This window comes from Brassica napus, chromosome A9, assembly GCF_020379485.1.
Source record: "Brassica napus cultivar Da-Ae chromosome A9, Da-Ae, whole genome shotgun sequence".
Classification (NCBI taxonomy): domain Eukaryota; kingdom Viridiplantae; phylum Streptophyta; class Magnoliopsida; order Brassicales; family Brassicaceae; genus Brassica; species Brassica napus.
This window is the reverse complement of record NC_063442.1, coordinates 12,715,320-12,824,508: the sequence shown is the minus strand read 5'-3', so window position 1 is coordinate 12,824,508 and position 109,189 is coordinate 12,715,320. Positions and strand designations below refer to the sequence as shown.

The following is a 109,189-nucleotide window of genomic DNA, read 5'->3' as shown; positions in this document are numbered from 1 at the left end:
AAAATAAGAAATTAGTTAACTGAAAGTTATATTTTTAAATATAAGAAACTTGAGAAATGAAAATTTTAATTTTTTTTTCAAAATCTATATATCCGAACCCGATCTGAAATAACCGAATCCGAACTAAAAATACCCGAACCCGACCCGAAGTACAGAAATACCCGAACGGGTTCTACACTTCTATACCAAAATACTCAAAAATTCAAAATACCCGACCCGAACCCGAATGGGTACCCGAAACATTAAAATATTTTCTAAGCAAATGTAATTAATATGATATCAACATGCGCAAGTTTACTGTTTGAATAATAAGGAAAGTTTTTAATATTTGTCTTAAATCTAATTCTTGCCCAAGGCTAAACTAAATCGATAATTATTATCCCTTAGCTATATATGGGCTTAACGAAATCGACAATAGTTTTGAGCTTGTCTACATAAGCGATTGATTAAAATAAATGAAAAATAAAATTCAAAAAAATCGACCAATAGAATTATAACAATTTTTCTGAGAAGCTCTATATTAATGCCACGTCAGCAGAAATCACTAAATTGACTTCTCTTTTAATGTATATGACGATTAATCTCAAATCAAGTTTAGTTTATATTTATGAACCTTTTGGTCAAACTATCCATGTGACAAGGCGCCCACTACCTGAGGAGATGACTTGCAAATTATAAAGTATATATCTTGTTTATTTTCCTGGAAAAAAACTTAGTTTACATGTTATCCTTTCGGATAAAGAATATCTTCAATGCCAATTAACAAAAATTATAACAGATAGTTTTGATCAAAAAAGTAACAGATAGGTAATGCGACCCATGTATGGATTTATTTTAATATAATGATCACCCCCAACATTATTATCAAAACATGATGCTGTTGCAAAAGTCAATGCGTAGTAACGTTGTACGGATTGAAGAAACCGTACAACACATTTCTAGATAAAAGTCAGAAAAAGAGATCACTTTCAGTTACTAAAAAATATCAACTTGAAAGTATTAGTAACATAGATTACTAGAGTAAGAGATCACTTTCAGTTACTAAAAAATATCAACTTGAAAGTATTAGTAACATAGATTACTAGAGTAATATCAAAGTTGACATTTTAATATTCGGCCAGAAAATTGAAAAGATTTTTGCTCAAAACAATTTTTTTGTTCATAATTTTTAAATTTTATTGAAATTGACAAGTTAACCAAATAAATTAGTTCATTTGTTGTAAAACCATTTTTCTAATAGCATTACATAATAAAAACTATAACTGTTATATTGAATTAACAAGAATAACGTAAAAGACTAATTTCTAGAGATACAAAGAAAATTGAATGATCTTTTTGATAAATATCCACAAGTTTGATCCAAATTAAGAAGTAAGCAAAGCAGATATCAAAGAAAAAAATGAGAGTAAACAAGTTTGAGAAATATCCTAGTATAGCAATAAAATTTTTAATCACAATATAGCGCATAAGAGTTAAAATGATCAAAATAGGTTTTATTAAATAGATAAAAAATAATTAAATCAATAGGGTTAATTAATATAAGTTTATGATTTAGATTTACGGATTAGGAATGAAAATTGTTAACCCTAGCTAGGAATATAAATATTTTTTTAGTTATCCCTAGAATATAAGTGTCTTAACCTCTTTAGTAAAACATGTTTTATTCATTTGATTTTTGTGTTCAATATTTGTGATAAAAAATCCGTATTTCTCAATATTATTAAATTTATGTGTACTTAATAACACATATAGGCTTAAAGAAATAACAAAACGGTATATACCTACTAAAAGATGCCGCGCCTCACATTCTATAAATTCCCCAACATTTATGCACTTAAACCATCTCTTCTACCTCTCATCCAAACTACTCTGATTTAGCGACAAGGTGAGCATATATACAATTGTATGGAAAATCACTTTTGCTTTACAAAAAGCTAATGTTGTAATCTAATGTTTAGGTGCTTAACATGCCGTCTCTTAATTAAACACATGCGTTTCTTTAATGTCTTCCTTTTAGACGTGAAACCCCTAATAAAGAGTCAAACTAGTTTTTTTCCCCTCATATCCGACAGGAGGATCTAAATTTCTCCACATTACAATATTCATGTTTGCAAGAAAATGTATCAACACAAAAGTATTAACGTTTAGTGCGTGAAAGCAGGAGAGACGAGCAAAGCTGAGATGGCTGAACAACAACTAGGAGTGCTGAAGGCACTCGATGTTGCGAAAACGCAACTTTACCATTTCACGGCGATTGTCATCGCCGGAATGGGTTTCTTTACAGATGCTTATGATCTGTTTTGCGTCTCCTTGGTGACCAAGCTTCTTGGCCGCCTCTACTACTTCAATCCGTTGTCAGAAAAGCCTGGTTCACTTCCCCCTCATGTTGCGGCGGCTGTCAACGGTGTGGCCCTTTGTGGGACTCTTGCGGGTCAGCTCTTCTTCGGATGGCTCGGTGACAAACTCGGAAGGAAAAAAGTGTATGGTATCACTTTGATCATGATGATTGTGTGCTCTGTGGCTTCCGGTCTCTCCTTTGGTAACAAAGCCAAGGGTGTCATGACCACTCTTTGCTTCTTCAGGTACAATTATCATTATAATTATATACTTAAACATGTTTTAATAATAATCTCAAAGTGAATACGCATGTTTTAAAAATTACTGGTTTGGACTAGATATGTCTAATTATAATATATTTTAACATCCAATTTTATTAATTAATTTAGGTTTTGGCTGGGATTCGGTATTGGAGGTGATTACCCTCTTTCTGCAACCATTATGTCTGAATACGCTAACAAGAAGACTCGTGGTGCTTTCATCGCTGCCGTTTTCGCCATGCAAGGTGTTGGTATCTTAGCCGGAGGTTTCGTGGCACTTGCTGTCTCTTCCATTTTCGACAAAAAGTTTCCAGCTCCGACCTATGCAGTCAACAGGGCTCTCTCAACGCCTCCACAAGCTGACTATATTTGGAGAATCATCGTCATGTTTGGCGCTCTACCTGCGGCTTTGACTTACTACTGGCGTATGAAGATGCCTGAAACTGCTCGTTACACCGCTTTGGTGGCAAAGAACATCAAACAGGGCCACACAAGACATGTCCAAGGTCTTACAAGTGGAGCTTGAGATGGAGGAAAGAGCAGAGGATATCGTTAAAGACCCTAGACTTAACTATGGCTTATTCTCCAAAGAGTTTGCCAAAACGTCATGGTCTTCCCCTCCTTGGATGTACCTCCACATGGTTCTTGCTAGACATTGCATTTTACAGCCAAAACTTGTTTCAAAAAGATATCTTTTCGGCTATTGGATGGATCCCAAAGGCAGCAACCATGAACGCAATCCACGAGGTTTTCATGATTGCTAGGGCACAAACACTCATTGCACTTTGCAGTACCGTCCCCGGCTATTGGTTCACGGTTGCATTTATTGATATTATGGGAAGGTTTGCGATTCAGCTAATGGGTTTCTTCATGATGACTGTCTTTATGTTTGCGATTGCCTTCCCTTACGACCACTGGATCAAACCGGACAACCGTATCGGCTTCGTTGTTATGTACTCACTCACCTTTTTCTTTGCTAACTTTGGACCAAATGCAACCACTTTCATTGTCCCAGCTGAGATCTTCCCGGCCAGGCTAAGATCCACATGCCATGGAATATCAGCTGCGACCGGTAAGGCTGGAGCCATCGTGGGAGCTTTCGGGTTCCTGTACGCAGCTCAACCACAGGATAAAACCAAGACGGATGCAGGATATCCACCGGGCATTGGAGTCAAGAACTCTCTGATCATGCTTGGTGTCATTAACTTTGTCGGCATGCTCTTCACCTTCCTTGTCCCTGAACCCAAGGGTAAGTCACTTGAAGAGCTCTCTGGTGAGACGGAGGCTGAGAAATGATTAAGCCGTCATATTGTCAATTGTTTTGTTGTTTCCCGTTATTTAAATCTTCTTGTGCAATTTCTTTTTTGTCAAGTGCAATTTACTTTTTTCCGATGGGTGATGTGATGATATTTGTAATTGTTCACCTCTACGTTTGTTTTGTGTGAAAGATCAATCAATACTTGGTGGGCATTGTTATATGGAGTTGATTGCTTACTTTTGTAACACGATATGTTTATATTTCGTTAATACATGTCTACCTCTTGTTTATATTTCGTTAATACATGTCTACCTCTTGCATAACAGCTTAACATATAAAACCATTTGAAATATTGGTTTGTACATAGCTGAATAAAGTCTCCATATAAAAGTCTCAAAAATAAGTTTACAAAGAGAAACTAATAAATAACCTGACTTAAATTAAACGATATCATACACACAGAGATATACAATTGGTCTGAGTTGGCTCGATTGATTTTAAAATATTTACTATGGATATATGATAGCAACTAAGTCCAACTTTATATATTAAATTGAATACATCTCCCTAAGTTCTTCCGAATATCCTATGTTTTTCGAATATGCTTCGTTTTAATAATGATTTTGACTTTTGCTAAATGATAATTAATCTTCATGCCTATATGTATCCAGATTGTCACTCCTCAAATGTCAACTGTTAAGTTGAACGATTCAATCCAAAAAAAAAGATGAAGAAATTTGTAACTACTCCACTTATGTTGGCATTAGAATAGCTTATAATCCAACTTCCAAACCAAATAATAAATAATAAGAACTTTTACCACTCCTTATTTGAATTAAAATGCATCATACGTATATTGCATAAAGCAATAATTTCAAAGTCGGAATCAAACATATATATATATATATAGTAATTGGTCATTATTGGTTACAAATAATGCCATTTATGTATGTAATTTCCAACGGGAAAAACTACAAACAAAAATCGTGTCTAAACTACTTATATTTTGGTAACTTAAATGGGATGCACATCTTTAATTGTTCTCCTATTACTCCTAATCATTCTGTCTCCAGATAATAACAAAGACGTTCTAACTTCTAAGTATATTTCCCAATTAAATCAAAAACACAGTTATAATTTTGCAAAATTCGTCACTTAAATTAGAGATAAGTTGCGATATTATCATTTTTATCTGGACTTTGAACTAAGACAAATTCTTTTAGTATATGCTAAAATATCTTACATATACTAGGGATCAGGTGAAGTTTAAGTATAGATCATAATCTTTCAATATATGTGAAAGAGTAGTTAATAATTGTTGTCAAGTTTATCAAAATTTGAAGTTCATGTTAAGTTTAATGTTAATGTCACACAAATATTTACTCCATCCGTTTCATTATAGGTGTTACTTAGACACTTTTCACACATATTAAGAAAATGATTGAAATGTATTTATGTTTTCACTAATTATATCTAATTGACCAATAACATTTGACATAAATAAATTTACATTTCAAAATTAATATTTAGCTGAAAATAAATAAAAAATTGCATTGGAAATCTAAAACGACATTTTTTATGTAACGAAAAAAATTCTAAAATGACACTTTTTAAGAAACAGAAGGAGTATGTTTGTTCAGCTGTAGCGTTTTTTTTTTTTTTTTTTTGACAGCAAGCATTTACAGATTCATGTTGACTCTGTAAACCAAATTGGCAACTCCGCATCCATGTGAACGACGAAGGACGTTTGTTTCCTAGCACTGCGTGCTAAGCTATCCGCCCGTTTATTCTCCGTTCAGAGAACATGAACGATGTCTAAGTTTAGAAAACTTCTTTTCAAAAGCTCAATATCTTCTAAGTAGCTTTCAAATGCTGGCCATTCCTCTGGTTCCGAAACCATCTTCACCAGCTGCAGCGTTTTATATGAACATAACTTGTGAATCTGTATAAAAAAATAACCAACCCATATTTACAAATTACATACATTGTAATTGAGAAGGCATAAAGAAAAGAGCAATGGTGCTGCGGACCTCTTCTCTGAGTTTAATATGCAGATCTAACTCTTTTCAAAAGTAGTAATAGAAACTAGCTTTCTATATTTGTATTTTTAAAGACCGCATTTGCATGCAGTTTTATTTATAGCAATATATATTTACCATAAATAGTAATAATGTTCTCTCATGTCCCACACTACACAGAATACTATTTGTAAGCTTTCCCAAATACTCATTTTCATCTTAGATTCACACTTGCATCATCAATATACCTGCGATTTTATCATTTTTGTGTCTCATGAGTCATAAGAGGTTGGAGCCGTTTCGTAATAACGAAATCAAAGTAAATGTTTGCTTCAGATATTTTATTGTTTGAGGTTTAAAGGTAAAAGCGATAGTTTAAATTAATGAAAAGTATGAATCAAAATATTTTAGCCAAAAAAATGAAATAGGAATAATATTTTTACAAGGAAACACACAGAAAAGCTTATATAAACCTATTACCTTTGTATTTTCAATGAATATAGGTCAGAAGATTGTAAAACATAAAAATAATTATAGATATTTAGATTTTTATCATGATTTTATAAAAAATAATGTTGAGAATTGATTATTAAAATATATACTGGTATTAAACGGGTCTGGTTTATAGAATATTATGAAAAAGCTATTGTTTTGCGGCTATCCAATATGTTAAATATTGTCTAAAATTCAAATGGATTACTTGCAAATTAAATAGTCCAAGAAGATATATGCAGGCGATCACGTTGCTTGCATTTCTTTCTCATCTTCTCTATAAATTGCCACAATTATTGTTCATTTCTAATCACCACATATCTTCTCTCCCATTTTTCCCTCTGACTCTCCATACAAGTTCTTAATCTCATTCAAATCTGATTAAGGTGAATATTACTTGCCTCGGTCGAATTTGTTTTATACCTTATCAAGTTAGTATGTTAGTCTTTTTCCACAAATGTTTTTTCAACGTACCATATTCTTTAAAAAAATTCAATGACTTTTAGTTTTTAGCTTTTTTTTCTCGTATAGAAAATTTATTAAATGAAATATTGGATTATTTACTTTGTTTGATCATAGAACTCAAGGCAATGGCTGAACAACAACTAGGAGTGCTGAAGGCACTCGATGTTGCAAAAACGCAACTTTACCATTTCACGGCGATTGTCATCGCTGGAATGGGTTTCTTTACAGATGCATACGATCTGTTTTGCGTCTCCTTGGTGACCAAGCTTCTTGGCCGCATCTACTACTTCAATCCGTTGTCAGCAAAGCCTGGCTCACTTCCCCCTCATGTTGCTGCGGCGGTCAACGGTGTGGCCCTTTGTGGAACCCTTGCAGGTCAACTTTTCTTCGGATGGCTCGGTGACAAACTCGGAAGGAAAAAAGTGTATGGTATCACTTTGATCATGATGATTTTGTGCTCTGTTGCTTCGGGTCTCTCCTTCGGACACCAAGCAAAGGGTGTCATGACCACCTTGTGCTTCTTCAGGTACAATTATCATCATATACATACACATGGTTTAATAATAATCTCATACAGGTCTCATAGTGAAAACGCATGTTTTAAAAATTACTGGTTTGGACGTAGATATGTTTAGTTAAAATATATACTAACATACAATTTTGTGAATTTAGGTTTTGGCTGGGATTCGGTATTGGAGGTGATTACCCTCTTTCTGCTACCATTATGTCTGAATACGCTAACAAGAAGACTCGTGGTGCTTTCATCGCTGCCGTGTTTGCGATGCAAGGTGTTGGTATCTTAGCCGGAGGTTTCGTAGCACTTGCTGTCTCTTCCATTTTCGACAAAAAGTTCCCATCGCCGACTTATGCAGTCGACAGGGCTCTCTCAACGCCTCCACAAGCTGACTATATTTGGAGAATCATCGTCATGTTTGGTGCTCTACCCGCAGCACTGACCTACTACTGGCGTATGAAGATGCCCGAAACTGCTCGTTATACCGCTTTGGTGGCAAAGAACCTCAAACAGGCCACACAAGATATGTCCAAGGTCTTACAAGTGGAGCTTGAAATGGAGGAAAGAGCAGAGGATATCGTTAAAGACCCTAGACTTAACTATGGCTTGTTCTCCAAGGAATTTGCCAAACGTCATGGTCTTCACCTCCTTGGATGTACCTCCACATGGTTCTTGCTAGACATTGCATTTTACAGCCAAAACTTGTTTCAAAAAGATATCTTTTCGGCTATTGGATGGATCCCAAAGGCAGCAACCATGAACGCAATCCACGAGGTTTTCAGGATTGGTAGGGCACAAACACTCATTGCACTTTGCAGTACCGTCCCCGGCTATTGGTTCACAGTTGCATTTATTGATATCATGGGAAGGTTTGCGATTCAGCTAATGGGATTTTTTATGATGACCGTCTTTATGTTTGCAATCGCCTTCCCGTACGACCACTGGATCAAACCAGACAACCGTATCGGCTTCGTTGTTATGTACTCACTCACTTTTTTCTTTGCTAATTTTGGTCCAAACGCAACCACCTTCATTGTACCGGCTGAAATCTTCCCGGCCAGGCTAAGGTCCACATGCCACGGGATATCAGCCGCAACAGGTAAGGCTGGAGCCATCGTGGGAGCTTTTGGTTTCCTATACGCAGCTCAACCACAAGACAAGACCAAGACGGATGCAGGATATCCACCGGGTATTGGAGTCAAGAACTCACTGATCATGCTTGGTTGCATCAACTTCGTCGGTATGCTTTTCACTTTCCTTGTCCCTGAGCCCAAAGGAAAATCCCTCGAAGAACTCTCCGGTGAGACTGAGGCAGAGAAATGATCACCATGGAACTATATTGTATATTTATTTTTCATATTTTGTCTGAAGTGTGATGTTTGCTTTTGTGTTGTTTTTAATTATATTTTGTTTGCCAATCCTAACGTTTTATGATTTTATAAGAAGAATGTATAATGTTATACATTATTGTTATGCATATCTTCGATTTAATTGAGTTTTTTTTTAGTTTTTTTTTATAATTGATTCCGAGCTTCTAGTCTCCAAAGGCAAGGGCTATATTAGATTTACCGGCCTCATTCCATATTTGATTAGTGGATCTTTTGGGGTTGATTGACAAATGCTTTAGAAGTGCTGTAAGATAGCCTAAATTATTTTTACAGCCCAAATTTTTTGTCAATAATGCTTTGTAAAGATTTTGTAAAGCTACAGATTTTTCTTTCTCTTTTATTTGTTTTTAGCTGTGGAAAACTATAAATCTAGAGCACTTATTTTTTGCTTTAGAAAATTTATATGCAAGTCAATGAATCTTTTTAAACCCACAGCTAATATTTTACAGCAAAATTATCTACAGCCACAACAAAAAAAAATCTATAGTTTTATTTTTAAAGCAAAAATATAAAACTACAGTTCCTTCCAATCATCCCCTTTGAATCATTTCTTGTTTAATTTGCTTTTTGATAAACTCTAGTAGGCCTAGGCATTTCGGGTATCGGTTCGGATCAGGTATTTTGGGTTTTGGATAGTTTGGGTATGGGATTAGAGGAACTATTTACTACTTGGCATATCTTTGGTCGGTTCGGTTCAGATAGTTTCGGGTTCGGTTCGGTTCGGATAGTAAAACTAGGAACCGGAAAATACACGGAAAAAATTCAGTTCTAGTTCGAGTAGTTCAGATAATTTGGATAAAATATCGTTATTTAGAAATAAAATATTAAATAATTAGGATGATTTAGATAAATTTTTTGGATATTTCCGATTACTTTGATATTTCGGATAAAACTATCTGGATAGTTTTGGATACTTTCGGGTAGTTCAGATACTTTATAATAATTTAGTTATCCTCAACTATTTTCTTATACTTTTAATATACTTTTAAATTAAAAATATATCAATACTATTAAAAGGCAAGGAGTCTAAAAAAAATCTACCTATAAAAGTTGTTTGGACCCTTTCATTTAACTTATTATTTTTTGGTCTTACCTTAAATTTATACTAACAATATGTTACCATATATTTCTCTAACAATAAATTTAGTCAATTATTTTAGTTATTTAAATCTCACTCCTAAATCCTAATCATTACTAATACTATATTTATCATTTTGATTTTTAATTGTAAAAGCATTGAAACTAATGTTTTATATTATCACTTTTATCATATAATATATGATTTAAAGCAAGATAAATTACAAGACATATATATGTACATTCTAACTTCCTCTTTCGTTTATAATAAAGTAATCATATCATATATAAACTTTTCCACTAAAATCTCATATCATATACTAAACTTTCAACTGTCTATAGTTTGATAATATTTTCATATTTAAAAATGATTTTTCTGAATATTCATGTTACCTACACAAAAATGAAGAAATTCATTGGTTCTATTAAAGCTAATCCGACTTCAGGATATCAGTATTGATTATTTAAGATTTTGAAAATTATTTGTTTAGATATTAAACTTTTATATACTTTTCACTTAAAACGAATCAATACTATTAAAAGGGAAAGAGTTTTAAAAAATCTAATATAAACAAGTTGTTGGAGTTATGTATAACTATTTATTATTTTTCTGAAAATACATTAATCATTCTAAATATACAATATTTCAAATATTTTTAACAGATCTTAATATTATTTTTTATGATACCTTTACTCAGAAAAATATTTCATCAACCATGTTTTTGTACAATAACGTTAAAAATTTATATCAAAAGGTTGTTGGACCTGATATGGACGTAATGGGTCCACATCTGTTCGGATATTTAAGATCCTAAAAGAATTTGAAATATATAAAAAATCTGAAAAATATCTGAAACACGAAAAGTATTTGAAATTCCAAACAAATACCAAAAAAATTCAAATACCTAAAAATTTAAAATCTTATTCAAAATCTGACACGATGAACTGAAAAATACCCAAAATTTTATCCAAATACCCAAAAAAAAATTTAGTTTGAAAATTTTACCTGAAATCAAAACTCTAAAACCAAAAACTTAAAAATAATATCCGTAATACCGGAAATATATTCGAAATATCCAAATATACCTAATAAACACATATTTATGATCGGGTCTAGGGTAGGATCCGGACTCAAACAAAGACCTGCGGGTCAAAAAAAACACAATAGGTTATCTTCTCTGGACCTAAACTAAACCTATAATTTTGGGTCGGTTCGGTTTGTTTTTTTTATTCGGATATAATTCTCATGTCGAAAAGAAACTTACGTAAAAGTGTACATATAAAATCTCAAATAAACTAATTTGTAGATTATATAGCTGTTAAAAATTATGTTTTTCGATATAATAAAACTTTGTATTATAATATAATCCAACAACCCCGCGCTTTCCAAGTGCGGGTCAAAATCTAGTATTTAGTTATGTTATATGTATATATAATTAATAGCTTTATATATATTCGGGTACCCGTTCGGTTCTCAGTTCGGATATTTCGGATATAAAAGTATAGGAACCGTTTGGGTATTTAAAGGTATAGGTCCGGTTCTGGTTTCGGGTATTTCGGTTTAATTTGGTTCCGGTTTGGTTCTTCGGATCTGGTTATTTTGCCCAAGCCTAAACTCTAGTATAATATATCAATTGGTGTTACACTCCATAATGCATGCATAATCATCTTACATCTATATATTGATACATGAATTATTAGTTTAAAAATTATCATGATAAGTAATTGTTGATGTTTTTCAAACAGTTTAAACTGAACATCTTTTTAAAACTTTACATTTTCTAAATAAAGATGAACAATATTAAATTATTAATTTTATTTTATTTTAAGTTTAGTTTTGATATTTATAATTATCAAAACCACTAAGTATTTTTTTATTTAGAGTTCATTTTTTATTTTCTTCTTGATAAATATATTAAAAAAATTTCATGTTTACCACATTGTTGGAACAGTTATTCATTAAGAGAGAAAAAACTCGTATACCTTACTCTATATATATAATAAATAATTATTTAAATAAATAAAAATATAATTTTTTTATAGTTTTCAAATTATACGTTTTCAAATCAAAACTTTTTATAATTTTCTTTTTTTTTGAAATATTTTTTCAAATTTTATTTTTGAAATTCAAAAATTATTTTTGAAACTATTTTATAAAGTTTTTTTAAAAAATAATTATTTATTTATTTATATATTTATTAAAATTTTAAACTCTACATTTCAAAACCCTACCCACCCCCAAGCTCTAAACTCTAAAGAAGAATTTTCATGTTTATCACTTTCTTGGCACCTTCAGCAATAAGAACTCCAAAGAGTTTTTTAAACAAAAAAAAACATATTAATATTCCAAGAAATTGTAATTAGATAATTAAAAGTTAATTATAAAACCAAAATTCAACCAATCTATTGTTTACAAGTGTCATATCAAATTTTAATGGGGTTCTAAAAAGTCTAAACATTAAAACTTCTCTTTACTCTCTCTCTGTCTCTTCAAATAAATAAATAATATAAAAAAAGTTTTTTATGTTTTCGGTTTGTACTTTTTCAAATTCGAACTTTTTTTATAAAAAATTTTGAATTTTGTTTTTCAAAATTCTTTTTGAAATCGATTTTTTTTTAAACTATTTTTTTAAATTTTTAAGCTCCTATTAATATATTTATTAGAATCCTAAATTTCACATTCAAAAACCTTACCTCACTCCTAAATTCTAAACCCTCAGTCTAGATTAGTTAACCATATGGTTATAAATATTTTTTACCCTTCATTAAAAGTGAGAATAAAAGTGGTTAGTGTAAACATGAAGAGAGGTACTATGATTGTGATATTTTTGGCAATTTCTTAACTCTAAATCTATATTAGTTAACCCTAAGATTATAAGTGTATTTTTCTCTTTTAAAAAATAAGGGCAAAAATGGTTAAAGTAAACATGAAAAATGGTATTAGGAATGTGGTATTTTAGGCAGTTTACCAAATATATTCAGAGATTTATCATACTCAAAGAAATACAACACTACTTTTAGAACTACTTTTAAGAAAGTAAAAATAAAATTAAAATAAAACCAATTATAATGTTTAAAAAATGCCAAACAAAACAAATAACTATCTTTATGGGGAAAATGGGTTTTTAGTTCCTCAACTAATTGAAATCAGCAATTTTAATACGCAACTTTAGGTTGTGCAGATTTATTACTAAAGTAATATTTAACTAGGATAAGACATGCGCTTTGCACATGTTGAGTTTATTTGTATATATTATCGATAATTTCTTTTATATATTTGATCGTTTTATTTATAAATATACAATATTTTTTGTTATTATTATATAATTTCTTTCCGATGGATCAGATCAATTTTTATTAAAAATTATGGAAAAAACTATAATTAATATATCATGGGTTGATCGAATTGGACATTAAACAAATTATGACACAAAAACCTTAATTTTTCCATCGAACACATTCTTTAAAAAGTGAATTGTATTGTTTCCACATTTGAATTATTTTGACATTTATCTTCCATATGGTTTTGAAAGGTTTCAGATCAACTATCGAATTGATACATGTCATTTTAATGTTTTTAGTCGTATACTTAAGGAAAACCTATGTTGCATGGAAACTCGGTTGAAGGTACGTTTCACGTTTCAGAAACGTTTCGGAATTGGAATCTCTCGGAAACTCATAGAAACGCATTGGAAACTCGTTTCTTAAAAATCTCAGTTTGGAAACTTAGTGGAAACTTGCGTTTCTATTTTGAAAACTCGCATTTCTGTTTTGGAAACTCGCGTTTATGTTTTGGAAACGCTAGAACTTTCCAATTGGTTATGATTTGCTGTTATGATTTTTATTTTAGATAAACTATTTAATATTTAAGTACTGAATTTTTGTTATTTTGAAATTTTTATATAATTTTGATGTTTAATGATGACTTTTTTCGTATGATTACTTTTTTGATAAACTTTTTTGTATTCTAAGATATACTAAACATAATAAAAATGAATGCAAATACATATATATATAGACGTTTCTAAAACGTTTCCAAAGCAAAAAAAAAATCAAAAATCACGTTTCCACGTTTCGAAACGTTTCGTTTCCGCGTATCTGTTTCCGTTTCCATGCAACCTGGAAAACTTACATTTTTGTAGTTTAAAGTTGTTTTAAAAATTCAAAATATAACATATAAGAAAATATATAACATATAAGAAAAATATAACATATAAGGTTTCCTCATTTTTGTATTTTAAAGTTGTTTTAAATTTTTTTTAAATATAACATATAAGGTTTTCTCATTTTTGTAATTTAAAGTCATTTAAAAAAATTCAAAATATAACATATAAGAAAAAATCTAATTTTTATTATATGGTTAATGTGATTGTTTATTTTTTTAATAATATAAAATCAAACAAAAATGAAGAAGGATGCAAAAATTGTTATCAAATCTTTATTATTCATAATCATTAATTGCTATACATATGTTAATCATATTAGGTAATTCCGTACTTTTATTTAAGAAAAGACTACACACTTCTTATATTTTAGGTTAATATAATGTTGTCTTTTTTTTTTGAACACCACTTTCATTAATACTTAAACATTCGGACTACACTTTGAAGAAGGAATAATCCTGGTTCTACGAACAGTACAAAGAGACAATACAACATAAATGATAGGAGTATAGAAATCTCTAGGATAAATTGACAGCGAATTCTGAGTAAAACCCGAATGCGTCACAGTAAGGTTCACGGCAAAGCCGGAAAGTTGAAACTTAGTCACATTATATCGTGACGTTAATATAATGTTTTCTAGTAATTAGATTTGGACCAACATTTTTTTCAATTGATTCTTAAGCTGCCACGTAAGCTAAATTGACATATTAATTAAGTGACACCTAAGCATGGTCACTTTTTAATTAGTACAAACTTAAAGTTACTATTTTTAAATGATTCTCAATTAATATATAAGGGATTACGCAAAATTAGATTAAAAAAGAGATTAAACATTACAATAATAAACAGAGACGTTAAATCTAAAAAGCCAGAAGCATTATCATCAAAATTCATAGTTGCTTCTTCTTCTTCATTCCTTATCTCTTCTGCAACCAAATTTCTTGTCTTTTCTGAATTTTTTTATCTCTTCTTCTTCAAGCACATTCCTTGTCTCTTCTTTGTTCCTCAATCAGTTCATCACTTTGATTAGGTGTTCCTTCTTCAGCCAAAATATTTATGTCTTCTTCAAGAGTATTCGTCATTTCTCTTTCAACGACATTGCTTCTTTCCTCTTCTTCTTCATTAACAATCCTAGAGCCAAATTAATGAAAAGATTGTAACAAATATTAATCAGACACTATACAACTCAAGTAATGAAGAAGATTGAATTTACATTTCATTCTCTGTTAATTTTGGAAACTTCAGGTTAGACACACAATTCAAGGGGGTTCTTTGAATTGGAAGCTTGTTTGGTCTTTCCCCACGCCTTTCGGTGAATTTTTTCACCATTTCATCACCACAAATCGTGTTTCTTATTTTTACTTTTTAGGTTTTAGTGTTGATAGTTTAGGGTTTAGTGTTGATGGTTTATGGTTTAGCATTGAAGTTTAGGATTTATGTTTAGAGTTGAAGGTTTAGGGTTTACGGTTTAGAGTTTACTTTTTAAGGTTTAGGGTTTAGGGTTGAGGTTTTAGGTTTTAGGGTTCATATTCAAAAAAAAGGGTTTAGGATTCGATGGTTTAGAGTTTAGAGTTGAGTTTTAGGGTTTAGGGTTATAATTTCGAAATAGTATAATTCGAAAAAAAATTAGGTCGACAATCTATTTCCCCAAGACAACTATCATATAGCATCAGATCCCCACCAAACTATGACCTCGTGCTAGATGTCCATGAAATAAATATTGTAGATTTATTTATTTAAATATTTATTAATCTGTTTATTCTTAACCAAATAATTTTGAATCAATTATCTTAGATTTTTTATTTATTTAAAATATTTATTTATTATATATATAAAGAACAAGGATATAAGAGTATTTTATCATTTAATGTAAAATGTATTTTTAAAAATGTTTCTTTGTTGTTGATAAAGATGAATAATGGTATCTTCAAAATGGTATAAGTGAAAATTCTCCTTCTGAGTTTCCAAGACAAAATACGATCTCTATTTATTTTAAACTTAATTACTTCAAGAATAAAGCTGAGCAACCTTTTTTTGAACACCACATACTGAATTATATAGAAACCCCATATACCAAACTAGGCAGTGGGGGTTGAGTTGCAGAGGTACAATGCTGATTTAGCTAAGCTATCAGCAGCTAAGTTCTGAGCTCGTGGAATAAACATGAAAACAACATAAGCAAAGGTAGATGACAACGTCTCGATGTCCAAAATGATTCCGTAGATATCTGCCGGGTGTAGCCTCGAGGAAATGGCAGTTAGAAGTGCCTGACAATCTGATTTAATACAGATTCGAGAAATTCCTGTCGCCTGAGCGTGGAGGAGGGTAGACCTAGCCGCCATTGCTTCAGCCATAAGTGAAGAAGACACAAAAAACTCACTCTTGGATCCATGGAGAATTTCGATATTATTCTTGTCGAAGATGATCCAACCTGATCCCGCAGTGTTGATGTCTGAGCGCCATGCTGCATCAGTGTATCCCATAGCCTCCACCTCCTGCATTCCTTTCAGTGGGAGCCATCTCTGCGAGTTGTTGATCGTTCGTCTTGGGTATATCTGCGCTTGGTGCCATTTTCTTGCCTGTTGGATTGATTTTGAAACTATGGCCGGTTCAGATGTTTCTCTGCTTTCAAAGATTCTTTTATTCCTCGCGGTCCATAAACCCCAACAGATCCATGGGAACAAAGGACCCGGTATACCTAACGGTGGGAGGCTTGTCCAACGTTCTGAGTACTTGAAAGCTTCTTCAAAATCATCAAGCGTCGATGGATCAATGTTTTGATTCCATAACTGTGTCTTCCAGACTCTACGAGCAATGGGGCAGTAAAGAAAGATGTGGGCTGCAGTCTAAAACTCTCCGCACAACCCACACAGCGAGTTATTCAGGAGACGTCTTGTTGCTAGGTTCTCGCCCAGAGGTAATGCTCCATTTATAATCTTCCACAGAAAGAGTTGAATCTTTGGTGAGACATTGCTGTTCCAGACTGCTTTCGCAGTTTCCTTAGCTGAACTCGAGATATCAGTATTCGCCTGATCTATAGATAAAGCCACATAGTAACCCGATTTTGCAGTGTAGTTTCCATTTTTTGCAGCGAGCCAAGCATAAGAATCCTCTATCTGTAGTAAGCTTGGTTTGATCTTGCGAATTTCATTGCTTAGGTGCGGCAGTACTTGATTGATGCGTGTCATGTTCCATTCCATACTTCCTCTGCAGATCAAATCTAAAACCATAAGATCCCTATCTTCCTCTCTTGCCGGTCCTACCGGAGTAGTTGGCTTGACTGTACTTAACCAAGGGTCTTTCCACACTCATGTGCTCTCTCCATTGCAAATAGTCTTGCATAGATTAGTATCTAGGAGATATCGCCCTGCCAGGACGCCTCTCCATCCTTGGGATGCTGACGGGGAGACAGATATTTGAAGAAAAGATGTAGTTTTACAGTACTTTCCCCTCAATACACGAGCCAGCAAGCAGTCTGGATTGGTTACAATCTGCCAGGCTTGTTTTGCAAGAAGGGCTGTGTTAAAAGCCTGTATGTCTCTAATGCCAAGACCTCCCAAAGCTTTTGGGTTTGTGAGCTTCTCCCATGATACCCAGCACATATTTTTCTTCCCCGGAGAGTCCCACCAAAACCTCGTAAGTACAGATTGGATCCTCTTACACAAACTTATCGGTAGCAGGAAGCATGTCATGGAATAAGATGGGATCGCCGTCAATACCGACTTCAGCATTACTAGCTTTCCGGCCCTTGAAAGATACCGTGATGACCATGATACTGCTTGTTTGCTGATTCTATTCACAATCCCGGTGAACAAATCCTTCTTTTTTCTTCTGAAGTGTTCTGGGAGACCAATATATTTTCCAACTCCTCCCTCTTGAGCAATCTCGAGGTAATTTTTGACGCGTAAACGTGTGTCCTGCAGGGTCCTAGAAGAGAAGGATATAGAGGATTTGCTTGTATTTATCACTTGGCCTGATGCTGCTTCATAACATCGTAGAATATTCTTAAGAGTTGAACAGCTGATCACATCGGTGTTGAGGAAGAACATAATATCGTCTGCGAAGAGGAGATGATTTATCCTTGGTGCTGATGTTCCCATTTGCAGGCCTGATAAATGTCCGCTTTTCTGAGCTCTCTTACACATGCCCGAGAGCACCTCGCCGCATAGAATGTATATGTACGGGGAGATGGGGTCCCCTTGTCTTATCCCCCGAGATGGTATCACGTTTCCATGGACTGAATCGTTGATGAGGAAGGCAAATGAGACCGAAGAAACACACTGGACGATCATGTTCACCAGTGTAGGTCTGAAACCAAACCACTCAAGTACCATCTTTATGAATCCCCACTCCATCCTATCATATGCCTTGCCCATGTCCGTTTTAACGGCCATCAAGCAGTTCTTATCTGCCACAAAAATCTTCAGAGTATGAAGAATCTCGTGTGTAATCAGAACATTATCCGCAATGGTGCGTCCTGGAACAAACGCTGATTGAGATTCCGAAATGATGCTCTGAAGAATGGGTTTCAGCCTGAGAGAGGATTTTCGTGATCGTTTTTTAGAGCACACTGCATAGAGCAATTGGTCGGTACTCTGATACAAGCTTAGCCCCTGTCACTTTCGGAATCAGTCTAACATACGTCACGTTCGTTGCTGGTTCCATAACTCCCGTTCGAAAGAACTTCTGTACTTCCGCTACAAACGCTTGACTGATCATTTCCCAGTTTGAATGAAAAAAACTAGCTGAGAATCCGTCCGGACCCGGTGCTTTATCTGGATGAATGCTAAACAGTGCAGTTCGAATCTCTGCGACGTCTGGTATCCTCTCTAGCGACCTGTTCGTCTCTTCCGTAATGGAAGGTGATATCGCATATGTGACCTTTCGCCAAGTTTCCAAGTTGTTAGAGGCATCTGAAGTCGTTGTATAGATGTCTGAGTAGTACTTGGAGATTTGGATTCCAATTTGATTTTCTTCATAGTAGGTCTGTTCTTCAGCATCCTCAATAACCGAAAGTCTATTCCGAGCTCTCCGTCCTTTAGCAACTGCATGGAAATAACCCGAGTTCTTGTCGCCTAAAGCAAGCCACATAATTCTGCTTCTTTGCCTCCAAAACTCTTCTTCAGCTCGATAGGCTATCAGGAGTTGTGTATTGAGATTGTATATGTGAGCTTCAAAGCCATTAGGATCTGTCATCACAATCTCTAAGTCTTGCTTCAGGGCTGCTGTATTCTCTTTGCTATTGAAGTGATTTTCTCTGCTCTATGCTGCTATAGCTGTGCGGCATTTTGCCAGGCGCTGTTCTATCGGTGTGCTAGGACAAGCATTCCAGACTGTTCTATCAGCTCTTCCACCTCTGTGTTTTCCTTCAGTCTACGATCATAGCGAAAGAGTTTGTTCTTCTTGCGCTTTCCTGAGTCACAGAATGTCATGAGAGGTCGATGGTCTGATCCTTCATAATTCAGATATGACATTTCCCAGTTGGAAAACGATCCGACCAGACAGGGTTAACCAGTGCATGGTCCAATCTACAATATACTAAACCGTTCTTCCTTTTAATTATATAGATCCAACAAATGTTAATTATATTTTTTTTATTTAAATCGAAATTATTAGTTATATATACATTTTAAGTTAATGTTATAAATTATCTGATTTTAATACCCAACAATTGATGTATTAAAGTCTGTATTTTGTTTCATCTTTTTTATTTAGGTGTGTATTTTCAGATCAAATTCTTCTATCTAGTAATAACCAAACTATCTTTAAATAACTTAGATTTGAAATCAAATATTTCTTATAGTTGCAGATTGAAAAAATTTTAGCACCTATACTATTATTAAAAAGGTTTTATTTTCTCAAATATGATCTAAAATTTCAAGTCAAACACAAAAATAATCCATGTTTTTTAAACTTTTTTCCCTATACCCTATAAGTTTGAGTTATTCATGAAAATACCATTAGATTTTTTTTTCTTTCTTTTTTTTTTGAAAATGATTCTTTTACTTTATCATCCTCATCTTCACCAAATATTTACAATACTGTCATTGCCATTAATACACTAACCACCAAGAAGAACCAATTTGAAGCTATCAACGCACCAAAGTTTCGATTTTTACTCTTCATATCTCATTAATTATGCACACAAATCACATCTCTTTCACTCTCTCTTCAAATTCATTCAAAAAACTAAGATTTTGATTCCAAGCTTTGTAAGGTTCATAGAGACATTGAAGCTCATGCTTCGTGGTCATTAAGGACTTGGTAGCTTTTGTAGTGAAGTTCTGGGTGCTTGGAGAAACAAAGCAAGTAATCTCACAGGCTCAAAGTATGAAATCATTTTTTTTCTCAGATTTGTTCGCGAAGACTTTCAGAAGACTTCGGGAAAACTTTCAAAAGACTTCGATAGATGTGTTCTCCATCAAGAAGACATCCCTAGAAGTTTTCTAACTTTCATTTATTTAGAAAAAAAAAACTGAAAATCCCACAGAAGACTTCTCGGATAAATAGGTTAGTTTTGCAATTACTGAAGTTTGTCAGAAATTTGATTTTTTAATAGAAGAGAAGTCTTCTCAAATTTTATTCCGGGTTTTGCTCAAATATATTCAATTGCAAAAGTATTTCAAGTAGACTTCTTGCGACATTGAGAAGACTCTCAGATGACTTCTATAGAAGTCTTCTCCGATAAGACTTCCCGAGAAGTCTTCTATAAAAAGTCAAGTATCTGACAAACTTTAGTCAATTGCAAAACTAACTTGTGTATCCGAGAAGACTTCTCGAGAAGTATTCTCTGGCATTTTCGAAAAAATTTCAAATTCAAAATAAAGCCAATATTTACAAAGGAAGACTTCTCAAGATGTATTTTGTAGAGTAGACTTCTTAAGAAGGATTCCTTCTTAAATTTGAAATTGCAAAAATGACCTAAATAGAAGATTTTTTAAGAAATCTTCTCGTAGAAGACTTTGGTAGAAGTCTACGAAAGTCTTCTATGTCAATGTTTAATAAACTTTCATTTTCTCTACAATTAAAATGGCTTTTTAATATTTTCTTATTAATTCATGTGTATTAGTCAATATTGGGTCTCCTAGATGAAATTCATAACTTATTTGGTGATACTTATGAGATTTCAAATATTTATGTTTACTAATGTTTTTAGCTAATCCGAGAAATCTTTTACGTAAGATTTTCAAGAGTGTTAAGTAACTTCAAGGTATGTTTTTAACTTTCAAAAGTGTTAAGTAACTTCAAAAATATCAAGTCATGTGGTTTTATGTGTCTTCTTAGATTATAAGGTATAATTTTTAACTTACATGAGATTTAAAATTTTGACTTTCACTTAAAATTCAAGTTTTATCTTTTGTGAATTTGACTAAGTTTTCTTCCGAAGTATTCTCTCTCAGATTTAGTAAATTTGACTAATTTTTTTGTGTTGTTGTATTTTGTTATGAGTGGGTAGAATGCTTAAAAACATTTATTGGTATGTTGTATCAATAATATCAAGTACTTTGGAAAAAACATGAACATATATACCAAAATCTTTTGATTAACATCTCTTCAAGTTTACAAAAGAATTCAAAACTAAAATAGTACACATACAAATCATAAAACAGAACTTAAACAAAACTATTAAACATGGAGCTAGATATCATTCATCAACATAGATAAGCTTGGACTCCATTTGACATCATTCATTTACCACTTTGGGTAGAAGACTTCCCGAAGACTTTGTGGGAAGTCTTCTAGCATAAAATATATTACAACAAGAGTCTTCTGAGAGTCTTCCAAGAGTCTTTCGAGAGTATTCCAAGAGTCTTCTAAGAAGTCTTTCAAAGTCTAACTCAGATCTGAAAAAATCTGTATATTCAAAAGCATTCAAATGGCTTCAAAACAGAGAAAACTTCAAAAATAATTTTTGTTATGCTTAAATAATAAACAAAACAATGACATTAGGTTGAATCTATAACATTTTAGAATCTAATATATAAACACACATAAAATAATCCAAAATTTGTATCACTTTGGACAGAAGACTTCCTGAAGACTTCGTGGGAAGTCTTCTATCATAAAATGCATTAGAAGATTTCGTAAGAAGTCTTTCGAGAGTCTTCTAAGAGTCTTCTGAGAAGTTTTCCAAAGTGTGATTCAGATCTGAAAATTCTGAATATTCAAAAACATTCAAATAACTTCAAAACAGAGAAAACTTCAAAAATAAAATTTTTATGCTTGCATAATAACAAAACAATTAAATTAGGTTGAATCTATAACTTTTTAGAATCCAATATATAACACACACACAAAATACATATTCAAAATTTGTACCATTTTGGACAGAAAACTTCAAAAGACTTCCTGAAGACTTCGTGTCTAGCAAAAAATGCATTAGAAGACTTGCCTAAAGTCTTCCAGGAAGTCTTCCGAGTGTCTTCTGAGAAGTCTTTCAAAGTACGTTTCATATCTGAAAAATCTGCAAATTCAAAAACATTCAAATGGCTTCAAAACAGAGAAAAATTTCAAAAATATCTTTTTATGCTTAAATAATAAACAAAACAGTCACATTAAGTTGAATCTATAGTATTTTAGAATCTAATATATAAACACACAATAATAAATATCCAAATTTATAGATCTACATTTGAAGGAGTGAAAGATGAGAACCATATAATGAAAAATTTGCAAAAAGAAGATAAATTAGTGAGAAAACATAAGAAAAAATGAAAAATAGATTTAAAGTTTGGTGTTTTGAAGTTCAAAAAGAATAGAGAGAGGTTGGAGAGTTTTAGAATGAGAAACATTATATTTTTGTTGCAGTCATTTGAGAGGAAGAAAGATAATGTGTAAATTTTCTTTATATATAGAGACAAAAATTTCAATTAGGTTAAATATTTTAGCGTTTAATACACAAAACTAAATACATGTAGGTCAATTTTTTTTTTAAGTTGAGATTCTAAAATCAAACCCTAAATACAAACAATATTATAACATATGTTACTAAACCCTAAACCAAAGTCTTCTCAGAGACTTCCAGACCCTATAATCAAATAACTAAGCAAAAACACTTCCTTAAACTTAAAAGAAACTTAGAAAGTGTTTAAATCAAATAATTAGATAGTCACTAAACACATATATGTCAAACTAAAAAAAAATTAAAAAGATAATATTTCAAAATCTAACCCTAAACATACCAACAATATTATAACATATGTTACCAAACCCTAAATCGAAGGCTATCATGACTCAATCTACATTCATTCATCTATGTTAAAAATAATTCAATTTCAGTACAACTAAATTTTCACAATTTAGAAATGTTTATTAATACATGATTTTGATTTTTTTCCCTTTCAAATTTTTTATAAAATTTATTAATTACTTTTAAGATCTAATACATGAGAAGACTTCCACTAGAAGACTTCTGGAAGACTTCGATTTAGGTGGAAAACCTAAATTCTTTTAAAATTTAGGCGGAACCCTAAATTCTTTTAATATTTAGGCTGAAACTCTAAATTCTACTAAAATTTAGGTGGGACATGTCAGGAGACTTCCCAATAAGTTTTCTGTGAGTCTTCCAGACCCTAGAATAAAATAACTAAACAAAAAAAACACTTCCTTAAACTTTTAAGAAACTTAGAAAGTGTTTAAATCAAGTTATTAGATAGTCACTAAACACATATATGTCAAATTTGTTTAAAAAAAAAACAAAATATAAGATTTCAAAATCTAACGCTAAATATACCAACAATATTATAACATATGTTACCAAACCCTAAACCAAGGACTATCATGAGTTAATATTTTTTCATTCATCTATGTTGAAAACAATTCAACTTTAGTAAAACTAAATTTACATCATTTAGAAATGTTTATTATTACATGATTTCAATTTTTTTTCCATCAAAATATTTTTTATAAAAAATTAAATTATTTTTAAGATCTACTGAACGAGAAGACTTACAAAAAAATATTCTCTGAGAAGACTTCTTTTTAAGTCTTCTCACGCGGAGGAATATAATGGTAAAACTCAATACATATTTTTTGTTTAGTGATAAGAAGGTTGTCGTAATTTTACTAGCCTTTTGAGTTACTTTTGCATTTGATTGAATGTGAGGATACATTTTTGTATTCAAAATCAAGTTTGAATTATTTTTGACAATTTTCTCTATTTAAAATATGATAAATAATAAAAATAACTTAAAAATATGAAGAAGATGACAAGTAAGACAAAAATTACTTCTAAAATTATAGTATAGATGTATATATTCTTAATTTGTAAAAATAAAACTTCACACTTAAATAAAAGATTGATATATATATCTTTGGTTTTTATATGTCGTTACTTAAACTGGAGTTTATTCCGTACGAAGGGACATTGAAAGGAATAATTCCCAGTTACAATATTTTACCATCGGATATCAACAAATATCCTTCCATATTTATCATATATATATTTTATAATATAATTATTCAATAAAAAGAAAGTCGGTTAGAAGTAACAAAAATAAAATAAAACTTTATTATGCTTTTTTTATCTGTGATTAAGGGCCTGACTGGTTCAAACGCAGCGGTTGCGGTTGCGGTTGCGGGAGTTTGTGGATGCGGGCGGTTGCGGTTTCTAGCGGTTTTAAGAGATTTGTACGACTGGTACTGCGGTTAAAAATTGGTGCGTTTGCGGGTGACTTATGACTGGTTAACTACCAAATGCGGTAACAGTCAAATAATAAATTAACAATATTTACATTTAATATAATTATAAAAATATCAAAAATCATAAAATTATAATAAATATAAAATTTATATTTAGAAAGTTATAATTTTAATTTTTGAAAATTTATTGAAATTGTTTTTATTATAAAATTTTATAATATTAATTAAAATAAAATAGATATATTTTAATATTTTCATAATTTCAATTTTAAATTTTTTATTAAATATTTTTTCTTTGTATATATATTGTTTTAAAAAAAAGAAAAAAATTTTACCCTCCCGCAACCGCCCGCAACCGCAAACGCTAGCTGGAGCCAGCTTTTGAATTTATGAGATTCGGAGCGGTTTGAAGCGGTTTAAGGCGATTTGAGTGATTGTTGCAAACCGCCGACAACCGCTACCGACCGCAAAAGCTGCGTTTGCGGGTGGTAGCGGGAAAACCAATCGCCACCTAATTCTATTAGTATATGCTATTGTATTCTCATCTCAATCTATATATATATATATATATAACGCCCTAACCCTAACAAACATTAATCAAGACTCTTCAGCTTCTCAATTCTTCGTTGGTAATCACTCCGTCCCTATTTATTCTATTGTTTCCAAATAATATTTGTTTGCAACTATTATCAGATGTTTCAACACGGAGAAGTCATGTCATGATCTTTCTGTGTTTTAATCTCTTTTGTCGCAATATTTCAGATCGCTATTTTTTTTTTGGGTATAGTTCGTTGATAGATTGTTTGTTTTCTAAAAAATAAGTTCCTACTAGTCAAAATCCTATATATGTAACAATTTTTTCTTCACTTGTGTTGTTTTCAGATTGCGGAGAAAAGATAAAAAAAAATCATGGCGAAGCAAGAACATAGCAGCATCTTGGAAGCACTTGACGTTAAAAAGGTTACATGGTACCACGTCACGACGGTTATAATCTCCGGTATGGGTTTCTTTACGGACTCATACGATCTCTTTGTGATATCTCTCGTTACGAAGCTCCTTGGCCGTATCTACTATCATCACCCTGGCTCCTCCTCCCCGGGAAGCCTCCCTGATGGCATCTCTGCTGCCGTGAGCGGTGTGGCCTTTGCCGGAACATTTATCGGACAGATTTTCTTCGGGTGTCTCGGTGACAAGCTCGGCCGTAAGAGAGTCTACGGCTTAACTCTTGTGATCATGACCGTATGCTCTATTTGCTCTGGTCTTTCCCTTGGCAGCGACCCAAAAACCGTCATGGTAACGCTCTGCTTCTTCCGCTTCTGGCTCGGGTTTGGCATCGGTGGTGACTATCCTCTCTCGGCTACGATCATGTCCGAATACGCCAACAAAAGTACACGTGGCGCGTTCATAGCAGCTGTTTTCGCTATGCAAGGGTTTGGGATCTTGGCCGCGGGATGTGTGTCCTTGCTCGTCTCTGCTATCTTCGACCATCAGTTTCCGTCTCCAGCCTATATGGTCGACCCGGCTGCCTCAACCGTCCCGCAGGCAGATTACGTGTGGAGGATCATTCTCATGTTAGGCGCTGTACCGGCTCTATTAACTTACTACTGGCGTGCGAAGATGCCTGAAACAGCTCGCTACACTTCTCTAGTCGCTAAGAACCCGGAGAAAGCGGCTACAGATATGTCTAAGGTTCTCGATGTAGACATTGAAGCCGGTTTTGCGAAGAATGACCAAGCTAGGGTTTCTTCAGACGAGTTTGGCTTGTTCTCCAAGAAATTCCTCCGTCGCCACGGGCTCCACCTGCTCGGAACAGCCACCACATGGTTCCTTCTCGACATTGCTTTCTACAGCCAAAACCTCTTCCAGAAAGACATCTTCACCACCATTGGTTGGTTACCCTCGGCCAAAACCATGAACGCAATCCAAGAGCTGTACCAGATCGCTAAGGCACAGACCCTAATTGCTCTTTGCGGCACCGTTCCTGGTTACTGGTTCACCGTAGGTTTAATCGACTGGATGGGACGGTTCAAGATTCAGGTCCTTGGATTCTCTTTTATGACGGCTTGCTTGATTGGTCTAGGCATACCGTACCACCATTGGACCTTACCACATAACCGAATCGGTTTCGTTGTTCTCTACTCTCTCACGTTTTTCTTCTGCAATTTTGGACCTAACGCAACTACTTTCATTGTCCCGGCTGAGATTTTTCCAGCGAGGCTAAGGGCCACTTGTCATGGTATCTCTGCGGCTTCGGGTAAAGCCGGTGCGATGGTTGGTTCTTTTGGTTTTGCTGCTTTGGTGAAGGCTGTGGGGATGAAAAAAACCTTACTGATCATGGCAGGAATCAGTTTTCTTGGCTTGTTGTTCTCGTTTCTTGTTCCGGAGCCTAATGGAAAATCGCTTGAGGAGCTTTCCGGCGAAGCTGAACCGGAGAAAATCTAGGAGAATATTGTTGTTTAGATTTCTTTTGTTTTTTTTCTCTCTTGATTATCGTGTTTAATTAGGATATTTCTTTTTCTTTTTATTAGATTTAATGAGTTTTTGTTTGTTTACGAATTATCCTAATTTTATTATCAGATTTATATAATTTAAAAGATAATGACTTTTTTTTTTCTAAAGTGACTATTCGAAATTGATATGGAGTGTTTTTTCTTTTCTTTTCTTTTTTCCTCTAATGCAAAACAACACACTTTTTGTTACTCTCTCGGGTCTCTCAGCTATCCTAATCCCATTATGTTTTCTAGGTCAAATTTCGATAGTGGCAATAGTAAATACGGCTATTAATAATAATCATTAGTCTTATGAAAAAACTAAAAAATACAACAATAAAACAGAGGGATATTATCGAGATATATCATATGAAGGCTTGATTGTTTTTTCTTCTTCTTATTATCTTATATTGGATATTAAAATAGAAATTATGATTTCGTGTATAAAATAAACATTCTTTTATAATAAAATTTATATTATCTTTCATATTTTTCAACATAAACAGATTTCTAAAACTTTGTAAACCAAACCGGTAACTCTGATCCATGTAAACGACAAAAGACAGTTACTTCTTGGCACTCCAGAGTATTCTGTGTTTTGGATACATAAATGATGTTCGAGTTGTTCAAACTTTCCTTCAGCATCTTGATATTTTCCAAATAACTTGCAAAAGTTAGCTATTTTTTTTGTTCCAAAATTATCTTCACCAGTTGAAAACAATCTATTGCAAATGTGATCTGAAACAGACGTAAATTCTGCATACATTACATTGCCCAAATAAGCGCTTCCACTTCCGTGTGAAGAGGTGACAGACTCGCCCTTATATTCCTTGCAACCATCAAACCATCAAAACCTTCCAAAGTAGTATATCATCCTTGTCCTCAAAAAATCTCATCATCTTTCGATGATCCATCTGTAAAGCACCATCTACCTGGAATGATTGGTAGGTTAGTGGCCTCGACCTCTATATTTTGGGGAATCCTTTGTGTCAGTGAAACATGTGCTCCAGTCCACAATAGAGACTCCGTTTCTGCCAATTTTAAAGTGTCTCTAGGATCAATATCTATATTACTAAAAAAAGTTATTATTTCGTCCCTTCCAGATGTACCATAATATCCAAAAAAAATTGATGATCCTCCATTTGTGGAACAATTCTCCAAAATAAATGATTCATATTCGCGAAAAGTGATGGATTAGGAAAAACAACTGGATTCGATGGGATGTTGAGAGTGCCCAAACTTGTATCGTCGGTAGACATTCAAAAAGCACATGATTTATTGATTCCTCCAGTGCCCCACACCTCAAACAGCAAATATCCCCTTGCATTCCCCTTTCTCCCAAGTTTTTCTTAACTCCAATGCATCATGATACTATTTCCATAAGAAATGCTTCATTTTCGGTATGTATCTTATTTTTCAGCAAAACGCTTTCAAAAAATCAACCGAATGACCAAAAACTAGTAGCGGTTTATCCTTGCCAGTGTAGACACGTTCTACTAGGTAAACAAATTTCACTGTATATTTTCCATTATTTGTAAAATGCCATCCGTCTTTGTCAACCAGCTGTATCCGATTCAAAGCGATACTTTCTATGAGTTTCACATCATGGACATCTACTAAAGTTCGAATTGCCTGTGAATTCCATGTTCGTGATGATGTATTGATGAGATAATTGACTGTAAAGTCATGGTAAAGATTATGATGGTTACTATTTGCTGGTCTCGGGAGAGCGGTTGGGAGCCAAGTACTGATATGGTTGATCCTCATCATCCCATTCTTTTGATTAGTCATTTGCTTACTAGAGATCTAGTTGAGACAATACTCCTCCAGCCATATGACGGGGATATGATCTAATCGGGTCTAGGGATGATGCATTCCTGAAGTACCAAACTTTAAAAACTCGAGAAACAAAGTATTCAGTTTCTCGATTAATCGCCATAGCTGCTTTCCTAGCATGGCCGTATTAAAATCCGTGAGATCTTTAAATCTCAAACCTCCTTCGTCCTTATTGAGATAATTTATCCCATGATTTTCAGTGCATACTTTTTGTATTTCCTTTTGGACTCCACCAAAACTGTACTACCGCACTCGTTAATTTCTTTGTTACTGTCTTTGGTAAATGATAGCAGGACATCACATGATTTGGCAAGGCTGTAAATGCCGATTTAATAATCATCTTCTTCCCCCCTTGGAGAAGAACTTAAAAGTTCATCCATTAACTCTATTGCTTAAGAGATCTTGAATTAAATCAAAAATCTGTATTTTCTGTCCTCCCAAACTTTTTGGTATTCCCAAATACAATCTCATCTCGCCTATATTTTGTATCTTTACAATATTCTGCCGAGTAAATTCTTCAATTTTATGTCCAAATTGAATGGAAGATTTCTGGATATTTATCAGCTAACCCGTACCGTCTCATATTCCTTTAAGATCTTTAGTAGAGATGGACACTTTACCCGATATCCGAAGTGGCACCTGAACCCGATCCGAAAAACCCAAACCGAAATCCGAACCGAAGTAGTAAAATATCCGAACGGGTATTGAATTAGGAGAGATTGGATATCTGAACACGAACGGGTAATATCCGAACCCGAATGGATATCCGAAAATAACCGAACATATGTATAATTAACCTTATATTTCTATATTACATCTCTCATTTTTCTAAAGTATTTATATTAATACTACACATATTTTAAGTTCATATGATATACATACAATTACGGAGAAAATGATTTGCTACTCACTTAAAATGCATGTCAAATTTTTTATTTCAAGAATTAACAAAAAGTTACATCCAAAATTTTAAAGCAATAACCAAATTAATGTCTTTTTAGTTTCAAAATGTTATGTCCAAATCTACTAACCATTCAATCTATTTAAAAATAAAAGATTAGTTAAGTAAAAGTTATATATTTAAATACAAGAAATTTGAGAAATGAAAATTTAATTTTGTTTTTTTCAAAATTGAAATATCCGAACCCGATCCGAAATAACCGAACCCGAACTAAAAATATCCGAACCCGACCCGAAGTACAGACATACCCGAACGGGTTTTACATCTCTATACCGAAATACCCAAAAATCCGAAATACCCGAACGGATACCCGAACGCCCACCCCTAATTTTTAGAATGGTTTGACACTCCTCGTTTTGGACCTTGCAAAAAAATAGACTATCTTCTGGAAAGAGTAAGTGAGATATCGGAAGATAGGCTCTGGCCACTTTCCGCCCCTTCAGTTGCTTCCCTCTCTCCACTTTTTTAATATTTGCGATTAAAGTTTATATGCACATGATAAAAAATAAGGAGATAAAAGGTTTTCTTGTTATAAACCTTTATGTGAGATTATATGCCCTTGTGGATGACCCTAATATTGAACTGATGATATACAATCCATCATTAGTTTGATCCAGTGAAAATTAAACTTCATCTTGTGAAGAAGGGGCTTTATAAAGTCCCATTCTATCTGATCTTAGAACTTTCTATGAGTGCATCATAAATAAAGCCCGTCTTACCTCCTCTGTAACATTCAGTTAGTTTTTTACATTTGTATAATAAAATTTTAATGATAAATTTAATTCCGTTAATTATTTCTATCAATATATAACTAACTTAATACTAATCATTATATATTTATGTCATACGTACATGGTTTAACCCATCAAAACAATACAAACATACATGTGCCAGTGGCGTACCATTTAGATACCAAAATAAGACACATATTTTTATAATTTCAATGGCTAATTCGTTTATATACATCAAAATCTATAATTATATACATTATTCATACTAACAGCTTACAAATTAAGAATGATCTTAATAAATTTTGTGTTGTCCATAAATAAAAAATTTGAAGGTTCAAAAAATTATTCCATGTATTAAGTACATGATTCATTAAACAAAATACATTTTAAATTTGACTCTTGCAATATTATATACTTAATAGTTAGAAATACCCATCTTAATAAACATTCCAAAAAAACATTTTTCCTGCTTACAGTTTTATGTTAGTTTACAAATCTGTTAAGATACCACTCTGATAAATATTTTCCAAAAATTTTAGTAATAAAAGAGGATATTCAAGATAAATTGTTTTTCTACGTAAGAAATTATATAAGAAAATATATAAACTGATTTTTAGTATATTTAATGATTCTTTTGGTTTTAATGGTTGTTATATTGAAGACACTGATATTTTCATAAATAAATAATCAAAATGAATATGTTTGAATAAAATTAACATATTTAGAAAATGGTACTTTTGTCAATTGGTTAAACTTTTTAAGGGAATAAGGGAAAGCAAGAATTCATAAAATATAAATTTTGAGTTTGATCAGAAAATTTAAGTCTTTTTTGAAAAAAAAAACCTGTATATTTTTATCAACAAAAAGCCCTATATATAAACCAATAAAAATTCTAGAGATATTGTTTAACTAAAAATAAAAACCTTAGATCAATAAATCTTTGGCCTATAATTTTTTTACAAAACAAACCAAACCAATAATTTTCCAGATCAAATAATTTAACATACTAATGTTTATCAAATGATTAAGCACATATTTCTTTAAATTATTTGATAAAAAAATTTAAACCGTGTAGTGTAGTAGTTTTGACAGTTTGACCGCACACTTTGGCCCATATGTTCACAGTTTTGGAGTTCTTTCCCATTACGCAAAGAAAAGTGGAAAACTAAAGACGAGATTGAAAGAGATCAAAGATTCAAATTGCTGTTTTATAAGGTCAGCGAAACACAACAATAGAAAAACAAGTAGCCCTCTTAATCTCATGAGGTTTAACAACAAGCATCATTATTCGAAACAAAGCTCCTTTATCATCTTTCACAGATAAAAACAGGTCTAAGAGAGGCAAGAGTAAGCAAGGTCCTTCTCTTCCTTCAACTCCTCTGCTGTCAAATCCATCTTCTTCCTCGATGCTTCATCGATCGGTAAACCTTTGAACAACATCAAACAACACACATCAGCAATCACCAACTCTTTTAAAACATTTTGTTTTTACTTTGGTAAGAGAAAAAATATGTATACCTTGGACAATAGACCACTCTCCGTTACGGCAGGTTACGGGGAAAGAGTAGATAAGTCCAGCGGGAACGTTGTATGATCCATCTGAGTATACTCCCATTGAAACAAATGTGCCCTGAGAAATTAAACAAACAATATATTTTTAGTTATTATAGTTTATTTAGTACATAAATAATCAACTGGTTCGAAATTGAAAAGAACCTCGGGGGTTCCAAGGACCCAATCACGGATATGGTCACAAGCAGAGCTAGCTGCAGAGAGTGCACTAGACAGCTTCCTGGCCTTGATAATAGCAGCTCCACGTTGTTGAACGGTAGCGATGAACTCTCCATTCAACCTACATACATTACTCTTTAACAAACATCGTATTTACAAGAAAAAATAGATTGAGATATTAAAAGGGAATTTAAAGATATCTTACCACTCGTCGTCCTTGACAAGCTCACGCACTGGCTTCTCCCCAGAAGAAGTCTTGACGCTAGCGTGGTTGACATCCGGGTACTGGCTCGACGAGTGGTTTCCCCAGATAATCACGTTCTTGACATCAGACACCGGCACGCTTAGCCTCTCAGAGACCTGTCCCAAGGCCCTGTTGTGGTCAAGCCTCGTCAAGCAAGTGATGTTCTTCTCAGGAATCGACGGTGCAAACTCCTTAAGGATCAACGCGTTGGTGTTTGCAGGGTTTGCAACAACCAAAACCTACAAAAAAAAAACAGTTAACAATCTCATGATTTAATAGCTGATTTGAAAAAAGACTCATCATCAATCATCAATCATCAATCATCAATCATCACCTTGCAGTTTGGTGCGGCGTGCTTCTCCAAGGCAGCGGCTTGAGACTTGTAAATGGAAACGTTCTTGGACATGACATCCTTCCTCTCCATTCCTTCTTTCCTCGGGAAACCACCAACCATAACTGCAACGTTGACGCCAGTACAGCCTTCAACAGCGTCAGTGGTAGCCACCACACCTTTGAGAAGAGGGAAAGCAGCGTCGATCAACTCCATTTTGACACCGTTCAAAGCTTCAGCAGCAGGAGGGATATCAAGCATGTGGAGGATCACAGGCTGGTCTGCACCAAGCATGATTCCTCTCGCAATCATAGGGACTAGAGCGTATCCGATTTGTCCTGCAGATTTGTTCACACACACACTTGAATACGATCCTTTTTAGATCTAACAACTACACTATGATTCATCGATCGGACGATACGAAACGATAACTATTGCGTTCGCTAACCAAAGATCTGATACTAGATCGGAGAAATGTGAAGTTACCTGCAGCTCCGGTGACGAGAACACGAACTGGATCCTTCGCCATCTGATCGATTGGAAAAGGTATCGCCGGAGAAAGAACTCGTTGATTTTCTCAGTCTAGCAGAGCTTGAAGGCGTGAAGATGGGCTGAGGTTTATTTATTAGTCATGATGAAGCTTCAGATCCATGGTGTGTTAGCCACGTCAGCTTATGCAATCGAATATCTTGAACGTGGAGATTACGTTTATCCTAATGAACTTCTTTAATGGGCCAATGTTTATATAAACAAGCCCATATTTTAACCAGAGTCTTTAGATTTTAGGCAATTTTTGTATGTGTCGGGCTGAGAGGCCTTAATCCATGCTTAATATTCACTTTTAAAAAATCATTTATATATAACAATTAGGGTTTAAAAAATTCCTAAAAATGTAAATATCACTCAACAAAGGGCAATTTTCTGAATTAAATTTTTGTCACAAAATAGTTATCGATAAATAAAATGACCAAAATAACTCTTTTTATTTTCTGAAAATTTTTATTTTTATTTTTTATTTTTTTATAATTTGAAATTCTATCTTCAAAACTTCACCCCTTAATTCTAAATTCTAAGTATAGATTAATTAGTGTTTCAAAAAAAAAGTATAGATTAATTAATCTTAAGATAAAAATAAATTTTTACTTTTTAATAAAATTTATTTTGGTCATTTATTTCATTAAAGACAAACTAAAATGGTTGTCCTATAAAATTTCTTTTCAAACAACAAGATGAGAGTAAATAATTTGACGTGGGGTGGATAACTTTATTAACATTATATTAACAAACGAAAAGAGAAAGATGAGAGATTCAACAAGATGTTCGTTGTTTCCAAAATATACACAAGTGTTTTTATTCAAAATATCAATAATCTATAATATAACATATCACTTGTCTTGCTATGTCACATAGCCTATATGCATAGAGTGGTTTAAAGTTTTTTAGAAGTTATTTTACGCAATTTTTCTACCAAATTTGATGATTCTTTTTGAAATGAAAATGTCGGAGTGAATATCCTACTATATAAAAGGGACTAAATTTAAGGCTTTTGAGACTATCCACCTCAGCCAAAATATTCTCATCCAAAAAAAATTAGAAATAGATGTCATTTACAAGATAATTAACTAACATATGACTTTTGATATTTCTAGAAATTTCAAATTTGTAACTGCTAATTTATTAATAGAATCATATATCTATATTGAATTATGTTATATTTTTAATCGTGAGACTTCAAGGAAAAATAAATTATTAATTTATAATATATATAGTTTATAACTTTATATTGTAGTTATAAATAAAGAGAAAATAACCGGGAAGGGTGAAGAAGCTCATGTAAAATTATGTAACTAAAATGGTAAAATGGTGAGTATGATGAGGTGAATCTAAGAAAATTTATTGTACAGATTATGGTGCTTTCTTCGTCCACTATAATGATTTAAAATAAAATATATATTCACATAAATAAGTCAATATTTGTTGTTTTTTTTTTGGTAAGATGTTAAGATTATCATTTTCTGAAAGGTTACACTATTGTTTTTAAACAACTTATTACAGCAAGGAAACAAAAACAACCAACAACAACTCAAGGTAAAAAAAGCCTTAAGGAAGTCTTATACAAGAAAAATAAAAAGAAGTAGAGAAGAGGAGAAAGGAGAACTTGCCGGGTAAGAGAGGAGACGGTCACCGCATCATACGGTCGAAAGAGGCAAGGATGACTGATGAAGGTGAGGAGTCAGCTGTGAACACACGAGCATTACACTCTTTCCACAGCAGGTAGATGGCTGACTGAAAGTAGAGCTTGATGACTGGAGTAGCATGCGGATCTGCATTGACGCGAGATTGATTGATCCGGGCTGCAACAAAGTATAGATCAGCCGGAGGAGAAATCCAAACTTCAGGAGCAAAAAGCTCTCATATCAAGCGAGAGAAAGAGCATTCAAAGAAGAGATGATGGTGAGTCTCTATTTCCAGATTACAAAGGACGCACGTTCCTGAGACATTTAACTCCCAACGCCTCAAGCGATCCTTGGTTGGCAGTCTTCTCCGCAAAGCCAGCCTTGATATAAACACATTAAGTGGAATATGTTCATTGAACCAAATAGTCTTCTGCCAATATCTGTTGTTGATAGTGTTTATATTCTTTTCTGACATTAGTATCCATATTTTTTAGTAAACTGATCCAAAGAGATTAGTTTATGGAGTTAACCAAACGAGGATTATAGTGTTTACTTTAGAAAAAGTAATAGGTTGAATGATAGATGGCGTGCATGCTTTTTCACATGAAAATCTGCACATATATTAAAATTGTAAGATTTGAATCATAGAGAAAATATAGTGTATATGACTGAAGTTGGGCCATTCTGAAACTAAAAATGGCTAAAATTCTTCTTTGTCAAAATGCATAGATGTGAATCTTATATGAATAGAGTTCTCCATTGCTTATAGCAGTGTAATAAACTCCGTGTGTAAAGGAGAAAAAATGTTATATAAGTGAAAACAAAAATTATGATTTTTTTTCTTGTGCCTATAGGCTCTTCGCAATTTGAAGAAGAAAGAACATATTGTGTGAAAATCTTTGGCTCGGTCAAATTTTATCCAGTTGTTTATAAAACTGTTGTTATCTGATTCATGTAATTTTTCAGTGTTGATTTAAAAGCCAAAAAAAACCATCTATACTGACTTTTTGATATTTTTCTGTGATTTGAATTTAAAAAGAGATAAAACTTTCGATAAGTTATGTAAACTCAGAACAAGTATTTTGCTTTAGAAAGCATTTACATGTTTCAAACTTATAATATATACATATATAATTTTTAAAATTATGAATATAAAACATGTATAAAATGTGCCTAAATATGTTTCTCATCTTTAATGTGTTAATCGTACTATATATAACATTATTTTAAAATTTCAAAAAGTTTATCACATACAAAAAACCATCAATAAAAAATATAATTCTCCATCTACAACAACAAAAATGAAAAATTATAAACATATAAATTTAAATTAAGAAAAACTAACATTAGAAAAACAAGAAGTTAATGTAAAAGAAAAAAATCGACAACTAATATTATAAATAAAATAAATTTATAAGACACAATCCGCGCGAAGCGCGGAAAAAATCTCTAGTAGCATTAAAATTAAGATGAGAAATGTAAGAGATACTGTACGGCAAAAGAAAACAAAACTAAAAGTGTAGATAGAAACAGAAAAGAAAGACTACAAAAATACTAATGTCAACTATTTACAAAATCAAGGTTGATATTTAATTGTAGTTAATCAAAATATACGTTTTCTTTCAATTTGTTTTAATATATGTACTAGATCTTGATCCGCACAACCGTGCGGATAGTTATTTTCATTTATCTATTTAAAAATATTTGATTTACATGATTAATGGTATATAATTTTAACATTTACTATATTACTGATCGTTTGATAGTTTAATTTAATATTTTCAAATACAACAATTTTGTAGTTTGAATGCAGTAATTTAATTTATTGTTTCAAATATTTAGTGATATTTTTTATAATAAAACATGAACACTTACTAAAAACCTTATATTATGAGATATTTATGATAAATTCTATTCAATTTAACTTAGATATTAATTTCTTTAAGTTAAACTTTGATAGTTATGTATTTATTTGTTTCTTTGTTCTTCATACTATAAATAAAGAATGAGTTAAAGGTAACGCAACTTTCATACAGAAATAAAATAAAATAAAGGTGACACAAATAAAACAACCCACCATCTGCTATAAAAGTCATTAGCAACCAAACATGTATTTGTAAACACTTGCTTCTGTTTTTTAGGTTTTAGAATGTTTATTTATGTTGTGCAACCTCATGGTTGCTGCTGGACCTGTGATTGAAGACAAATACACGTTGTTCTGATAGATAAAAAGCAAGTCATTACAGAGGACTTTGTCTCTTGGTTTAAGGCAAGACTTAAAACAAAAGATGTAATATTTTCTCTAAGAAAATAGAATCTATCTATCTATCTATCTATCTATAATAATAAAGGAGACTTTTCTCCCTCATTATGCTGCCACATCATTTGGGAGACTGGGGCAAAACAGGACACGTCAGCGTTCTCATTTCCCGTAAGAAAGTTAACTCAATTTCAGTGTGGGCCGTTTACGTTAGTATTGAAATGATGAGGCCCAATTCACAAACACAACAAGCCTAACGTAATCTCACTCCTTCTTCAACCATGGCTGTCTGCTCGAATACCTTCACCGGATTTGCCATAGCTGAAACGTAACTCTTTTCTAAGCCATTGAAATTAATCTTATTATTAAAATTCACCATTAACTCTTTCATTCAAGCTCTCATGATTTAATTACCCCTTACCTAACTTCAATCACTAATCCCTAATTTGCTCAACGTAAATATGGATGAAGAAAACTCAGAATCTCACTGCTACGCCTAATACAACCGTTCTGCTTCCTTATGCAAACAACCAGCAACAATGGTTTCAGCCCATATATTTGATTTGAAGTCCGTTTGTGTCTCTCAAACGGTGGTGACGCGTCTTCAGCGTTTATGGGAAGCACGGAAAGGAGGGGAGCTGATGGAACTTCACCTGCTTCTGCTTGATGATAAGGTTTGACTCCTCTTTTTACCTTAATCATGTAGTAAGAAGATTTGACAGATCTTTGCTGATATACATTTTCTTCTCCCTTCCCTTGAGGTTATGAGTTTTTGAGCTCTGTATCATGAATTAGATAAATATTTCGTATTTGTTTCAACTTTTTAAGAAGCTCTCAGAAGTTCATTCCACATAATCTATAATTGTCTACAGATTTTCATGTAAAGTAACTTGCAAAATCTTAACTTCCTGTGTTCTCTATGTATCTTTAATGTTCGATTGATATGTTCATAGATCAGGCCCCTGCAACAATAGACTCCGACATTGAAGAGACTCTCAAGAGTCTCTTGCTGCCAAAAAGACTTCTGAGTAGGTGTTTGATGCTCTCAAGAATCAGCATGTTGACTTGGTATTAACTGCTCATCCCACACAATGTAATCATTGGTCTTTGCTCCAAAAGTTTGGAAGGTCTGTAGACTTTTTTCCCAAGTTACTGACACTTGATTACTGATTTGTTTTTGCAATGTTATCAGGATATGTGATTGTTTTACACAGTTATATGCGAAGAACATTACTCCTACTGATAACACGGACTCGATGAAGCTCCGAACAAGAGTTATACACAAACAAAGAACTCTCTGTAAAGCTTTCTTTATTGCATGAGATATACTAAAGCTATGTATTTGTTTCACCAGATTCAAGCTGCTTTTGTCATGGATGAAAATCTGAAGAATTCCACCTACACCACAAGAAAATGAGAGTGGGTATGAGCTACTTCCATGAAAAAAAACTGAAAAGGAGTTCGGAAATTCTTGAGACGTTTTGGCACGGCTCCGAATAACATTTGGATCGAGCATGGTCATTACAATGCACCTCTCATTCAGTTCTCTTCTTCTATAGGTGGAGACCGTGACGACACACTCTTATTTATTTATTTTCATGAATCATGAAAATATATGATTGGTTTTAATTGTTGAGCATTTCTGAATCCAGGAAACCCACAAGAAACTCCTGAAGTTACAAGAGATGCATGCTTACGACCCTGGTTCGAGGTGGTTGATCAGTTGACTCATTCACCATTCCTTTTGCAATTTGAAAGGTGGACAGTCTCATTACGGTTCAATATATGAAATGACTAATTGATAGTCTTTTTTTAACTACTACCGAATCACAGCTTCATGATTCTCTCTTAGTTTTAGAGTTACCGTAAGTTGTAGTTTGCCAATAAATAATGGTTATAGAGTTTATAGAAAATAACAATGCTATTACAACAATTTCTCAGTGTCCTGTTTATGACAATATCTTGCTTTATGTTTCAGTAGAAGGGCAGTTCCAGGACCAAAATAAGTATGAAAGATTGTAAAAAACTATTCAAGTCTGTTTCAGCAGGTTAGTAACAATGGATTTGTGTTATTGTGTAATGGAATTATTACTAATTAACAAACCTTGAAAACAGTACTTCTATACATTTAAGATTTTAAAAGGTTGATGTGTTCATGTACAATCAAACAGAGTTCACTATGTATAGTAAAAAACTAAAAACAATAAGTAATGATGACAAAAAATGCAAAGGAAAAGATGCTCTCATCACGAGACGTAACAATCTGGAAATGATTCTAGATGTAGAAACTCAAATAAGAACCTTAAAACAACAGAGGCCGAACACAATGTCAAAGATACACGAACAGTGATTTAGTAATTGCCAAATATTTCCACTCCTTATTAGCATGATTACTTTTTTTTTCTTCCTGAAGACATAGCGTTTTAAGTAGCAAATGGTCATCTAACTAATTCCTTGACAGAGTTCTCTAAATGCAAGATACATTTTACCTACACAAATCACAAGAAGTAATTGAGCATATGGACACTGAACAATTACATGATCCCAAGAACGCAAAGCAAACATAACAAGGTATAAGATTCTAGCAAGCAGTTGTTTAGTAACTTGCCAAATTAATCCAGTGGTATTGTAAAATACATAATATAACTTAAACTTGGTAAAGAATATAGTAAAAAATTAACATATTCGTGAAAACACATTATACAATTCATAAATCCAATAATATATAGAGAACTTTCAAAAGAACAAAAAATGTTGGTTGATCTATTTCAATATTATTAGTCCCAAACTCAAGTTTTGAGAAACTAACAAAAAATATAAAACAACAACCAATGATTAATACATAATCAAAACAATTTTTTAAAAATAGTTATAAAAAACAAAAATCTTATTGATTTTTCTCTCTTTCTGGTAGAAGCTCAAGGTAAGGGAAATTAGCAAGAAATTATTAGAAAACCATGACAAAGAATTGATACACAAATAAAACTAATATTTTTAAAATAGTTAATTAAAAACAAGCAATAAAATAACAAAATAAGATTCAATCAGTTAACAAATAAACCAAGTAGGATTCGGACCTACGACCAATCAGTTAACAGCCGACCGTTCTATTAGCTACTTAGAAATAACGGGATATTAGATCTCATAGAGTTCAATCTTAAACTCAGGTTATATATTTTGTTGTGTTTTATTATATTATATTTTTGTCCTATCTAGGTAATTAATTTTTTTATAGTAAATCGTTGTTTTATTTTTTCGTATTATGTAAATCAATATGTTTAAAAGATATAAATCTACAACCAATATGTAAAGATATAGTAAATATGTTTATAGTAAATCTAGCATACAAAGCACTTTCTATGGTACACCCAATAAATCTACAAGCTACACATAATACAAATATTAAAACCATACAACCAACCGTGAAGATATATAAACACAATACATGTTCTACGTTCACTGATACAAACACATAAAGAAACCATACATTATATAACAAACAACATCCCGTGCGTGTAGTGTTTAAATGGATAACTTATCAGAGAATAAAGCATACGAACTACTATCAAATAGATAACAAAAAAAAAAACAATTTTGAATTCATTAGAAAATAGAATTTACGAACCCGGCGCTACGCGCCGGAATACCACTAGTTAATTCAGTAAAGTCAAGTTTTGGAAACCAACATTCTCTGACAAAAAAACTTTTTGTTCTTCAAGATCCGTAAAAAAAATTGATTATTCAGATATCATAATCATTAAGTTGTTAATAAAAAAATTAGAATAGAGCTTTAGAGACAAATAAATCTATGCTCGAAATCAAATACATTAACAACATAAGTAATTACTCTAGAACCTAAAAAACAGAAGCACATGTTTGTATTTTTCAGCCTTCACTTTCTTTTGAACAGAGCTGCTAGGTTTTTTAGAATTGCGATCATTTAGTTTTCTCTTTCCCTTGGATGGTTTTGGAGAAGGTGTTCCATGGGAAGATGAAGGTGGTGCTGCTGGTGCAGGATTTTGAGGACTGCTTTAAACAGGTTCTTCTTTGGTTGCAACCTTTTATTTTGAATTCGTAAGGGGATGAAGTTTGTCTATACCTCCACCGCTTTAAATATAATGAGTCGCATATACACTACCACAGATAAGAAGCTGCACATATATATTCACATTATTCTTCTGTTTCTTAACCAGCATGAGTCCATTTCTTATGATAAAAAATCTGAAGTTGAGATCATTGGCGTATGAAGAAGAGACTATGAGGAATGTGCCGAGACCCAACACAAGCTCCAACGATTCATTTTATTCCATCATTTAAATGTATGTAGATGAATTATGCATACTAAGTCATCAAGAATTATTTTATATTAGGGTTATATATAGGTTCACCAGACCTCTAGCTGCATCTTCAGTTATTTCAAGCCGTTTAATCAAAAAGTAAGAGGCTTTGGAGAATACATCCATATCGTTTTTGACTACTCTTGTGGCTGCATCTCTCTAGGATTTGTTCTCATCTTAAGCAAACCTGATACAAATCTTGCTAATTCTCTATGTAAGAGCTGTGGATATCTGATGTATATGAGATAACAGGTTTTGATCGGGGAAAAAGAAACAGACTTGAAAATATGAGAGTGTACCTTTTTGTTGTTGATTACTTGATGACTTCTTGTGTTTATTTTTCTGAGAACTGAGATATCACTTTCTTCTGTTTATGTAAACAACCCAGAAATTGAAATTAGGGTTTGCCAAAATCGAATTACAAATAATCAAAGAAAGAATCAGACGTATTTGGGCTAAGGTTCATATTTACCTTGGGGTTTGTGATTGCAATTAAAATTTGTGTGTTTTAATATCTATTAATGTAAATACACTGAATGAAATTTCTAAAGAATAGTCCAAATAAAAGATTACATTTTAAATGATAGGATAATTAAATGTGATGATTTTCTATAAGATGGTCCAAAGTAAAATATCACACATGAAAAAAGTCAAACTTTTATAAAATATTTTACATTCATATGGGGTCATATTACACTCTTATAAAATATAAATATCAAACTTTTAACTTTAAAATAAATATATAGTGTAGACACAAACAATGAAGGCGTGTATACGCACCGGAGATAATACTAATAATATATATTTTTCAAAAGATATTTTAGAATATGGTCTCTTTAATGTAGATTAGATTTTTTTTTTTTTTAACTTTAGATTAGATTTTTTAAGTCTTAATATTTAAACCGAAATCGTAGCTGTCTTTGTAGAAATGCATGTCATTATGTTTGATACTGTTCAGGTGTACAACTGTATATTTTTATAAATAATTATTGGAAAATTTTTTTCTAAACAAGGGCTTTCAATTAGTGGAGAATTCAAGAAACACAATGAAGTAATATATGATTATTATTATTATTATTATTATTATTATTATTATTATTATTATTATTATTATTTATATACATACTTAGTGATTGTGAAAAAGAAGGCAAATAATAGAGAACTATATTTTCCTTAAGTTGAAAATAAAACATTCATAATAATAGTGATTGTGATTGTACAGGACACAGTTATAGAATACAGAACATTCAAAACCAACCACTAATGTTTAATATAAATATAAAAAATCTCATACGGTAATGTAAATGGTTTTAGTTTTAAACGGTGACGCCACTTTCTAATTAAACAACAATTAACCCACAAAAGAAGAATAAAGCAAGTTTTCAGAGAAAGAAAACAAGCAAACAAATTAGGGATAAGGAAAGACAATCTCTCTCTCTCTCTCTCTCTCTCTCTAAAGGCCGTCTCTCGTTTTTCTTCTAAAGTTTGATTTCGTCTCTAATTCGTTACCGTCCCATTTTTTTCAAAAAAGATACTCAATCGAATCCGAAGATCCCTCTTTTCAGCTCTCTTCCCTTTCATTATCCTTTTCTCCTCCTCAACCTGATCTGAAACTTTTGTCTGAAACAGAGTTTTCTCGATTACGACGCTGGTCAATTGGTAAAAATTTTAGTTAGCAGAAGCGTAGCTCAATCAATTAGATCACTTTGTGATTACTCTGATCAATTCAGCGATTAGGGCTACTTGATTCGATCTGAGTGGTGGTTATAGATTCTACCGAGCTAGGGAGGGAACACGATTGAAGATCTGGGTCAACTTGGGTTTTGTCTGGATTAGCTAATCGGGTCTGATTAGAGGCGAATTAGGGTGAGATAGATCGAATAAAGAAGGCGGCTTTTTGATTCGAAACTATGGATCGAGTGGTTGGTGGCAAGTATAAGCTGGGACGTAAACTCGGAAGTGGATCATTCGGTGAAATTTTTATAGGTATATTGAGAATATTCTTCTTTGTGGTAAATCTCAATCTCAAAGTTTTCTTTTTTAGTAACTTGTTTTAATTTTCAGGTAAGAATGTGCAAACTGGAGACGAAGTTGCCGTGAAGCTTGTAAGTCACAACAACGTTTGACTATCTTCCTTTACTTTGTTCGGATGATTAAGGGTTTGTGTGTTTTGTGCAGGAGCCTGCGCGTGCTAGGCATCCTCAACTTCATTATGAGTCAAAGCTCTATATGCTTCTTCAAGGAGGAAGTAAGTTTCTTTCTTTCCTTACTTGAGTATTCACACTCTTAGGTGTTGTTATTCATTATATTTACACTTGTTTTCGTGAAGCTGGTATTCCTCATTTGAAATGGTACGGTGTCGAGGGTGAATACAACTGCATGGTGATTGATCTTCTGGGGCCTAGCCTGGAGGATTTGTTTAATTATTGCAGTCGGAGGTTTAATCTGAAGACAGTTCTAATGCTCGCTGATCAGATGGTATGAATAAATATCCTCTTCATTTTATTTTTGAGTTATTACACTGCTTTACTTAATTGTATTTTTTTTTTTCTAATTTGTTTAGTTAAACCGAGTTGAGTATATGCATGTCCGGGGATTTCTTCATCGTGATATTAAGCCAGATAACTTTCTGATGGGTCTTGGACGCAAAGCAAACCAGGTGAGACTGAGAGCAGTTATTGTATACAATCTTATATGTTTGTATCCATTCTCTGATATGTTACTCTTTGGTCTTGTGTAGGTGTACATCATTGACTACGGGCTTGCGAAAAAGTACAGAGATCTTCAAACTCATAGGCACATTCCCTACAGGTACATATATTATGCTTCATCTTTTTGAAAGAGTTTAATTTAGAAATGTTAGAATAGAAGGAATATTGAGAGATACTTTTTCTTTTTTGGTAGAGAAAACAAGAATCTTACTGGAACAGCTAGATATGCAAGTGTCAACACTCATCTTGGTATTGGTGAGTGTTTTTGGCTCTTTTACTCTTCTATGCTTCCATCATATTTGTCAACTTTCTAAAACTGAGATCCCTTGCCGCAGAGCAAAGTAGGAGGGATGATTTGGAATCCCTTGGCTATGTTCTTATGTATTTTCTACGTGGAAGGTATATATATAAATATATAGCTGCTTCCATTTGCTTTTTGTTTGGTTCCATTTCACCTTACCCTCAGTTTTCCTTTGCTAGTCTGCCTTGGCAAGGCCTTCGTGCGGGTACAAAAAAGCAGAAGTATGACAAGATCAGCGAAAAGAAAAGGCTTACACCCGTAGAGGTAATTAGTTTCTAATCCTGTAAGGAATATGCCAAGGATGTTGTCTTAAAGGTACCTGAAGATTCCTTTCTTACCAAATAATATGTACATTGACAGGTTCTCTGTAAATCGTTTCCACCTGAGTTCACATCATACTTTCTCTATGTACGATCATTACGGTTTGAAGACAAACCAGATTATCCATACCTAAAGAGGCTTTTCAGAGATCTGTTCATCCGAGAAGGTTGGGGGAAAACTTATGCTTGAATATTTTCACATAAAACACAAAACAAAAGGTTTTTTTTTTAAATGTTATATATTTGCAGGTTATCAGTTTGACTATGTATTCGATTGGACAATCTTGAAGTATCCACAGTTCGGTTCAAGCTCTAGCTCCAGCTCCAAACCAAGAGTAAGTAACATACATATTCGGAGTTATTCCATCATTTTCAATTCCTCGAGAGCATATTAACTCACGATTGTCTCTGTGTTTAAACAGTCAAGCCTTAGACCAGCTCTGAATCCCCCAGTGCCATCTGCCGAGAGACCAGAAAAACCTTCAGGTAATCCCTTAAGCTTTGTTGTTAGATCATATGAGAAGAGTATTGATTCAATTCCAGTTTTGATTGAATATTGAAGAAACCAAATTTTTGTTTTAATGTATTACAGCTGGACAAGACAGCCGTGAGAGGTTCTCGGGTGCTTTAGAGGCATATGCTAGAAGAAACGGCTCAGGAAGCGGTGCGGTTCAAGCTGATAGATCTAGACCAAGAACCTCAGAGAATGCATTAGCATCATCAAAGGACACAATAACACCAGTGAGTCATCTTTAAAAATTTATCAAAATCTTCTCATAAATGCTCTTTGAAATATAACTTTAAAACAAATAAATTTCGTTCTTGGTTAGCAAAACTACGAGAGAGTTGTTGAAAGACCAATTTCTTCGACAAGACACGCAAGTTCTTCAAGAAAAGCCGCCATTGTCTCGAGCGTCGTTCGAGCTACTTCTTCAGCTGACTTCACAGAGAACCGCTCCAGCAGAGTTGTTCCAAACAATGGGCGTTCCTCAACCGCTCAAAGGACTCAGCATGTTCCTGACCCGACCACTAGACCATCGTCTTCTTCATTTTCTCGAGCTGTGCCATCGAGGACTGCTCGTGACACCGCGCTCCAGAACTTTGAGCTACTCACCATAGGGAATGGGAAGAGGAAGTGAGAAGCTCTGACATTTCTATACCCTGGCCTACTTTAAGATGAATGAATGAGTGGGTCAAACTGTGACATTTCTCTTCGCCACTTTGTTTTTATTGCGTGGTTTCCTAATTCAAGGAATAAAACGAACGTCATTTGACTAAAAAATGTATGTGATAAATATATGGTTTTAGTTATGATAATACTTATAATTTATCATTATAGTCATTCAGAAACAAAGACAAAAACTTGCAACAATAAGGGATACTAAAAAAAAAAAAGGATACTGGTGTAAAGATAATTTATTTTGGTTATTTTCTTCATTGATGATTACTTTTGTGACAAAAACTTAAAAATGACTATCTAAAAAATCTCTATTTTATATGATGAGTAAAATGGTAAATAAAGCCATTGCTATCATATTTTACATAATATTTTGAAAAACGTCACAAACAAAAAAATAGTTTCAAAACGTCATTTAAAATCAAAGTATCATTTAGTTAAATAATTTAATTTCTTTTCTTTTATCAAATTCCTTCAGAATAATGTATGGATACATTAAATTCTCGCTTTTGCACTTCTATCTTTATTGGGTAGATTAGAAGAAGAAAAAACTGTTTCATTTAAAATCAATCCTTACACCAAAAAAGAAGAAGAATCTACCTAAAATTAACATGTATCTATAATCTATCTATCCACTTGTCTAAATTAAAGCGTCTCCACCTTGTCCTATAAGCCGTAAACCAGATAGAATCGTCCAGAAAAGAACACAACAAAATATATCAAAATAATCAGAAAGAACAAAATTCACCTCGTAAATCAACAAAATTTCTTCTGGACACAAGAAAAGGTTGAACATTCTGCGAATGGACTATTCCATTCGATTTTTAGACCTTTCTTTTGTATCGAATGGAATATTATTATCTTGTCACTATGGAGATTCCTTCTGCTTCTTCCATTTATAAACTTAAGTTTTGAGACTTTAAAACATTGCTCTAGAGACACTATGGCATTGTCGGTATCTTCTGCCAAGTTGTCAACAGGTAATAATAAGAATAATTCTTGGAAATTCACTTTTTTATTTCAAATTTCTAATATTTGGTTTTAGGTGTTGAAGATGATAAGAAGCAGAAGGCATTTGTTTTCCCTAAATTTGTCATAATGGGTCATAGAGGGTTTGGGATGAACATGCTTCAATCTCCGGACGAAAAACTGAAATCAATCAAAGAAAATTCTATTCTTTCTTTCAATGTTGCTGCAGATTTTCCTATTGAGTTCGTTGAGTTTGATGTCCAGGTTTGGGTTTTTTGCCTAGAATATCTTCATAATTTGTTTTTATTAATAAAATAATAAAAAATCACAGGTAAATTCAAACCACAAGTTTTAGTGTTAAAATACATTGCTTTTTAAAATCATAAATGTAAACACTAAGCACAAACGCCATACAGAAATGAAAGGAGAACCTCATTTGCGACAAGTAGTATTTGCAATAATATTTTAATTTTTTGTAAAGAACGTTTTTAAAGAATAAATGCAAATTGCATAAACCTGCGTTTGAAACCATGACATCCTATATAAGGAATGTAACTATTCTGTAGGTGACAAAAGATGGCTGTCCTGTAATTTTCCATGATAACTTCATATTCACGCAAGAACAGGTTAGGTTTTACTCTCTTTTTCCCACACAAATAAACTTGCTGCTAGTTAAAAAAAAATTGTTTCTGATAAGCAAAGATAAATCAGCAATGTTGGCATCAAATTTTTCAGGGAGTCATCATTGAGAAAAGAGTAACGGAAATGGCCTTACATGAATTTATCTCTTATGGACCACAAAAGGATGGTGCAAATGTAAATCCAATGTTCAGAAAGACAAAAGATGGAAGAATCTTTCAGTGGAAAGTGGCTGAGGATGATCCTTTGTGCACCCTTAAAGATGCATTTGTAAAAGTTAAACGTTCTCAAGGATTCAATATCGAGCTTAAATTCGATGATAATATTATGTATGGAGAAGAAGAGTTACGTCAAACTCTTGAAAACATTTTGAAGGTAAAAAAACATATTCTTTCACGCATCTGATATTTGGTCTTGTTGTGTTGCTTTTGATAAATCTGTTATTGAACAGGTTGTGGATGAGCATGCAGAGGACCGGCCCATAATCTTCTCGAGCTTTCATCCTGATGTGGCTCGACTAATCAGGAATTTGCAACTGAGCTATCCAGTAAGATTGCTTCTTTAAGTTTTTTTTTTTTAAATTTTGTAATAAATTGAGGCTTAAGTACTTTACTTGGTTTAGTTATGTACTGGAATGCATATATACGTTTAGGTATTCTTCTTAACAAATGGAGGATGTGAAATCTATGCGGATGTTAGAAGGAACTCATTGGACGAAGCCATCAAGATTTGCAAAGAAGGCGGTTTGCACGGGATTGTTTCTGAGGCTAAGGCCATATTAAGAACCCCAAACGTAGTTACTCAAATCAAGGACTCAAAACTTTCACTTATATCCTACGGCCAGCTTAAGTACACAGAAATAAGCATCCTTTTGGTTTTCATATTGTGGTCTTATATGTGTTTTATGCTGAAACGAATTATCTCTTTAATAATTTCAGCAATGTCGTGGAAGTGGTTTACTTGCAATATATGATGGGTGTGGACGGAGTGATCGTTGATATGGTCATGGAGATCTCTGAAGCCATCGCCAGTATCGAGGTTAGGAATGATGAAGATGATGAAGAAGACGATGGAAGAAAGTGTCTAATTCTGTTCGGAGAGGAGAGTAAAAAAGTGAGGATTTCTAGTGATGCGATCGCTTTGTTAACAAAGTTCGTACCAAAAACTACTTTATTTGTTCAACAATGACGTTTTTGATTTATTTATTCCACTTGTACATAGACTATTTCTTACAACTATTTTTTGATTTGTGCGTGTCACGGACCATGCTAATATTTCCTTTATAATTCCAGTTTATCCAATTTTAGGCGGTTTTAATTAAAACATAGAAGTTTGTTGCATAGTTGTTGTATGCATGTGAGACTATCTCGCTAGATAATAGCCTTAAAAAAAGAGTAATGAAAGAAATAAAACTAGTTAAATATTTTCTACACTAGTTGATGGTCCGCGTTCTGCGCTGGGTGAACTTTTATCAAAAAATTTGCTCATAGTTTATTGTAATATCCCCTATATATTAATTGAGAATCTTTTAAATAGTTATAACCTTAAGTTTGTACTAATTAAAAAGAGACCCCATCCTATGTGGCAGTTGTTTAAGCTCTCTTATTGCTGATGTGGCTGAATTTTAGAGAGTTTTGGCAAAGCATAATCTAAAAATATACATCCCTAGCGAGAAATACAATTCGATGGACCTATAACCGTATTATTTATAACATGCGCTTTAATTCATGGATGGTGTGCATACTACGTATCATGTAAGCGTAACTATATATTAGCATATAATAATTCAAGTCCAAATCTATTCGTTTGTAAAAAACTGTATCAAATTTTTCTGGAGCCATTACGTACAAGTTATAAAGCTTTGGAAAAAAAAATCTAATTGTCTTTGATGGAAAATATCATGTACATGTACATGTATACTAATTATCTTTTTATACTCAACATTCAAGTATTTTTAAAACACGTAATATATTATACTTAATACATTATCATGAATACCATAGTGTGTATTGCTACATAATCATGAATACCATAGTGTATTGTATACATAATTGTGGATCGATCGGTTCAATATGGAACCTTACCAGTAATTTATGGTTTGGGGTGGATTATGAATCGTCTGGTTCTCATACGGTTGAAGTCTATATAGTTTAAGACTTAAATCTAATAGAAGTTGATTAAATAGGAAATAAAAGATGCGATTTGTTAATGTATAGTTGTAACATAAAATATTAATCCTTGCTATTTCTATATGTGCAACCATTACATTTAAGAATATCTTTCGTAAGTGAAACTTTCTTAAATTATACAGATGTACATATATTCTATTTTTAATACGAAAGATGTATATAGTGCTTATTACTTAAATCTAGAAGTGTGTGATTCAAACAATTTGTTACTATATATATAGTTTCACATCAAATATATATTTTTTGCCAAATGATATTTTCTATACGTGAAAAATACTTTTATATGGATCATTCATAGTTGGAATTTTAAAATTTTGAATAATTCACATATATTCCATATTGTGTTGACATAAATGAGCTTTCTTCAGTTGTATACATTATTCCATAAAATATTGTTGAATGATTGTTATACTGTAAGTATAGATTTGTATAATAAATAATGAATCGTAAGATCCCACTATATAAAAGGGATTAATTTTGGATGTTATAAAGGATGCCACATGGGCGAAATATTCTCAGCCATTCATTCTGCCACGTCACGTCGACAGTGGGTCCTCCGTGTTTTATTGTTTTTCGAGTGGGTTTACGGTGTGTTTTGTTTTGTTTTGATTTGGGCTTTCACATGTTATTGGTTGGCCCAATCTCTAAATGGAATGACGTAAGTGATGCGTTGTTTTTACCGATTCCTCTTCTCGCTAGCACATTAATTAGTGAACCCTGTTTCTTAAAAAAGGTTTAACCATGTTAATCGTACATCTTTCATGGGAATAACCTCAATCGTGAGGCATTTAGGTGAGAGGAAACGACGAGATAGCGATTTCTTTAGGTTACACCGTGATTGGAAAACCCTAGCTTAGATCCTCTAGACTCAATCCAAGCCTAAAGGTTCGTCTCTTCACCTTCTCCTTAGATCTGCTTCATAATCATCTTTCTCGATTCGCCGATGCTTTGAATGGTTGACACTAGGCAGATTTTTGTAGATTTTCGATTCGTTGCACCGTTTCTCAATACCAATTGAGATTCGTGTTCTAATATTGCTGAAATCGATTACGAGGTCTCTTATCAAAGGTTGTGCAGAACCCAAGAAAGTTTAGATCACTGACGGTGACCTAGGGGATTCGTTTGAGATGTCAAGCTTTCACGTGGGAGGAAAGGTAGTGGACAAGGTCGACTTGTGTAGGAAGAAACACTGGGCGTGGCCTTTGGATGTTTGGCCGTTTGCTATCCTCTATGCTACGTGGTTGGCTACAATCGTGCCTAACGTAGATTTCATCGATGCTATGATCGGTTTTGGTGATCTTCTTGCTTCTCACATCTTAGTCTTGCTTTTCACTATGTGGTCTGTGGATTTCAAGTGTTTTATCCAGTTTAGCAAGGTAAATCATCACTCTTATGCCTGCTATTTGTTTACTTGAGTTAAAGGCTTATGATGGCCATGTGTTTGTGTATTGATTCACAGGTTAACAGTATCATCCAGGCAGATGCGTTTAAAGTCACCCCAGCCAAGTTTTCTGGTTCTAAAAAAGTTGTGCCTCTTCATTTTCGTAGCCAAGTAAGCTCATTTGAGATTTTAGATTCAGTTGTTAGGCTGCCACTAAAATAGTCTCGGTGACTGGTTTGGATTGTAAACTAGATTTAGACTACTTTAATGACTGAATATATGTAAAGTTCAGTGTTTACCTCCAACGAATGAACACACAGTCTCTGCAAAAATTAATAATGAATATATACCGTATACTATTTGAATCCTCTTTATCCTAGAATGCTTGAGGTTATTTCAGTACTCTTACTTATGATGTTTTATCAGTTAAGCCCTTTGATGTTTGCAGATGACTGGTTCGTCATCCTCAGGAGACATGGAATAAATTTTTTTTGACTTCAGAAAGCAGCGTTTTATGTACTCAAAAGAGTTAGGAGCCTTTTCCAAGCTTCCTTACCCCACAAAGAAAACATTTGGTCATTATCTAAAATATACTGGCCATGGTACATAAGATAAAGTTGCAACAGCCACTGAGAAGTGGGGAAGGAACGTGTAAGACAACTTATCACTTTTATATACATGTTTTTTATTATAAGTTCATTTTATGGTCGACAATTGATGTTTTTATTGGCAATTCTTTTTTGCATGTCTCTTAATTTCTGCAATCAGTTTGTCTTTTTTTTTTTTGTGTCTAACTAACTTTTCTTTTCCAAACATTTCTCTTTCTGAATATATCCAATCCAGAGCATGGTTGTTCTTTTTTCTTAATAAAATGTTGGATCCGTCAAAGCCGGATCCGGATCCAGATCCAGATATTTTAATTTTTTAGTCCGGATATCTAGATCCGTAAGTTTTATTAATAACTATTTCAAAAATAATAATATCTATATATAAAAATTAATTTTATTTAATATATTTCATTTTTAATAGTATATATAAATTTTATGTAAATTATGTAATATTATACATAAAAAAATTAAAAAAAATTATATATTTTTTATTTTTAAATTATTGTTAATATTTTATATACATTAATATTATTTTTTATTTATTTTAAGGATCCAGATCTTTATCTGGTGGATCCATAATTTAACTATCCTTATCCGGATTCGGGGTTCTCGGATATCCGGATGTCGGATATCCTTCTAAAAATTGTAATATCCGGCGGATATCTGATCCGTCCTAGGCGGATTCAAAATTGAAAATCTGTTTTGTAATTACACAATGTGTTAAATGGAAAAATATTAAAATTTCATATTTTATTTTCAAATCAAACAAAAACATAAAAAACAAAAACATAAAAAATAAATAATCAGAAAACAGGTTAAATAGATATGTAAACATTTACAAAATTTAATAAAATATTAAAATAAAACAATTAACATATTAAGTCAAAAAATCAAAATCAAAATTTTAAATAAAAATATATAATTCGCGCGTAGCGCGGAAACGGACCTAGTTTGTATAATAAATACTGCAACCTCTTCTTTTCGATTGATTGCAATAATTGAGAAGTTTTTATTATAATGAAAAGTTCATGTATTGCATGCATGCATCGATTGACCCTTTTTGCAGTAGTTTCTCCAAAATTTAATTTGCGCATCTTTGCTAATATATATACCAAATCTTATAATAAATGTTATTAAGCTACTATACAATTGATTATTTTTTATTCAATTGTATTATTCAGAACATTAGTTAATAGTATGGACAAAAAAATGAACCGAACCGAACCAAACCGAATTCAAAAAGATTAGAAACTAAAGTATATGTCTAGAGTCTAGACTATTTGATTAAGATTTTATCAATCAAATTGGTTTATTTTGGTTCATTTTAAACTGAACCAAGCCGAAGCGAAGTGTTTTTACTTATATTAGTTAAACATGATAGTAATATTAAGATTTAATAAATTTAATCATTGCTAAAAGTGAAAGATCACGCGTATTTGGATCCTCTTTCGTCAACTGCTTTGCACCAAGTTGGCTGGCTCCTTATGCTGGCCAAGAGGCTGCAAGTTAGTTTTTTAAAAGTTTCTATTAGAAAGTCAAAAAAACTTAAACGATTAAAAAATTATACATTTTACTTTTAAATGAATAAAATAAACACAATTAAAAATAAAATAAAAATATGAATTTCATACATTAACATCAAAATCAAAAATCTACTTATTATACTTAGTTATATTAGGCTTGAATATAATAATACAAAATTATAGGATTAAATCTTTAGCTTTAAAATTAAATGTGAAGAAAATAATGATTTAATGTCAAATGATGATTTGTTTATGTTTTTATAAATTATATTTTGTAACTAAAGTAGAACAAAACTACAAAAGGAAAACTAATCGACTGAAATAAACAAACACAAACAAAACCAAATTAAACCGCACTAAACACAACCAAACCAAACTCGAACCCAAATCGAACACAAATCAAACCTAAGTAAATCTGAACCAAATCAAACTAATTTGAGTTGAGCATAGTTAAGATTCTCTTAGACCTAAATAAACCCAATCAAACCTATACCGAAGCTGTAAGTAAACCGAGTGACGTGACATCATTTGTCAATACTATATGTTTTAAATATTTATCATTAAAACTCACCCTGCGCAAAGCGCAGGTCTTATCCTAGTCCCCTATATATTAATTGAGGAACATTTGAAAAGATGTAACCTCAATTTTGTATTAATTAAAAGAGGCCCCAATGCATAGGTGGCACTCAATTAGGTAGTCAATTACATTCAATTGAAAAATAAGTAGGTCCATATTCGATTTTTATATGTTGTTAGATACATAAGTTGGTCAAACTATATGATATAATGATATGATATGTTATTTTCTTTCCTTAAATAAAACCTACGGAATTACCATAAATGACTAATATATATATGACAATTAATGCTTTTAATAATAAAGATTTGATAACAATTTATATCTCCTCCATCATTTTTTGTTTAATTTTATATTATTAAAATAAATTAAACAATCAAATTAGCTATAAAAATAAAATTTAAATTTTTTCGTATATGTTATATTTTAAATTTTTAAAAACGACAATAAATGACTAAAACTATTAAAATTATTATGTTAAAAATTGATGATCAATGGTTTAACATTTTTATTATAAGAAGATACACATGATTTTAAAACCATATGAGTAAAAAATATCATTTAATAATAAATAAATATATATATAGATTAAACACGATATACCATAAGATTACATAAATATTTTAATATTAAAACTTTCAATGAATTTTCAAGAACATTTATAAATTATAAAATTATTAAAGATTTCAGATTGAAAATTTTGTTATCGATGATTTAAATATTTTGTTATAAACGATATGAATGATCATAGAACCGTATGATTATAAATTCTTATTTAATAAATAACTATACAAAATATACTATTCTTAGAAAAATAGGTTGGTCCATCTTAACTTATATTACACTTTTTATAAAACTAACTATCGAATTGATAAATAACGTACCAAAAAATGTTTTGCACTTTCCTTAAATAAAAGCTACGAAATTACCTAATATGATTAACGTATATGTGAAAATTAATTATTATGAATAATAAATATTTGATAACAATTTTTGTATCTTAGTTCTTTTTTTAATTTTATATTATTAAAATATATTAAAAATCACATTAAATATATAATAAAAACATTTATATTTTTTCTTATATGTTATATTTTGAATTTTTCAAAACGTCTATAAATTATTAGAAATTTGAAGATCTCCACTCTGAAAATTTTGTGATCAATAGATTATTTTTTTGTCATAATAAGTTACAAATGATCATAAAATTGTATTAATATGAATTTTTTTTTAATATTATAAGAAGATACACATGATTTTAAAACCATATGAGTAAAAAATATCATTTAAAAATAAAACACATATATATATATATTTAGATTATACTATATACCATAAGATTACATAAATATTTTAATATTAAAACTTTCAATGAATTTTCAAAAACATTTATAAATTATAAACTTATTAAAGATTTCACATTGAAAATTTTGTTATCGATGATTTAAATATTCAGTTATAAAATGATATGAATGATCATAGAACTGTATGATTATAAATTCTCATTTAATAAATGACTATATAAAATATATACTATTCTTAGAAAAATAGGTTGAACTATCTTAACTTACATTATATTTTTTATTAAACTAACTATCGCATTGATAAATAATCTATCAAATTTGTTTTTGCACTTTCCTTAATTAGAAACTACGAAATTACCTAATATGATTAACGTATATATGAAAATTAATTATTATGAATAATAAATATTTGATAACAATTTTGGTATCTTAGTTTTTTTTTTAATTTTATATTATTGAAAGATATTAAAAAATCACATTAAATATATAATAAAAAATTTATATTTTTCTTATATGTTATATTTTGAATTTTTCAAAACGTTTATATATTATTAGAAATTTGAATATTCCCACTCTGAAATTTTTTTGATCAATAGATTTTTTTTTTGTTATAATAAGTTACAAATGATCATAAAATATAACGCATATGAATTTTTATTTAATAAATATTCAAACTAAATAATATATATATATATAAATACTAATGATCTAAAGCAACAAGATTGGCTGATCAATTTAGTCGTCCAGTTGAAATCTTTCAAAAGTATGTAAAAGACTAAAGTCAAAGTAAATATGGTTTTAGAATAGTAATTATATTTTACTAACCGAAACACCGAAAAAAACCGAACCGAACCGAAACCAACCCGATATTCGGATTGAACACCCCTAATCCAAATGAAGCCAAACTATTGTTTCATTCTCCAAAATATAATAAAAAGAATAACTTAATCCTGCGCAAGGCGCGGGTCTTATCCTAGTTTGTATGTATAGAAAGTATCATTTAGCAAGAAGTATATATTTAATGTTGAAACCATATAAGTTAGAAATTGCTTGAATCACAAGCTTTTTGTTTTAAGTTATAAACTCTACAGACTTCTTAGCACGTATTAAAATTTGGAATATATGTATATTCATGAAATTTAAGAAAGTTCCACTTAAGAAAAGGTATGTAAAGTTTGCACGTATATATATAAAATCCTATTTACCATAGATTAATATTTAATGCTGCAATTATATATTACATTGAAGTCTTATTACATTGAAAGTCTTAAACTACTTAAGAAAAGGTATGTAAAGTTTGCACGTACACATCTTTTATTTCCTAGACCATAAACCTTTATTACATTGAAGTCTTAAACTACATAAACTTCATTCGTATGACAACTGGACGATATATAATTGACCACAAAACATAAATTACCATTGAACCGAACAATCCATGATTTTGTAAGAACAAAGACAATATAGTATTATTATTAACATATGATTGCTATACAATACACCACGATTGTGTATCGAGTATAATATATTAAAAAAAAATTCCTTTAACCTATATTATGTATAAGAAAGACAATATAATATATTGTAGATATGATACTAATCAATAATATATAAACACTCTTTTTAGTGTTCACATAAACTAAGTTTACATTAGTAGTCGTTGATGTTTTTGCCAAAGCCTTACGTTAAATTCTTGAAGGAAGTCATATGACCTCAATCAAGACTCATAACAGGTCAGAAAGAATAGGAATCTTGAAACTTTAATAAAGAGAATTAGTAAGGAAGCTTACATAATTACTCATTAGTTAGCTGATATATAACAAAATCGGTGGTTTAATATTTTTCTAAACAATGGAAATTATTAACTGAAAACATTGTATTAATGGGTCGTCCATATAATGGCACTTTTGTAATCCCTTTTTTATTATTTGAGAAGCATTATAGAGAACTAATCTTGAACTAACGTGTTATTATCAAAATTGTTATTTTTTACTACGTGGCAACACCACAAGCTCTCTCACTCCATATATTCAAAAACCCTTTGTTTGTTAGACTAATTACAAAAATTGTCATTGATCATTAGATTGTAACTTGACATAATATACTATAACCTTCTTCATTATTGACTAAAAAAACAAAAGACCACGTGAGGTTTAATGTGTAGTGCTATGGTTGCGCAAATTAGGAAAATAAGTTAATGCATATTCATTATTAGTTATATTCATCAAAAATATTGACCCATAATAAATTTTTGTATTTATTATTGAGACAAAAAATATTGTATTGGTTTTTACACGTATTCATCATATAGCAGGTTTTATAATTTTCACACGATATGCATATCTATATTAATAAAGTTGCCCAGAAACTCTCTTTAGAGTACCACCTCAGCACACCCTGTTCCTTTTGCCGCCACGGTGTCGAAGAGAGAGGAGCTTCACTTTTTTCTTACGGGAGAGTTTGGTTTTTTTTGGGATTTAGTTTGAAAGAAGAAAGACCCAATCCAGTGTTCATGCTGCTATGTTTACGTTTACTTATGTTTACGTATCCTATTATGTTGTTTCTCTTTTTTTCTTAATCAGCTTCTTATTTTGCATTATGTTTTAATAATATCTATGTGAGGTTTTCTTTCTTACTATCATCATTTCATAATAATAGCATTACATTGTCCCTTAATACATTCGTTAATGAAAACAAAGAAACCAGCTTTACGATCAAGAGTAGAACCAAGACCTAAGCTATCTTATACGTACGCATACGAACTTGAAAACCAGGCCTATGGCAAATCATAATTCATTGATCATAAAGTTATAATCGAGATGACAAAAAAAAACAAAATCAAACCTGGCAAAAAAAATTTGGATTATAAGACTATAAAATTTTACAGACGTAATAAACAAATTAAATATAATATAAATACACACATGCGCTATTTTACTCATGATACCCCGTTTATTTAATTTGATATCCCGTTTATTTAATCTTTTAAATTGATACCCTGTTTATTTAATTTGGACTCCAAACAAATACAAGTCAATGCATAACCACAATGTTTAAAAGATTATATTTTAAATCACCTACCACAATGATACACACATTATTATCAGAATTAAAATTACAAATACTCATTCAATATTTCCTACAACAAACTGAAACTGTTAATCAAATTACAAAATAATATTTTAACCAAACTACAAACAAAAAATATTAGACTTCCCGTGTCCTTATCACGTTTGACCTATGATTTTACCATGCATAGAAACTTAAGAAAACTCATTAAACGGTTTATGCTCATGGGCTCAAAACATGTGTTCATTTTCTGATACTTAACCCAAAGCTGACTTTTATAAATTAAAACAATTTAATAATAATGTGTACTAAACCACCAAACCTGATTTAATATATTAAGTCCAAAACGGGTTTCTTCTATGCGTTTTACTTATAAAAATTAATCTTAGTCATTCAAAATTCATAAACAAAATCTTGGTCATTCAAAATCCATAAACGAAATCTTAGTCATTCAAAATTCATAAACAAAATATAAGATTAATTACTTATAAAAACTAATCTTAATCATTCAAAATTCAAAAAAAAAAAAAAATCCATTAATCCAATTCTCATATATATCTATACTATTAAATACAATATGATAACAAAAATAGTCAACACCAAATTTAAACTATACATGGAATCCAATATATACGAAGTTCAAATGTTTATCAAAAAAATATAAAACAAATACTATGAAATAAGCATACTTTCTGAAATTACTTTTAAAAAATCAATTACAAAGACAAGATCACGTCAAGCAATAAACATTGCTCGACATATATTGATCAGACCAAACCCTTGCCACCTACATATAAACTCTGAAACTTCCACAAGCACTAACCAGAAGAAAAAAACACTCAGATCACAATGGCCGGAAACAGAGATCTCTCTAACCTCGAACTCATGCCAATTGATATGCAAACAGAAATCATTTCACGTGTAGCAAGGCACTCCAGGAGAGCAGTCCGCAATCTCTTGGCTGCGGTTCCTCCTCTTGCCCGCTCCGCGGCAGTTCCTATTGTCTATAGGAACCTCAATATCCACCCGTTAACCGTTCATTCACGAGCTGCGTTACAAAGGTACCAAAGTCTTATGGAAAACGTCAATGGAGGCTTGCTACATCTTCAGATCGCAGCAGAAGGATCGTACGAAAAAGCTGTTTCCCTTTATGGTGTAATAATGCTAGCTAAGGGAGAAACGGTAATTGGACAAGCAATGTTAGATACCCTTGGATGGAGATAAAGCAAAAACCAAGCTGACAGGTGCTGGAGAAGGGTCAAGCGCTCACTCCATGGAATAAGAGTCACAAGACTTGAGTCTTACATGACTGCTTACCGTAACACAAGGGAGACCATCGCATGCCACAGAGACAATATTCACGAGCGCTGTGATACGTGCTACTATTATAAGCAATTGACAAAGTTTGTTTACATGATGTAAACGAACAAAACGTTTGCAACTGAGAGAACCAATCATTCCAGCCTCTCTTTTTTTCATGTTTTATTCCTTAATTTTAATCTAAGTTATTTCCATTTAAACTCTATCATTTATGTGTTTTGATTTTAAATAATAAATTATGATTAGTGAAAGTTTCTATTATTATTAGAATTACCAACAGTTATTATATTAGGTCATTATCGTTTGCTTCAGGAGAATGAAATAAGGTTTTACTTCTTCGTCAAGGCATTGGAATATAAACAGAACTCTTTATGTTATTATTCATTTGACGTTTGTTTCAACCAGACAAATTTAATTCAAATATTACCTAATTTTTCAAGTTTCATTAATCATCAAAAGAGAACAGAAGAATATCTATCCCTCAACGTATATTCAACTTTCAAAAATGAAGTCAATTCAACACAAACAAATAATTCCAAAACATGACTACATCAAAAACATAAGAATTACAACAAAATACAACCGTCCCGCCCGTAGGCATGCCACTAGTGTTATATAAAAAGGGGATAGTAAATGTAATAATTTTAAAAATTGTACTGCATAATTCTGCTTACGAGAAAATAAAGTTGTATGTCCTGGAATATATATAGATGATACGTATTGTCTTCTGTCTCTTTTTTTTTGTCAAAAGGGTACTTCATTGAGATGTCTAAGTCATGCGACTTAGAACAATAAACGAAACAGAGTATGTGACAAATGAAAAAAAAAAAAAAAAAAACCAACAGAAACAACAGAAACATCAGAAGATGCTATAAAAGAAATAATTAAACCATCATGGCCGAGATCAAAGATAGAAGGGGAGGAACCCCTCATTATGATCCCAACTATGCTCTATTAGAGCCTTCTTCAGATCGAGCGACTCCTAGCTTCGGAGAGAAGGAAGGATGATAACCAACTAGGGCCTCCTTTGGCTACATACGATTGAAGTCTACGGTCCCTAGTAACACTAGAGGCAATTTCCACAGCCATTGAATTAACTTCCACAGGGGCATCCAACAGTTGGCATTGAGCAAAAGACTTAAGTGAGCGGAGGATTCTAGAGATTCCTAAAGCCATTGTTGGGACCACCGCGGGATTAAAAAGAGCCTCTAACACCCGTGGAGACGAGATCTCTATTATCACTCGTTGAAAGTGAAGGTCATGAAGCGCGTTAACAGCCCATCCAAGTGTGTATAAGTCCGCTTCTAATGTTGATGCTGCCGCAGGGAAGGCTCTCCTGCTATGAAATAGTGGAGTGCCAAGGGAGTCACGAGCGATCCAGGCGGAACCAAAGATATTAGAGGAGCTTGTCCACGAGGATGAGATGTTGCATTTGACGACACCCAACGGTGGTTTTTGCCACTTCAGAGTAGCTCCCGCAGCACCGCCCACCGCCTGTGAAGCATCAGAGGGTATAAGTTGAGCATTTAACCAGATTGAAGATTCCTCAGAGGCTTTGCTGAAGACAGAAGCCCCATTATACTGCACTTGTTCAAAACAGAGAGAGTTGCGGGCTTTCCATAAGTGCCAAAGTATCCAAGGAAATGAGAGGCGGGAGGGATTATCTGGAGGGAGCTTCTTACTGACAGACATGAGATGATAGAAATTTAACCATACTGAAGATGTTGAGAAGCCACCCGGAGGGAGGGGGATCTGGGAAAGAACCCAAACTTCCTTTGCAACCTCACAGTGAAACAGCACATGAGAAATTGTCTCAGCACATAGCCCACACCGAGGACATGACGTATCTAATAAAATGCCTCGCGATCTTAGCCTTTCCTTGACAGCTAGAGCACCTGATAATGCTCTCCACATGAAGTGCCTGATCTTTGGGGAAGTATTCGTTTTCCACAAGTCTTTCCAGAGCTTTCTCTCAATAGGGGGCAGACCAGGGGAAGGGGGAGATTGGAACGTCTCCAAAGTCTCAGCTAATTTATACCCACTCTTGGAGTTGTAGATCCCAGACCCTGAGAACCCCCAAACTTTGACATCCTGAGATGACAGATCAAAGCAAGTGTTCAAGACTAATCCAACATCTTCCTCTGCTATCACTTCTCTAACTCTTTGAATGTTCCATGTGCCTTCATTCACATTGATCAAGTCCCTTACGGAGAGTGTAAGATCGACGAGGGCGTCCTGCCGGTACATAGGGGTACGCGGAACCGCATCCAAGAGCCAGTTATCAGCCCAGACCCGAGTATTTTCTCCATTGCCAACCTTCTGTAACAAGCCTTGAGAAAGAAGCTCTCTGCCGTGCAGAATACTCCTCCATGCGTAAGATGGTCTTGAGCCGATACTACAATCCATGAAGGAAGACCGTGCAAAATACCGTTGTTTTAGAATCCGAGATAGAAGAGATGTAGGATTCGACCATATTCTCCAGGCCTGCTTTGCAAGAAGGGATTGGTTAAATTTTTCGATGTCTCGAAATCCCAAACCACCCAGTTCTTTGTCTTTGCACAGCTTTGTCCAAGCAACCCAAGGAATTTTTTTCCTGTTATTTCCAGAGCTCCACCAGAACTCCATCATAGCGCTGGTGAGTTTTGCACACACAGTCTTTGGGAGTTTAAAACAGGACATAGCATAGATTGGTAAAGCCATTGCCACTGATTTTAACAAAATTTCCTTCCCACCTTGACTGAGTGTCTTTGCAAACCATCCCTGAAGTCTCCCCTGAAGTTTTTCCTTAATAAAGTTTAATAACCTTATCTTGGAACCGCTAAAGCATTCTGGCAACCCGAGATAGGAGCCTTCGCCACCCTCTGTCTCGATTCCCAGTATCTCCTTGATCTCTGTTTTCAAGTTCTCTTGTATTTTGGCGCCAAAAATGACAGAAGATTTTTGCAGGTTAATGATCTGTCCAGAAGCATCACCATAAAGTTTTAAACACTCCATAATCTCCTTAGCCTCAGATACATTGGCATTGCACATGAGAAGACTATCATCAGCGAATAATAAGTGATGAACAGGGGGACAGGACGTTGATAACTTGATATCGTTAATGCGACCTGTAGCTTCTGCAGTGTTAAGACAGGAAACGAGGGCTTCGGTGCAGAGGATAAAGAGAAAAGGCGAAAGTGGATCTCCCTGGCGGATACCTCGTTCTGGTCTGATATACCCATGAGAAGTTCCATTCAACAACACTGAGAATGATACCGTGGACACACAAGCCATGATCCATCGAATCCAAACTCTATCAAACCCCATCTTCTCCAACAAGATTTCCAAGAAGTTCCATTCGACCCGATCATAAGCTTTAGACATGTCGGTTTTAATGGCCATACATTCTTCTGAAACTTTGGGGTTAGTACGGAGTCCATGCACCATCTCATGAGCGATGAGAATGTTATCAGAGATCAGTCTACCAGCCACAAAGGCGCCTTGAGTTTCTGAAATTAGCTCTGGCAAGATGATTTTCAACCGGTTACATAAAATCTTTGAGATGATTTTATATTGAACCGAACACAGGCTAATGGGGCGTAAGTCCTTCATGCTAGATGGCTTAGGGATCTTAGGGAGAAGGCTGAGTTGTGTGTGATTCCATCCTTCCGGCATGATAGCAGAGTTGAAGAACTGAGTGATTTCTGCCGTAAGCTGAGGCCCTACAATGTGCCAATATTTTTGGTAAAAGACTCCAGTCAGCCCATCCTCTCCTGGTGCACTACTAGCCTTAACATTAAAAGCAGCTCTCCTGATTTCGTCAGCAGAGACAGGCGCTATAAGCCTCTCATTCATCTCCTCAGAGACACGACCTTGGAAACCTGAGAACAAAGCTTCTATGTCGAAAGGATTAGAGCTTCTGAAAAGCTCCCGGTAATACTCCACTGCAATGTTTCCTTTGGACCCTTCAGCAAAATGTTCGTTCCCAAGCTCATCGAGAAGCATGAGGATACGGTTCTGGAACCGTTTTCCTTTCACAGAGTTATGGAAAAATTCAGTATTGTGATCACCAGACCTTAGCCATTCCTCTCTACATCTCTGTTTCCAATAGAGTTCTTCTTCTCTCAAGGCTTCTGCTAACTCGATTTTCAACTTCTTCATAAAGTAAAACGAAGGATAGCGTTTGGACACTTCTTTTTCTAGATCAGCTTGTAGACGAGCGATCTTTGTTTTCGAGTTAACGTCTGCTGATTTTTTCCATCGCATTATGTTCCTTCTGCAACGCCCGATACGGTCCATCGTGTTACTAGCATCGCCATCACTCGAAACCCAACTTCTTTTAACAACTTCCTCAAACCCCGCTTTATTGATAAACCGTTTATCAAAGAAGAACCGGTTCCGGCTTGGATCATCCTTTTCCAAGGCGAAACAGATTCTAATCGGACGATGATCTGAGGCCCACATCTCCAGATACTCCATGTTCGACCGGGGAAACAAGGAGAACCATTCACTGTTACCAAAACTACGGTCTAGACGACACTGCACCCACGCTCTATCTCTTACTCCTGCCCAAGATAGCCAATTCCCAGAGTGGCGGAGTTCTCTGATTTTGCAATTCTCAGCCATATTTCTGAAATCCCAGAAACTTGCATCACCACGAACAGCACCTCCCAGCTTTTCTTCGTTCGACATCAGTTCATTAAAGTCTCCCGCAAGAATCCAAGCCTCGTCTCGGACCAAACCAATATCCTCCAAGCGATTCCAAACCTCATGTCTGTTTGCTTGAACTGGATCTCCATACACGCATGACAAAAAGAATTTGATCGACCCCAACTTCACTTCCATGTCAATAATTCTTTTGTCACTAGAAAGGACTGTAACTGAATAGCTATCCTTCCACATCACTGCTAAGCCCCCACTCAAACCAATAGGCTCCACTGTCACCAAATGATCATAACCCAAACTTTGCTGCAAACCCTTAACGTAACCATACTTTTGTTTCGTTTCCATAAGAAATAAAAAATCCGGGAAATATTTTCTTCTATAAACCCGGAGTTGTTGAACCGTCTCAGAGCTTCCTGCTCCTTGACAGTTCCAGCAGAAGATGCTCATTGGGATGGCAGCGGCTTCAATACGGAAGCCACCGAAGATTCTGTGTGTCGTGGAGTTTTGTTGTCTGAGAGCGGAACCGAGGAGTTCTGTTTCCTTTTCGAACAGGGCCCTGATGGTTGAGGTTCTTCCTCTGAAACAATAGAGACTAGCGCCATGGAGTTCCTTGGAGCCAGCTTCCTTTTCCAGGAAGAAGGACGTTTCCTTTGCCCTTTGCTTGCATTTGAATTTGCATTTCTGGAGACACGCCCTTCCGAAGAAGGGCCAAGCTGAAAACCCGTCGAAATCATAGCAGGCGCCGAGAACGTGACAGAGTTAGTGTCTGAGCATTCACCGTCTTCACCAGTGTCCTCAAGCTCACGACTGTTGTGCTCCGAAAAGCGAAGAGTTCTCTCTTTTTCCGAGCGTCCCGTAACACCAGGATAGAGATAAACATGCCCCTTCCCTTTGTCAAGCTCAGTTGTGATTTTTGCCATTCGCATAGCTGATTCTCGAGCATTCTCAGCAATACCTTGCCTCACACGTTCAATGCGTGCTCTTCGTTCAGTCTCATCAGCATGGGAGATGTACAACATGGCCATCTTTTGTTCCTCAAGAGATAATTCAGGGAACAGAGGAGGGAAACCAGGAGGACCTTCTAGCTGTGGAACCTTCAAAGGAGGAGGAGCCACTGCAACACTATGTGGATTAACAGCATTGGGGCCAGATGTTCCGTCCCGTATCTTAGCCCCGCCTGCACCTCTACGAAGGAGAGGGCATCTGATCTTTTCGTGAGTCAAACGGAGACAATGAAAGCAACGCTTATGAATTTTCTCATATTCAAACTCAATGTCAACAGTCCCACCGGATTTAGTAGACAGCTTCCGTGATGCTTTCGCAGGGTTTTCAACATTAAAAGTCACTTTAGCTCTAACATAATCCTTAAAGTGGGAAACTTTGGGATCATAGGCGATCTCCTCCACCTTCCCTACTTCGGAAGCCAATCTGTCCATAGTACCAATGGTGAAGTGATACGCTGGGATGTTTCTGATACGGATCCATATCTCCATTGTTCCAAGGAAATTTTCCGGAGGAGATGCAGTCCATCTCTCCAACACCATAGCCCAATGGTTGTAGGACCATGGACGATCCTTTAACACGGTTTGAAGATCCTCCTCTCGTTGAAATATGAACTGAAATCGATCTCGAGAAAGCGCAATGCCTCGCACCCTTCCAAAGACCCTCCATGCGGTAGGCATGTAGTCAATCATACGCGCCATGTTTTGACATTCCGGGTTAAGTAAGCGACCCATCAAACTCGTCGCATTCTCATCACAGACGATAAACTGAGGGCTATCGGGAAGAACCAGAGGAGCTTCATCTTCAATGGACATAGTGCTAATAGCCTTCTGTAGCAGATCAGCCATGACGGAGGGGGATAGAAGCTTGTGTGCGGCGGAGCAAACAGACAAGGGCACAATCAAAGGAAGAAGGTCTAGCGTAATGACAGTAAAGGAATTATGAAAAATGGAAAATTCCGATAAAATCTTTTGAGACATCATGGGAAAAGGAAAGTGTAGTCAATAAGGTAAGACCCAAAAGGAAAGTTTCTGGTACTAAAAGGAAAGCGCGGGATTTACTTAAGAGAGAGAGGATTGACAGCCAAGAAAAGGGAATAATTTAAAATAATACCGTAGCTTACTCACCGGTAATAGGAGAAAACAAATCAGAAGGAACGGTGGAGAATAATCCAAAAAAGGAAAACAACTGGCCCAAGAGAAAACTGGCCGGAAATCGCACTTTAGAGGACTGGAAGACTTATTGAACCGTGATTTATTTTCTTTATATGTAAATATTTGATGATCGATGGAGAGAGAGGGATATGAAGTGTTGATTTGTATAAGAAATATATGGATTACAAAAGAGAGAGTCGAAAGACTTGTCACGTATTGTCTTCTGTCTCACCATGCATTTTTAATATACCTAACGTGATAGCACTCTCTTCTTTTTGGGTGTGAGTCCATTTTTTTTTTCAATGTTAACTAACATAATATCTATACTGTGTCATTTGTTTGGTTCGTCTTTTTAAAGAAAAAACATTTATTGGTTCATACGCTGATATTTGTATGGTTTGTTATATTAAGTTTTATTTCATGGTGGAATATTTTTGAATAAGATATCTCTAACAATATAAACATGCCATATAACAGTTTTCCGTTTAAACCATAATTTCGTTCATTTGCGAAAGTTGATGAGGGGATCTAACTTGGTCAAGAGGTAAATTAAAAGCTTTCCTTATATGTATATGTATATGTATATGTATATGAATACATCCATTTTCAAGGTTAACTTTTAAATGAGGAGCAACAAATTGGCTTTAATTGGTAGCAATACATTTATCACAGAATATATGCATAAGAGCATCATTTTCCTTTCTAAATGAACTCCATTATACTTAAATTGGTAACATGTTTTATTTACCTAGCTTACAGGCAAATTAATCATTTATGCTTATGTATAGAAATATGATATTACTCAAAATCTATCTAATTTAAATTATATATTTTAAATGAATTTTCCTATAAAAATCTGTTTGTTAAACGAATTGGTCTATTATGTTTTATTTTATATAGTTTAAACGAATTTGCCTTTAAAAAGTTGTTTGGCTTTCTAGGTAATCATCTCACCCCCTTATAAGGAAGTTAGATTATGAATTCATTTTTAGGAATCAAATAAAAATCTTACTTTTATTGATTTTATTCAATTTGTCTTATAAAAGGGAAGCTTGATTATGTTTTCAAATTTAACGTAAGTTTTAATAATGTTTTGGAGCGCAAGTTATGTGAAATTAAATTGGTAATCTTTAATTACGGCGATTTGATTTTATATCATTAACCAGCGTCTTGCGGTTTTGTTATTAATATAAATATGTCTACAATGCATCGAAACATCACACCCTTCTTCTCGAACCTCTATACCAAAACATTCTCCCGAGCAAACTTATGGCTAGCTTTAACTTTGTTTCCGATTTGAAACATTTCAAGACTATATATTTCAGTAGATCTAATATTTATGCGTATAACTTTAGAATTTCTAATATCCGTAGATTAAAAGTAATAATATATTTTGGTCACTCATTCCGTGCACACCTAGTATTTCTAGTAACTTAAAGACATTTAAATAAATGATGTGAAAATGGTATTGACACCTCAGCATAGTATTCAAGGTTGTAACTTAAAAATGTTTCTTCTTTAATATATAGGGAATATCAAGGGAAATGACTTATCGTCCAAATAACTCTAGAAGTTTATTTGAAGGCCGTTTGACAACATTTCGTTAAACTCTTTATCAGTGGTTGAACAATAATTGAGTGATTTTGATCATGTCCCAGAATTGTTAAAAACATAACTTCTGTGTATTTTTTCTAACCCTCGATAACAATACTATTACGAACTATATTAAATATTACTACTTGTTTTATGAGAATTCATGCCTAACTACATCATTTGAGTCATTCTGTTGGATCCACGTTTGACGGTACTCCTTGCACCATGATGTAGATCTATCGTAAACAATTTTTCATTAATTTGTATAATTTTGCTCCTCAAAATCGAAAACTAATAGTCTAAAAACATTAATGAATCCTTAGTCAAATTATTAGACTAGTGAAGCTTTCACAACATCATTTATATGTTATGCACATCTTTTGGTGGCATATTATATGATATGGAGTCGAGATTGCAATAATTGTGTCTTCACATATCAATAAATTAAAATCAATATAAATTAATAATTTTGAAACTATAATATTTTATTAATTTATAGAATTATTAATTTATAAAAACATTCTTTTTAGATTTAATGGTATATACATTAACTAAACTTTAAGTGTTGTTTTAGATATAATTTTACTAAATATTATCAAAAATATATTGAAGTGCATGTTAAGAAAAAACATAGATGAATTCTATTGTGTATATATATATATTTTTTATGGAATTTAAAACCTCTCTTATTACGCTTTTGTAATATAAATTGGCTCCCAAATTACAACTACAATTCTACAAAGAAATATAGGCTCTCTCTATATACGTTAACAACATGGTTGACTTTGTTCAATGATTTGAGAAGGAAAAATCCAAAACCAATTCATCAAATAGCAGAGACGACAAAACCTAAACCACTAAGTCAACCGAACCTGTCTATGTCCGCTACCTAGTCACACAAAGTTTTTTGTATTTACATCGCAAAGTCAAAGCCACATAGCAACAAGAAAACTCGATTTATTAATGTATGGGACCTAATACAAGCTTTACGAATTTAGCCATGACTGGGGTTTTTTTTTTTTTTTTTTGGAGACAAAGCCATGACGGTTTATTCATAAAATGTGTGGACAACTACTAAAAAACTAGTGATAAGATGACCCATTTAGGGCCTGACTGGTTTAACCGCAGCGGTTGCGGTTGCGGTTGCGGGAGTTTGCGGATGCGGATGGTTGCGGTTTCTAGCGGTTTTAAGAGATTCGTACGACTGGTTCTGCGGTTAGAAATTTGTGCGTTTGCGGGATACTTATGACTGGTTAACTACCAAATGCAGCAGCTGTTAAATAATAAATTAATAATATTTACATTTTATACAATTATAAAAATATCAAAAATAATAATATTATAATAAATATAAAATTTATATTTAGAAAGATATAGTTTAATTTTTTTAAAAATATAGAAAATATTTTTATTTTAAAGTTTTATAATATTAATTAAAATTTAATTGATATATTTTAGCATTTTTATAATTTCACTTTAATTTTTTTATTGAATTTTTTTACTTTTGTATTTATATTGTTTTGGAAAAAAAATAATTTTTTTTTATCCTCCCGCAAACGCCCGCAACCGCAAACGCTAGCTGGAACCAGCTTTTGAATTTATGAGTTTTAGAGCGATTTGGAGCGGTTTAGAGCGGTTTGAGCGATTGTTGCAAAACGCCAGCAACCGCTACTAACCGCAAAAGCTGCGTTTGCGGGTGGTAGCGGGAAAACCAGTCATACCCTTAATGGTAGTGTTATAGGTCGTTGCAAGTTCAAAAATGACAAAAACGCATTATTGCCTCTTCTTTTCGAAATAAAATTTAAAAATAAAATATATTTCTTATGTTTCACAGTGTGTGTTAATTTGACATTTTCTTTTATTAAACTAAGAGTTTTAGTATTTCAATGCATTTTATAATTACTTTTAATTTGATATTGATTACAAATTATATTGATTTTATAAATTATTTTATTTATTTCAAATACTACTGATTAAATAGATATAACTAAAAATAAATAAATACATTCTTAATACGTGTGAAAATATGAAAATATCACTTTTTGTGAAACTGAGAAATTTTTTGTCTGAACTTTGATCTCAGCACATGGCATTTCATCAAAGTTGAATAAGAGACACTTCGTACCAAGCTGCTTCAAGGATCCAACGAATAGCTAAAGGTTTGTTAACGATCCCTGGCTACAATCCCAGAGACGTCATAAATAGCACCAGCTACTCCTATTTTTGCTACTTGGCATATTGGCTTTTCATTTTACTCAAAAATGTATTACAAATAAATTACTAAACACAGATAGAGACGATTCATTTTAGTATTATATATGTAAATTAGTATTGAGTATTGACTAGACCCGTCAATAAAGTTTGAATATAAATTCAACACACCTTTATCTTTAAATAACAAGAATCTCTCATTTTATTCCTCTTTATCCCTTCACCTGCTCCGCTGCTCGTATCTGTTTTCTTGTCCCATACTCATATGGCAGAAAAAGATGTCTCTGAGTGGAAGACAAGGTATGGAAGCCGCGTCCTTGACGAGCCTTTTGTTAATGAGCCACATCTCTTCTTTCAGCCTCAAGAACAGCATCTTAGGCTCATGCCAACGGAAAATTCCATCATCAACAAGTTAGTCTCATCAAAGTTCGACTCCGGTCCAAGACTCCAAGATATTGCAAACGCTCTAGCCATTGTTGAACCCCTAGCCCACCCAGTCCGACAAATCTCCGAATCAACGTAAATAAATAGAGATTTTTTCAACTTTAAGAACTCCTATTTACTTATAAATTTACTCATCACGCTTGTTTATCAATTTTAAGGTTCCCAAAATTGGGAAGGAATACTTTGAGCAAGGTGGATAGGTATACATTAAAGGTGAAGAACAACTCTAATGGAATGAGTGATGATGGATACAAATGGAGAAAGTATGGTCAGAAATCCATAAAAAATAGCCCCAATCCAAGGTACATTTAATATATACATGATCTGCTTCAGACTCCTATATATTTCAAACTTCCATGGTTCAGCCAAAGCATATCGTATTTGTATATAGCATATACTTAAGCTTTTGGTCACAAGCCTAATGTTACTACTGTGTCTGATCTCTGTGTAGGAGTTATTTCAAGTGCACAAACTCAATATGCAATGCAAAGAAACAAGTGGAGAGATCAATTGATGACCCTAACACATATATCATCACCTACGAGGGTTTCCATTTGCACTTCACCTATCCTTTCTTCTTATCCAATTGCACACATAGATCCAATAAAAAACCCAAAATACATAATGATGCTCAATATAAAGCCCATTTTGAAATCAATCCTAAATCTCAAACCCAAGAAAAACACAAACAAACCAAACTAGTCAAACCAGACTACCAAAATTGTATGGCCTATGAAGCCGATGGAAACACACCGGCAAACCTGGAAGATGAATTTTTCCCCCTACTTATTCAGGACCGGCAGCAACAAGGTCTTCTTGAAGATGTGGTGGCTCCGGCAATAAAAAATATTCCGACCAATGATGGTGTTTTGGCAGCTTCTCGGTCTTCACTATCGTCTTATACTTCCTCAACATGCTCTTTTTCTCTGACCGATTCACCACCCCTCTCTCCATCTTACTTTAAGTTGGACTCCCAGTTTTTTAACATCGGCTTTAGTGATGAAATAGTTCAATCGGATCTTGTAAACTTCAAGCATTTATGATATTTGTATTAAATATATGTTTGTATGTATCGGGAAATTGTTGTTTTTTGCTTTAGTCTTTCCGGATCAATATAGATGTTCTTTGGGACAGTTGGCAAACTAATTTTTTTCTGATGGAGACTCATCATACCAAAGGTGTTATCCGTTGGCATCGGAACAAACGAAGACTCTCTTGGCGGGCTTTGCATACAGATGGTTATTTTATACAAAATAGCATGTAAGAATATATATTTCTACTTAAACGATATGAGATATCTACTTAAATGACATAATGTAAGATATATCTTCCATCAAAATCTAATCAAAGATCAACTTCACTCAATGTGAATCAAACCGTTCAATAGGCTTAACCATTGATATAAAGGATCTTAACTTTCAGGAAATTTGAACGATCGAGACAAGTGACTCAAATCAAAGCCCAAACTAAAGTCATCAAATTATTCAAGCTGCTGTAGAAACTATATAACAAATAGTTTTTTTTCTAAACTTCTTCCAATAAAGACCTTATTGCTTTGTTACCAGGCAGACAAGAAGAAAGCAACAGAGACTCTTGTCACAGTTTAGAGAAACGAGGTTGTCTTTTCATCATCTGCGCAGAGACAGCTTCGTTGAGATCGTTCGATATAAGCATACCCGAGTTCCAAGTTGCTACATAATCAAGACCTTGTTCTACACTCATCTCTCTGCTTCTCAACAACACAGCCTTCGTCCCTGACACAGCTAAAGGAGACTTCGCTGCTATTCCTGAAAAAAAAAAATTATAAACTTTAAAAATTCTCATTCTAAAATAAAAAAAAAAAAAAAAGTGAGATTACTTTCAGCGATCATCGTGACGCCTTTATCAAGCTCCGACTTAGATCCGAACACCTGAGAAACAAGACCAAGATCCTTCGCTTCACTCCCCGAGAATCGCCTCGCCGTCAACGCCAACTCCATAGCCTTCGCGTGCCCGACGATTCTCGGCAACCGCTGGAGAGTCCCGAGATCCGCGACGATCGCTAGATCAACCTCCTTGATCGAGAAGAAAGCCTCCTCGGAGCAATACCTAACGTCACACGCCGTGACGAGATCGACTCCCCCTCCGATACACGCGCCGTGCACAGCTGCGATCACAGGCTTCCGGCACTCTTCCACGGCGGTTATCGCCGCCTGCATCGATTTGATCCTGCGGCGTAGCCCCTCGCTCGAGCGCCCTCTGTCGCCGCCTGAGGAGGCTTGGGTCGAGATCGAGGAGAGGGAAGCGAGGTCGATGCCGGAGCAGAAGTGTTTTCCGGCGCCGGAGAGGATGATGACGGAGACGTCTGGGTTTTGGTCGAGGGAGGATAGGGCTTCGGGGAGTTCGTCGAAGAAGTCGAGGGAGAGGGCGTTGAGTTGTGACGGCCTGTTGAGGATGAGGTGGAACACGGAGGAGTCGGTGTTCTTGCGAACGATTTCGAGGGTTTTGTAGGATTCCATTAGCTTCGAGTTTGGAAAAAAAATGGTGGTGATAAGATTTGAGGTTGCAAATTTGTATTTCGTTGGGAACGATGATGACCTTTTTGGTTTGATTGGAGACGGTTTACGTGAACCGTTTTTCTCGGTTATCAGTTAGATGAGCCGATGAAATCAACTTTGCAACATGCCTTGACCGGCGTGACGGGTTGGAGTTAAACTCACTCAACAAAATGTTGCCAACAACTCATGTAATATTTTGATAACTAGATGCGGACTAATATATATTATATATACCTAACAAATTTTAGTTCTATTATTTAATTTTTGAAAAATTTCCATTTATTAAATTAGATGTACTTTAAATTATAAATTATATAACTTCAATATCCATATTGGTCATCAATGTATTAAATATATATATATATATATATATATATATATTTTTTTTTTTTGGGATGTTGATTTTAGATTAAAATATTTTTATACTAATAATCAAATTAGATTAAAACTTGAATTTTTAATAAAACGCTTATTATACTTTTGGAATGAAAAGAATTCGAGTGACATTAAAATCATTATAAACAGTCGTAATTCATAAATTATCAACAAATAACAAAAGTGAATAAACATCATATATTATCAACAATTTAAATTTTAAAACCATGAGAAAATAAATAAAAACAAAAAATTGGAAAATATTACCTTTGTATTTTCTTAGATTATACATATATTATGTTTTGTTATTTGTCGATTTATTTTTAGTGAAATTGCACTATCTACACTTAACTTTAGGCGTAATTAGATAAATGCCATTATAGACTGTTAAGTACTGTTCTGCAAATTATAAAAACACTTATGCCCTTATCAAATCAATTTGTGATGTATGCTCTAAAAGATTATACAATTCGTAGGTGAAGATATTTTAGATTTGCGTATCCTTATCGATATAAAATCTACGAAATACACCCTAGAGATCCTAGTGGGCTATAACGATACTTATCTCTGACATTTGCAAAAGGGCAGATATGTATATTTACTTCACCACTATTCATTATTAGGCTCAATTAATTTTGTTCATGGCATATACCTAATTTTGCATTTTCTTGTATTTTGGCCCAATTGACTTTTATTTTTATGTTATTTAATATTTTATCCTAGTTTTTCATGCTTCCATATTTTTAATATTTTAAATTAATTTTAAAATATATTCTTTACTATTTTGGTTAAATGTATTATTTTTGAATATTGGTAATATTTTGGATTTATAACTAATTTGATGTTTGTCATGTATAAATATAAATTATTATATTGGAATATGATTATTTATATTCAAAATATATAAATTATTTAGCATAAGTATTCAATTTATAGTCTACGACACATATTTCAATAATGCTTTAAATTTAATATTAAATTCAATATTGAAATAATATTTATTTAGATCAATATTTCTAATAAAAATCAGACAATCTGACTATAATATTAACCATTAAAATAATAAATTAAATATAATATAAAGCTAATTATAATATTAATATTATAATAATCTGAATTTAGATCAATATTTCCAATAAGAATTACAAAATATGGCTATAATATTACCCATTAAAATCATAAAATAAATATAATTATGATATTATCAGTCGAATTTGCTAATATATTTTGTTAGTATATGTTTATTAATTAATAACCCCAAATATTTTGATAATAACCCCAAATATCATGTTAAATATGTATTTATACTTAAATTATATTTTAAATAATAGTATATACTATATATATATATATATATATATCGGTAGAATTTGTCAATATTATCTTAAATATTATGATAAATAGATATATGTTAAAATAACTTTATAATATAAATTAATTAGATTAATGATTTATCCTAAAATTATGGAGAAGATGACAAGTAAGCAAAATTTATAAAATAAATATAATTATAATATTATCAGTCGAAATTGCTAATATATTTTGTTAGTATATATTTATTAACTAATAACCCCAAATATTATGATAATAAGCCCAAATATCATGTTAAATATGTATTTATACTTAAATTATTTATTAACTAATAGTATATATATATCGGTAGAATTTGTCAATATTATCTTAAATATTCTTATAAATAGATATATGTTAAAATAACTTTATAAGACCATCTCCAATGTATTTCTCTATTTTTACTTCTAAAATAGAGGAACTCTATAATAGAGATGGGTTTTACTCCAATGTATTTCTTTAAAATAGAAATCTCTACATATAGAGCAAAATATAGAGGAATGCTATTTCTTCCTCTATAAATAGAGGAGAAAATAGCAATCTCTATTTTAGAGGCAAAAATAGAGATGGGTTGGAGTAGTTTTACCTCTAAATGCTATTATAGAGTTAGAAATAGAGGTGGGTTGGAGATGCTTAATATAAATTAATTTGATTAATGATTTATCCTAAAATTATGGAGAATATGACAAGTAAGCAAAATCATTTCATAAATAATAGTATAGATAATCCTAGAGATGTTTTACGAACTGAGAACAAATACTTCATGGAAGACAAATAAACGGTGGACATGAATAAAACATATGATTTGACTAAATAACTTTATTAAAAATGGAATTTGTATAGTTTGTATATATAGTTGATTTGGTTTTTAAAAAAAATATAAAGAGTATTGCTAATAAGTTTTAAGGCTTTAAGGATCGAATTCCTCAGAGACCAATGTTACACTATGAACCTACGAGAGTAGAATCAAGCTAGAATGAAAAGAGTTTGTTTTATGGTTTCAGTTGAGACAAATGTAAAAGACAGAAAGTAAACGATGTTGAAAATCAAATTTATGGATTAAAATGCGAATCAAGAATGAACATTAGACAAAGAATATGATTTAAAGCCGTTTTTGAACCCAAAAAACGCAAATAGTTTAGTCTACTTCCGCAAAACTAAACCCTACTAACTTCCATTGAATTTAGAATCCTAATCATGCAATCTAACAAGTTTGATTAGTTCACAAGTTCCCTAACAACAACTTCCGTCGGTTATGAATACTTGCTCAACTAGATTTATTTCAAGAGTTTTTTTTTTTGGGTCAAAATTTCAAGAGTTTAAACATTCATTTTTGGGTGCATTAAACAACCTACACTCTAGTAAATTTCTGACATAATATATTATACTTTGAAATGATCAAGAAAATTTCCAGATTAACCATCCAACTTCTAAATATAGTTTTTTATGGTTAAATTTGCGAAATCAATATCAGTTTAGAAAGTGTATTCAGCTAAGAGATTTACCTGATTTGTATAAGAATGATAAATCCACAGTTACTTAAATATGATTTTAAAAAAACCTCATTTAAAATTTAGTGTTATTAAATTTAATAATTTATACAATAGTCTAAAAATTAATGTTGTTGATAATATGTTAATTTGTGAGTTTTAGAAATTTTTAGCAATTTAGAATATTTGGATGAAGTTTCTTAGTTAAAATAAAAATTTTAGTTTCATGATTTTAGATGAAATTTTAAAGTGGTTTAAAAAAAATTATTTTAAAATCTCTAATTCATCTAAAAACTCAATAAAAATAAATAGCTTCAAATTATAGATTGAATAGACCTTCTTAATTTACGATGCTATGGTTGGAAGCAAATCTGTTAATTTAAATATTTAATCAACTTTTTTTAACAGTATTTAACCAACTAAATGAGCATTAATCAGTGCTTCAGGAGACAATTTTAAATAAACAAAAAATACAAGGGGATTATAATATAATTGAGCCATACCTGATGAGTGGCTTGTCTTCCAGTACAATGATAACTCTAACCAACGTTTCCATTCCTATGATAAAATGTTTTAAAAACAAACTTATTAGTATATATCAATTTACTAACCCAAGAACTTAACCTTAAAAGGGTGTATCGAATCATTTGCATTTTAATATAAGATTAAGAAAATCAGTTTTAAGAAGGGGAATCATGGGTTATTCTTGATTTCGACGCTCTTTGATATCTACCAAGTCCACATGCTTGTTTAACTATCAAATTGCTTTTTAATATATAACATAAAGGTTTTTTATAAGTAAAATTTTGCTTTTTCCTCGACAATGAAGGAATCGTCCAAAAAAGTTGAAGGTGATGAAAGCAGTTTGACTCCTTCCCATCTCCCAACTTGCACACACCACATGCTCTCACTCTTTTTTATCTCTCTCTCTCCTCACTCTTTCTCTCTCTATCTCTGCTTCTTCTCTCTAATGCTCATTGTTTTGTCAAGCAAGAAATGGAAGTTTTACTCTATTGACGACGAGATCCTTCCCTAATTCTCTAATCAGCAGGTAACCCATCTTTTGCTTAGATTAATTTCTTGTTCTTATAGCTTAAAGTACAGATTTGTTATTTACTTAGCTTAAAACAAATATTAAAACAAAAAGTTGTTATAAAATTGGAGAAAAACTTCTTTACCATAAATGGTGAGACATCAACTTTATCTCACTCTTCATTTTCTATTTCCATTATTCTTTTTTCTACTTATAGCATCATAAAAGATAGGGATGGTTGAGTAAAAAAAATTTACCATTGTTTTGCATCTATTGTTGAATATATAAACCTACCCCACTTTCTCAACAAGAATTGTTACTCTTTTCAATTAGCCCTATAGATCTTAGGAATCAAAAAACCTTGCAAGGAATGTCATGTAATTTAAGTAGTAGAGACACATGTTACGGATTGTAATTTTAAAAGGGTGATTTTGACAGCTTTTGAGTAGTTAATCCGCATCTGTGAAAGGGTTTTGATAATGAAATGGTAAAGGAGGGTCCTACATCTTGAAGGATTGTGCCCCCACAAACTCAATGAATGTGAATTATTGGTGAGCAAAAAGTTTTTGTGATGAGGGTATCTTTTGTTGTTGTTGTTGTTATAGATGTGGATGACCTTGTGATAGAAAAACTCTTACGCACCCAAAATAAAAAATACAGAAAATAATATTTCTGCTTCCTCTGTTGTCACGTTACGAAGAGATCCACAAGTGTGTGTGTTTAAGGTATGTTAGTGTTTATGTGATCTGTTGAACTTCTCCTAGGTAAAGAGTACTTTTTTGCAGGTTGAAGTTTTATGTGTGTTTTATTTCTCTTTGACTTTACAAGTTGATTTGCTGTTAGAAGATTATGGTTATGTCGTGGAAGAGCTAGAGAGTGGGAAAGCTTCTTAGAGATCTGTGTTTAGTATTTTTCGTTTACTTATTGATCAGACAACAAATCTCTCTTATTTCTCGAGGAGAGGATGAAAGATATTGAGCAATTCAGAGAACTTAAGCTAAAAACATCCGAGACTTTTGTAATAGAGAACCTTGGAAACCTTAAATAAGACAGCTCATAATTCGCATTTTAATGGGAAAATCATTCTTAGGAAAATCTATTTTATCCTTTTTATTTTTTTTCTTCTTGCTCTGCTTTTAGGTTGGACTCGAGTTGTCATGGTTTAGTTTGTAACAGAGTTAAATAAAGTAGACCAAAAATTATGCTCTTTCATAAACTAGCTTTGACAAGCAAAAGAGTTAAGGTTGACTATTCTTGTAACCAAAAGTTCCAAGTTTTGAAATACTAATTATTACTATATATTGTAAACGCATTTTCGTGCATTTGCTAGTTAGTTTCTAATGAGAATTTGTGATTCTTTCAGATCTTGGTGGTCAGTGTCTAAATGGAGTGTAATGCGCAGTGTGATTGGGAAAATTTAATATCTTTTGGTACATCATCAGCTGAAATTCCAAGAAAGCTACGACCAATGGATTGGGAAACCGATGAGTTTGATTGTAGCTTTACTACAGCTGCGTATGGTGGTAATTCAGGTCTAGCTCATGCTTTCTCTAAAAGCTCAAAGTCAACTTCCATTAGCTCCTCATCACCTGAAGCGAGAACACTCAACTTCACATCAGAAGAGTTGGGGAGCAGTGAAGAGTTTGCTAAAGGAATCAATACATCTCCAAGTCTTGAACTATCCTTTGGATCTAGTGATCCAGTTCTTGGTTTAAAGCTTGGTAAGAGAACATACTTTGAAGACTTTTGGGAAGTGGAGAACGCTGCCAGAGGCTCGGCACTTCCTGTGAGTCTTGTGTCATCTTCTGCTTCTCCCGTGAAGAAAACGAAATCTGTTCCTCAGAAGGTACAAACTCCTCGTTGCCAAGTTGAAGGATGTAACCTCGATCTCTCGTCAGCTAAAGACTATCATCGGAAACACAGGATCTGTGAAAACCATTCAAAGTTCCCTAAAGTCGTTGTGAGTGGCGTAGAGCGTCGGTTCTGCCAACAATGTAGCAGGTAAAGTGGTTTTTGATCAGTTAGCTAATGCATTAAAGAAAACAACATATGACCTTTTATGTTTTTTTTTGGTCTCCAAAGGTTCCATTGTCTCTCTGAGTTTGATGAGAAGAAGCGTAGCTGTCGCAGGCGTCTCTCAGATCACAATGCAAGACGTCGCAAGCCAAATCCTGGAGGGACATATGGTATTATATAAAACAATCATTTCTCTTTAATTCTTAGATGAAATCTGAGTTTGGTAGCATTTAGTAGTTTGAAGTTCACAATAATTTTGTGCATGAAAAATTAGATTAAAATCATAATAATAATTTTGTGCATGCAGAAGGGAAACAACAAATGGATTTTGTATGGAACAGATTTGCTCTTATCCATCCAAGGACTGAGGAAAAATTTCTATGGCCAAATCCAAAACCTATACCATCTAGAGGGTTAATACAGCAATCTGCAAAGATTAGAGCTGAGTTGTTCAGTAAAGGTTTGTTCATTTCTTTCTCTTCGTTTATATATTGATCTTTGGCTCAAGTATATTTGTTCATGATTTTGATGATGGTTGTTTTATGTTGGATATTTTAGAAAAGGTCACAATCTCTTCAAGCATGGGTGCTTCCCAAGATCTTGATGGTGCTCTCTCTCTTCTGTCAAATTCAACAGCATGGGTTCCCTCTGACCAGCCAACACGGTTTTCCCTTGATCACCACCCCACAACCAACCTCCAACCCACGGCTCACCGGTCCGTGACTCACCTCAGTACGGTGTCCGACTACTGGCAGCCGGACCCACCAGCGGTTGAGGGCCCAACCGATGTACATAGAAACGGAGTAGGCCAGTTTAATGAGAACTACTTCAGCTTGAACCAGTTTTATAACTGAATATGTATTGCCTTGAAATCCTAATAAGATGTGTAAGGATCATGCATGCATAGTGTTAACGTTAATATAGGAGCTGTGAAACTTGCTGAGACACCAAATCCTCTCTTCTTTATTTTCTCCATTGATTTTTTTGAGAGAGAGCTCTGACAATTAGTCTTATAAATCATCTTGTCGTGTTATTATACATTAGAATTTTCATATTTTGTACTGATAGTCTAGCAAACTACAAAATTGATCAAACGCATGATGATGTATATGATCTTTGGAAATTGGAAGTAACGTAAAAGAGATCAGTTATTCGATCTATAGATATAAACTTACATTATTAAGTTTCACCAGTGGAAAGACTCAGTTATTTGATCTATAGATATAAACTTACATTATTCAGTTTCACCAGTGGTAGTGGACAAAGTCATCATAAAGTGCTTTAAACGTTATTGAATCAAACTGAAGTATGTTTCTCCAACCATAGCAGAAACAGTGATCCTTATGTAGTCACATACACAGGTATATATATATATATAGCTATGATAGATTAGGATATAGTGTCATCTTCCCGCATTGATCTTGACTCCAAGCATTGGTTTATGGTCGCTGTCTTTGGGTGCCACAAAGCCTGTGGAGTAGGACGTAGAAGCGCCCGTGTCTATAGTTTGAAAGGTGCTGAAAGAGGAGTTTGAGGTCTCATCAAATCTCATGTCGGTTAGGTAACCTAGCTTGGAGGTTACATCACTGACCTCAACATCTCCTGTAAGCATAGCCACCACTCTTGACATCGATGGTCTCAAGGAATGAGATGAATATGTGCACAGCAGAGCAATGCCTATCATGCGTTTCACTTCTTCCATATTGAATTAAGTCAGCTTATGATCAACTAGTTCAACTTCACGGCTATTCTCGTGTAGATTCCATGCCTGTATACACCCATAATTGATAGTGTTAATTTTAAAAGTGTCTTAAGTGTTTAGGTATTGTAAATTCATTAATTTACATAATCAATATGCAAACCCTAAAATAATAGTTGTGTCAATTCGTTTTTTGCTCTTGAGTTTTCTTTTAAAGTTGATTCACGTTGTTGGTTCATTGATAGATTATATAATCTTTTGGATGATAACATTTACAATCAACTTTTGAGAAACAAGAAAGGACGTACCCATTCAAGAAGATATTTTTTCTCATTTCCTAAGTTCACATCAGAGTTTTTCCTTCCACTCACCAGCTCAAGAGCCACAATACCAAAGGCATACACATCTGTTTTCTCCGTTAAATGCCCACGCATGGCATACTCTAAGATATCCACTTGCATTTCGTACAAAACGACACGTGTGTTATAAATAATACCATAATGTATATAATAATGCTGCAAGGAAGAAAAAGTTGAGGGTCTGGAATGCTGCTTACATGGTCCCTGCCACTCGGGTACTTATGTGGGTTTTCTTGTCATCGTATAGCCTTGCAAGCCCAAAATCAGAAACTTTTGGGAGAAGATTAAAGTCAAGCAAAATGTTGCCGGCCTTCACATCTCTGTGTACTATGCGAACACTCGCCTCCTCGTGGAGGTAGGCTAAACCTCTGGCTACTCCCATGCATATCTCAAAACGTGTTGACCAATCAAGATGTAAAGTCTTATCACCTCCTGCAGCATCCAAATAATGAATAACTGAGCCTTGTAGAAACAAAGATTAAAATAATTCATATTTATGTTTATGTTCATTACCAAATAGTGCGTAATCGAGGCTTCCATTTGGTAGATACTCATATACCAGCAAACGATGATGTCTTTCAAAGCAGCACCCGTAAAGTTTTACTAGGTTGCGGTGCATAACGGCAGAAATTGCTATGATTTCTGCAACAAATTGTCCCTTCCCTTGTCGGGATCCAACAGACGACACTTTCACCGCGATTTCTCTTCCATCATTCAGGGTTCCCTGTTGCATGTGTTAAAATCATCACCAAAACACCTAGGTGGTTCTGGGTATAGCCAAATGAAGCATTGACATATGACCCCAAATTTTAAAAAAAAAATTACATAGAAAAAGTCTTCGTATTTGTAAAAAAAATTTTACAAAAAGCATTACTAAATTGTTTATGGACCCCATAATGTAGGATCGCCCCTGCATGTATATGTTATCCATTTTGTTGGTTTTAGCATTACCTTATAAACAGACCCAAAGCCTCCCTCTCCAAGCTTGTTTGCAGGATCAAAATCTTGAGTGGCGCTTTTAAGCTCAGAGTAAGTAAAAGTGTAAGGCTTTACGTCCATATTTAGAAGCTCTGCAACAATAAAAGTATGAACCCATTTGAAAGATGATATTAAAGCTCAAAGCCTTTCTTGTGCTGTTATCACTACCTTCATCATCTGTGTAAGCCTTACTGCTTTTTCGGATGATAAAGATAACCGCACCAGCGAAGAGGCCTAAAAGTCCGAGGCCAACAATAACACCCGCAACAGTACCAGTCCTATTATTTTGCTTTGATGGTGGCCTGCTGTCCACAGTTGGTGTAAAGTCTGAACAAAGACAACATGTAACACTTAGGCACCAGGGAGGAGATAGAAAAAAAAAAGAAAAGAGTTTGCCAGTATCCTAGGCCAACAATAACACCCGAAACAGTACCAGTTCTAGTGTTTTGCTTTGTCGACGGTGGCTTGTTGTCCACAGTTGGTGTAAAATCTGAACAATGACAACATGTAACACTTAAGCACCACTGCACCAGGGAGGAGATAGAAAAAAGAACATGTCAGTTGTTGTGATACCTTGTTTTGCACTGACGGCCGATATAAGTGGTCCATAATTACCCATAATAGGAACATTAAGTGATCCTTTGCCAGCCCAGAAAAGATGAATTTCAAGATAAATTTCTGATACATTTGTTTTATATTCCATGTTAACTGCTCGGAGAGTAGTGTCACCGGATGTTCTGCTTATATCAAAATCCTTTTCAACAAGTCTTCCCTATAAAAACGGAGCTACGTCTCAGAATTCAGGAAGAGGATTATTACACCAACAAGTTAATTTCTAGAGCTGTAGAGCAGACCTGGACATAAATGTCAAAACGTCTTGTTCCTAAACCTTTCCAAGAGTAAAGGCCAATGTTGACTATTTCAGCAAACTGAAGTGTTACGGTGTAGCCTCCATTTCCGAGCCCCAACCCATAATACCTAAGGGAAGATGAAGAATGTCTTGCTGACTGAAAAAGCTCTGAATCCAAAGTGTTGTTAATCCGTACAATATTGCTACTCCCGTAATAAATTCCTACGCTACTGACTGCCCATCTCTCAACATCACTCACGTAAAATGAAGTTGATCCATGATCCACGTCGTCAGGGCCGGGCCTGGATACAAGCCCATCAAGCATTTGCTTGAGGGCCGATCGGTATAAAACAAGTTTGGGGGCCAATTCTCATGAAGATTAGGTAGCAGAAATGGTTAAAGATGCTATTATTTGAGTTTCACTTGTTGGGTGCCCTGGGTTCGCATCATGGGTATAGCAGTTCTGGTTCAAATTTTTTTTTCTTGCTTCTAGCCTGCCAAATGTCAGGCACGGCCCTGCACGTCGTCCCTCTCAAATACTGCTCCGCTTAAGGACCGTATTTGTGGTCCTCCGCAGTTGATCAAAAACTCAGAATCTAGTCACCAGACAATAGAGAAACCCTTAAGCAAATATTTTGTTTTCCAAACAGTAAAGACAAGCATAGTCCAAAACAATGATACCTATTTGTCACACTTACAGATTCCTTTGCCTCGGTTGCAGGGAAAGTTCTTCTGCAGACACTTCAGTCTTGCGAAAACCCTTTTAACAAATTGAAAACAGATCTAAAATGTAAGACTGAAATTTGAATTTCAGATCAACATGAACATATTTAATAAAGTCACCTCTTGTCAAGACCATTCAAGGTGAAGTTGTTAGCAACAAGATTGCTGCACAAATACTATGTCAAAATTAGAACTAAATGGAATAAGTTATAAAAAGTTTTGTTAAACATCTTGCTTTGTCCAAGCTCTTCTTTGTCTCTCTCTTTATTTTTCACTCTCTGTTTTCTTCTTTTTCTAGTGTTTCATGTTAAGTTGTTAACACAAGCATTGCTCTCTCTCTTCACTTTCTTTGTCCCTTTTTATTCGGTAGGGACGTTCGATCTAAGAGAGCTGAGGTTGATTGTTTGTAGTTTTTAAAGTAGTTTTTGGTTTTTGATTTTCTAGAATCTATTTTTTAACCGATCATGATTTTGACAAAGTAGTTTTCCTATTTTCTAGGGAAACTAGTTTCTGGTTCATTTTACCTTTTTCTACTTAGAAACCAAAATCACTTTTTTCTTGGTTTCTCACGAGCAGAAACCATAAAAGTATTTTTTAAAAAAATATTATTAATTTTAGATAAAATTGTAGTATATAAGACATACACTTATCATTCTGCAACCCACAAAATAAACGTAAAACAACATCACTTTTCTAAGCAATTGGAGTTATATCTTCACTACTTATAGAAACAATTAAAATTTTATAGGATAAGTTAATTTATTAATGTTTAATCAATATTTTGTACCATACATTTTATATAAAATTAATATTAATTAAAGTTGTATTTTACAAAAATGTCATTAATTAAAGTTGTTAACTAAAGCATAATATTTTGTCACACTTTAATTACTTCTGTGTTTTAAAATATTTTCTATTAATATTAATGTAAAATATTTTAAAATTTATTTTTTGCCATTGTTTTTAAAATATAATTAAATTTTACTTTATTCATAAAATATAACTATGATTATGTATTATACCATATGTGTAGACTTATATTTGCCGCAATTGTAGAAATATTGTTAATTTTTGTTAATTTTTAATTTAAATTTGTAAATATTATTTATCAATAATTATTTAATTCTAAAATTTTACATAAAATTATTGCATATAGAGTTAAATTCTACACATCGAATTAAATTTTCAAGTTTATGTTTAAAACATAATAATATTTTTTTGTGTCTGCTGTTTATTTATTTTAAAATAAGCTTATGTGTGTTTTGATAAGGATATTTTATATTTACTATGTCCAGATTAAATATTTTACTATTAATAATTTTTTTTCATTTTATTGCTTTAAAAGCCAAAACCAAAAACTAAAAAACAAAATTTAAAGTCACCATTCATGTTTTTCAAAAAACCAAAATCTACTGCAAAATCTAAAATTCAAAAACCAAAAACTAAAAACCAAAAACCAAAATCTAAAATCTAGAAACCACACAAACAATCATCACCAGAGAGAAAAAAATGCATTTGATGTCTACTGATATATCTTGGTTGTTACTACGTCTTAAAAGGTTTTTAATAGTTTTAGGCTTTTCGGAGTCTTCTATCTATGTTTTCAGGGAGGTGTTTGGACGATTTGGAAGACTTTGGTGAAGTTTTACAGGGATTTCAAGAGATTTTAGTAATGATTTGAAGAAGAAGAAGAAGTGCGGAACATGAGGAGATTGATCGATCCTGTTTCAAGAGCAAAAACGGATCGATCGATCTGGTACAAAGAAGTGGGTGGTCAACCATGAAGCATGGATCGATCAATCTGAAACCAACACTGATAAGATCTTAACCAAAGTAAACCAATAATTTGGTTTAAGAATACACGTGTATTAGTGGAATTGCTCTTGTATTAATGGAATTGTCTGACGTGTGATATTTGGGAGATTGAGTAATTATATATTGATGTAATTTTATTTGGATGATATGAAATGGGCCAGATAAGGCATTGACACCAAAGTCCTACGGTAGTTGAGAAACAGTTGGAGCGTGAGATACAAGAAAGACAGATTTGGAAAAAGAAGAGGAACGTTTCATTCAGTCAACAGCCTTACAGCCATTCCATTCGAGTCAAATTTCCAATAGCAGGAGAAATGGAGCCCGTAAGATAATTTTGAGCTAGGTTCCTGAAAGAAAGAGGCGTATGATTTTGAGGTACAGTGAATGCATTTACAGACTCTTTTTGATGATGATAAGAAAATAAAAACAAAAAGGTATAGTCTATACAGATTGCTGAGGTATATCAAAGTCCAGAGCTGTGGAGGTATAGGTCCTACAACATCTAACGCATAAACCTTGCTGTGGAAGTAAGAACAACAGTATGGTAAAGATTCAGTGGGTTAATTCACAGAGATTAAAAAAAAGAAAGAGAAAGAGAGATTGTACTGTACAGGGCCGTGATGCGGCAGAATGTGGAGCTGTTGAATGTGCAGTCACATTTGATAAAAGGGTTGTAGGCTTTGTCGTCGATGAAGATGTTGTCATCGATGGCTGCCCCGGAGCACAATTCACCGCTCGTGTTCCATGCCCTTGACGCCCGGATCTTCCAAGCCGCGAAGATGGAGTTCAAAGCTTTCTCTGTTGTTAACAACTATCAGTTTATTCAAACCAAATAACTTGTTATTAATTATTTAAATGTGTTCAACTACAGAGGAAAGACCGTCGTCGGGATGAGTAGTGGCTCCGATTTGATTTTGAGCTCCAACCATGTGAAGTGAACCGGGGATACACAAAAGGAACCAGACGGTGAGGAGCAGACACGTGGGCATCGTCGCCTACCGAGGTTTTACTCTCTTTTTTTTTCTGTTTGGTTCAAAACAGCTATCGTCTATCTTACTAAACTAAGAACTTAAGCTTTCAATTTATCGTCTCCTTAACTGTTTTCATACGTTATTGTTTTTCTAATTGTCTTTACAAATATATTTCTTGACTTAGATCCATTGACTTATATATATATGTGCCCAACCAAAACATGATAAGTAATCCCAAAACCTTATTGGGAAATTGCCACAAATACCACATTCATAATGCCACTTTTCGTGTTTACACTAACTAATTTTACCTTTGTTTTTAATGAAAGGTAAAAGACAATTATACTCTTATGATTAACAAATCTAGACTTAGAGTTTAGAGTTGAGGGTGGATAGAGTTTTTGGAATGTGAAATTTAGGATTATAATAAATATATAAATAAATGCTTAAAAATATATATAAAATTTTTAAAAAATAGTTTCAAACATAATTTTCGTTTTTCAAAAAGAAATTTGAAAAAAAATAAAAAAAATTCGAAAAACAAATTTCAAAAAAAAAAATTTAGAAAAAAGTTCGAATTTGAAAAACAATAATTCGAAAACATAAAAAAAAATTTACTTTATTTTTTATTTTTATTTTTTTATTTTTTATTTTTCTTATTTAAATAATAATTTATTATATATATATATATAAATAACAAAGGTATAAGAGTCTTTTGAATGAAGAAGATATTTTTGAAAATATCTCCTTAGTGGTGGTAAAAATGAAAAGTGGTACCATGAAAATGGAAAACAAGTAATTTCTCCAACCTTATTTTATCTAGGGTTGGGCATTCTATCCATTAATTTTTATTTGATTGTTATTCAATCCAAAAAATTAGGACATTCGTAAATATTCATAACAAGACAAATATTAAAAATCAGTATCGTTGAAAATGAAGCAAATCATAAACACTAAACTCTTTGGAATCGAAAATCCGCTCCGCTCTGACTTTTATACAAATAGATGTATATTTACAATTAAATATACAATTTTCAATGTATAATTTTATCTTATAATTATTTTTACATATAATTCTATCATTTTTATTTATAAAATTATTTTAAAAGTATTAAACTAAGAAAGGAATAGAAAATCTTTATAAAACTACATTTTTTCTAAAATAAAATTTTTATAACTAATTTTAGAATTTATAGAACATATAGTTTCACTAATCTTTACTTTTTATTTTATATTATGTTAAAGATATTTTTAAATAAATTTTTATAGTTTTTTTTTCTAAATCTACTTGTATTGAACAAAGTGAACGAAATATCCGTAAATATTTGTAAATAATTTGTAAAATTTCTGGATATCTAAAAGATCGGATATCTGTATTTTTCTAAATAAAACAATCACAAAATTAGATATCTGTAAAATATTAAGAAATAAAAAATATTAAAAATTATGGTAGTATTTTATCCGTGCCCACTCCTAATTTTATTGTAAGCCACCAATTTTTTATTATTTCAAGGGTATGATTTTTGGCTATAAAAAATTATAGGTAAAATAAATCATCTTTGTTACATTGTTAAAAAAAAAAGCTAAGATAATTCAAACAAAAAAGTAGTCACAGCTTGATAAAAACAAAATCTTTTTTTTTCTGGGCAACCACAAAATCTGAATACTACATTTTATAGTCTTTGTCGGTTTACACAGGTTTAATCTCTCTTTAATCAAACTGAAAGAAAATATCGTTCTCCTCTCTTTTATGAAAAATTTACCCTGAGAGACACATTCTGAGTTATTAATTACTCAAAGAGACACATTGTGTCTTTAGAACACTTTCTCTCAGAGAAATTACCAAGATAACCTTCAATCAATGAGATGGCATCTTTAGGTGATCATGTGTCTTTAGTTATTTTTCTAACTATTTTTTTAAAACAAATAAACTATTAAAAAAAACAAGAACATTATCTCTTGGAAATCTCTAAAAACACAAACAAATCAAATCCTAACCTCTTGCTCCAACATAAGGGTCTGAGAAATTGAACCATAATCCATGTTTCTCGATCCCCTTTCTTCTCCTTGATCAAGAGGTAGAATCACAATCACTATACAAATTCCTCTTGCCCTGATTTCTCTCTTATGTAACAAGATCTCCGTCATGGCGTGTTTGGTGAAGCGTCGGAGCCGTCACTTTGTTCAAGCTCTCTGTCTCCACCTCTAAATTTTACCCGATCTGAGACTGGTTCGCCGGATTAGCCTCTCCAGCTCTTCATCCTCGACCATTAGTGAGTCACACCATGAATCCAGAAACTCAAATCTATTCTCAATCGTGTCTCTCTATTCCTAATTTCATAGATATATCTAACAGATTCATATATGAAAATTTAGTTTTTTTTGTCTTATTGTGGTGGTGGATGCCGTGATGGTAGATGCCGTGGTGGCGGATGTGGATACGGAAGTAGATGACGTGGGGAGAAGGTGGTTGTGGATGCTATGGTGGTGGATGTGGAAACGGAGTTGGAAGACGTGAGGAGGAGGAGATGGTGGTGGATGTTGTGGCTGTGGATGTTGTGGTGGTGGATGTGGACACGAAGGTGGAAGACGTGAGGAGGAGGAAGTGGATGTGGATGTTGTGATGGTGGATGTGGATACGGAGGTCGTAGACGTGAGGAAGAGGAGGAGGTGGTGGATGATGTGGCTGTGGATGCTGTGGTGGTAGATGTGGACACAGAGGTGGAAGACGTTAGGAGAAGAAAGTGGTGATAGATGCTGTGTTGGTGGATGTTGTGGACAGAGGATGTGTGGATGTGATCGGCAGTATGTGGAAGTGGTGGCTGTGGACATGAGAGTGAGAGGAGGGGAGAGGTCAAGAGCGCAATGGTTAGATAAGAGGTGGTAATATAAGATATGGATAACAATGAAAATCCCACCTCTGTCTTCTATGTTCTGGGTATTTACGAGATTTGTATAACATGATAGGGTTCAGATACATTTTTATTTTGTATTATACAATTAGATTTTGGTTCATATACATTTTTGTTTTGAAACCAAAAGAAAAATTTATCAGTGAAATGGTTAAAGCCGTGTGGCTCACATGACATCACACTATTCTCACCATCTTTGTATCTCTTTTAATTGCACTATCTACCAATATAAAAATATTTACATCATAGAAGGTAAACATATTTGCAGTCGTTAGATCTTATGCCTGTAAATAGATCCAACGCCCCAAAAATTTCACTTTTACTTATATATCTACTTTTTCATTTTAACTTTTATCATTTATTGCAACTAAGAACAAACTTAGTTTTATTTTGCTTAACTTACGTTTGCTTCTTTAAAATAAACAAACTTCTCCTTACACAAAAAGTAGGGTTATTTCTGTCCACACAAAAACAGCTGTCATGAAAAAGTGTGTCAAAGAGAGAATGTGTCTCTTCACGTAAACGAAAGACAGATTGTGTCTCTCAGTGTAACTCTCCTCTTTTATTCACTTAAAACAGAGAAGACGCAGTTATAACTAGGTGACTTCATTCCATCTCACAAGTCCAACAATCTCTCCTCTCCAATCTTAAACGCTAGTAGCCGACTGCTGATCTCTTTGTAGATGTAATGAGCAAGGGACAAAGGTGATGATAACGAGCCATTGTATTTATTAAATATGAAATCTTATGTTTGTGTAAATTATTACTTTTATAATTTTCTTTATTTATAATTTTGGAATTTTAAACTTTTTTAAAAATAGAATTTATATAAATAGAATTTTAATAACTTTTTAAATTTGTATTCCTAAATATTTTTAAATTGTAAAGTAATATAATCAATTTTATTATAAATAAATATACGTCATCACAAATTATATTGTCATATATTCACATCGTCAATTTTTGCTACATCATTAATTGGTTAGTGTGATATATAGTTTGAATATGTTAATTCTTTTTTTTCAAGTTAAAGTAATAATGAAAAAAAAAATCAAGATTAAAATGTATGTATGTGTTGCATGATGTGCTTATGACCGAAGAATCCGATAACCCAAACCAAACCTTGATTGATAAAGTAATATGGGTCGGGTTAGCTTTTGATAAGAAACCGTCAAACCGATAGATCCTTAGATTTGGTATTATGGGTGCTCAAGTCGGTATCATATATATTTGAAACCGATGGAGTATATGCATAACTCGAGTTATCTTATATTTACCTTTTCATAACTTGATTCAAGCATCAAATTTCCACAAATCCCATTATTTTCTTAACAGATCATTTCCTAAACCTTATACTCAAATATTTACTCTAGCTTCTGTAGAGGATAAGTATAGAAATGTCTTTTATACTTATCTTCTACATAGTCTTTTATACTTATCCTCTACAGCTTCCCTTTAATGATCACTAGATTTTGATCCGCGTTTTCAAAGCGCGGGATTTTCGTTCATATATTAGTAACATGTCTGTTAGTTCATATTAGAAATATCTATTTGTTCAACCCGCTTCTACTCGATAAATATTTTGTATATTCGACGAAATAACAGGGAAAACATAAGTTGAGAAAATTATACTCATTAATCATAGGTTGGTTTAGAAAAATCAACTTTGTTTTAAAATTTTAAATATTAATTTAAAAATAACTAAAAATTATTTAATTAATATTTATGTATAATTATAGTTTTGTAAGCTATATATATTTAGGAAATTTATGTAATATCAATTTAGAAAAGTATTACATTTAATTTTAAAATATATCTTATAAAACGTATTCTAGTATAATTAAATAGAAAGTATAGATTGCATAGACTTAGAGTTATTATGATTCACAAAGATATGGAAAGATTAGTTACCATAAATATAGGAAATATTCAGTTGTTTATTTTAAATAAAAAATAAATACCAATGGCAGTCTCTTGTAAATAATTTGAAAGTTAATGGAAGAATTCAAGTAGGGATTCTGCTTTAATAGTATAGATTATCAGGTACTCGTAATGCTCCTATGTACTCAGTATCAAGAAGAGATCAATCATTTTTCATTTTGGGTTTATCGGTTCGATTTTGTATACAATAATTTTGAACTTTCTTGTCCCATAGATTCTTTGTTTTATGTATATTCTTTGTTGTTAGCATAAGGTTTGCGAGTTTACTTTGAGATTTATATATGATTTGTGTTCTCATTAGTCTCATTATTCGGGTTCGTGTTCATGTTAATATATGATTTTTTGTTACTTCCTTATTCTTTGTACTCAAGTTTTTTTCTTTTTTTTTTGGATTTCACGGATAACCAAGAAATGAAAGAGAATAATGCATTTCTTACTATTCATAATTTGTTTTTACCATTTATAAGAAATATTTTTTTTCTTTTCATTCATTCTCGGTCCTTTCATTCTATAGGAATATAGAACAAATTTGTTCCTCAATTAAAATTGATAAGGAATAATCTTCCTTTTCATTACTATAATTTTATTCTTCTGTGTTTTTTCCCTACTCATTCCTAATGTTCCTATAATAGTCACCAGTTAGATCGATAGTGTTTTTATATATGACTTACCAATAAATGTTATGAATACAGTAAAACATCTATAAATTAATAATGTTGAAACTTTAAAATTTTAATAATTTATAGAGATATTAATTTACAAATTTTCATTTTTTAAATTTTTTAATTTTTTTCTATTTTTATTAAAAGAATAAGAAAATATTTGATTTTACTGTATATAAATTATTTAAATTTTAGAAATTTGACTTTCATATTATTTTATTTTTTGTATATTTTTTATGTTTCATAGATTTTACCGCATATAAGTTATGTGGTTTTCGATATAATTTTACTAAATATTATCAAAATAAATTAAAATATTTAGGAAAAAGAAGTATTTTCGTTGTGAATATAAAACCAAAAATTTTTGTAATTATATAAAATACATATATAGATAGATTATTAATTTATAATTTTAATGAGACTATACATTTACATGAGAGTCTTACAAATATTATTATCGTATTATTTTATTGATTTGTGTCATATTTTACACCAATCAAAGTTGGGACCAACAAAATTTATTAATTTATAAAGATTATTAATTTATCGATTATTAATTTATAGAGGTTCTACTGTGTGTATATATATATATATTTTCATGTTTGAGTTATTATTAGTTTTGTTCTTCTTTGGTATTAGCATAATTTTTTTTTTTGTATATATGAGTTATGTTAAGAGTTGTGATTGGTTTGTAAAAGGCTTTTTTAACCAAATCTTTGTTCTAGGTCAATGATCTCAGTCACTGACAATTACAAATCCCACATTTTACGCTCTGAGTATATTTTCAATATAAATGAATGTATCAGGTTTTACCAAAACCCGATTTAAGGTAGTGATTGGTAACCGGGGTGCGGGATGTTATTGCAATAGGGAGTGCGTAATTGAGCAAGTGTCACCAATCAACATTTTTTGTTAAAATTGTTCGGTTTTAAAGTGAACAGAACCAAAAACGCAAATGCTCAAATTATTAATCGAGCGCTTGACATCTGTACAAAACCGCACTTACGTAATGACCATGAAATAACTAGCGTATTTGGTCAAATACGCACTTCTTCTGCTGTTTTTTTTTTCACTTCTTCTACTGTTAATATTTTATCTTTATATGAAGTATTAATTTGTTACTTTTATTTTTTAAAGAAACTAATAAATTAACAACCAGCACATATTTCAACTAATTCTAAAAGAGTTTTAAAACTGATACATAGTTAAAAGTATCTCATTTGCAATTTTAATTTGAACTACAGATATTCAACTAATGGCATATGGTCTAACATTAATATTAAAAGTTAGTTGATTACATCAATAATCATATTTGAAAAAAGTATTCATATGATTATCAATTAGTAACAGAAAATTAAAAAAAATATAAAAACATATAATCTGAAAATATAAAAAAAAATTCCTTTTTTCATTTTTTATTTTATTTATTTTTATTTGTTTATTTAATTTTAAATCAAGGGTAATAGAGATATTTTACCCTTTAATGAATGTCATTGTGACTTTTTTCTTCTAGTGCTATTTTTGAGATAAAAACTCAAAAAGTACTATTATTGACAATTGCCCGTAAAAAATTTTAACTTTAAATTAATTTCATTGATATTTTTGTTTACCATTATTTTTCTAATTATTCAATTCCGCAAAGTACATATGTTCACCAATCAACACAATTCCGCACCGCTAATTTTGTCAAAACCGCACTTGTCCCGCAAACCGCACGAACCGCACTTGGACCGTACCGCACTTAAATTTCGTCCCGCTAATATTACCAATTCCGCGGTCACCATTCGGACCCTAAAACTACCTGAAAGTGTTATAGATGCAAAAGGTTTTCTGTTTTTCACATAATTTAATAATTCGAATAAACCAAAACTAAAACAGAAACTTCTATAATATATCTGAATTTAACTTTAGGGGCATGTTCAATCTAAAATTTGAAATAATTTGAGTTTAATGAGGTTTTAGATGATTTTAATGAATTGCAGAGTTTAAAATAATTTTTGTTAAACTGCTATAGAATATCACCTAAAATCATGAAATTTAAGTTTTGATTTTTTAACTAAGAAATTCAATTCAAACACTCTAAAATCACTTGTAAACTCTACAATTTAAAATATTTTTAATAACAGTAGATTTCAAAGAACTTTATAAAATGTCAAATTTAGTAACAATAGATTTTCAATGAGTTTGTAAAATCTATGAATAATCGTGGATTTGTCCTTTTAATACAAATTTTTTATTTTTTTTAAAGTTGAATACACTTTAATCTGTGCTTGGAAAACCGAATCGACCCGAAACCAACCCCGGCTGGACACCGCCTAACTATCACTTTTGAGAATTAAAATGAACATTTTCTCTTAAATAAATACAAAATTAAAGACCACATTTTTGTCTGAAAACGAAAAGGAAAAAAAAAATCTTTCCTTTCGTTGGACGGTCTCTCTTGTTCAATCTCTCCACGATTCTACCTTTGCGTTATCCCCAAAATTCGCAACCTTTTTTCTCTCTCTTCTCAACACAATGGGTCCGATCGCCATCACCCAGCTTGCCACAGGTCTTAGCGTCTTAGCCGGCGCGGTTTTGGTCAAATCGGTTCTCGACCAAAAGCCTATGGCCGGTGGTCCGTTCCCTCGTTGTCCGACCTGCAACGGTACGGGACGAGTCACGTGCTTCTGCTCTCGATGGTCTGATGGAGATATTGGATGTCGTAGGTGTTCCGGTTCTGGTCGTGCGGCTTGTAGCAACTGCGGTGGTACTGGAACCGGTACACCTTTACCGGTTCAGATCACGGTTCGGCCACCGAGTCGCCCTTTCTAATTCCAAAGATTTGTAAATTGCTTCTCTTCCCTTCTCTCTATCTCTGTATTGTAAGTTGATTATATGTACTTTTGTTTCACACAAAGAGAAATAGGAATTACTTTTATTTGTGATGAATAAATTTAAATAGTTAAGAAGAAATAATATATAGCTTTCTTGATTGTGTTTTTGTGTTGTGATATAAAGATTGAAAAGGTTAGCTTCTTTAGGCTAATCGTTTAGGATATCAAGAAAAGAGTTGACAGCAACTTGTTTCTTCACCACGAAACTTAAGAATTGTTTTCATCATAACATATATAGCCAAGACAAAAAAAGGAGAAGAGTCATTGTAATCCATCTTCCTTCCATATTTCTCTAAGGAGCTGATATCTGACGGTCTTTTTGCGTCCGTATCCTTTTGGCATCCACTCTGATGAACTGGTTGTTCCAGGAGCAGAGATTATAGAGTTAATGGATGTATCTAAGTCGTCTAGCTCATCGTCACTCGTGTATTGTTTCTTATATACCGATGACCCTACTTCTGATAAAGATGGGTTGTTCAGCTCTCCTATAAAGCGTTTTATGGAATCTGTAGAGGGCATTAAGTATACTGTGGGTGATGCTGCACACGGGAAGACTATAATGCATCCATTATCTTCTTCGGTCAAACCCTGAGTTTCAGACAAAAGGGTTTGTCAAGAATAGACACACACACTGACTATTGTAGTGTGAAGACGGTTTTTATTCTAACCTCGGAGTTCAGAACGTCGAATAGCCTTCTAGGGATTCTGTGCGGGTTAAACTCATCTGGGACAAAGTTTCGTAGAACTCTTTTGATAATTGGTGGACCAAATGTTGGACAAACCTTTCAGACAGGAACAAGAAGTAAAGAATTAGTCAAAAACTGTTTTTCGGAATAAGAGGAAATGAGTTGTAAGTAGTGTAATTACCTCTCTTCTTGTTGCTTTGTCTGCCAGCATTTTGAATGGAAGCATCATAAGATCGCCTAACGAGTTAAGTAGATGGAACAATCTGAAATTTTCTGTTTCTGGCTTCTCCTTATTATTGCTATCACGTTTGTCTTCCTTTTGCTCGAATTGATCCTCAAGCCATCTAGACCAAGTTCCAATCTGCAAAGGCAAATAAAACATTACATACCAAAAAGCAATATGAACATAATGTTCATGTGGAGCCTAACTAAGTTACCGCATTTTTTAGTTCTGCGCCTGCCCCAAAACTTGCTTTTCCTGCTGGAATTGGAAGAACATTTATGTCACTGATCGGATCAGAGACAGGATCTGTCGGCATTTCACTTGCTGACTCACGAAGTATCGCGTTGAACATTGCTACATCAAGTCTACTGATTAACTGTTCCATAACCTGATTTTCAGAAGCAAGTTTAGCATCTATAACAAGAAACTGGTCAATCTGATTTTAACCTAATAACCAAAAAAAAAAACTAAAATGCTTAATATCTCATACCAATTTAGCAAGCATAGGTAGACAACCACACTCTTGTCTCGAACCTCTAAGTGGGCAAAGTCTTTCACAAGCAGCTTTAAAAGCACTTTTCCATAGCTCTATAGCATAGAGTCCCTGATTCTTATGACCTAACCGTCTTTTCCCCGAAACTTTCCTCGACATCGATCCTTTAACCGGTGCAGATTGCATATACGGAGTCATACTCTGCAATGTGATGATCATTTCAGATCAAAGGTTTGATGAAATAACTCTTCGAAACAAATATTTTGAAACTTTCGGTCTTTTTTATTACCTGCCACCATACTGACTTAACAACTCGAGAGAATATCCAAGACTCAAACTTCTCCAAAGCCGCAAGAAAACCTCGAGGATCTTCCCATTCGTCTGAACCAGGTTTAATAGAGACCAGGTTCAGTTTCTCTATACCTCGGCTTAAAGTTGCTCTAAGCACAATCGAATTTGATAGCCAAAATGTTAACCTGTGTATATATATTTATAGAAACATACAACATTAGAATCATATTCCAAAATGTAAGATCGCGAAAATCCTGATTCACATTACAAAAAATTTTACTAAGCCCAAAGGCTTATAAATTTGGGTTCCAACGGTAACCACTAACCATCAATATATATTATGGAGTAGAACAAAATCTGAATAGAAATGGTTACGTATGTACCTTGGAATATCATTTCCACATGCTTTAGAAACTAATATCAAACCAGAAACCGCGGCTCTAGCTGCACATGCTCGCTTAGAATGATCTGAGCCGCCATTTCCTTTACAAGCATGAAGATAAAACCTAGCAAGACGGCGAGCTGGAGCATGAACCTTGCTCATGGAGCTACTATGCTCAGCGACCACAGAGTAAACAGCGGCTTCAAGAGCTGCTGCTTCTTTCAGCTCATCTTCAAGCGTCTCTGTTCTAGACTCTTGCGGAGTTATCAAACCTAACTTGTTGCTCACTCCACTCACCTTTTTCGGATTATCATCATTGGTCGTATTTGTACCGGTTCCGTCAAAATGCACCTGAATAGACTTAAGCTGTTTAAGTCTTGGCACACCTTCCATTCCTAGAGTCTTTCTTCCTAAGGCAAGAGTGTTTGTCCGAAGTCTCATCTGTTTCCTCGCTGCGTCTGGAGGTAACGGAGAGGGAAGGGATTTGATCTCAGAGAACTGTTTCTTGAGCTTTGAGGCAATTGTATCATTCTTGTGTTTTTGGTCACTCTCTGCGGTCACAGCCACTAACTCACTGCTATGTCTCTTTCTTTCTTCTTCTCTCAGTAGATTCTCGATCTCGGAGACTAGTGCTGCCTCGTTGTTACTGTGCTTAAGCGTTACATGTTTCCAACCTTTCTTCTCATCTTTGTTCATCTCCGCCTCTGCGTTCTGCTTTTATTCAACAGTTCATAAATATTTAGTCTTGCTTCTTCAGGAATGCACCAACGAAACACTACTATTGTACTTATACCACATATATTATTTTTAAAAATCAGATCTTGATAGCCCTATCACAATCATAAAGTGAAATATTTGCTATACAATAGTGATCTTTAACAAAAAAAAAAAAAAAGGTTCAGAGAACAGAGAAAAAACAAATAAAAACAAATAACTCATACCAATAATTAAACAAATCATCAACAACAAAAAAAAAAAATTGGTGTAAATGTTACAAATCATCAAATCTTGTTTTGCTAAAAGCCTAAACCTAAATTTAAAATATTTCTAGTTATCCTAGTAAAAACAGGGGAGGTCAAAACATTACATACTAGAGATATTTGCTAGACTTCAGTTACAAAAAAAAGATTTGCTAGATAAGTGAAGTGTGTGTGTTTTTTTTTTGCGTGTGCTTTTAATTTTAATAAACAAGATATACTATATATCAATTAGATATGATATTTGTGTTTTTAAAAACATGTACTGTCATTTTAAATAAAAAACATGTGGTTCAAACTACTTGTGATTTTGCCATCGGTATTTGATAAGTAGAATATCTCTCTTATTAAAACATAAATTTTGTAACCAAAATCATAAAAATACAAAGAATCTAGAGCATAGACGTGCGTACCTCAGATCCAATTCGAAACACAATGTTACTAATCCAAAGATTAAAAACTAGAAATAAAAAAAATTATGAAATGTGTACCATGGGATTAGCATCACAAGTAGCTGAGAAAGAAACCCTCCGTGAAGACGAACACTGCGACGAAGAATCATCGTCGTCATCCGTCAACGACGCCAAACTAAACTCACTACCTTCTTTATCAACAGATCCTCTCATTTTCGGCTGCGATGAACTGCTACTCCTGTAACCATCATCATCTCCGGCCGGCTCAATGGTTAGGTAAATCTCAGAGTTCGCATCGTTCCTCGAGCTTTTCTTGAAAGTAAACGGAGCTCCCACGGGAACGGAGTTGGTCAACACGCCGTAATCAGCGAGGTTGACCACGGCCGAGCCAAGAAGCTTGTTCTTGACGCCCTTGTCTTTCTTCTTGGCGTCGTAGACATGAAGTTCAAGAAGATTCTTATGGAATTTCTTGTCATCCACACCTTTGGGTTCTAGCGTTAAGGTTAGCCTAAAGGACTCGTTGAACATGATCGTGTCTTTGCCCACGACCGCGATAAATGAGCCTGAGCTGTTTTCGCCGTTCTGCCATTTTAGGAGGACGCATTGTACAGGGACTTGGCTCGTTGGCCATGGCTTTAGCTCCTTGATTGAGATTAGATACTCAACGAAAACTCCATTGTCTCTACGGCTCTTTGTTCGAAGACCCAACACCATTTCTTCTGTTTTGGATGTGGATGAAAAAGTGATTGTTGATTGTGATTTAATAAAGAGGGGTTTTGATTGTGGGTTGTAATGGAGTTCATGTTTTGGTGAGAGTAATAAACAAAACCACCTTTCCTGAATAGGACGTGGGTTGCACCATTTTGTTTTTCTTCTTATTATATAAATCATGAGTGCTCTAATATACCTTTGCCTTTTATGTACTGAAAATTTTACTCATTCTGCCCATCAGAACTAACTAATATATTACATGAACTAGCAAATAATCCCAATGAAATTTAAATATGTTGAAAAATATAGTAGTATTATCTTTTTTTTTAATGAATAGTGTTGTTATTCTTAAAGCGAATATTGTTAGAATGATATTATTCTAGAAAACTTTTGAGAGAGTAAAAACCTTGTTAGGCCGGCTCAACATTTTTTTGAATCCATAGGCAAAAAAATATTAGGTTTTTAATGTTCATGTTTATTTAAAATTTAAATTTAGTTTAGAATTTTTTATCATTAGCATGTTATAAAAAATTTTGATAAAAACAAATTATATACATGCAAAATATTTTAGGACCCCTTTTAAACCAAATTTAATGAATATATAAAATTTTCTATATAAAAATATGTATATATAAAAAAAATGAGCCCTTAACTATCAAATTACAGAGGAACACAGGTTAGAACCCGGAGCTTCGCACCGCTTGTACCTCCATATTAGCCGGCCCTGACCTTGTAGAGAGAAAGTTTTGAAGGATCAACCAAAGGACGTGTGATGGTAATAAGTGGTAGATTTTCGTCTGTGGATTCTGCCCGATTCGTGTATTCAATTTCAGTCACACAAACTCATATTGATCACTAAATTAGGGTAATATTTGTGTTCAGTTTACATGCTCCCATGTAAAACTCTAAAATTGGTATCAGAACATTCAGTTCGTGCATATAATCTTCTTAGTAATCATGGTTTAAAAGCTCTATGTGTTAATCACCACTCATGATGACCTTGAGAAAATATTTAATGCTTGAAATTATTGAAAATGGTGAATCCGTGAAGACATTAATACTAATCAACCGCTGCATATTGACTTGCGTGTTTTTTAAAGTATCGCATTAATAAACAAGTAAGAAGCTCTATGTGATAGTCATGCCCCCTCACTCTCTACATCATTAGGAAAAAGAAACATGCATCGGCATGGCACCGACCAAGCCATCCACGACTAGTCATATTATCCAAAGCAACGCAAATTAACTAAGAGATCATTTACAGTCGATCCCAGCCATGGGTGACAGTAAATACGAGGAAAGCTTTGTCCAGTGGTTCACAACAAAATAAATAAATTAAGTTCCAAGTTACGTTCTCTATTTTAAAAACTCTCAAAGTAATTCTACCCACAAAGTCATGATAGTGTGGTCGGGTGGTCGCATGGCATTTCAGTGTCTCTAAGGGATCAGAACTCAGCCAACTCGGTTTACCCATCTATGTGGCCAAACGACATAAATATCTAAACCCCTTGCGAATAACCGGGTCTGATTGGCGTCGGTGGTCAGGCCCCCAAAAAACTAGTCAGTTGGATCTCGGCCTGCCGAATACTCTCAGGTTATAAAAAAAAAGTGTCATGATGCATTTGATGTAAAATGATATTACTTAAATATTAATTTTACATACAATTCAAACGAAAGAATAAAAAGTAAAGTGTATGAGAAATGAAAATTCAAAATGTTGAAAAGTGAACATGAGTTTACCAGACTAAAATTCGTATGATTTTTCTATATTAGATATTTGAAAGATTTTTCTAAAGTATGTAAAGAAAGAACTTATGTATGAGTTCATAAGTGCATACCATAAGGAGTATGAATAAGAGGATACACCAAGCTAAACGCAAACGTGCACGGCATTTCTCAGTTCGGTTGGGTCCGAATCTAGGTCGAATTGTGACGCAGTCGGAAATCACTAAGGTTAGCAAACACTAACCCTTAGATCAAAATCAAGCTCTCAAGCAAGAATTCGAATATTAAGCTCTGGAATCCACCAGAAAAGATAAAAGCTTGAAAACCTCTATTGATAAGAAAAGATATGAATGTCCAAAACAGAATACCTAAAACTCTCTTATATAGAGAGAGCCTAAAACATAAAAAGGTAAATCCCTATAAGAAAAAGAAAACATGAAATAAAAGGAAAACTTCTAGATTAGGTTATGTAAATCTAAGAGTCTCCTACATCAGTCTCCTCCACCTCGAAAGAACTCGACCCCGAGTTCTCTTCTGGATAAAGAACACCATCAGCATGGTATTCATAGATGTCAGCCACATTGAACGTATTAGAAATGTTCATGTCTTCTGGAAGTGCCACCACATAAGCATTATCATTTAACTTCCGCAAAATCTTGAATGGACCATATTTGCGAGGCTGTAGCTTGCGATATGTGCCCACGGGGAATCTTTCTTTTCGTAGAAACACCATCACTTCATCTCCTTCTTTGAAAACCTTGAGTCTTCTACGCTTGTCTGCTGCTTCTTTATTCTTTTGGCCAGTTGCTTCTAACTTCGCTCGGACAGCGTCTCTAGTTGCTAGAATATCCTCTGCCATAGCCTCAGCTGAGATACTAACTCCAGGAGCTTTAGGCAACTTAACCAAATCGACCACATGCTTCGGAATAGAACAATAGACCAAAGAAAAAGGTGATTTCCCTGTAGCTGAGTGCACGGCACTGTTGTAAGCAAACTCCACTTGAGGTAAAGCCAGATCCCATTGTTTCGGTTTATCTCCACAAACACTTCGAATCATATTCCCCAAAGTTCTATTCGTCACCTCGGTTTGCCCATCAGTCTGTGGATGAGCTGTAGAACTCCGTTTCAAGCTGGTTCCAAACATTCTCCAAAGTGTAATCCAGAAGTGACTCAGAAACTTGGTATCTCTGTCGGAAATTATTGTCTTAGGAACCCCATGAAGACGTACCACTTCCCGAAAAAATAACTTGGCGATGTTAGAGGCATCTGCAGTCTTCTTGCAGGCGATGAAATGCGACATCTTGGAGAATCTGTCAACGACCACAAACACAGAATCGACGCCTCGCTGTGTACGAGGTAAGCCTAGCACAAAATCCATAGACAAGTCTTGCCAAATATCTTCTGGGATTGGTAATGGCATATAAAGTCCAGTGTTCTGAGATTGTCCTTTAGAAACCTGACAGATATAACACCTTTTAACTATAGCACCCGCATCTCTCCTTAAATGTGGCCAATAAAACCTTGTCTCCAAGCTAGCAATGGTCTTGTCTCTTCCCAAATGACCACTAAGGCCGCCACCATGCAAATCGCGAATCAACTTTTCTCGTAATGACGAGCAAGGAATGCACAGCCTGTCTCCTTTAAAAAGATAACCATCTCGTATGTGGAAATCTGCCGAAGGATGCTTCCCATTACATTTGCCCCATAACTCCTTGAATTCAACATCACATTCGTACAACTCCTTCAAAGACTCGAAACCCACAACCTCTTGTGCTAAGATAGTGAGTAAGGAAGCTCTTCTACTCAAGGCGTCTGCCACCTTGTTAAGAGTCTCAGACTTATGCTGAATAATGAAAGGAAACTTTTGCAGAAAACTTACCCAACGAGCATGCATCTTATTTATCACTTTCTGGCTGTGAAGATACTTTAGAGCTTGGTGGTCTGTAAATAGAACAAACTCTCTCTGAACCAAGTAATGCTCCCATTGTCGAAGAGCTCGAAAAACCGCATAGAACTCTTGATCATATGTGCTCCACTTTTGGCGAGCTTCACTTAACTTTTCACTAAAGAAAGCTATCGGTCGTTTTTCTTGTGATAAGACGGCACCTATTCCCACACCACTAGCGTCACATTCCACTTGAAACACTTTGTCAAAATCGGGTAAGGCTAATACTGGTGCAGTACAAAGCCTCTCTTTAATTAAAGCAAAACTCTCTTCCTGTTCAGAACCCCAATGAAACTTCCCTTTCTTCAAACACTCAGTGATAGGCGCAGTAATGGTACTAAAATCTCTAACAAATCTTCTGTAGAAAGTAGCTAGACCATGAAAGCTGCGTATCTCAGTGACTGACTTAGGAACCGGCCAATCCCTTATGGCACTCACTTTCTCCTGGTCAACCTGAATCCCTTCTTCACCAATAACAAATCCAAGAAATAACAGCTTGTTGGTGCTGAACGTACATTTTTTAAGATTGATGTACAATTGGTTTTCTTGTAAAACCTGCAAAACTTGCTTCAAATGTTCCATATGCTCGTCTTTTGTTTTACTGTATATCAAAATGTCATCAAAATAAACCACCACAAAAGAACCAATGAACGGGCGGAGAACCTGGTTCATTAATCTCATGAAAGTGCTAGGAGCATTTGACAACCCAAAAGGCATCACCATCCATTCGAATAATCCGTCTTTACTCTTAAAAGCAGTTTTCCACTCATCTCCAGGCCTGATTCGAATTTGATGATAACCACTTCGAAGATCTATCTTTGAAAACACCTTAGAACCTGACAACTCATCAAGCATATCTTCCAACCGGGGTATAGGGAATCGATATTTAATGGTTATCTTATTAATGGCTCTACTATCAACACACATCCGCCACTGGTTACCTTTCTTAGGAACTAGCAGAACCGGTACGGCACATGGACTCATGCTCTCACGAATAAATCCTTTTCTTAGCAAATCTTCAATCTGTTCCCTTAAAATCTCATTCTCCTTAGGGCTCATACGGTAATGGGGAAGATTTGGCAGACTGGATCCTGGAATCAAGTCAATATGATGCTGAATATCTCTCGTGGGAGGTAGATCATTAGGAAGTTCTTCCGCAATCAACTCTTTGAAATCATCCAGAATTTCTAACACTTCTCTTGGGGTTGACGTTTCCTCCGTTACTGCACTCAACAACCCTTTAACAACCAAGGGATAGAAACACCTTGCTTCTTGAACATCCCCATCAAGCTCTTTGTCGTCATGTGTCATAACCAAGAAACTTGACTTCTTTTCCTTCGCAGTGTTACAAAAATCCTTAACAGGTGCCATGGCAATTTTATGGTTGCCCCACGTAAACATTATCACATTGTCTCGACCTCGATATGTGATATCGTTATCATACTGCCAAGGTCGTCCAAGAAGAATGTGACAAACATCCATGTCAAGAACGTCACAAGTGATCTCCTCCTTATAATGTTTACCTATAGATATGAGAACTTTGCAAGTCATGCTAACTCGAACTTGTGATCCTCTCTTCACCCAACCAAGACCGTACGGTTTCTCATGACGGGTTGTGGGTAGCTTCAGATAGTCCACCAGCTTTTGAGAAACTAAATTCTCTGAGCTTCCATTATCCACAATCACATTACACACCTTGTTTTGAATAGAACAATGTGTTCTAAACAAATTCTTACGTTGGCCTTCTTCTTTAGATGATAACAAGACTCGTTGTAGCACAAGGTTTATCATCTCTCCAGATTCTTCTTCAGCGAATTCAGCTCCCTCATATTCTTCATTCTCAGCGAAATCCCTTTTATCCTCTTCATCTTCTTCCTCTATTATAGCAACTGTTCTCCGACTTGGACAGACATTTGATTTATGACCATGTCCTTGGCAACGGAAACACTTGTCAATGGAAGGCTTAGCATAAGGATTGTTTTGTCTCTGAGCTGGTGCCTTGTTCTGTTGGGTTGAGTTAGAGCTACTAGCTCCTTTGTTTTCCGGATTGGAGTCTTTATTGGCTACACTCTTTTCTTTCTCACTTGTTGGTTCAAAATTGGTCTGAGACGTGTTTCTTCTAAATGTTGAGAACCCGCGTGATGACTTCTCCATTAACTCAGCTTTTAATGCTAGACTGGAAGCTTCCTGCACGGTCCATACGGTTTGCAAACCCATCTTTCCCTGAAGAGAACCCTTTAACCCACTGATGTACCTAGCCACCTTCTGATTCTCTGTTTCGCCTAACTCATTGCGTTCAGAGAAACGCAAGAATTCAGCTGTGTACTCGGTCACAGTTCTGTTTCCTTGAACACAATCGAGATACATCTTGTAAAGAATTTGTTCGTAATCTTCCGGTAAGAATCGCTCCAGCATTAATTGCTTCATTCGACGCCAAGTCCTAACTGGTCCTCTCCTTTGTCTTTGCCTTTGGACAACGAGTTTATCCCACCACACTGCAGCAGTCTTCTTCAGTTTGACAGCTACCATCTTAACTTGTTTATTCTCAGGAACGCCCATGACATCAAAAAATCGATCAACATCAATTTGCCAATCAAGAAACTCCTCCACTCCCATAGTTCCATAGAACAATGGAATATCGGCTTTTACCCGATAATCATAATTGTTTTGTTGGTTTCTTTCAGCTATTTCTTCTTCTGATTCTTCTTCTGAACTAGAATTATCAACAACAACATCACGATTGTTTCGACCTTGTTGACCCCGAATTGGTCTTCTTTCTCCACCTCTTTGACCGGCGTTATTAACCTGATTGGGATAAGCCACAACCTGATTATTTAACGCAGTTACCAGATTTGATTATTGTGGGAACCGAAATTCGCACTGTCGATTTCCGTTTAAATAAGGAAACTAAGAAAACCCTAGCTTCCCAGGGGACCCGGATATCTGTTAATTACCACACGTCAAGCAATCAGAACACGAGAATAACAACGATAAAGATAAGAAATCGAAAAGAGAGCAAAGTAGATCTTATTCCGAATCTGCGTATGAGCGTTACAACAAGGTATAAGCCTGGGCTCGAGAGCTGTCGGCGAGATTCCTAGTTCTAGCAACCCTAAGACGGCTAAACCTAATTGAGTCGCAGCTCGAAATAACAAAAACGGAAAGTTGCCTAAATTGCTCTAAGTGCTAAGTTTGCTCTGAAAAAGTCCTCCCTTCTGCTCCTCGCCTAGGACTCCTTATATACTAGCTCCAAGGTCGGTTTACGTTTTTACTCTTCTGCCCTTAAGCCGTCATAGCAAAAAATGGAGATATTCCATTTTTCCCGATCTTCACAATTATCTTCAAAACTTCCGTATTTATCCGCGGAAACTTGACATTTATCCTTCCTCGTGGGCCAAGCGTGAACCATGCTGTGGTTCACGGGCTTTTGATTAGGAAAAATCGTAGGATGGGCCTCGAGTCGTGTTTTGGGTCCCTTTGGGCCGTCTTCCGACTCGACACGTTCACTACGAGTTTTCCGCGGTTTCTAATCGAAGTTTTGATCGATGGATTTAGAATAGCGGGAAACATGGACTGAGCTTACCACGGTCTTCGGGAGATAGCATTCGAAGGTTTGACGAGAATGCAAGGACTGGTGTCGCATCGTTGTTCGGAAAGGTTCAATCGCTACACCGCGACCGATCTTTGGCTCGAGCCCGGTCGCTACGTAGCGATCGAGCGGGACGATCGCTCGGTCGCTACGTAGCGACCAAGCTTGGCTCGAGCTCGGTCGCTACGTAGCGACCGAGCGGGACGATCGCTCGGTCGCTACGTAGCGACCGAGCTTGGCTCGAGCTCGGTCGCTACGTAGCGACCGAGCGGGACGATCGCTCGGTCGCTACGTAGCGACCGAGCTTGGCTCGAGCTCGGTCGCTACGTAGCGACCGAGCGGGACGATCGCTCGGTCGCTACGTAGCGACCGAGCTCGGTCGCTACGTAGCGACCGAGCGGGACGATCGCTCGATCGCTACGTAGCGACCGAGCTTGGCTCGGGCTCGGTCGCTACGTAGCGACCGAGCGGGACGATCGCTCGGTCGCTACGTAGCGACCGAGCTTGGCTCGAGCTCGGTCGCTACGTAGCGACCGAACTTGGCTCGGGTTTGGTTTGAATCTCAAAGGATACTTCTTCGTAAAAACCTCGTGTAGGTTATTTTTACGGAAATTACATCCCTTCTTTTACTAACTCTTTCGGAAATGCGATCTCCGAGGATTTTCGGGTGGTAATTCCGTCGTGACCGTTTTTGACCCCAACAGTTAGCCCCCCAGCCCGTTAGGATCATGCATCGTAGGATCCTAGCGCGCGGTTAGGCCTGTTTGGCAAGTTAGGCGTGATGGGTGGAATTAATATCCGAAAGTCCGAGCTTGAATAGTAAATCCTCATGTCTTATAAGAAGAGAGGTAACTTGTTCCATAATTTTTTCACTTTCTTGTTTTTCTCTAAGATCTCTAAAAAACTTTCTATCTTTCTTTCCACCCTTTTCCTTTATTCTCTCAAGAGAAGTGCAAAGATGTCGAGCAAGAAAAAGATTGCGAAAAAAGGGTCTTCGTCCGCGAGCCCTTACGAAGAGCTCATCGTTCCGAAGATGGAGTTCGTGCCTCACTCGGTGCATCCTGCCGAGAACGAGGCATGGTGGGTTGCTCATTATGGCTCGTTGACCCCTCCCAAGGAGAAGCCATTCCCGATCCTGGTCCATCGTGGAGTCGAGGAAGAGGATGCAAGCAGGACTACCGACGAGTTTCTCGCGACGATGCGGTCGTTCTACCACATCTCGGATGCCGTGGAGTTCCGGGTTCCCTGCCGCGGGGAATGTGCTAACAACCCCCCGGAGGGTTACTTTACTTGTTATGAGGCGTTCATAGTGCGTTGTCGCCTCTGGTTCCCCATACCCGAAATTCTCGTCCGAGTGTTGGATCGTTTCGAAGTTGCGATAAGTCAGTTGACACCCCTTGCCATTCAACACCTTATTGGGATCTTGGTCCTAAGCTATGAGCATGGCCTTTCCCTCTCCGTCGATCATTATGAAGCGCTTTTGAGGCTTCAACTTGTCACGGATTCGGATAAGCATAGGTTTGTCCCTCGGAAATTTATGTCGGTGGTTAAGAAGTTCATTTCGAACTTCAACTCGTGGAAGAAGTTCTTTTTCTTTGTTCGTTTGGACGCTGCGTCCGTCGAAGAGAGTTGCATTCCACTGTTCCGAAGGTTGCCGAACAATCGTCCTTTCATCAATCCTCTTGCTCCGTTCCCCGAAGATATCATTTCGGTGAGGGATCTTCTCAGGAATGGTCCCTTCTTCTGGACTTCTTTTACGCCGAAGAGGGTTCGGAAGGCACTGAGATTCGTGCAACCTGGTCCCGCTCTGGATGCGGACACGGGAAGCGACTCCGAACCCGACGACCAGAATCCCGTCGAAGCTCCGACAGCTGTGCCGGAGTCGAGCTCTTGGAAGGGAAAAGATGTCGATCTCGGCGACATAGAGTTTTCGATGGACGACTATATGCTTCCAGGATGGGATCCGAACCTTGCTTACGGCGACGGGAGCGGTTCGAGCGAGGCCCCTATTCCGGATTTCGATGATTTCTTTGCTGAGCTGCCATCGGGTTTCGATGCTCCTCCTCCTACGAAAGAATCGGCGAGGCCGAGAGTCGTTGCGGAAGGATCTCGCATCATCAATGGGGTTAGTTTTTTTTTTTTATTATCCTATGTATGGATTTGTAACACGCCCATCGAATTTGCAGGGCCTGAGCTTGCTGGGCTCGGCCATCGAGGCGGGTCATAGAGAAGCCATGGTCTACCGTTTTAAAGCGGAGAAAGCGGAGCGGGATCTTGCTCGCGTGCAAGGCGAGATGCTGGAGCGAGAGGCACAGCTTACT

General features: G+C 33.9%; 14 protein-coding genes and 1 pseudogene across 29 annotated transcripts; 10 read left to right on the top strand and 5 right to left on the bottom strand.

The window, feature by feature from the left end:
• Positions 1-2,148: 2,148 nt before the first annotated feature.
• LOC125577888 lies at positions 2,149-4,093 on the top strand (annotated as a pseudogene).
• A 2,554-nt stretch (positions 4,094-6,647) lies between these two features.
• On the top strand, positions 6,648-8,835 carry LOC106364323 (probable inorganic phosphate transporter 1-3). Its single transcript, XM_013803928.3, has 3 exons — positions 6,648-6,751; positions 6,945-7,356; positions 7,503-8,835. Exons 2-3 carry the CDS (start codon positions 6,956-6,958, stop codon positions 8,665-8,667), a joined length of 1,566 nt encoding a protein of 521 aa, XP_013659382.2. The 5' UTR covers positions 6,648-6,751; positions 6,945-6,955; the 3' UTR covers positions 8,668-8,835.
• Positions 8,836-25,200: 16,365 nt separating this feature from the next.
• Positions 25,201-28,513, top strand: LOC106364318 (probable inorganic phosphate transporter 1-6). Its single transcript, XM_013803925.3, has 2 exons — positions 25,201-25,242; positions 25,496-28,513. Exon 2 carries the CDS (start codon positions 25,523-25,525, stop codon positions 27,053-27,055), a length of 1,533 nt encoding a protein of 510 aa, XP_013659379.1. The 5' UTR covers positions 25,201-25,242; positions 25,496-25,522; the 3' UTR covers positions 27,056-28,513.
• A 3,309-nt stretch (positions 28,514-31,822) lies between these two features.
• LOC106366627 (malate dehydrogenase 1, cytoplasmic) lies at positions 31,823-33,633 on the bottom strand. The gene is made up of 6 exons (XM_013806282.3): positions 33,423-33,633; positions 32,940-33,274; positions 32,567-32,844; positions 32,347-32,482; positions 32,149-32,260; positions 31,823-32,057 (listed from the first exon to the last, which is right to left on the bottom strand). The coding sequence occupies exons 1-6, from the start codon at positions 33,463-33,465 to the stop codon at positions 31,963-31,965; spliced, it is 999 nt and encodes a 332-aa protein (XP_013661736.2). The 5' UTR covers positions 33,466-33,633; the 3' UTR covers positions 31,823-31,962.
• Positions 33,634-37,474: 3,841 nt separating this feature from the next.
• Positions 37,475-42,084, top strand: LOC125577887 (phosphoenolpyruvate carboxylase 2-like). 13 transcript variants are annotated; one of them, XR_007316295.1, is made up of 7 exons: positions 37,488-38,047; positions 38,327-38,441; positions 38,566-38,647; positions 38,728-38,932; positions 39,026-39,421; positions 41,350-41,412; positions 41,567-42,084. XR_007316295.1 is itself a non-coding variant. In XM_048739983.1 (4 exons), exons 1-4 carry the CDS (start codon positions 37,913-37,915, stop codon positions 38,788-38,790), a joined length of 390 nt encoding a protein of 129 aa, XP_048595940.1. In that variant the 5' UTR covers positions 37,475-37,912; the 3' UTR covers positions 38,791-39,002. The 13 variants fall into 13 exon arrangements, 1 of the variants encoding a protein (XP_048595940.1); XR_007316292.1 differs by having other exon boundaries at positions 37,489-38,047; positions 38,327-38,500; XR_007316288.1 differs by having other exon boundaries at positions 37,493-38,047; positions 38,327-38,466.
• Positions 42,085-43,112: 1,028 nt separating this feature from the next.
• On the top strand, positions 43,113-46,378 carry LOC125577886 (casein kinase 1-like protein 8). The gene is made up of 14 exons (XM_048739982.1): positions 43,113-43,696; positions 43,775-43,815; positions 43,889-43,958; positions 44,040-44,188; positions 44,274-44,369; positions 44,451-44,521; positions 44,615-44,676; positions 44,757-44,820; positions 44,902-44,986; positions 45,083-45,209; positions 45,292-45,377; positions 45,465-45,528; positions 45,635-45,783; positions 45,873-46,378. Exons 1-14 carry the CDS (start codon positions 43,621-43,623, stop codon positions 46,179-46,181), a joined length of 1,449 nt encoding a protein of 482 aa, XP_048595939.1. The 5' UTR covers positions 43,113-43,620; the 3' UTR covers positions 46,182-46,378.
• Positions 46,379-46,931: 553 nt separating this feature from the next.
• LOC125577885 (glycerophosphodiester phosphodiesterase GDPD3-like) lies at positions 46,932-49,099 on the top strand. Its single transcript, XM_048739981.1, has 7 exons — positions 46,932-47,199; positions 47,265-47,452; positions 47,755-47,814; positions 47,924-48,202; positions 48,279-48,374; positions 48,480-48,676; positions 48,766-49,099. Exons 1-7 carry the CDS (start codon positions 47,163-47,165, stop codon positions 49,013-49,015), a joined length of 1,107 nt encoding a protein of 368 aa, XP_048595938.1. The 5' UTR covers positions 46,932-47,162; the 3' UTR covers positions 49,016-49,099.
• Positions 49,100-50,742: 1,643 nt separating this feature from the next.
• LOC125577884 (probable manganese-transporting ATPase PDR2) lies at positions 50,743-52,111 on the top strand. Of its 2 annotated transcripts, none has more exons than XM_048739979.1 (4): positions 50,743-50,901; positions 51,085-51,392; positions 51,476-51,568; positions 51,846-52,111. In XM_048739979.1, exons 2-4 carry the CDS (start codon positions 51,144-51,146, stop codon positions 51,879-51,881), a joined length of 378 nt encoding a protein of 125 aa, XP_048595936.1. In that variant the 5' UTR covers positions 50,743-50,901; positions 51,085-51,143; the 3' UTR covers positions 51,882-52,111. The 2 variants fall into 2 exon arrangements, with proteins under 2 accessions (XP_048595936.1, XP_048595937.1); XM_048739980.1 differs by having other exon boundaries at positions 50,748-50,901; positions 51,094-51,392.
• A 12,774-nt stretch (positions 52,112-64,885) lies between these two features.
• On the bottom strand, positions 64,886-66,292 carry LOC106362793. Its single transcript, XM_013802638.2, has one exon. It carries the CDS (start codon positions 66,290-66,292, stop codon positions 64,886-64,888), a length of 1,407 nt encoding a protein of 468 aa, XP_013658092.2.
• Positions 66,293-69,901: 3,609 nt separating this feature from the next.
• LOC106450090 (probable WRKY transcription factor 49) lies at positions 69,902-72,368 on the top strand. The gene is made up of 3 exons (XM_013891748.3): positions 69,902-70,921; positions 71,005-71,148; positions 71,298-72,368. Exons 1-3 carry the CDS (start codon positions 70,668-70,670, stop codon positions 71,887-71,889), a joined length of 990 nt encoding a protein of 329 aa, XP_013747202.2. The 5' UTR covers positions 69,902-70,667; the 3' UTR covers positions 71,890-72,368.
• On the bottom strand, positions 72,214-73,415 carry LOC106447057 (delta(3,5)-Delta(2,4)-dienoyl-CoA isomerase, peroxisomal). The gene is made up of 2 exons (XM_013888904.3): positions 72,705-73,415; positions 72,214-72,633 (listed from the first exon to the last, which is right to left on the bottom strand). The coding sequence occupies exons 1-2, from the start codon at positions 73,342-73,344 to the stop codon at positions 72,443-72,445; spliced, it is 831 nt and encodes a 276-aa protein (XP_013744358.2). The 5' UTR covers positions 73,345-73,415; the 3' UTR covers positions 72,214-72,442.
• Positions 73,416-77,399: 3,984 nt separating this feature from the next.
• On the top strand, positions 77,400-80,693 carry LOC106447058 (squamosa promoter-binding-like protein 2). Of its 2 annotated transcripts, XM_048739978.1 has the most exons (6): positions 77,486-77,649; positions 78,237-78,356; positions 78,995-79,632; positions 79,714-79,817; positions 79,955-80,107; positions 80,206-80,693. In XM_048739978.1, the coding sequence occupies exons 3-6, from the start codon at positions 79,016-79,018 to the stop codon at positions 80,499-80,501; spliced, it is 1,170 nt and encodes a 389-aa protein (XP_048595935.1). In that variant the 5' UTR covers positions 77,486-77,649; positions 78,237-78,356; positions 78,995-79,015; the 3' UTR covers positions 80,502-80,693. The 2 variants fall into 2 exon arrangements, with proteins under 2 accessions (XP_013744360.2, XP_048595935.1); XM_013888906.3 differs by lacking the exon at positions 78,237-78,356 and having other exon boundaries at positions 77,400-77,649.
• Positions 80,694-81,898: 1,205 nt separating this feature from the next.
• Positions 81,899-87,213, bottom strand: LOC106448795 (probable LRR receptor-like serine/threonine-protein kinase At1g56140). Its single transcript, XM_048740342.1, has 13 exons — positions 86,952-87,213; positions 86,683-86,869; positions 86,519-86,590; positions 86,347-86,418; positions 84,377-84,421; positions 84,232-84,293; positions 83,538-83,767; positions 83,257-83,455; positions 83,117-83,173; positions 82,852-83,010; positions 82,657-82,775; positions 82,219-82,429; positions 81,899-82,137 (listed from the first exon to the last, which is right to left on the bottom strand). The coding sequence occupies exons 1-13, from the start codon at positions 87,058-87,060 to the stop codon at positions 81,899-81,901; spliced, it is 1,761 nt and encodes a 586-aa protein (XP_048596299.1). The 5' UTR covers positions 87,061-87,213.
• A 7,705-nt stretch (positions 87,214-94,918) lies between these two features.
• LOC106447060 lies at positions 94,919-95,492 on the top strand. Its single transcript, XM_013888909.3, has one exon. The coding sequence runs from the start codon at positions 95,075-95,077 to the stop codon at positions 95,369-95,371; it is 297 nt and encodes a 98-aa protein (XP_013744363.1). The 5' UTR covers positions 94,919-95,074; the 3' UTR covers positions 95,372-95,492.
• A 122-nt stretch (positions 95,493-95,614) lies between these two features.
• On the bottom strand, positions 95,615-99,704 carry LOC106447059. Of its 2 annotated transcripts, none has more exons than XM_048739976.1 (8): positions 98,977-99,704; positions 97,510-98,222; positions 97,125-97,311; positions 96,833-97,036; positions 96,557-96,730; positions 96,301-96,480; positions 96,102-96,215; positions 95,615-96,021 (listed from the first exon to the last, which is right to left on the bottom strand). In XM_048739976.1, the coding sequence occupies exons 1-8, from the start codon at positions 99,610-99,612 to the stop codon at positions 95,695-95,697; spliced, it is 2,535 nt and encodes an 844-aa protein (XP_048595933.1). In that variant the 5' UTR covers positions 99,613-99,704; the 3' UTR covers positions 95,615-95,694. The 2 variants fall into 2 exon arrangements, with proteins under 2 accessions (XP_048595933.1, XP_013744362.2); XM_013888908.3 differs by having other exon boundaries at positions 97,510-98,219.
• Between the last annotated feature and the right edge of the window lie 9,485 nt (positions 99,705-109,189).

Coding starts and splice junctions, on each gene's coding strand:
- LOC106364323 (XM_013803928.3), top strand. CDS start 6,956: ATGGCTGAACAACAACTAGGAGTGCTGAAGGCACTCGATGTTGCAAAA. Junction 7,357..7,502: donor ACCACCTTGTGCTTCTTCAG/GTACAATTATCA, acceptor TTGTGAATTTAG/GTTTTGGCTGGGATTCGGTA.
- LOC106364318 (XM_013803925.3), top strand. CDS start 25,523: ATGGCGAAGCAAGAACATAGCAGCATCTTGGAAGCACTTGACGTTAAA.
- LOC106366627 (XM_013806282.3), bottom strand. CDS start 33,465: ATGGCGAAGGATCCAGTTCGTGTTCTCGTCACCGGAGCTGCAG. Junction 32,845..32,939: donor ACGCCGCACCAAACTGCAAG/GTGATGATTGAT, acceptor TTTTTTTTGTAG/GTTTTGGTTGTTGCAAACCC. Junction 32,261..32,346: donor GGGTCCTTGGAACCCCCGAG/GTTCTTTTCAAT, acceptor TTAATTTCTCAG/GGCACATTTGTTTCAATGGG.
- LOC125577887 (XM_048739983.1), top strand. CDS start 37,913: ATGGTTTCAGCCCATATATTTGATTTGAAGTCCGTTTGTGTCTCTCAA. Junction 38,048..38,331: donor TGCTTCTGCTTGATGATAAG/GTTTGACTCCTC, acceptor TTCATAGATCAG/GCCCCTGCAACAATAGACTC. Junction 38,648..38,727: donor CGATGAAGCTCCGAACAAGA/GTTATACACAAA, acceptor TTGTTTCACCAG/ATTCAAGCTGCTTTTGTCAT.
- LOC125577886 (XM_048739982.1), top strand. CDS start 43,621: ATGGATCGAGTGGTTGGTGGCAAGTATAAGCTGGGACGTAAACTCGGA. Junction 45,378..45,464: donor GCTCCAGCTCCAAACCAAGA/GTAAGTAACATA, acceptor GTGTTTAAACAG/TCAAGCCTTAGACCAGCTCT. Junction 45,784..45,872: donor CAAAGGACACAATAACACCA/GTGAGTCATCTT, acceptor GTTCTTGGTTAG/CAAAACTACGAGAGAGTTGT.
- LOC125577885 (XM_048739981.1), top strand. CDS start 47,163: ATGGCATTGTCGGTATCTTCTGCCAAGTTGTCAACAG. Junction 48,375..48,479: donor ATTTGCAACTGAGCTATCCA/GTAAGATTGCTT, acceptor ATATACGTTTAG/GTATTCTTCTTAACAAATGG. Junction 48,677..48,765: donor ATATCCTACGGCCAGCTTAA/GTACACAGAAAT, acceptor TAATAATTTCAG/CAATGTCGTGGAAGTGGTTT.
- LOC125577884 (XM_048739979.1), top strand. CDS start 51,144: ATGTCAAGCTTTCACGTGGGAGGAAAGGTAGTGGACAAGGTCGACTTG. Junction 51,393..51,475: donor GTTTTATCCAGTTTAGCAAG/GTAAATCATCAC, acceptor ATTGATTCACAG/GTTAACAGTATCATCCAGGC. Junction 51,569..51,845: donor CTCTTCATTTTCGTAGCCAA/GTAAGCTCATTT, acceptor TGATGTTTGCAG/ATGACTGGTTCGTCATCCTC.
- LOC106362793 (XM_013802638.2), bottom strand. CDS start 66,292: ATGGCTGATCTGCTACAGAAGGCTATTAGCACTATGTCCATTGAAGAT.
- LOC106450090 (XM_013891748.3), top strand. CDS start 70,668: ATGGCAGAAAAAGATGTCTCTGAGTGGAAGACAAGGTATGGAAGCCGC. Junction 70,922..71,004: donor CGACAAATCTCCGAATCAAC/GTAAATAAATAG, acceptor ATCAATTTTAAG/GTTCCCAAAATTGGGAAGGA. Junction 71,149..71,297: donor AAAAATAGCCCCAATCCAAG/GTACATTTAATA, acceptor ATCTCTGTGTAG/GAGTTATTTCAAGTGCACAA.
- LOC106447057 (XM_013888904.3), bottom strand. CDS start 73,344: ATGGAATCCTACAAAACCCTCGAAATCGTTCGCAAGAACACCGACTCC. Junction 72,634..72,704: donor CGTCACGATGATCGCTGAAA/GTAATCTCACTT, acceptor TTTTTTTTTCAG/GAATAGCAGCGAAGTCTCCT.
- LOC106447058 (XM_013888906.3), top strand. CDS start 79,016: ATGGAGTGTAATGCGCAGTGTGATTGGGAAAATTTAATATCTTTTGGT. Junction 79,633..79,713: donor TTCTGCCAACAATGTAGCAG/GTAAAGTGGTTT, acceptor TGGTCTCCAAAG/GTTCCATTGTCTCTCTGAGT. Junction 79,818..79,954: donor AAATCCTGGAGGGACATATG/GTATTATATAAA, acceptor TTGTGCATGCAG/AAGGGAAACAACAAATGGAT.
- LOC106448795 (XM_048740342.1), bottom strand. CDS start 87,060: ATGCCCACGTGTCTGCTCCTCACCGTCTGGTTCCTTTTGTGTATCCCC. Junction 86,419..86,518: donor TTGATATACCTCAGCAATCT/GTATAGACTATA, acceptor TCTTTCTTTCAG/GAACCTAGCTCAAAATTATC. Junction 82,776..82,851: donor GGCTTACACAGATGATGAAG/GTAGTGATAACA, acceptor TTATTGTTGCAG/AGCTTCTAAATATGGACGTA.
- LOC106447060 (XM_013888909.3), top strand. CDS start 95,075: ATGGGTCCGATCGCCATCACCCAGCTTGCCACAGGTCTTAGCGTCTTA.
- LOC106447059 (XM_048739976.1), bottom strand. CDS start 99,612: ATGGTGTTGGGTCTTCGAACAAAGAGCCGTAGAGACAATGGAGTTTTC. Junction 98,223..98,976: donor CTTGTGATGCTAATCCCATG/GTACACATTTCA, acceptor GTTGAATAAAAG/CAGAACGCAGAGGCGGAGAT. Junction 96,022..96,101: donor TCGACGTTCTGAACTCCGAG/GTTAGAATAAAA, acceptor TCTGAAACTCAG/GGTTTGACCGAAGAAGATAA.